Source organism: Lithobates pipiens, unplaced genomic scaffold (assembly GCF_037356315.1).
Source record: "Lithobates pipiens isolate NorthernLeopardFrog02 unplaced genomic scaffold, aLitPip1_a1.2 Scaffold_16, whole genome shotgun sequence".
Taxonomy (NCBI): Eukaryota; Metazoa; Chordata; class Amphibia; order Anura; family Ranidae; genus Lithobates; species Lithobates pipiens.
Window position 1 is genome coordinate 279,564,428 of NW_027507748.1, and position 144,179 is coordinate 279,708,606.

General features: G+C 44.1%; 1 protein-coding gene across 2 annotated transcripts; it reads right to left on the bottom strand.

Annotated features, from left to right (window-relative positions):
- Window positions 1-47,995: 47,995 nt before the first annotated feature.
- On the bottom strand, window positions 47,996-108,082 carry INAVA (innate immunity activator). Of its 2 annotated transcripts, none has more exons than XM_077481496.1 (10): window positions 108,054-108,082; window positions 70,873-70,948; window positions 65,622-65,746; window positions 61,521-61,643; window positions 60,071-60,272; window positions 59,884-59,940; window positions 59,592-59,778; window positions 50,685-50,819; window positions 50,153-50,600; window positions 47,996-48,352 (listed from the first exon to the last, which is right to left on the bottom strand). In XM_077481496.1, the coding sequence occupies exons 2-10, from the start codon at window positions 70,925-70,927 to the stop codon at window positions 48,260-48,262; spliced, it is 1,425 nt and encodes a 474-aa protein (XP_077337622.1). In that variant the 5' UTR covers window positions 70,928-70,948; window positions 108,054-108,082; the 3' UTR covers window positions 47,996-48,259. The 2 variants fall into 2 exon arrangements, with proteins under 2 accessions (XP_077337622.1, XP_077337621.1); XM_077481495.1 differs by lacking the exon at window positions 108,054-108,082 and adding an exon at window positions 93,998-94,113.
- Between the last annotated feature and the right edge of the window lie 36,097 nt (window positions 108,083-144,179).

Sequence of the window (144,179 nt, forward strand, 5' to 3'; positions counted from 1 at the left end):
GGGAAGTAATGTTAAACTTTTTTTTAGAGAACTGACGATTCCTTGTCTCTCCGAGGAAGATAGGGTTATACTCCATGGCCCTATAATGTTGGAAGAGATATAGCGGACTGAAATGGAGAGACAAAAATACCCAGGCCCTGATGGCTTGCAGGTACAAATCTATCGCTACTTTCGTAGGGTGCTACTTCCAGAACTATTGAAAGTCTTTAATTAGTCAGAAACAAAGGGAGAACTCTACCATAATAGTGATACCTAAAGAAAATAAAGATCCACTTAACCCTTCCCCATATAGACCCATCTCTCTCTTGCATTCAGATACAAAGATTTTGGCAAAGGTCTTGGCAGCTAGACTAAATAGAGGGATAGATAAACTTGTCCATCCTGACAAATCAGGATTTATTCCTGGCAGCTCTACTAGTATAAACATAAGACGGGTTTATTTAAACCTGCAAATACCCTCTGAAGGTGATAGACAGAGAGCTATTCTCTCTTTGGATGCCACCAAGGCCTTTGATACCCTAGAATGGGGTTTCCTTTGGAGAGTTCTGAGAGAATTCAAGATAGGACCGATCTTTGTCAAATGGGTAAAAATGTTGTATAGTGCACCGGAGGGCAAGGGTAAGAGTAAATAACGAATGCTCTGCTAGGTTTCGGTTGTAGAGGGGGACAAGACAGGGGTGTCCTTTGTCTCACCTTCTCTTTGCCCTTGTGATTGAGCCTTTGCCTGTGTCTCTTAGATCTTGTGCAGAGATAAAGGGCTATAAAAGAGGGGCGGAGGAAGAAAAAATATTTGTGGATGATCTCCTTTTACTTCTTGGAGATGTGCAGAATACCTTGGCATCAATATCTCCAAAGATCCCAAACAATATATGGCAAATAACTTAGTCCTTTTGCTAATTAAATGTAAGGATAAAATGAAAATTTGGAAAAAACTTCCCCTATCCGCAGCGGGTCGTTGTAATCCAATTAAAATTATATTCTTACCACAACTTTTGTATATCTTACATAATTCTCCAGTATGGATTTATAAGAAATGGTTTTACAAGATCAATTCTATATTTAGAGAACTGATCTGGAAGGGGGGCTCAGCACGTATTAGTTTAAAGACCTTGCAGCTCCCAAGACCTTGCAGGCCGTTGGTGGAAGCTCTGGAGGCAGGGACTTTTTTGCGGGGAATTAACACTTTTGACTTAATGATCGAGGTGTGGGAAGTGGCTAAGGGATTACTGGGATACAGAGGGTTTACAGAATACCCATAGGGGGGAGTAAACAGCAAGTTGGGTGAGATACAAAAAATAGGGTAAAGGAATGGGAAAGACGAGGCACAAAGTTTATCCATCAGATTTACCAAAATGTAAACTTAAAATCTTTCCAGGATCTAAGGGAGCAATTGGCAATCCTGAACAAATCCTTCTTTAGATACTTGCAGGTGAGACATGCAATGAAAAAGCAGTTTGGAGAGGACGCAATAGAATGGTGTTGCATACCGGTAATACAGGAAATAACGTGAGCGAAGTCAACGAAAGGTCTGATATCAAAAACTTATTTAAGTTTACATAAAAAAAGAGTGGGGAAAGAATACAAGAGCAACCGTATAGAAAGAAATGGGAAAGATGTGGGAAGTATATCGGGAACTCCACCCCAGAAAATGTCACACTTACTCTTACTGTATAGAGCCTATTATACCCCGTAAAAACTGTTTGGCCGAAGGCAAGATGCTTCCTGCCCCAGATGTGGAAGGACAGAGGGGGATATGATTCATATGTTTTGGAGATGTCCCAAGTTATTCTGTTACTGGAGGTGGTGGAAATAGCCCAGGTATTTGAGGTGGCTTTAGACATGGAACCTATGGTGTGTGTGTACTGGGGTAGATAGTTGGAGGGGGCAGGCCAAAATATACTAAATTAGCAATATTAAGGTGCCTCTTGCAAGCTAGGAAACTCATAGCCCAGAGGTGGCAGTCTTCTGCACCCTCATCTAGTAGGGATTGAGTACAGAATATCAATGTGGTAATTCTCAAGGAACGGATGTTATATAAGACAATATATTTCTGCAATGATATTTTCTCATGAGACCGTTCATCATTGCAGAAATGTTCCATCACCGCACCTTGAGATTCTGCTCCCTATAGGAATTGCAGTCACCGGACTCCTAATTATTAAATGCCTTAGTGAATCAATCCAGCTTTATCTCAGCAAACAAAGGACATCAGCGTGCAATTTCAGAAACTATCAAATCGACAGATATGGTGTCCTGATCCTGAACATTCCAGAATGAACACACCCGCAATCCTCTTATTGCACTCAAGCATATAGAAGGAAAAGGAATCCTCCTAGTATGAAATTGCAAACTTTTATTGTTCCAAAAACACCAACCCTTAAGCACTTGCACAAAGATATATTTAAAACGTCGCTCAGGTATAATATACACTGCTGGCTAAAGAGGTTCCGATAAACTCACCTCAGAGAGACACAGATGGCTTGTGGTGGTTCCCGGCAGACTCGGAACGAATCCCCAGTGCAGCAAGCCATGTGGTCTCCCCTAGATGCGTTTCCACATTCTGTCTTTGTCAATAGGTGCCTACAAAGTCAGAATGTGTAAATGCGTCTAGGGGAGACCACATGGCTTGCTGCACTGGGGATTTGTTCAGAGTCTCTCCCGGGAACCACCATGAACGATCTGTCTCTCTCTGAGGTGGTGAGATTATTGGAACTGCTTTCACCAGCAGTATATATTAAACCTGAGTGCCATTTCAAATATATCTTTGTGTAAGTGCTTAAGGGTCAAGTGTTTTTGGGACAATATAAGGTTAGCAATTTCTTACTATGAGGATTCCTTTTCCTTCTATATGCTTGAGTGCAATAAGAGGACTGCGGGTGTGCATTCTGGAATGTTGAGGATCAGGATGCCATATCTGTTGATTTGATCATTACTGAAATTGCACGCTGCTGTCCTTTTGTTGCTGAGATAAAGCTGGATTGATTCTAAGGCGATTGATAATTAGGAGTTCGGTGAGTGCAATTCCTATAGGGAGCAGAATTAAAGTGTGGTGATGGTGGGACATTTCTGCAATGATATGAATTGTCTCATGAGAAAATACTTAACACCTGGACTGTCACAATTTTTATGTTTTTAAAGTGCTGGTTTCTCTTATGCATATTTTTTTTTTAACTTTGTTATTTTTTAGTTCAGCACTGCTTAAGCTGGAAAGAACCACTTTGGAAAGTTTTTGCTTTCTACTTAATGTTTTTTTTGTTTTTTTTTTATATTGTTTATTTATATCAGGAAATGGGTCCACATAGACCAACAAGTTACATACTTTCCACATGACCTACAGAGCAGAAGGCAAAACAGGTGAAACAACATCAAGTCTCTGCTAACATTAACATCAATAACAGTAAATACCATCTTGTGGAATTGGAATTAGTGAATCATCACCATCTCATGGGCACACCTCCCAGGCTCTTTTTAACCATGTATCTATGTTGATACAACCCCCAATATATGGGGGGGGGTGAAGCAAAGAGACCGGAGGGATGGATGGGAAAGGAGAAGAGCGGGAATGTATAGAGTATGGGGGGGGAAGGGAGAGGGGGGAAGGGAGGGAGCAATGTGTCACATGATCATGGAGTGTTCAGAAATCCGATCGGAATCGCAGTTACGGGGTCTATGTCTACAACCGCCTGACGCAGCATATTATTGTCACTTCCCGCGGTATTATGTGTCTGTGTCAGACCCTCTCAGGACCTGGCCCTTAGCTGAGTATATAAACCCATTCCAGCCCTGCCAGGTTTTGGTGAAGGCCTCTTCTCTGTGTTGTGCTGTGAGGATAAGGTCCTCCATTTTCCTGATGTCCTCCACCTTATGAAGCCAGGAGGTCAATGGTCGGCGGAAGGGCAGATTTCCATTGGAGTGGTATACAGGCCTTAGCTGCGTCAAGCAGGTGGCAGATCACCGATTTCTTGTATTTCCTCTCAGGGATATTGGAGGCGTGTAAGAGAAAGAATGATGGGTCGTCTGTAAGGGGCTGGTCTATAAATTGTTGTAGTGTCTCACGCACTACTTTCCAGAAGTGCGTTAGTTTAGGGCATGACCAAAAAATATGTAACATGGTCCCTTTGTGTGGCAGTGCCAAAACAGGTCTGATGTATTCGGGTAGAACTGGTGGAGTAACGAGGGGGTCCTATACCAACATGAGAGGATTTTGTAATTTGTTTCCTGGATCTTGGCACAGATTGAGGATTTGTGTGTAAATCGGTGAATACGTTGCCTCCTGGTGGTATTGAATTGGCAAGCTAACTCTTTTTCCCTTTTAAGTAATCCCGAGGGTGTAAAGTCTGCTGAGGGAGCATTTAAAAGGTTATAAGTCAACGAAAGTGTGTGTGGTAGGGCACCCATGTCAGTGCATAGCACCTCCAGGGCTGTAAGCATCTGGGCGTCTGCCTTGGGAGGTGGGATCGTAGAAAGGAAATGCGTTAGATGGAGAGTCCTTAGGAAGTTTAGGCAAAACAGGCCCGCAGGATCCAGGAAATCCGCCATCATTTTCCAGCGCCCACCTGAACTGTAGTGGGAGGCTTGGTGTAGTACTTGGTGTACTCCGAAGACATCCGTCGTAAAGACCCACTGTAAATAAGGGGTTGCCTATTATAGGGTAAAGGGGCGAAATCGGGGAGGAGAGGGACGCTTGGGATATTATCTGGGCACAGACCCTCGCCGAGTTACCAATCAATGGGTGACATTTTAACTCGGTTGGCAGTGCTGGGTAGCACCATGGCGCCCCCCCGTAGCGGGATCGCACTTTGGGACTGTTCCAGCTTGGCCCACAGCTTGGTTCCCTGATGGCGGCACCAATCTATGAGTCTCCCCAAATGGACAGCCTGATAGTAGGCTTGGATATTCGGAAGGGCTAGACCGCCGTGTGATTTGGGGAGAACAAGGAGTTTATTGTCGAGTCTAGGTTTTTTTTTGCCCAAAGTCTGTAAATGCAGATTGTACCCTTATAAAGAAGGCGGTTGGGATGTGTATAGGTAGGGCCTGCATCCAGATAGAGGAGTTTTGGAAGGATAGACATCTTTAACCACTTCAATACAGGGCATTTATACGGCTTCCTTACCAGACCAATTTTTAGCTTTCAGCGCTCTCACACTTTGAATGCCAGTTACTCAGTCATGCAACACTGTACCCAAACAAAATTTTTATCATTTTTTTCATAGAAATAGAGCTTTCTTTTGGTGGTATTTAATCACCACAGGGTTTTTTTATTTTTTGCGGCATAAGTTAACCACTTAAGGACCGCCGTATTGCCATTGTACGTCATCACAATGGCACAGGCAGGCACAAGCACGTACATGTACGTGCCTGCCTTCCAGCGGGTAGGGTGGCCGATCGGACCCCCTCCCGCTGGATACGGCAGTCCGGTTCACTGCAGAAGCGATCTGTGATGAGGGGATGGCCGTTGGTTTCTGGCCACCCCCTCTGGATCGCTCCTGGCCAATGACGAACTTCCTCCCACTGTGTATTGTTTACACAGGAAGGAGGAAGTGATGTCATTCTCCTCTGGGCGGTCTTTTTGACCGGACTACGAGGAGAAGACTAAAAGTAAGTATGCACCAACACTACACTGACATGTAGGTACACACAGGCACACAAACCCCCCCCCCCCCGATCGCCCCCCCCCTCCCCCCCCAGTCACAGTGTCACTGATTGCATTGATCATTTCTTTACTGATCAATGCATTCAGTGTCAGTTGTAACAGTTAAAACTGTCAGGGCAGTTAGTGTTAGGTCCAGGGTAGCCCCCTATCACCCCCCAATAAAGATTTAACCCCCTGATTGCCCCTAGAGTTAACCCTTTCACCCCCTTTTGCCAGTGTCACTAAGCAATCATTTTTCTGATCGCTGCATCAGTGTCGCTACTGTCGCTAGGTAGCTAGTTAATTTTTTTAGGTTCACCGCCAGGTTTTTATATCGCTAGGTACCCCAATATACTACCCAATAATGGTTTTAACCCCCTGATTGCCCCTAGTTAACCCTTTCACCCCCTTTTGCCAGTGTCACTAAGCGATCATTTTTCTGATCGCTGCATCAGTGTCACTACTGTCGCTAGGTAGCTAGTTAATTTTTTTAGGTTCACCGCCAGGTTTTTATATCGCTAGGTACCCCGATATACTACCCAATAATGGTTTTAACCCCCTGATTGCCCCTAGTTAACCCTTTCACCCCCTTTTGCCACTGTCACTAAGCGATCATTTTTCTGATCGCTGCATTAGTGTCGCTAGGTAGCTAGTTATTTTTTTAGGTTCACCGCCAGGTTTTTATAGCGCTAGGTACCCCGATATACTACCCAATAATGGTTTTAACCCCCTGATTGCCCCTAGTTAACCCTTTCACCCCCTTTTGCCACTGTCACTAAGCGATCATTTTTCTGATCGCTGCATTAGTGTCGCTAGTGTCGCTAGGTAGCTAGTTATTTTTTTAGGTTCACCGCCAGGTTTTTATAGCGTTAGGTACCCCCATATACTACCCAATAATGGTTTTAACCCCCTGATTGCCCCTAGTTAACCCTTTCACCAGCGATCACAGTATAAGTGTCACTGGTGACGCTGGTTAGTTTGCTTTTTATAGCATCAGGGCACCCACCATTTATTACCCAATAAAGGTTTAACCCCCTGATCACCCGGCGGGTGATATCAATTAGGTTTTAGGGTCAGGGTCTGCGTCGCCCCAGGCAGGGCTAGGTTAGTGCCAGTACCGCTAACACCCACACGCAAAGCATAAACCTCCTGTAGTGGTATAGAATCTGAACAGATCAATATCTGATCTGATCAGATCTATACTAGCGTCCCCAGCAGTTCAGGGTTCCAAAAAAACGCATTGTTAGCGGGATCAGCCCAGATACCTGCTGGCACCTGCGTTTTGCCCCTCTGCCCAGCCCACCCAAGTTCAGTATCGATCGATCACTGTCACTTACAAAACACTAAACACATAACTGCAGCGATCGCAGAGTCAGGCCTGATCCCTGCGATCGCTAACAGTTTTTTTGGTAGCATTTTATATTTAAATCCGGAAGGCAGTGCTTGGTTTTCGGGGTCCCGTACATGGCTAGGCTCCCAAAAAGTCCCCCACATGTGGTATCCCCGTACTCGGGAGAAGCAGCAGAATTTATTTTAAGGTGTAATTTGACTTCTGCTCATAGCATGTGTGAGCAATATATCATTTAGTGACAACTTTTTGTAAAATAAATTTTTCATTTTTTTTTTGTCATTATTCAATCCCTTGGGACAAAAAAAAAAATTCAATGGTCTCAACATGGCCCTCAGCAAATAGCTTGGGGTGTCTACTTTCCAAAATGGGGTCATTTGTGGGGGTTTTGTGCCATCTTGGCATTTTATGGCCTTCAAAACTGTGATAGGTAGTGAGGAGTAAAATAAAAAATGTATGCCCTTAGAAATCCTGAAGGCGGTGCTTGGATTTCGGGGTCCCGTACGCGGCTAGGCTCCCAAAAAGTCCCACACATGTGGTATCCCTGTACTCAGGAGAAGCAGCAGAATGTATTTTGGGGTGTCATTTCACATATGCCCATAGCATGTGTGAGCAATATATCATTTAGTGACAACTTTGTGCAAAAAAAAAAGTTTGTAATATTCCCGCAACTTGTGGCAAAATATAAAATATTCCATGGACTCAACATGCCTCTCAGTAAATAGCTTGGGGTGTCTACTTTCCAAAATGGGGTCATTTTGGGGGGTTTTGTGCTATTTTGGCATTTTATGGCCTTCGAAACTGTGATAGGGAGTGAGGAGTGAAATCAAAAATTTGCACCCTTAGAAATCCTGAAGGTGGTGATTGATTTTCGGGGTGCCGTGCGCGACTAGACTCCCAAAAAGTCCCACACATGTGGTATCCCCATACTCGGGAGAAGTAGCGGAATATATTTTGGGGTGCAATTCCACATATAACCATGGCATGTGTGAGCAATATATCATTTAGTGACAACTTTTTGTAATTTTTTTTTTTTTTTGTCATTATTCAATCCCTTAGGACAAAAAAAATAAATATTCAATGGGCTCAACATACCCATCAGCAATTTCCTTGGGGTGTCTACTTTCCAAAATGGGGTCATTTGGGGGGGGTTTGTACTGCCCTGCCATTTTAGCACCTCAAGAAATGAGATAGGCCGTCATAAATTAAAAGCTGTGTAAATTCCAGAAAATGTACTCTAGTTTGTAGACGCTATAACTTTTGCACAAACCCAAAAATATACGCTTATTGACATTTTTTTTTACTAAAGACATGTGGCTGAATAAATTTTGCCCTCAATGTATGACTAAAATTTAGTTTATTAGATTTTTCTTATAACAAAAAGAAGAAAATATCTTTTTTTTTCAAAATTTTCGCTCTTTTTCCATTTATATCGCAAAAAATAATCAATCAAATACCATCAAAAGAAAGCTCTATTTGTGGGAAGAAAAGGACGCAAATTTCATTTTGGTGCAATATTGCATGACCGCGCAATTACCAGTTAAAGCAGCGCAGTGCGAAATTGGAAAAAGACCTCTGGTCCTTAAGGTGTTTATTGGTCCGGGGCTGTAGTGGTTAAAAATGAGCAAAAATTTAGAAAAAAAAACTTTAGTTTCTATGATAAAATTTTGCAAATAAGTCATTTTTGTTCATAAATTTGGGCCAAAATTTATATGGCTAAATTTCTTTGGTAAAAATAAACCAAATTAGTGGATATTATTTAGTCCCTTTGAAAGATATAGAGTATACAAGCTATGGTGCAAATCATTGAAAATTGATCACATCTGATCACACCTGATGCACTGACAGCCGCTCTCATTTCTTGAGGCTCTGAAATGTTAGGAAAGTACAAATACCCCCCAAATGACCCATTTTTGAAAAGTAGATAGTCCAAGGTATTTAGTAAGAGGCATGGTGAGTTTTTTGAAGTTGTAATTTTTCCCACAATTCTTGAGAAAAAAAATGCTTTTTTTAGTTTTTTTACAAAATTGTCATAACAAGTTATTTCTCATACACAGCATATGCATACTTCCAATTACACCCCAAAATACATTCTGCAGCTCTTCCCGAGTATGGCGATACCACATGTGTGGGACTTTTACACAGGCTGGCCACACAGAGAAGTCCAAAATGCAGGGAGCACTGTAAGGGGTTCTAGGAGCATAAATGACACCTCTAATTTCTAACGACCTATTACGGCCTATTGTGAAGGCCCTGGAGCACCAGGACAGTAGAATTACCCACAAAATGACCCTATTTTGGAAAGCAAACACCCCAACGTATATTCTATGAGGCATGATGAGTCTTTTGAACAGATAATTTTTTTCCACAAGTCTTCGGAAAACGTGGAAAGAAAATTAAAACTTTTTTTTTTTTTACACAAAGTGGTCAGTTTATAAGATATTTCTAACTCAAAGCATGTACATAGCAAAAATTACACCCCAAAATACATTCTGCTACTCATCCTGATTATGGCGATACCACATGTGTGACTTTTGCACAGCGTGTCCACATACAGAAACCCAACATGCAGGGAGCGCCGTCATGTGTTCTAGGAGCATAAATGACACCTCTAATTTCCTAATGACCTATTACATTTGTGAAGGCCCTGGAGCACCAGGACAATGGAATTACCCACAAAATGACCCCATTTTGGAAAACAAACACCCCCAAGTATATTCTATGAAGCATTAGGAGTCTTTTGAGCGGTTAATTTTTTTTACACAAATCTTCAGAAAACGTGGAAAGAAAATTAATTTTTTTTTTTTTTTTTTTTACACAAAGTTGTCCATTTATAAGATATTTCTAACACATAGCATGTATATAGCAAAATTTACACCCCAAAACACATTCTGCTACTCCTCCTGAGTATTGTGATACCACATGGTGACACTTTTACACAGCCTGGTCATATACAGAGGTCCAACATGGAAGTGGTACCTTCAGGCGTTCTAGGAGCATAAATTACACATCTCATTTCGTTCCTACCTATCTTGCTTTTGAAGGTCCTGGAGCACCAGGACAATGGAATTACCCACAAAATGACCCCATTTTGGAAAGCAAAACACCCCAATGTGTATTCTATGAGGCATGGGCTGCAAATAGGTACTTGGGTACTCAGATGAGCTGTGACAGGCATTCGGGTACGCAGATGGGCTGGGACAGGTACGCAGATGGGCTGGGACAGGTACGCAGATGGGCTGGGACAGGTACGCAGATGGGCTGGGACAGGTACGCAGATGGGTGGCGACAGGTCCCCTTTATTGGGGAGGGGTAATCAGTGTGTGTTGGTGTACACTGAGCGGTAACGAGATGTTACCGCAATTTCCTCCTCACACACGATCTGTGTGAGGAGGAGAACCCGGTAACATCTCGTTACCACGGTTTGTTTACATTCTGTGACCGGCTGTGATTGGACACAGCTGGTCACGTGGTAAAGAGCCAATTTCATTGGCTCTTTACTGCGATCGGGGTTGGGCTGTGTCAGGGTGACAAGCCGCATCCCCGATCGGCACTCTGCACGCGCGCGCTGTAATGGCCTAGTACATGTGACCGGCTGTGATTGGACATGGCCGGTCACATGTATCGGAGGGGTTGATGGAGAGAAAAATCCCACAGATCGGGGAAGGGCTGTGTCCGTGGGACACAGCTCATCTGCAATCGCCGGGGGCCCGCAGGAGTGGAGCAATACCGAGCCATCATATGAATGAGAGAAAAGTTATTCCTGCGCCTAATCAGGAAGGAATCCGGTATTCGTACTGCTGCATACACTGAAATGGGGTGCTTGAGTCCCAGTAACAGAATAGAAAGATAAAGAAGTAGTGATGCGCGGTACTATGACAGGAAATTTGGCCTAGGAGGCTAATAAATTATATAGGCACTAAGATTGTAGGTGATATATATATTATCGTATAAAGTGGACGATGGTATATAAAAAGTTGTGCGTATTTTATGAGGGGGTGGTGGGGGACCCTCACCGCTATAACATGATAATATTCAGGATAAGAGACAAATGTAATAAACAAGCATAAAGAAAGAAGGAATCACAATACTTAAAACTGGTGATCCCTAATGCGATTTGTTAAAGCTGACAGAATCGCATAAAGTGCCAGTGCCAAGAAATGAAATCATGAAACTATCTACTACACCTAAAAAGTAAATAAAACAATATAAATAAAGCAGTCACAAACAATAGTGAATCGCAATGCGATTTGTTCAAGCTGACAAAATCGCATAAAGTGCCAGTGCTAAAGGTGAATGGGTGGGTGGAATGTTCTGCTATAAATTAAGCAATATACATAAAACAGTCGCCAACTCAATAAATCATTTGTGCAGGGAGTGGTTAATTGTAGCTGACAAAAGTCGCATAAAGTGCTAGTGCCATAAAATTGATGGCGCAAAATCCGTGCAGGTGTCCTCTACCATAAAATACTCAAACCAATATATATGCGACAATGAGTGACTCAGTAATTCAATTGTGCAAAAAATGACAGAGAAGGAAAAAAAAATTTATATAGTAAACGCATAAGCAGTGTTGGTGTTAAGGGAGTAAAGCAAATCCCTCCAAATAATCAAAAAAGCTGTGTACAATACCTACAAGAAATTATATATAAAAAAAAAAAAAATGAAACAATAACATTTATCGGAATGTGTCCATTCTGTTTTGTGCGATAACCAGTGGCGATTTATGTCAAAAGTCGCATATAACAACAAATCGCATATAGTGCTGGTGTCTGAATATATGTGCACAGAGCAATGTTATCGGTGATGGTGATGAGAAAGGTGAATATATCCCACGTGGTCCTGTGTGGTCGGAATATGGGTGTCCCCTTACTTTACAGCTGTAAGGTAACAGCATGTGATATATATATCCTCAGGACTCCTGCTCTTTATCCCTCGAGGTCTTGTCCCGATGTCCCCAAATCCGAGCCATCATATGACGTCCACCCAGGATGGGAGATCCCATCTGTGGCCATCATTTGACTATGGCCCGGTATTGAAGGGGTTAAGATGTTGCAACGGCCTATCCAGGAGTGCATGCCCGATTGCCATTGGGTCAGAAGTGTTTTTATTTCCAACAATAGTGGTGGGAAATTAAGTTCGTACAGTTTCGAGAGCATATAGGGAATGTATGTACCTAGGTATTTCAGGGCCTCGCTTGTCCACTACAAGTTTAAGCTGGCTTGAAGGTGCGTAAGCTGCGTTGTCGGTATCCCTACCCCCATTGCCTTTGACTACGCAAAATAAATCTTCAAGTTGGAGATCGCCCCATAGATTGTAAATTCCTGCATCAAATTGGGAAGGGATATCACTGGGTTTGAGAGTGAGAACAGCAAGTCATCAGCGTAGGCTGACACTTTGTATTGGGTATGCTTAATCGATATTCCCGTTATGTTCAGAGTTAATCTGATGTGGCATAGGAATGGCTCAAGGGACAGCGCAAAAAGGAGGGGTGAGAGCGGGCATCCCTGTCGCGTTCCGTTTGTAATCTGAAAGGGTTCGGAGGTTACCCCATTAGCCCTAACCCTGGCCAACGGTGTCATATATATTGCAGAAATCCATTGCAACATTACCCAGTCCTATATGGCGTAGCGTGGCAGACATGAAAGCCCAGTTCACCCTGTCAAAGGCTTTCTCAGAGTCTTTGCTGAGAAAGACACTTGGCCTGTTTTCCAAGGTGGCAGCATGCAGCAGGTTCAGGACTTTGGTGGTGTTGTCCCTAGCCTCCCTGGTTGGGACAAAGCCTACCTTGTCTAGGTGTATCAGGTTGGGGATGTATGGTTGCAGTCTTGAGGCTATGATTTTGGTAAACCGCTTAAGATCTGTATTCAGTAGGGAAATTGGACAGTAGCTCCCACACTGAGATGGGTCTTTACCCTCCTTGGGGATCACTGCTATATGGGCCTGTAACGTGGCATCATGGAGCTTGCTCCCCTTAGTAAGGTCATTAAAAAAATTAAGTAGATGATGTCCAAGAGATGGGAATAAAGTCTTATAATATTGTATTGTTAGGCCATCAGGTCCCGTGGCCTTCCCTCGCTTGGTATTTCCTATTGCCAGTTGGATGTGTGATAGGTTCCTCTAGAATGTCCCCTATTTCCGTCGGCAGGGTGGGCATGTTGGAAGAGGCTATATAGTCGGCTATATGCTCCTGGGATGGCTGTTTTATGTTTAGGTTGTATAGTCTCTCATAAAAGGACTTGAATATGTTGGTAATTTGTTGGGGCAGCGTCTCTCACCTCCCGGGGGAAGATACGTGGGGTATATAAGATACTGCTCGTTGGGCCTTCAGAGATTGCGCCAGTAATCTACCACATTACCCGATTCATATATTTTTTTTACGGTGAAATCTGGAGCGCTGCCTTAGCTTTCAATGTGATCGGTTATGTGAGTGCGTATCGTATCCAGCTCACTACCTAAGGGAGCAGTCGGTGTCGGTTTGTGTTTTGCTTCTAAAATTTGAAGTTTGTCGAATAACACGGATAGTTGAGCGGTTCTCAGTCTTTTGAGTCATGCGCCGTGTTTTATCAGTACCCCTTCGAATCACCGCCTTGTGCGCCAAATTAGGCCCGCGTCGCAGTCCCCCGTGTTGTTAGAGTGAAAATGTGATAATTCTGTCGTTACGTCTGTTAGTACCTCGGCGTCTTGGAGGAGGCTCTCATTTAGTCTCCATGGCTTCTTTTGTCCCCTGTAAAAGTCAGTCAAAGCATAGCGTAATGTAATTGGGGCATGGTCTGACCATGTGATAGACCCAATAGTGGATCCTTTGACCGCCTGAAGTTGGTTGTGTGGCATCAAGAAATAATCGATGCGTGAATACCCGTGGCGCTGTCTAGATAAAAAAGTGTAATCCCGCTCACCGGGGTGGAAGAGGCGCCAGACATCCACCAGTTGTGTGGCATGTAGGGCTGCATGGACAGCCTTCCGTGTGCCACGGGGGATGGAGGACAGCCCAGTGGAGGTGTCCTCTGCGGGTAGTAATGGGATGTTTAGGTCCCCGCCTATGATAAGTTGTCCTTCCGTAAAGTTTTGAAGCAAGTTTAAGTGTCTCTTCACAAACAGGTCTTGTCTGCTGTTAGGGGCATAGAGGTTTGCGATGGTAACCTTCATACTGCCTATCAGGCCTTTGAGGAATAAAAACCTTCCCTCTGGATCTGTCATTAGATCTATCAGAGTCCATGGGGCTTTGGCTGATAGTTGACTGGAGACCCCTCTAGATTTAGCCTCCGAGTATGTGGAGTCGTAGACTGTCGGGTAAAATCAGTTTTTTTTAAGATGGGGAACCTGTTCTCCCTAAAGTGTGTCTCCTGTATTAAGACAATGTCAGCATTCTGTCGTTTTATGTCGTTCAGTAGCATGTGTCTCTTCTCGGGGATGTCGAGTCCCTTTGCATTAAGGGTAACAATGTTAAGCACATCCATGATCGTGTCAGGGTAGGGGGTATGGGAGGGGGAGGGGGGGGGGAGAGAGGGAGGGAGGGGAAAGACTTAAGGGTGGAAGAATATTAGTGGAGTGTGATATTGAAAGGGTAAAGAAATAGGGAACAGACTTTTCAGGAAGTGGGTAGCGACCGAGAGGGGAAGACTCTCAGCCGTTACTGTCCAGCAGGGCTGGAGTACTAAAATGCAAATTGCTGCGTCAACGCCCACCAGGAATACCTGGATGAATAGCGTCAACCTAATTGGGGGAGCATTCAGCACGGGCTGATGGGGAGCTACCATAGCCTTCACAGAGCCCCAGGCCCTAAGTATGTGTAGATGTGGGCAATTGAGTAACGTCTGTGTGAGCAGGACTGATATACGCGGAAGAATAGGGATCGTCCAGGATTCGTGAACGCATGACATGTCATATAACTAGGCAAATTATAATGTTGCACAGTTATCTACAAAGTAACTACACTGGCTGGAGACATAACAAACTAACTAGAGCAAAAAAAAAAAAACATAACATCTCTAAACAAACATTCCCCCTTGCATGGCAATGTGGCGCATCCCCCCCCCCCCCCCGTGCCATCCGGGGGACACCAACAGGTTACGGAGAGAGGGAGACCGGGAAGAGAGGGAGACGGGGGGGGGCGGAGGAGGGAGAAAGAGAGCACCCACCCCAACAACCCCCCCACATCACAAATTCAGGAGCCACCACCCAGCCACCCCCCAACTGCAGCGCAGATCCTGCTACAGTGACCCACCTGACCCCCTCACATGTTCTGTGATGTCTCCCCACTCCGAGTCTGCAGGAGCATAATGGTCATGCGGTCCATGTAGATGGGCCGTAGCGGGCTCTGAAGGTGGGAGCCGCCTCGGCCCTCCGGGGGGCCGACAGCGCCTCGCCAGGGTGCATGAGAGGCCCCACGTCGACCTCGGATGGTGACAAAAATGTAGATGCGCCCAGGGCCATCAAGGTGCGGCACTGCTCCACATATCCTCTGCGTAGCGCCAGCAGCCAAGGCGGCCATATGGCGGGGGATAATCCTGGTGGGGGGATGCCGATCACAAGAAAATAGTGCTGAGGAGGAGTGAAGATTTCAACCAGTGTAGAACATAGTAAGTGTTGAAGGGTGCCATTAGGACTCACGTGATCCGTTTATGGATGTGGACATGGTGCGGGACCGACCTTGGGACCGAGCTGGTGGGACGGCACCGCCTGACGCTGGGCCTAAGCGGCCTGCAGGGCGCGGGATCCTCACCAGCCAGTTTGGCACCTGGACTGGTTCTGCCCCCAAGAAAGTAGAGGGTGGGGAGGTCCGCTGGTGTGCGTAATGTAAAGGAGCCGCTATCCATGCGAAAGATGACTGTCAGGGGGTAGCCCCATCTGTATGTGCAACCATGGCGTCTCGCAATTTCAAGAGCCGGCTTCAGCATAACACGGCATTGTAGTGTGGCCCTGGATAGATCCGGGAGTATCTGAATCTGTGCCCCGTCAAAGTCAATGACCCCATACCCTCTTTAGGAGCACTTCCTTCTGTGCATACCTGTGTAGGCGGCACAGAACTTCGCAGGGTCTTGCCGGATCGGTAGATCTGGGGCCCAGCGCACAGTGGACCCGGTCGATTTCCAGGGAGGGAGGCGGGTCACCCAGGAGCCTGTGAAAGATAGCGGTAACAGTCTCTGCCAGATCTTCTTGGCCCGTAGCCTCCGGGATACCCTGCAGTCGCAAGTTATTACGGCGACTGCGGTTCTCCATTTCCTCCAGATGGAGCTGCATCTCCTGCGCTACCACGGCATGGGCATCCTGTGCGTGTTCCAGGGCTTGCACCCTAGTCTCCAACAAAGTGATCTGGGTTTCCCCTGAGAAAACTCGGTCTTCTATGGTGAGCAGCTCAGTCCTCACCTCTTGTATGTCCCTATTATGTGCCTCCTCTATCCGCAGGATTAGGGTTTCAATGTCCGCCCTCGTAGGCAGAGCTCGCAGCATACTGCGGAGGTCATCATTAAGGTTTCCCTGGTTTGAGGAAGAGCTGGCCATCTCAGATCTGAACACAGCTGGAGTCCCTGAAAGAGGGTCCGATGCGGGTGTAGCGGAGAGGGTCTGTATCTCAGATGGGACTGTTTCCAATTGGGGTACACGAGGCGTATCGGCGATGGCACCAGGGGAAGTGCACAAGCTCCCTCTGAAGAAACATTGAATACCGGGCTGTGATGGTCAGTTGTGTGTTCCGCGGGTAGCTGATCTTGTCCTGTATCATTTGGGGGTGTTCATGCCGAGGTCACATCAGGTGAAGTTGTGTTGTGGCCCATATGGTCCGGGTCAGGCAGGTCAGAGAGGTGGCCTGTATTGCTGATGTAAGCCGGGGCGGCCGCGGCGACCTCCGGCGGGGACGCAGCTCAGGAAACAGCGGGGGATCCACTGGTTCCACTAGGCTGGAACGGACCGCGGTGTCCCCGGCGAGGCCTCCAGATAGTGCCTGGTAAGTCTCTTACGTGAATGTGGGGGGGGGGAAGGAAGGATCCCCTACCTCCAGATGCGTGCTGTTATCCCTGGGAGGCCTCTGAGTAGCAAGATAGTGGTGGCCACGGGAGGCCAGATGCTGTACCTCCCGGTGGGTCGTCTGCAGAGTTACTTCACAATAATGGCCTGGGGCACTGCTAGGGAGCCCAGATGGACATGTAGGCAGGTTTCCAGGTGCAAAACAGACGTGTAATAGCCCGATGGCGGCGGATTAGCATCAGTGAACTCGGAGCTCCCTGCAAAAACGCCTGCTGTCGCCCGCGTCCGGACACGCCCCCCTCTCCTTAATGTTATATTTGATTATAGCAGCTGCTTAGTTTAATTTATGTATCTTGAGTGCTGGATAAGAGACCCGGTTTGCTTTAACTTTTTAACCAAAAAAAACATGTATTACTTTATTTGCAATAAAACATTAACTGATAGACCGTAACTTGGCACCATGAACTGCTCACCACTACTTAGCAGTATTACCACAACATTTTTCAGCGATCTTAGCCTGCAAAAAACAAAAGGACTCTAGCTAGCTATCCTACCATAGTTCAAGGAAAATATCAACGCAAAGTGGTACTGAGGACATTAATAGGTACAAATGTTCCTCATCCCTACTGTAATATACAGAAAGCTGGCCAAAGAATGGGATTTTAATGGGACCACAACTAAAAGGCAAGTCAAAAATAGAATTTATTGAAACGTTACATGATTTCAGGTAAAAAACAATCCCCCTCATCCAAGAAATGCATGCAACAACATCTAAAGCTGATGAAACTACAGTTAGAATTGAGGACATGGAGAATAGACTGAGAAGGTCAAACATCTGCATAGTTGGAATGCCTGAAAAATCAAAAGGGAAGCACCCTGTTGACTTTATTGAAACATGGCTAAGGGATACTCTTGGGAAGAAAAATATTACTCCATTCTTCTCAGTAGAAAGGGCTCACAGGGTGCCATCCCGTCCACCGCCACCAAGGGGCAATGACAGCCCATTCTTACTGAAACTTCTGCATTACAAATAGATACAGATAAAGACATTATACTCCGTCTGGCTAGGCAGAAAGCTGACATGGAAATACAAGGCTTCAAAATATCAATATACCCAGATTTCTCGGCAGCTGTCCATGAAACAGAGGCCAAAATTCATGGAAGTGAAAAAGAGAATGCGGACAATCCCATTAATTTATTCCATGCTATACCCGGCCAAATTAGGGGTGGTGGCGGATGGATCAGTGCACTTTTATGAAAGTCCAAACATGGCTGCCAACTGGCTGGACCGTCAAAGACAACTGCGAGGAAATGCAAGAGGCCATGCACCAGCCTGAAATCGCCACATCAACACCACATCTTAACTCCTGTTGCTCACCTTACTAGTTTTGCTCTTTCTACCAGGACCTATACTCTAAAAGGTATCCTACCCAAAAGATGAGCTGACAATTCCTGGACTCTATTATACTACCACAGCTACAGGAAACAGATAGGGAACTTTTAAATGCCCCTCTCACCCTGGAAGAAATGCAACTCACACTGGCTACATTCCCAAACGCAAAGGCCCCTGGTAATGATGGGCTACCAATCGAATTATATAAAAAAATTGGAGGCATACTCTTACCAGAGCTACTCCATACACTTACAGAGGCGTTTAACTCAGCCTCCTTACCGAAATCCTATAGACCCATATCACTGTTAAATAGAGACCTGAAAATTCTCAACAAAATTATCACCATGAGACTCTCAAAAGGTGGTAACCAAGGTAGATCACCCGGATCAATCCAGTTTCATACCAAACAGATCCATGGCGAACAACAGCCGACGCCTCCATCTTAATATGCAAATAACTACTGACAACCAAGGACAAAGAGCTATCCTCTCGCTAGATGCCGCTAAGGCGTTAGATAGCGTCGAATGGGAATACCTATGGAAAACACTAGAAAAATTTAATCTGGGTGAAAATATAATTTCTTGGATCAAATTACTATACAAGGAACCAAGGGCTTGCATTAGGATAAACACCCTATCACCCTCATTTGACTTACATGGGGGACTAGGCAGGGGTGTCCCCTCTCGCCACAACTTTGTGCTCTAGCCATAGAACCCCTGGCAGCTGCCATAAGAGGGAGCCCAGAAATAAAAGGATTTAAAAGGGGGGAAATGGAAGACAAATTGGCATTATATGCCGACAATGCACTTCTCTTCTTAGGTGATACTTCTACATCCCTGGTAAAACTCATGGAATTGCTCCACACATTTGGAACCCTTTCCAGGTTCAGAATAAATTGGGACAAGTCCACGCTATTACCCTTAGGCCGCGTACACACGCGGGGACTGTTCGCTCAACTTTGTTCGTCAAACAGTTTCAGCGGACTGTCCGCTCAAAATTAGCATGGACGGACTTGCCCACACACGACGAACGAACAGTCCGCTGAAACCGTGCGCGATGACGTGAACGGCACGTACGACGGGACTAGAAAACGACGTCCTATACACTGCAATGCAACCTTCGGCGTGTAAATTCTTTCTGAGCATGCGCGAGAGTTAGTTTGACGAACAAGCCTACACACGGGCGGACTGTCCGCTCAAACCAAGTTTCAGCGGACAGTTTTTCGGAATTTCCGAAAAACTTTGTTCAGCAGACTGTTCGCTGAAACTGTCCGCTGAAAGCCCACACACGAGCGGACTGTCCGCCGAAACACTGTTCAGCGGACAAAGTTGGGCGAACAGTCCCCGCGTGTGTACGCGGCCTTAGACCCACTAACAGGGCCACTACCTCAGACTGCCGAACAGATAAAAGGAGTGGATAAATGTAAATATTAGGCATAATTACACACCCTAATTTAGCCCAATATATTTAGCTTAATATAGAACCACTACTCAAGCAATACCAAGAAAAAACTAGCTGGATTAAGCTACCGCTCTCAGTAGTTGGTCGCTGCAACTTGGTTAAGATGGTCTGGAACCCACAGATACTGTATGCACTCCACAATGCCCCTATTTGGATACCCATTCATGTATTTAAGAGGTGTAATACCATCTACCATGCATTGATATGGAGAAAACAGGTTCCAAGAATGAAATCTGAAACCTTACAGGAAGCAAAGGACTCGGGGGGGGGGGGGGGGGGGCCTGGCAGTACCAAATCCATTTTATTACTATATGGCAGCCCAGCTGCAGCACTTAACAGGCTGGCTTTACCCTGAGCCCTGATCCCATTCGTAACATTGTGAACACCCAGGCTTCATGTGATGGACTTGGAGTGCATAGAGGCCAGAGAACTGGGAGCACTGACCCAGTACCCTACACTATTGCTCATAAAGTATGAAACAAAACCAAACACTTGCAATACACTGGCTATACAAACTGGTCACGTATATGGAACAACCGAAACTACCCAGAACTAAACAAACGACATTTCACTAATTGGTCAAGGAAAGGAGTGAACTTCATTCCACAACTATATTTTGGGGGGTATACTGCGAGACTTCCAATCAATCCATACAGAATTTGATTTACAGAATAACTCGTATTTCCAATACCTGCAGCTGACAGATGCCATGACAGCACACGCCACGACTTCCACTTGGGAATTGTCCAGGCCCACAGTGCTTACACAATTATGTCATTATCTCTGAAGGGACAAATTTCCTCTATCTATAGCTCCCTTCTCACCCAGGTATCTAAAGCAATGACTCTACCTTGTAGAGCCAGATGGGGAGATGACATAGGGCATGTCTCGGATGAGGAATGGAAAACCATATTAGACAGTGTGCTTAAAGTCTCACTATCCTCCTCTCAGAGACTCACTCAACTATTCATCATCCACCAAACTTACCGTACACCTGAGAAACTACTTTTTTTTCCCTGAGGAAGTCACTAGGTACGTGACGTAATGTGTAGGATGCAAGCACGTAACCGAAAGTAATCGCCGCAAACCGGAAGTCGTTACTGTTGACCGTAAGTAAACATCGCAATACCGGAAGTAACGTAGGTGGTGGCGGTGAACGCCAATGTACCATTAGTCTGGCCATTTTACTATATGTTACATGTAAGCAGCCACTTTTTAAGCTTATTAAACCAGTCTGTTTATTGGGGTAATACACTATTGGAGCCCAATTCATCTTTACATGTGGATACTGTTTATCTATGCCAGTATTCATCCAACACTTCTAGTGGACGCTCATCTTTGCATTTGGCACAGTGGTATGATGGATCCAAGGGCCCGTACAGATGGCTAAGGCACCCATTTAAGGCACTTTTAAATGCTTATGAGGTAAGAGCGCTGTGAGCGCACCAGTGGGAATCTCATCGGCAAGAGCACACTCACTCACTTGGATGCCATTTATTGAACAATTTTTGGTTGACACCAGTTTTTGCACTTTGTTGGCACTTTAGAGCCGTTTTGCACTGTATGGACTGTCACCACTTTTTTTGGTATTGAGCACTTTACAATACTTTACTTTATATATTTAGTCAGCTTTTACAGACTATATATGTTATTTGTTTGATTTTATTCATTCACTAAGAGGTTTTGCGCATTATCTGCATTGTTTGCACAATTTTTATAGAAGAGATGATCCCTTATGTCCCCGATGTCTTGTTTATAATGGTACACTTGTCCATATGTTGTGGAAATGCCCAAAACTACAAAAAGGTACTGGGCAGGTGTGGTAAATATTGTCAATATCATATGGAATCTCAAACTTGTAACCGACCCCAAGTTGTGTCTGTTGGGTTGGTTGAAGAATATACACACCACACATACATTGCCATTCTTATAGTATTATTCCTGGCCAGGAAACGAATAGCTAGAAAGTGGCCATCTACAATGGCCCCCACACAGGTAAAATGGATTACATCCGTGAATGACTCTTATTAGATAGCAACTTACATACAAACTCCGAGGCCTCTCAAGCAAATTTGAGAACATATAGGAGCCTTGGCTGGACACTCCTCTTCTGGAACAATTAAGTTTGGTCCACAATACACATAACAATTTTAGGGGCAGAACAGCACCGACAATAACACCACTGTAGATCATAGAGCCAAGAGAAATGAACTAAGAATGGGTGAAGGGGAGACAAAGCGGTTTTATTTGTTAGAATAACCCGGAAGGGAGATACTATGCACATAATAGGTCCTGCAGAAATTAGAATGGTTAAAGTTTCTTTACCCAACGGTTCCTGTTTATTGTTTAAATTACACACCACTCCCCGCTGGTTAGGGGATAGTGGTACCCCATTCTGCTCGATGACTGCAGTGTAACCTGGAGCGGAAGGGGAGGAAAGTATACACGAAGGACACATGTGACCAAAGAACTACAACCACAAGGGGCCTTGATACACAGATTTCTATATTTTGCATATTTCTATTTATATTTGATATATGCAATGTAAATAACAGAAAGCAAGGCCATCCAGCATTGCACCTTATGTACCGCTTGTTTTGTGTTTTTCAATAAAAAGAAGTATCTGATTAACCACTTGAGATCCGCACTATAGCCGAATGACGGCTACAGCGCGGATCTCCTTTTCCGGGACTACGTCTATTGACGTAGTCCCATGCACGAGCGTCCTGCGTGCCCCCTGAGGGGCGCGCGGCGCATTCTGTGATCGGCGAGTCTACGAGACTCGCCTGATCACCGATCCGTGCAAGGGGTCGATCCCGACCCCTTATCACGTGATCAGCTGTCAGCCAATGACAGCTGATCATGTGATAGAACGGAGCCGTTAATCGACTATTATTCCTCCTCGCGCCCACCTGCTCCCTGCCAGTGCCCACCTGCCCCCTGCTTTGTCTGCCTAAATAAAAAATGTGCCCCCCCTGTCAGTGCCCCCCAGCAGTGCCCATAGTGCCACCCAGCAGTGCCCACAGTGCCACCCAGCAGTGCCCAGTGCCACCCAGCAGTGCCCACAGTGTCACCCAGCAGTGCCCAGTGCCACCCAGCAGTGCCCACAGTCTGCCTCAACAAAGGTGCTGCACCCCAGTGCCACATATCCGTGCCCAGCAGTGCCGCCCATCAGTGCCCAGCAGTGCCACCTATCAGTGCCACCTATCAGTGCCTATCAGTCCCATCTATCACTGCCCCTTAGTGCCACCCATCCGTGCCATCTTATCTGTGCCCGTCTTTGCCCATCAGTGCCCACCAGTGCAGCCTATCAGTGCCCACCAGTGCAGCCTATCAGTGCCCACCAGTGCAGCCTATCATTGCCGCCTCATCAGCGCACTTCAATGAAGGAGAAAAATGACCTGTTTGCAAAATTTTATAACAAACTATTAAACATAATTTTTTTTTTTGCATATTTTTTTGTTTGTTTAGCAAAAAATAAAACTCCCAGCTGTGATTAAATACCACCAAAAGAAAGCTCTATTTGTGGGAAAAAAAATGATAAAAATTTCATTTGGGTACAGTGTTGTATGACCGCGCAATTGTCATTCAAAGTGCATCAGCGCTGAAAGCTGAAAATTGGTCTGGGACTGAGGGGGGTTTAAGTGCCCAGTAAGCAAGTGGTTTAATAAAAAAAAATAAAAAATCTTCAAAAGTTCATGTGGTTCCCACATAAAAACAAAAATTCTTCAAAATTTGATAGTGATATCCAACAAATTGTTAAGTGATTCTTCACCACAACCTAGGACAGTGATGGCGAACCTCGACACCCCTGATGTTTTGGAACTACATATCCCATGATGCTCATGCACTCTACAGTGTATTTCAGCATCATGGGAAATGTAGTTCCAAAACATCTGGAGTGCCAAGGTTCGCCATCACTGACCTAGGAGATCCACACCCGAAGTGACTGGATATAGATATATAGATAGGGTGTACATATGGGCATCCCTGGATGTCACCTCCCTTTACACATCCATTCCCCATGATGTAGGTCTGATGACAGTAGAACACTTCCTATCCACCAATCCACTTATCAACCCATGACAAGCCCACTTCATACTTGAGGCAACAACTTTTTGCCTCAAGCATAATTACTTTGAATTTAAAGATCAGTTTGAGCTACAAACCACATGTCCCTTTGCTGCCAACATAATTTTTATGGGTGTTCCATTAATGATGCAATAATCTTCTGGGATGGCACCTCACGCAATTTCCCATTGTAATCACAACTTGGGACTTTCACCTTCATAGTGGACCCCGACAAATTGGCCTTCTTGGATCTAGAACTCTACCACAATGGTACACAAATAGATGGCACCAACTACGTGAAAACCACTGCAGGAAACTCATACATACTACCAGAGTTTCCACCACCCCAGATAGAAGAATAATATCCCAAAGAACCAGTGCCACAGGATCTGACGCAATTGTATCAGAGATGAGGATTACCAGACCAAAGGCCAAGTCTTAACCCAAACATTTCTGGACAAGGGATAACACCCCCCCCCCCCACTTTTTTAATGTGTGTTTCATTCCTTTGGGCGTGAAAGTGTCAATTAATACAATGCAACTTCAAGTAGAACTATAGGCAAAACTTTTTTCACTTTGGATAGAGCAAGGCAGGGTTATAACCCTGGTCAGATTTTATTTCACCCTCTGTGTCCGTTGGGGAGATTTCCCTTCACTTCCTGTCACAGAGCCAAACAGGAAGTGAGAGGAAACCCCTGCAAATTAAGAGAAATCCTTAGGGTCCCCCAGGTCACTAGAACTAGTGTACTCATTGGAAGATTTCCCCACTAATACTTTTCTGGGGACAGCCCACGTTTTGTATTTTCTTTTACTTTCATTTTTAATATAAGGCCTCAGGGGTACATGCACATTAGATAAGTGTGTTGGCTACTAATTCCAGAAAAAAAAAAAAAAAAAACACGATTTGCTGATTTGCATGGTAAATTTTCAGGCACCAGGGCTGGCATCTTCTCCCTTGTTTTACACTTAAGTTCTTTTTAAACATATGCATTTTGGTGCAATGTCTTGTGTTTTGAAAAATGGACTTCACACACAGTAAAAGAATAAAAAAAGGTTATCCCTGCAGTTATGTGTTCATAAAAAAAAAAAAGGAATATCCAGGCAGACATAATAAAATGAATGCGGCTCTTTATTCTATAAATTGTATTTAAAGACAATTTATTTATTTGTTGGTTAGAGTAAGGGGATGGTAACACTGTTGAAGGAACCAATGAAACTCTGGATAGCCGCACTCCGGATCAGGTAAAATAAGTTGTGCGTCAGAATTCCCTGTTCTACATCCCTTTGCTGCTGTAACTCGTATGATGTGAAGGTTTTTTGGTGGAAATAATAATGGCACAACTTATTTTTCCTGATCTGGAATGCGGCTATCCAGAGTTTCTTTGGTTCCTTCATTTGGCTAGTGCAATTAGCCTGCACCTGGGACCCCTATCTGTTTGGAGTGGGCAGTTTCTTGGTAGATCAGCCTGGAGCGGTGGATCTTTCTTTTTATGGTAACACTGTTGGTTAGGTAGGAGATGGTGAGATTTTTATTTTGCAGTGTTAGGTGTGACTACTGCAAGTCACCTATTCATAAGTTATGTTACCGTTTCCCAATTATTATTAGAGTCTTATCTAAGCAAGGAGACACGGAAAAAGTTCTCAGTATGTCTGCTCAGACGGTCGCACTCACTCACTCTGAGGTCCTTTATTATCACACAGGTCTTATATACACAAAGGAAAGACAGGCGTTAAAAAATGTTGAAACAAAACAACTTCTATAAAAGGCAATTTCTAAGTGTCTTCTGCTCTTAGAGCTGATGCAGCAGTTGACCCTTATGACATGGCTTCCTCTTTGTGTGTACGTGACTGCACCCATCCGGCCTTTAAGAATGATGTCTTTAAAACAACTGAAAACAGACGAGATAAGCATTTAAAGAAATATACTGTCAACCATTTTTATTCTTATACCTTGATCCTCACAACTTCCCCCTTTGACATCACCCCTCCCTCTTACCCTGGGTCCACCTGAACAAGTTCTAGTCGGCCTATGTCCAAAGTACTCTCCCTGACCGTGAGTTGTCAGAGGGGTATACACCCATCCCCCTGGATAGTACCAACATCTAAAATTCAGGAAGAGTGGCTTTTCTGACAGATGGGTGATGTCAAGAAACTAAATCCACCTATCTTATCCAACTTATCAACTTACAAAAGTTCCATCTTTTCTACAGCATTTACCTTGGCTTTCTTGCAAAAGCACATGAGCAGTTTAAAGCACGCATAAAGAAGAAATACAAAAAAAGGAACCACTATAATTGTCATCGCTGCCTTCTTTTTTTTTTTTTCCACGTCAGAGTTCGTGTGCTAGAGATTCATTCATATTGCCTCTCATCTATATCACTGCACAATATCTCATCATCGTGGTTTATGCATTATTATTTATTTAAGAAAAATTTTTTTTTTTTTTTTTAATTCTTTTCTTATTAAATGACCAAACAGCATTTACAAACCTTCCTAAGTCAAACCAGCAGCAAACTCCCAGTGGAATTTATCTCCTACCCCCCCCCTACCCCAAGCCGTCCTAATTCCGCTCCCCCACCCCCCCCTTCCCAGACCCTCCCGAACAAACTCACCCTACCCCTACCCATCCTAGTTCCTCCCCCCCGAGCCCCCCTTCCCGTATGTCTCCCAATCGCCCATATACTCAAACACATCGGTATTCTACCACGAAATCTCTTAATCAGACTAATCTATAGGATATCCCATCTCTGTTATCCAAGGGGTCCAGATTCCCTTCCACTCTCTATAGTTTCCTCTCCTTACATACAAAGTCTTCTCTTTCCAGACCAAATCATTAATACATTGGATCCATTCTCCTTCTGTAGGGGCTCTTTCAGCTTGCCATCTTTGCGTGATCAATCTACGTGCCTGAAACAGACATCTTACCACTGCCGCCGTGACACATTTCCCTTCTCTCGGCTCTAGCCTACATCCCAGTACACACAGAATCGGATCCATTACCATTTCCAACTTAAACACTCTATTAATACACGCCAACACCTCTCTCCAATAACGAAAAAGCTTCGGGCAGCGCCACAGCATGTGCAGGAGATCTCCCTGTCCCTGACACCTAGGGCATCTGTCGTCTATCCTCCTACCAAACTGACATAATTTTTTAGGTGTGTAATAAGCCCTGTGGATCAACATCAACTGTGAAACTTTTTGGGAAGGGGAGATTGAGGTTACCGGCCCTAGTTCCAAAATTCTCCTCCACTGTGTATCCAATATTTCTCCTACATCCTCTTCCCATTTCTTCTTCAAGTTCGAATGAGCAGTTTCCTGATTAAGAACCATACCTAATTGATTGTAGACACCTGAGATAAACCCCTTTACCCCATCTGTAGTGAGCCACTTCTGAAGCAAAGGTGTTTTATCCCACGTGGGCCTATTTCCCCCGAATTGTGCTGCCAGGGCGTGTCTCACCCTTAGGTAGCTGAAAAAAGAATTCTGTGGTATATCATATTTATTTTTTAAATCCGAAAATGTCCTTAAGGCCCCTCCATCATAAAGCTGGATCAGCTTAGTTATACCCTTTTTTTCCCATGATTTAATCTTACCAATGGTTAATATTTCAGGTAAATTTTTATTGTCCCAGAGGGGTATAGATTCTAGTAACCTTGAATAACCCAGTTTTAACTTCACCTCTTTCCATACCTTGGTTAGCATTTTAGTTATCGAATTATTATGTCGAAAGGAGTCGGCCTCCAGGACCTCAGCCATGAGTTCATGTGGGGCTCCTATCATTCTAATCCCTCCTTTTAGCTTCCTTCCCTGCTCCGAGTCGCAACCCGCCAGGTGCTGCATCTGCGCCGCCAAGTAGTAGCTCCTAAGATGTGGAACCGCTAGGCCTCCTCTATCTATTGGCATTTGCAGTGTTCGGAGTCGTATCCGGGCCTTGCCTTTCTTCCAGATCAGTTCCCGAAAGAGGGTCTCTAATTTCCTAAACCATTTTTTACAAATCCATACCGGCGCATTATGCAAAACGTACAGCAGCTGTGGCAACCAAATCATTTTAATCAAGCTGCAACGGCCCATTACTGAAAGCGGAAGTTTACTCCAGACGTCGCATTTACGCTTAAATTTATGCAGAAGGGGAATTAAATTTTTATTGATATATTGATCAGGGTTCTGTGTCAAAAATATGCCGAGATATTTCAACGCATCTACCTCTCTTACCTTTATACCCGGCGGCAAGGACGCAACAACCGGGGGGTCGACTCGGAGCAGTTCGGATTTCGCCCAGTTGATGGCCAGCCCTGAGAGGTCTCCAAAGCTTTCTACTAAAGTGACTACCTGCGTCAGGGATGGACCAGTATCTCCCAAAAACAGTAACACATCGTCTGCGTATAGGGCTATCTTTTCCTGTCTCCCTCCACTTCTTTGAAAGCCCTTAATCCCGGAGTTTGCCCTAATGGCTATGGCCAAAGGTTCTATGGCCAACGCAAAGAGTAGAGGGGACAGGGGGCATCCCTGTCTTGTCCCTCTGCTCATCTCGATCCTCTCCGAAAATCTGCCATTGGCCCTTACCCTAGCGCTAGGAGCGTTATACATCCTTTTGATCCAGCCAATAAAATTGGGGCCCATTCCTACTTTCTCCAACACCCGCCACAGGAAGTTCCATTCTAAGCTGTCAAAAGCTTTCGTTACATCCAGAGACATTATAGCCCTCTCTCCTGCATTCTCTACTGGGATCTGCATGTTTAGGAAAGTTCTTCTGATGTTCATACTAGTAGATCTTCCCATAATAAACCCTGTTTGATCTGGGTGTATTAACTTTGTCATAAATTGATTCAGCCTATTTGAAAGTACTTTAGCTAAAATTTTTTCATCCGCATTCAGTAGTGAAATTGGCCTATACGAGGCCACTTCCAACGGGTCCTTATCTGTTTTGGGGATCACTATAATCGTTGCCTCTGTCATTGATGCCGGTAGGTGTTTCCCATCCGTTATGTCTATTAGAGTTTTATACAGCTCAGGGAGTAACAGTTCTCCATAGTATTTATATAATTCTACTGGGAGTCCATCCGGGCCTGGGGCCTTACAATTTGGCATCCCGGCCACTGCCTGTTGAAGCTCACTAAGGGTTATCGGGGCATCTAGAACTTCCCGTTCCTCCCGGGTAAGGGTCACCATTTCTAAGTTTTCCAAAAAGCTATCCATTGCACCTGGCTCGCCTGTACCTTGTGACTGGTACAACTCCCTATAATAATTTCCGAAGATTTCTACGATCTCTTCACTATTGCATGTTATCGCCCCGTTTATATTTCTAATGTTTAAAATGAGTGAGGGTGAGGAATTTGTCTTAACCAACTGCGCAAGCAATCTTCCCACCCCTTCTCCTTCTCCAAAATATCGCTGTTTCACGAAGATTCGTTTACTCTCTTCTTTTTTTACTATCGCTGTTTTATAACCTTGTTGTTTATTTAGCCAAGTTTTTTGATTTTCTGGAGTTGGGTCCATGACATAGGTATTCTCTGCTTCTAAGAGTTCCTTCCTGATGTTCTCCTCCCATATTCTAGATTTTCTCTTCATTCTTGCTACCTGTTGAATCAACACGCCCCTAGTAAACGCCTTTAGGGTATCCCAGACCACATTCATTGGCGCCGAGCCCAGATTAAAGCTTATAAATTCTCTTAATCTTAATTTGACTTCCATTTCATCCTTCATGAGTTCTAGCCAAAAAGGGCTAATCTTCCAACCCCCTTGAACTTTTTTAACCCCCGTATTAAACACAGCCCTCACCAAAGAGTGGTCTGAGACCCCCCTTGGCAGATATTCTATCTCCCTTATTTTTTGTGCCATTTCCAGATTTCCTATAACCATGTCTATCCTAGACAGGGTACCATACGATCCTGACAAGCAGGAATATTGCTTAACTCTCGGGTGTCTCTCTCTCCAAAGATCCCTCAAGCCTATTTCACTCAGGAAACAACTCAGCCTAGTTTCACCCAAGTCCCCGGACCGACCCTTAGGGGGAAACCTATCATGGTTTACATCTAGGACTTCATTGAAGTCCCCCATCGCGATAATAGGAATGTCCTCTTTGTCCCCGATGAATTCCATCAGTTTGTAGATAACTTCCATTTTAAACGGGGGGGGGTATATATATATTTGCCAGTATACAGCTAATACCCTCAAGTTTACCAAACAGGAAAACATATCGCCCCAACTCATCTATGCTAACCTGGGTGCATGAGAAACTCACCCCCTCCTTTATTAACACGCTTACTCCTCTTGAGTAGGAGGAATAAACTGAATGGTATTGTTGTTGATATTTCCTATTATTTAACAGTGACTTAGACATGTTAGTTAGGTGGGTCTCCTGCAAACATGCCAAACCAATATCAAATCTCTCCAACATAGCTAAAACTATCGCTTTTTTTGCTGGGGTACCCAAGCCCCTCACATTCCAAGATCCAATGTTAATAACTTTACCCTGTACCATCTGTTATAAAAGAAGACATGCTAACAAACAGAAAGCACCACACAGCCAAGCAGGAAGGGAGTATATAAGACTTCTCGATTATTGGGTCTACTAGGATACCTATCCTCGTCAAGTACAGCCCACTTAATATCATAACCCATTGGTGATCCCCAAATATCATAATCCATTGGTGTTTCCCAGCTATGTGCCATAATAAAACGCAGTTAAATTTAACCCTAAAGAATGTCTTATAATGGTGCTTTGTGTTTATATTCCTTCTCTCCTGTGCATTTATCCTACCACCTACATATTTCCCCTTCGGGTATTTACTCTCTTGTGTAATTATCGTGCTGTTTTCCAATTCTACCTCTACGTGTTTTCTTTTTACAAACAATTTTTCTTCCCCACCCAACCCAAACCCACTCAACCCTGCTCCCCCCTCCAGACCACCCACCCCAGCCCCCCCAAACCCTCGTCCCTCCCCCATCCCTCCTTCCCAGCTATTTAATACCAAACCCTCCCTTCCTCCCCCCCACCTAAGAAGGTGCTCCCTACGGGAGTTTAACGTGACCGGTACATCCATAACCCTCCTCACACCCTATCTCACAAACACCGCCACGGTGAATCCCCCCCCCCATCCTGAAAAATCTTAACTACGGTATCCAACCAGGGGTTTATCAAAACCGCTTACAGTCGCCCTCCTTCACTGTCTCCCCTCCCTTTCTCCTCGGCTACTCCGTAGAGACTCCTTATTATCCTCCAACCATTGCGATGCTCCAGCTGCCGAGTCAAAGAACTGTACCCCAGCCGGGGTTACCACTCGCAGTCTTGCTGGATATAAAAGAGCATATGTTAGATTATATGACTGAAAAGTGGCTTTAATTGTCCGAAATTCCGCTCTACGTCTCTGCAGCTCGGGAGAGTAGTCTGGATAAAGAGAAATCCTTGAACCATTGAAAGAAATGTCCCCCATCTCCCTTGCCTTGCGCATTAATGTCACCTTATCTTTATAATTAAAAAGCTTCAGCATCAGGGGTCTGGGGCGCCCCCCAGGTGGTGGTATTCTAGAGGGGTACCGGTGGGCTCGTTCTATCGAGAAGAAAGGTGAGAAGCCTTCCCTTCCGAACTTGTCTAATAGCCATGTCTCCAAGAATTTTATTACGTCAGGGCCTTCGCTTTTCTCGGGTAGGCCCAGCAGCCTAACATTAACCCGGCGTGATCTATTTTCTAACTCATCCATTTTAGTAGCATAGCTGTCCAGATTCGTTTGCATATTCTTAACCGTGTGCTGTATTGGGTTTAAATCATCCTCCAGCTGGCTTATTCTTACTTCCAGCTCCGTTGTTCTTTCAACTACTTTCTGGATATCTTGTCGCACTAACAATATATCCTCCTTCATTCCAGTTAGCTGAGCTGCCAGGTCTCCCAAAGACTGTTGACATGCGTTAACCGCCTGTAATACATCCTTCAATGTTGGAGCCTCCTCCTCTTGCGGCCTACCAGGCCTAGCAGACTCTAAGTCACCCTGGGAGTCCCCTATGTTCTTTTTGCTCTTACCCTCTGAAACCAGCGCGGATAATGGGGCCGCTTGGCCTTGACTTTTTCTGTCGCCAGGACCCCCAGTATGGGGTTTAGTTTGAACCATCTGTCCTCCTTTTATTGGTGTTTGGGTTGGGGTATGCACTGGGGTATGCACAAACCGTTCCAATTTTGCAGCGGCTGATGATGCCTGATTATTTTTTTCTTTTTCTTTAGAGGATCGGAGATGTTGTATCCCCGCCCCCTCATGCTGCGACTGTTCCTCCCCTCGTCGCCGAGACATATTAGCTTATAAAGGTCGTTACCCCAAATAAAGCAGGGTAAATGGGTATTATTAAAACCTTACAGACAGTCCCATAGATCCATACTACGTAGAGGGGAGAAAAATAATAATGCTAGTGCTTGCCCCCAGAGATAACCAAGTCTCTCTTTCTTTCCCTTCTCCCTTTCCTTTCCTATTACCCCCCTATCTTTCCCTTACCGTTCCTTCCTTACCCCCACCTCCCCAGCCCCTTTATCCCCCTATATTTACTTAAAACATTTCTGGCTGTGTCCGCCGTTGGTGCGTCCAGGAGTCTTTTAAATGTATGTGGACATGCCGTTATAGACTTATACTTAGAGGAGAAGAGAGAGAAAAAAAAATAAAAATAAAAAAAGAAGAGGAAAAAAAATATATATATATATACATATATATTTCTCCCCTTTTTCCTCTCTCTTTTAGAGTGTCACTGGAATTTCGTTCAGAACATTTGTAGATGAGAAAAAATTCTTATCAACTTCAGAGATAACAGGACTAGTAACAGTTCAATAAATAGCAGTATATAGCAGTAGATAGCAGTTCAGTAGATAGCAGTATAGGCATATATATGATTTCAATCCCATCAGCAGGTAGTGGATAACATATCTTAAAAAAGCATAAGGGTGTGCATTACATCCTGCTATTTTGGCTCCTATGTGCCAGGTGGAGTGCAAACAGAACAGCTACCGCAGTCCTTTCAACAATTTAAACACATTCAGTATACTAGTTTTGACTCAGGAGGGACTATTCCTAACTATTTTCCCCCGCTGGGGTTACTCACGAATACCATTACTGGTAGCTGGGAGGTGCCGGCGTCCGTGCGCTGTCTGGGCCGAGCTCGTCCGGCTTGCATTACATGTGTGTATCTTCGGCCGCTAACGGCCGGCGTGTGTGCCGTCGCCAACGCTTCCGCGTTGTCCGGGAGATCCTCGGTCGGGCTCGGGTTGCGTCAGAAGATCTTCGGCCACATTCGGCCAGCTTCGGCTTATGCCGGCTCCTCCGTGTTCCTGGAGCCCTCAAACCGAGCTCCTCCCTTGGATATGCATCAAGTCCTCCACAGCGTGGCACTCAAAGACAGGACGAGGGAGAGACAGCGCAGCGGTGTCTCACTCACCTCAGCCCAGCCACATCCTCACCGCTCACACCACGCCCCGCACACATCCGGTCACCTCCCACCGTATCGCTGCCTTCTTGAACCAAGAAAATAACCCTGAGAAACTAAAAGTTCCACCAAAAGGATCCCAGTCACGGCCAATATTACGGGCCTTCTCCTGTAGATCCTTTACTTCCGTGCGGTGGCGTGCAATGATGTCATAATAGTCGGGTATCTCGATGCTGGTGTTATGTATCCAAGTACAACATTCATAGTCTTCTGTAGCCTCACAGAGTCCTGTTAATGCTGCACTCATACTTTCAATCGCTAACTCATGTAATTCTATTTGTTTTGTGATGGCTCTGGTCTCTAGATTTAACTTAGTAATGTCATCAGAGTTTTTCTCCAAAATATCATTAATTATTCCAGTATAGTTATTTAGTCGCTTCATTAAGTCTATACCCCATCCTGTCCAGGACGGGAACCAAGCCCATGCCATGTCCTGCTCTAAGAATATTTCTCTCTTGCTACGATATCTGAGGGGATATCTGGGGTGTATACTAGCTTCTAGTAGGTGATCACCTCGTTCATCACCCACTACTCCCATTACTGGTACCAAACTTGCGAGATAGCACCATCCCTGAGCCCTTCTAGGTATCCAGGTATAACACTTATCCCCACAACAGATGTATATATTGTTTCCTAGAGCTACTGATCTTGAACTGATATCATTTCTATAACGAGAGGTGTATCCATAGAGGGATAAGTTGGATACTAACCACCTAACATTATTATCCACAATGTTAGTGAGGAAGTCAGATAATGTCTGGTGTGTGCTGGAATTACTGGGGTAGAAGCTTCCATTTAATACGACAATGGACAAATTAAACTTGCTGTCTTGGCATTCTCTATTTCCTCCCGTTGTGTTCCCTAAGTTGAAACACCAGGCAGGGGGAAAGGCGAGACCATTTGATTTAAACATTACTGTCTTGCTGGTATTTGTTCCAGTTATGTTAATGCTACTGTTAGCAAGGTCAGTATAATTTATAGGAACTGCCATCAGTGGTATGTTTGCTGTACTGGGGTGTAATTTACTGCAAATCCAACATTTCTCATATCCTGACTTCCGAGCATAAGCATATTTAAACTTCAGTAATAACATTTTTTTAGAAAATCCTTCATCCTTGTGAATTTCATTCTGTGAGGTAACCAAACTATTGGTCAGGATTACTGAAACAAAAAGAATAAAAAGATACATGTTGTCATTTGCCAACTGGCTCCTTTTTACAGTGTGAAGCGTGGATCCAGGCTGCTTTACCCTCCAACTTGACCGATGTGGGAGTGGTCAGCAGTACTTGATATGGTCCTTCAAACCGTGGCTCTAAAGCTTTTCTGGTATGTTTCTTTACATAGACCCAATCTCCGGGGCTCAGCGAATGAGTACCTGCTATTGAGTTAGGGTCTGGAAGAGAAGAATACACACTTTTGTGGATCTTAGTTAGATGCTGTTGTAATTGTATCACATATGCAGTCAAACTATCACATTGCAATTGCATACTCTGTGGAAAGTATAAACCTAGTCTGGGTGCATTCCCAAAAAGTATTTCATATGGGGATAACCCTGTTTTTCCCGTTGGAGTATACCTTATGGAGAACAAAGCTAAAGGCAGACATTCTGGCCAAGGTTTATTTAACTCTTGCATAGCTTTTTGTATTTTTAACTTTATTGTCCCATTTACTCTTTCTACTGATCCTGAACTCTGTGGGTGGTAAGGGGTGTGGAAACTTTGTTGAACCCCTAACATAGACATTACATTCTGCATGATTTCTCCTGTAAAGTGTGTTCCCCTATCTGATTCTATGGTTTCAGGAAGACCAAACCTAGGTATTAACTCTGTGATCAGTTTCTTCGCTGTGGCTTTCGCTGTAGCTGATTTCACTGGATAACTTTCTGGCCAGCCTGAAAATAAGCAGATGCACACGAGACAAAATTCAAATGGGCCGCTCTTAGGCATTTGGATATAGTCAATTTGCAGTCTCTGAAAGGGATACTGGGCCCGAACCTGATGTTTACGTGGGGTTTTCACTCTCTGTCCTGGGTTATTTAACAGACAGATTTGGCATGCAGCACAGTAGTTCCTTGCAGTACTACTGAATCCAGGGGCTAGCCATCCTTGGCTTACAATCCTATACATAGAATTGGAGCTGACATGAGTGGGCAAGTGGACAGCCACTGCCATTGCTTGGTATAGTGAGGCAGGTAGGCATATTCTGCCTCCTTCCCTCCATATATTGTCAAGGCCTGGTGCTGCTCCCATTTTTACCCATCTATCTTTCTCGCTCTCTCCTGCTTGCTCCTGTAGTTTACTCATCTGCTGCCATGTCGGTTCTGGGATGCTCACCTTTACCGTAGCTAAGGTCTCAGGGCTTACTTCCCCTAGAGCTGCTTGTTTTGCAGTTAAATCTGCAAATGCATTTCCTTTTGCCTCAATTGTTTTTGCGCTCGTGTGTGCCGCTATCTTCATAATGGCTACTCTTCTAACTTTTTGAAGATTGTTCAGGACTCTTTTGATTCCTTCACCATGTTTAACAGGTGTGCCTGCTGCTGTAAGGTAACCTCTAGCTTTCCATATGTGGCCATAATCATGTGCAACACCATAAGCATAGGCAGAGTCAGTGTAAATGTTCCCTTCTTGTCCCTCTAAGTGTTCTAAGGCTTTTTCTAAGGCCGTTAGTTCTGCTTCTTGTGCCGACATGTGTGCTGGTAATGACTTTGCCTCAATTACCTGTGTGTCCGTTACCACAGCATAACCTGTGTGATATTTACCTTTGTCATCGGCAAATCTACTACCATCTATGTACAGTGTGTGTTCTGCATTTGCAATGGGTGTGTCTGTGACATGTGGGAACCCCGTGATCTCTTGTTCCATAAGTTGAAAACAATCGTGTTCATCAGATGTTATGTCATGAAATGAAAGTGTGTCAGAATCCTGAGTTTCTTGTGCTGTGCCTTCACCATTACTCCCCCCTGTCAAATCTGTCTGTAAGGGTAGAAGTTGTGCTAAGTTAAAGGAAGTGCATCGCTGGAAGGTAACATTGGGAGGTAGGAGCAAGGTGCATTGCAGACGCAGCTGCCTCGCCATTGATATGTGCTTTGGCTGAACTTGTGACAAGATGGCGTGTATGTCATGTGTGGTATGTACCACTACAGGATTGTCTAAGACAATTTCTGAGGATTTGTCAATGATAATTGACACTGCTGCGACTGCTCGTACACAGGACGGTGATCCTCTAGAGACAGGATCGAGAGCCGCTGAGAAATATGCTACCGGCCTTTGTTTGATGTGTTGTTGTGTCAACACCCCTGTTGCGTGTCCCGTGATTTCAGCAATGTACAAATGAAATGTTTTGGTATAGTCAGGGATCCCGATCGCAGGTGCCAAAATTAGTAACTTTCTTAAGGTGCTAAAAGACTTATGACCTGCTTCTGTGAGTACATAGGGTACTATTTTCAAGCAATCATATAATGGCTGCATCAGAGAACTGGCATGTGGTATCCATTGTCTACAATATGATACCATTCCCAGAAACATACGAAGTTGCTTAAAGTTGCGTGGGACATTAATTTGTCTTATGGCCTGGACTCGTTCTTCAGTGAGGTGTCGAGTACCCTGGGATATACAGTGGCCCAAAAAGACAACCTTTTTCTGGCATACCTGTAACTTAGTTCTATTCACTTTGCACCCTTTTTCAGCCAGGAATTGTAACAATGATAGAGTGGCTTTTAAACAAGTATCGTTATCCGGACAACATAACAATAGGTCATCTACATATTGCAACAATACACAAGTGTCAGGTGGTTGCCATTCCCTATTTTTACTTTTAAAGGTTTAGTCAGTGGGGCATCGGACAAAAGACCGTCATAACCACTTATGGGTATGGTGTCACGGGATGTCATGTGTGGAGGGACTACTGAATCAGATAATAAGCTGCGTGATGCTCCTGTGTCAACTAAACAAGGAATATGTTTACCTTCCACCTTCATCAACATGTGGAGCATTTTATTCTCTGATTCAGCTAGGACTGGGGCAAGTCATGCGGTTGGATCGTCCCTATCGTTGGTACGCCTCTGTCTGTAGTCCCTCGTGTCTCTGTCCGTGTTTCCTTCCTGTTCGTCTTTTATTCTTTTCCTACAGTCTCTTTTTATATGTCCCACCTTGTTGCAGTAATAACAGGTAAGAGGTTTACGGGAGGAATTCCCTCCTTCATTGACCCGGGCAACAGTGTTAACTCCCGGTGTCCTTCTGGGTTTAGCTTCTGCTAAATCAGCCTCTATGCCTTGTGCTTTCTGCAACAATGTTCCTCTGTCCCGTATGGCTCTCCATTCGGGAGTACATGCCTTCAGTTTGTCACCTATTTGGGGTACTAGTCCTTCCATAAACTGTCGATTGAAAGCCCTAATGGTGACGGGTAAGGCTAAATCTAGACCTTCGTCAGCCATCATGCTTTCCATGTTGAGGTAAAATTCTGTAACAGTCTGACCTGGGGCCTGTTTTATGGGCGCTGTCGAACCCCTTTCCTGCTGTTTCCCTTGGCAAAATTCTCGTAACTGATTAATAAACAGGGGTCTAGAGTCTATATGACGGGGGTGTATTCCTGGTGGATCTGCCGCTGGATCCCCTTGTGGTCTATGTGGAGCAATTTCATTCATAAATTGATTAAACATCGTCAGTGTCATTTTATGTCTACACAAATCTTCCCCATCTTGCCAAGCTGCTTCATGTGTGTCTAGTAATTGTGTCACGAATCTACAGAATGCGGCAGGTTTTGCTACGGGATCAGGAGCATTCTGTATTAATGCCATAAGAGTGTCAGCCGACCAAGGTGTCCATGTCCTCAGAACGACTTGTCGAGTCACTGTAGGTGGCTGTCCTGCTTGACCCGCATTTGGATTATTTACTTGTATTACCCTAGTCCGACTGTGGACTGGAGCTACGGACTCTGGTCTTTGAGCTCCACAATGTACACATTCCTGTGCCCAGTCTGTATTCTGGGTACCGCATACTCGGCATACCCATCCTCTTCCTCTTAAGGAAGGATAAAGTTTTGGTCTTTCGCTACCTGGTGTGGTAGTGGTATAAGGAGGTGGAGTACCTTCCGTTTTTACTCCATCCTCGGGAGCTGAAGGGAGACTCTTGCGTCGGACCTTCATATCCCATCCACCCTGTTCATGACAATACTTCCATCCCTCCTCTTTAGCCCTGTTGGAAACCTTAATTAAACATTGTATTTGTGATACCCATCTGTTCTGCAGGACCTCTCCCTGTCTGTCTCTCTTTATATTCTCCCAACCTTCTACACTTAGCCCATTTTCTCCATCCATTCCAAATTTCTTGAGAACCCTATTCGTGCCCTGTGCCTTGTCCTTCCCATACAACATTGTAATTATGTCTTTAACAGCATAACATTTCTGAGATTCCTCCTGGGGTTTACCATGTGTCTGGCCCATTTTGACAGTCCTGCCTAGGTGGCGTTTGGATCACTTACTAAGTGTCTCGTTGCCTTCTCCTCCTAGGGTGCCAAAATACTAAAAACCTCTCCTGGATGAGATTTCTGAAATCGAATTACTTTATATGCTAGCCAACTGACAAATATTATGACCAGACTGACGGCTACAACATATACAAGCATTCCTTTTGGTGGCCAAACACATATAACTAGATCTCTGGGCTTTGTGGAGACCTTATTCCCTTCCCATTACCATGGAATCTCTCAGCAATCGTTTCTTATTCCTGCTTTATTGAGGCAGTCAGGACTTATACTTTCAACCCGTTTTTAGGCTCATGAATCAAAAAGCGTATATCAAACTTAAGTGTCGGACCCCCAAGTACTCTTACGAGTTAAGGGCGCATTCCGTTACCCATTGGGATGATATATGTTTCAATTCACACCATACAAACAGGGCTTATCTCAGTCACAACAGACAGATGACAAGGAGACAGACAAGAAACAACGGTAACATAAGTCAAATATTAAATTCAAGACTCGCTTACTACAGAGGTTGGTTTTACCTGAAGAACAATACAGACAGATCGGGTGGGCACAAATCTAAGAAGCACAGAGTTTATAAGAAAATAAAGCTTTTCTTACCTGCGCAGGATTTGTCTGTGGTTCCTGATGTGCCCGACCTCTTTGTTCCGTCCTTATGTTCGTTCGCCTCTTGTAGTTTCTTTAGCGAAGTCCCTTGTTCGTGCGCCAAAAATGTTAGGTGTGACTACTGCAAGTCACCTATTCATAAGTTATGTTACCGTTTCCCAATTATTATTAGAGTCTTATCTAAGCAAGGAGACACGGAAAAAGTTCTCAGTATGTCTGCTCAGACGGTCGCACTCACTCACTCTGAGGTCCTTTATTATCACACAGGTCTTATATACACAAAGGAAAGACAGGCGTTAAAAAATGTTGAAACAAAACAACTTCTATAAAAGGCAATTTCTAAGTGTCTTCTGCTCTTAGAGCTGATGCAGCAGTTGACCCTTATGACATGGCTTCCTCTTTGTGTGTACGTGACTGCACCCATCCGGCCTTTAAGAATGATGTCTTTAAAACAACTGAAAACAGACGAGATAAGCATTTAAAGAAATATACTGTCAACCATTTTTATTCTTATACCTTGATCCTCACAGCAGTCTGCACTTTGTTGCAAAGATTTCCATTTACTTCCTGCTACTGTGACAACTAAAAAATGTTGGATTCAATCACTTTGTGTACCAAAGATAATGGTCATCAGATCAGTAATGAGGGTGGATCTTCTCAGTGGGGACACAAACAGCAATAAAAATCAGACATCAGTTCAATCTTTTCCCTACTTTATCATAAACTTTATTAGGTTATTAAATGTATTTTTAAGTACCTAAATCTGATATGTTATCAACCACTTGTGATAAACTGTACATTAGATTAGACTCAAAGAGAAAGAAACAGCACAAGGAGCCAATTATTTGTACTGTGTGCCCACTTACTAAAGTGACATAATGATAGAAGGAGAAAGCAGAATCACATACAGATGATAAGTTCATCAGTCTGCTGTTTCTGCTTTCACTGTCTAGTCAAGGTCTAAAATGCCTACAGCCACCAGAAATCTATTGGGTACTCGTGATAGATCAATGTGGAAGAGCTTAAAGTGGATGTAAACCCTCTAATATACCCAGTGAAGTGAATAGCCTCAGATGATACACAGAGATGAAACAAATCTCCCTAGATAAGATTTACTTGTTTATCTGCAACCTTCTCTTTTCTACTTTATTTCAAAAGTGTAAAATTGTGATAAAATCCTTCTGCATCTGTCAGTATCCCAAAAGAGGGGGTGCAGAGCTGCAGTTAGAGCTCTCCAAAGTAAAGTTTTACTTGTGTACAGGGCTGGTCTGGCTTACCGGGATACCGGGAGATTTCCCGGTAGGCCTCCTGCCCTGGGGCCTCTTTTGGTTTCGGCTGCCTGCATTGCTCCCCTCTCTCCTCCTATATGGATCACACAGTGCGGGCTGGCAGTGGCTCTGTGTTCGGCCGCCGCGATGTAACACAGTCCCGCCCCCCCAGACCTGCTCATGTGATAGGCAGAGCGTTGATTCTATCTACTATCACACGAGCAGGTCTGGGGGGGCGGGACTGTGTTAGGCCGCGTACACACGCGGGGACTGTTCGCCCAACTTTGTCCGTCAAACAGTTTCGGCAAACAGTCCGCTCAAACTTAGCATGGACGGACATGGCCACACACGACGGACGAACAGTTTGCTGAAACCGTGCGCGATGACGTGAACAGCACGTACGACGGGACGAAAAATACGACGTCCTATACACTGCATTATAACTTTCGGCGTGTAAATCCTTTCTGAGCATGCGCGGAACTTAGTTTGACGAACAAGCCTACACACCAGCGGACTGTTCGCTGAAACAAGGTTTCAGCGGACAGTTTTTCGGAAATTCCGAAAAACCTTGTTCGTCAAACTGTCCGCTGAAACTGTCCGCTGAAAGCCCACACACGAGCGGACTGTCCGCCCAAACACTGTTCAGCGGACAAAGTTGGGCGAACAGTCCGCCCGTGTGTACGCGGCCTTACATCGCGACGGCCGAACATAGAGCCACTGCCAGCCCGCACTGTGTGATCCATATAGGAGGAGATGCCGCCTGTGCAGCCCGCTCTGTGTGCCTGGATAGGAGGAACGCCGTGGGGCTGCATATAGAGGAAATGATCTTTCTATATTCCTCCATGCAGCCGCTGAATGCTTGCAGATGTGAGATGAAGAGAATTGAGCATTCAACGGCTGCATGGAGGAATATAGAAAGATTATTTCCTCAATATGCAGCCCACCTCGATCCTCCTATCCAACTTATGCTCCCTGCCCCCCCAGTGCTCTGCTCCCCCACCACACTCTCCTGCCCCCCCTGCTCTCCACTCCCCTCAGTGCTCTTACCCCCCAGTGCTCCCTCTTCAGTGCTCTTCCCCCCTCTCTCCCCAGTGCTCTCCCCTCCCCAGTGCTTTTACCCCCCAGTGCTCTCCCCTCAGTGCTCTTACACCCCCCCCCCCGTGCTCTCCCCTCAGTGCTCTCCCCTCCCCAGTGCTTTTACCCCCCCGTGCTCTCCCCTCAGTGCTCTTACCCCCCGTGCTCTCCCATCAGTGCTCTACCCCCCTCTCCCCCTCAGTGCTCTCCCCCCAGTGCTCTTCCCCCCACTCTTCCCACAGTGCCCCCCCCCCACAGTGCTCTTATCCCCCATGCTCTCCCATCAGTGCTCTTCCCCCATCTCCCCCTCAGTGCTCTTCCCCCCTCTCCCCCTCAGTGCTCTTCCTCCAGTGCTCTTACCCCCCAGTGCCCCCCCAGGGCTCTTCCCCCCACTCTTCCCACAGTGCTCCCCCCCACAGTGCTCCCCCCCCAGTGCTCTCCCCCCCCAGTGCTCTTCCCCCCCGCTCCCCCTCCCCCAGTGCTCCCCCTCCCCCAGTGCTCTCCCCCCCAGTGCTCTCCCCCCCAGTGCTCACTCCCCCCAGTGCATTCCCCTCAGTGCTCTCCTCCCAGGGGCTCTTCCCCCAGTGCTCTCTCTCCCCCAGTGCTCTCCCCCACTGCTCTCTCTCCCCCACTGCTCTCTCTCCCCCATTGCTCTCTCCCCCCACTGCTCTCTCTCCCCCATTGCTCTCTCCCCCCAGGGGCTCTCCCCCCCAGTGCTCTCCCCCCAGGGGCTCTCTCCCCCAGTGCTCCCCCCGTGCTCTCTCCCCCAGTTCTCCCCCCGTGCTCTCTCCCCCAGTTCTCCCCCCGTGCTCTCCCCCTCAGTGCTCTCCCCCCTGTTTTTCTCACCCCAAGTGCTCTCCAGCTCTCCCCATCACTCTCCAGCCCCCACCCCAGTGCTCTCCAGCCCCCCATTCTTGCCACCCCTGTTCTTTCTGGCCCCCTGGTGCTCTCAAGCCCCACCCATCGCTCTCCATCCCCCCCATGCTCTCCACCTCTGTTCTTTTTGGCTCCCCCCAGCACTCTCCACTCCCCACCCCTTTACTCTCAACTCCCCCCTGCATTTTGCCCCCACCCATGTGCTCTCCAACCCTGCCAGTGCTCTCCAGTCCCCCATTCTTTCCACCCCTGTTCTGTTCTTTCTTGCCCACACTGGGGCTCTCAAGCTCCCCCCCATTGCTCTCCACTCCCCCCGCTCTTTGTACCCCCCAGTACTCTCCAGCCCCCGTGCTCTCCAACCCTGTTTTTCTGCCCCCCCAGTGCTTTTCGCCACCCCACACTCTTAGCCCCACCCAGTGCTCTCAGCCTACCGTGCTCTCTGTGTTCTTTTTTGCCCCCCCCAGTGCTCTCAAGTTCCCCCTCAGAGCTCCCCACTCCCCCTGCTCTTGCCCCCACCCATGTGTTCTCCAAGCCCGCCAGTACTCTCTGCTCCCCCTTCTCCAGCTCCCACCCAGTGCTCTCCACTTCCCCAGGACCAGAGGACAGGCTGACTGGGGCCGGAAAATGAGGACGGCTGAAGGTGCAGGTGGCCAGGGACCACTCCATCTCACAGCAAACAGATCCTCTGGAAGGAGCACCATCCCCATCCAAAACAAGAACAGACCCTGCCTGCTGCTGGCCGTCATGGATATCCTGCTGGCATGCAAGGTACCGTACCGAGCATCAACAACACACCTTCCCACAGACAGGAACTGCAGACTGGGACATGGGACACAGGAGGGGCTGCATTCATGGGCATAGTGAGGCTGCATTCATGGGCACAGTGAGACTGCATTCATGGCACAGTAAAGCTGCATTTGATGGGCACAGTGAGGCTGCATTCATTGGCACAATGAGGCTGCAATGGTGGGCACAGTGAGACTACATTCACAGGCAGAGTAAAGCTGCATTTGGTGGGCAAAATGAGGCTGCATTGATGGGCACTGGTGAGGCTGCTTGAGCTCTTGCATCAAGTCTGCAGTCTCTGACCATCTCCTGTATCATGTCTGCAGTCTCTGAGGGATTCTGGAGAGTCAAGAGTGGGAGTGCCACCAGGATGGGGGTCATGGGAGAAGTCAGACTTGTGTGGACAGGAGACTATAGGATAAAACCAGAGCCACCAAGCTGGAGCCGACTGACTGAGCCCTGCACAGTGCACCTGAGAGGAGGTCAGTGACAGCACCGCCAGGCCAGTCTGAAGGGGGGGGGGGGGGGTGACTGATGTAAGGGGGGAGTTAATACGATAATGTAAGGGGCACTGATATAAAGGGTTTCCCCCTTATATTAGTAACCCCCCCCCCTAACCTTAGTGTATTTCTGCGGAAGGTGGTCCCCTACCCCACGTTCTGAGTTCCCCCCAGGATGATTGACCACTTACCACTTTTAAGTGGAATTTGCATGCATATATATATATATATATATATATATATATATATATATATATATGCCCTGTGGGATTTCGTATTTATATATAATACACTCTTTATCAAATGTGCTTTAAAATGTATGATTTTTGCTTTCATGAACAAGGAAATAATGAGGTTATGCTGTTGGGCTGGTATAATAATGCTGTGGGGTTGCTATGAAATTTTTTCCAGGGCTGGTTTTTATTCCCAGTCCAGCCCTGCTTGTGTAGCACTAACCCCCCAATGAGCTGCTGGTTATTTTTGGGCTTACCGTTACCTTCCGTTCTCCTTGTTGCATGTCTAGGGGATGTCCCGTGGTAGATGGCCCAGTAACTTGAGACTGACAATAGATCCACTTGAATGGATTTCATTTGCAAAACTCAAACCATTGAACAGTCTTTCAACTTGGGATCAGAGGGTTAGAAATAGGAAGTTCAGGTACTCTCAATGTCAAAGTCCAAAAATGTTAAAGAACTTGCTTACTCTGACTGCATCCAGAGAATAGCCACTCGCAGCTGGATGAACACTCAGGTTGGACAGTCCCTCACTCACAAGGCCTAGAAGCCAACAAGGTGCTTACTCAGGAACAAAGTCTTTGTCACAGACGTTGTTGCAGAACACGTAAGGAAACTAAGCTGTAGAGCACTTGTAGGATACCTGGATCTTTCAGCCTGCTTGGCGATATCCACAAGACCGGATTCTCTCGGTTACTTCAGCCCTTCCAGGCTCTTGTTAAGAAAACCAACCCGTCCGTGGTGTTCTTCTAAAGAGTCCTCCCCTGGAATGCTTGAAGTACAATGGGTGTCTCCCGAACCTGAGACGGCACCCAACCACCTCAGAATCCTCCTTTAGTTTCCTTGCCTTGGGCTAGCCAGCCCTGAGGCATTAAAGTTGGGTAGATCCGCACCTCAGGCCATAGCCTTCCTGGGGGCTGGTCAGGAGGACCAGGACCATGAAGTCAGCACAACATACTGGACCGGAACCCCGAACCACGTGACATCCACATCTTAAATACCCTCTCCTAGAGGGCACAGCGAGAGGGCCACTCCCACTGACCTGGCTCTGAAAGTAACTTAAGCACCTGACTAGACCATATTTCTACGCCTGCCACAAGAGGCAGTGCCCCCTGTGGCCAGGCTGAACATCTCACAGTCCAATCAGACTGATGCAGAAGTCCAATTTAGACAATTATACCCAAACCAAACTGCAGTTTAGGTAAGGTTTAACTTTGAAAAACGCATAGCGCGTGCTCTTCAGGAGCCCGCTGCTACACTTGTTTATCTGCGACCTTCTCTTTTCTACATTATTTCAAAAGTGCAAAATTGTGACAAAATCCTTCTGCATCTGTCAGTATCCCAAAAGAGGGGGCGCAGAGCTGCAGGTAGAGCTCTTGTAAACTGTGTGAGAACTCATTAACCACTTTGTGGCTTACTGGGTACTTAAACCCCCTACCTGCCCAGGCCAATTTTCAGCTTTCAGCGCTGTTACTCTTTGAATGACAATTGTGCGGCAACACTGTACCTAAATTACATTTTTATAATTTTTTTCGCACAAATAAGGCTTTCTTTTGGTGGTATTTAAATCACTGCTGGATTTTTTATTTTTTGCAAAAAAAAAAGAAAAAATGAAAAGGCTGAAAATTTAGAAAAATAAAAAAAAGTTTCATAGTTTGTTGTAAAATTTTATAAACGGATAATTTTTCTCCGTTGTTGATGTGCACTAATGAGGTTGGAATGTAATTGAAGTTTCAAAGCCTTAAGTCCGTCGCCACGGCCGGCCATGGGCACTGAATGATGCAATTTTGTTGCGAAACGCGTAGGGCTGAGCAACACGCCAAACGTCACCTCGTGTTCAGTGTCCAGGCAGGACGAGTTTGTCCGTGTGCGTCCGGCCGGCGCAACGGACTTAAGGCTTTGAAACTTCAATTACATTGTAAGTGTTATTTTTATTCTTACGTTTTTTTAATAAAGGGGTTTTACACTATTGGAGCCCTATTTTCTTTTCCATGGTGCACGTTTTGAGCCTTCCAAATATGCGAGAGGTATCCCATGAAAAACGCATCCAGCTATTCGTACATGGAAAGGGTGGTGTAAGGCGAACAGGAAGGATTACTTTGAAGTGGGGGACAACCGTATACTTGTATGCTCACTGTGATCCTCTGTAGCGGGGGGTCATGAAGTTCTGGTAAGAAGTAACTTCAGATATTTGGTGGTGGATTGAACACTTTTCGTTTATGGAGGATCCCAATTGTATTTAATCCATTACAGCTGGACTTTTTTTCATTTCATTTATCTATTTGTTCATCAATCTGTGTGTTTTTAGAGACTTTTAGTTCACGGGGTGTTTTTCAGATGTGATCACCTGATTCATATATTTTTTGTACACTAAGTTGTGGTTTGCCCACTCAAGGGTGTGGCAGGGAACAACATTTATATTATTTGCTCCCCCACTGGTTGGGGGCAGAACAGTATTGTATTTACATTGTCACTCTATTTTGTTATAGTGCACTTAGCGTGGCTTAATATTTTTCTGAATTGTCTATTTCTGTAATTATGTGATACAGCTAAGTCGCAGCTGAACTCAGTTCTTTGGGACTATTTTGTTACATATTGTTTATTCACCTTAGCGCAGTTTTCACTCTTTTTTTTTTTTACTAATGAGGGTGCACTGATGAGACAGCACTGAGAGGTGGCACTGATGGGCAACACTGATGGGCACTGATAGGTGGCACTGGGGTGCATTGATAGGTGGTACTGGCAGGTGGCATTGGTGGGCATTGCTTAGCAGCAGTGGGTGTCCGTGTGCGGGACCGATGTCCCTCTGACAGACGCCGGTAATTAGAAGCTGGCAATATCCCCCTTCACACATGGCACAGGAACAAAGGAACATGCCGAGCTGTATTCTGAATAGACGAGCTGTGTGCTGAGCTCCCTCCCTGTCACAAATTTACCTCATGTGTTGGGAAAACTTCTCAGAAGTGAGTGACTCATGCTCAGAGAGAAATGACACTTAGAGCTTTGGAGAGACAAGTAAACACTACAGATATATGTGCTTTGTTCATATTTCATGACAGAGGTTTACAACCACTTCAAAACCTTATGGAGCAAGGGTGACCCTACACATATAACGGTCTAAATTTTTAAATTTTCATCACATTGACCAACAGCTATGTAATTCTAGGGCCTGCCCACACTACCTATTCAATTCAGATATTTCCACACATTACATACATAGGCTTTTCTTCCACTTTAAGACCAAACTATAGTGATTCATAAAAATGTCCCCTCCACCCTATCTGCTGCAGGGGAAAGGAGAAGGCGCTCACAATGGCGGGCCAAGGGAGCCTATGTGTGACATCATGGCTCCCGGCAGGGCCGTCTTTAATATTAATTGGACCCTCCCAAATTCACTTATCCACTCTTTGCAGACAGTGTGGGCTCAAAGGGCAGCTGCTTTGGGCCCCACAACAATGACTGGGCCCAGGGCAGCTGCCCCTTTTGCTCTGTGCTAAAGACAACCCTGGCTCCCGAAATTCACAGTGATTTGTTGAGTGCTCTGTTATACAGAGCTGCAGGATCATGTGACCAGAGTGGATTGAAAATAAGAAAGAACAGGTTAGTATAGGAAGGAGGAAACTTGTCTTTAGAATAGTTAATTAGGATTTTTGTCCACTTTAATTGGAATAAATCTCTGTGTAAACAAACATCAGTGGATACACAAAGCCTGGGCTATAAGGGAATCACATTTTTTGTTGGTTTTGTTCAACCTTTGCTTTGTTTCTGTTGTTTTTAATAAATAATAGGAATAAAACATATTTTACACATCCTAAATCTTGTGTTACTATACACCCCATTCATCTCAAGCAGCATAATATTTATTTTGTGCAATGTTATTTAAACATAGTATCATCTTTTTAACATTGGTAACACTGCTCTGCAATGTAATGTAAACTATATTGTACATAACAAAAGAATTCTCTGTCCAGCAAAGAGACCTATACACAAAGAACAAGACTGACAACATAGAGACAGAAAGAATTATATAAAAGATAGGGAAATGCAGAAACACTGTTAGGGCGGCCGTGTGATTTCATTGTTCTTTGTACTTCGTCAGTTTCTACACTTGACTTATAATCTGTGCCTCTTCAGGATCGTACCATTGCAGGGGGGCCCCCTCTGCTGTTCTCCTTAACACATGGAAGGGTGCTATCTGTGTGCACAAAAAGAGGTTATAAGAGTTGGGAAAACAGCAATTACTAACATGATGGTCTCAAACAATACTTGTACAGTATGAGCTAGCAGAGATGAGCTGGAGAAATAGATGCAAATAGGGCAGAAAGGGATACAAACCACATGGATGCACAAAAAAGGGAGAGACAGACAAGGCTCAAAATGGTGGGCCATAAACAGTAATCAATATCTAGGTGGTGGGGACAGGCACACAAACTCAAAAGGGATGCTGGTAGTATTAATATTTTTCCTTGTTATTCATTCTCTGGGTGTGTCCTGCATGTGAAGCTTATCACATGCGGTCTCCAACAGTAATATTTAGCAGTGTTTTTACTAATATTATCATAAGACACAGGGTGTGGGCCTTGTACAAAAAGGCATCATCATTTAGGTGCATCTAGGGCAGCGTTTCTCAACTCTTTTTCCTTTAATACACCCTCTGAGAATATGACAAATCTTCAGGCACTCCAGTCCAAAATAAGGTTCCCTATTACATCAGAAGCCTCTGCCTCCCCCTTTACAAAATAGTCCACACCCCCCCCCCCCTCCCAGTCTTTACTCCCCTGCTTTCACATATGAGCCCTCAGTCACGGCACCCCTCGATCTCCCTCCTTCACATCAAAACGTCAGCCCCCCCTTCACATGAGAGTTCCTAATCCCTCTTCACTTCAGAATCCTCTGCAATCCCCTTTCAGAGTCCTCAGTTCGACCCCCTACCCACTTTTTCACATCAGTGACCACAGTTTACCCTCTCCTTTCACATCAGTCCCCCTTACCCCTATCACTTAAAGGGGTTCTAAAGGCTGTTTTTTTTTTTTACCCTCATGCAATTTATGCCCCCAGCCATCCCAATCCTTACCTGAGCTCAATCAAGCGATGTTCATGATAGTCTTGGCTGTCCGGGGACTCTCCCTCCTCATTGGCTGAGACAGCAGCGGGAGCATGTTGGCTCCCACTGCTGTCAATCACAGCCAGTGAGCCAATGCAAGGAGGGCGGCCAAGCCATGCTCTTATGGACACAGAGAGCCATGGCTTGGGAGCAAGTACAAGTGCTCGAGGGGGTGGAGCCAGGAATGCCAGTGGGGGACCCAAAAAGATGAGGATTGGAGCTGCACTGTGCAAAACCACTGCACAGAGTGGGTAAATAGAACATGGTTGTTTTGTTTTAAAAGTGAAGTTTTAATAATACTTTAGGAAGACACCCCACCCCCAACCCCCCTCCAACACACACATTTTTTTCACAAGAGAGACCTACCTCCAAATCTTCACCACAGTGCAGCTATGGCAGCATAACAGTGGGCAAGAAGTGGGGCAGATAAACAGAGGCCGACTTTCATACACTTCTGAAGGCTGGGACTGCCCTAAATGCCTCTCACCCTGGATTAGTCATATATTATTATCAAGCATACAAGTGCCCCCACAATAAATTTCACAGCAGCCAAATTAATCCACCAGGGGGCGTTGTGGCTTCAGCCTGGATTGGAGTCATGTGATTCTATTAATTAGCAGATGACTTTCGCTACCATTTTTGGAGCATGCAGTAAACTATTTTTATGGTATGCGTTTTCATTCGGTGACGGCCTGCCGACCTGTACCATGAAAACCCCTGGCGCTGTGCTAAAATAAGAGATGCAGAATGGCACCCCTGAGTAGCCAAAATGGCACAGCCGGGTGCCTCCATGCCCTGGTTGAGAAATGCTGATCTAAGGGGCCAAGATGTCAACTTCGTAATAACAGTATACCAATAGTTAGCCAGTAGTAGAAATAACCATTTAGTTACCTGTGTTTTTTGTGAGCCTAAAGCATGACTCCAAGATATCCCTCTGCGAATCCTTACAGCTCCTTTCCTATCTAAAGATCTTGGTCTTATTGCATCGGATGCTCTCATTCGTGCTCTGGTATGCCAACCTCTCAACTCTTCCGTAACTTCAGACTTTGAAGGTCCATATATGACAGTATGCTCCCTTACAGATGGCGCACGTGTAACCAAAAGAACATTACTTTTTGGTGTTAAAGGACAGTATGCTAAATTGTAGGAGGGTTGAGGGTTAGATGACTCCAATAGTGACTCTGAGGAGTTTGACGTGTACAGTGGATCGGAGGATATGTAAACTGGATTCGACAATGAAAGAGTACTCAAGGTATTATTCTGTGAATTGTTGAAACTCGTTGCTCTTCGACACATTGTTCGCCCTCGGATATCGGAATCTTCCGGGACACTCTGAACTCTGCAGAAGAAAGTAGCATTGAATGATGTCTCTGGATTCAGAAAAAAAATATGAATTTATTTTTTAAACAAAGAGCATGATTACCTGACTGAATAAGACACAATTCTTTTGTTGCTTCTTTCTGGGCTATCCTGTAAGCCTAAATGTGCCAAGTTGAGGTTATTAACACTCTCTGCAAATGATTCTTCTGATACAGGGGTTACCGCTGGGCTGTTGCTGCTGCAAAAATAGGAAGAAACACAACAATGCATTAAAGTATAACTAAAGGCACAACTTTTTTTTTTAGTTGTGGACAAAGAGAAGAGGGATTAGAACATCCATTAGGTTTTTACTGCTGTCTGTGGCCCTGATAGGGAGATTCACCCTATTTGTCCTGTGTACCATTATCACTAACAGTAAAAGTAAAAGAAATGAAAAGTAAAAGAAAATCCCAAATTTTGTCCCCAGAACAATAGGAGGGGAAATCCTACAATGGGGGCACTAGTTCAGAGGGGCCAAAGGGATTACCTTAATTTGCAGGGATTTCCTCTCACTACCTGTTCTGGCATTGAGACTCGAAAAGAAGGTAAATCTCCCCCACGGGACACAGTACGTTAACAGGGGTTATACAAAATGTGGCCACTGTATAGCAGAATCATGATCTCTTTTGTATTTCAGTGTTGGCTTTGTTGTACTTTTGCAGTGGTTAATCTGTGTTTTTTTTGTTGTATACTGCGGTATTGTAAAGGAAACATTTTGTTAATCGCATGTGAGCAAGGTCCTTTTTTCCCCCTACAGTATTCGCTCTTTTTGTATTTTCTTAGCTATATATTTTATATATAGCTAAGCACTGTATTTACTGTGTAGTGCCTTATAATATTGTGTTGCATCAATCCCTGCATAATAATTTGGTTTCTTGTTCATTAGAACAGGAAGTGAAGGGGCAGTGCTAGAGATAAGAGGCAGTGTCGGCACCTTTTAATTTAGACTAAAATGCCAGAACATTTATTCAATGAGAATGCTATAATAACCTAATAGTCAATCAACACAGTCCTGTCTAATACTTTTTAGGTATACTAAGGCCGCGTACACACGGGCGGATTGTCTGCCCAACTAAGTTCGTCAGACAATCCAACAGACAGTCCGTTCAACTTTTGAATGAACGGACTTGACCACACACGATGAACAGACAGTCCGCTGAAAGCTTGCGCGATGACGTATACAGCACGTACGACGGGACTAGAAATACGACGTCCAATACACTGCAATGCAACCTTCGGCCGTGTAAATCCTTTCTGAGCATGCGCCATACTTAGTCCGTCCAACTTGCCTACACACGAGCGGACTGTCCGCTGAAACCAAGTTTGGACGGACAAAACCAAGTTTGGACGGACAAAATTACGGAAATTCCGAAAGACTTAGTCCGTCAGACTGTCCGCTGAAAAAGTCAGCTGAAGCCCACACACGAGGGGATTGTCCGCTGAAACACGGTTCAGCAGACTAAGTTGGGCAGACAATCCGCCCGTGTGTATGCGGCCTTAAAGTTAAATGATTAGGACAAGCTTACAGGGTATACCCTCTTTTTCCGAGATCCAAGCAATGTAGAAAATAGGATTTTTCCATCATACTTAACTGTAAAATCCTTTTCTTTGAGTACATTATGGGACACAGAGTTAGGCTAATATTCATTTCCTATTGGGTTATACTTCATCTCCAGGTGAATAAACACTGGTAGACCGAAGGTCTTTAGACTGGGAGTGATCCCCTATATAACTCCTCCCATACAGGAAGTACTTCAGTTTTGGAGCAAGCACTGGATCCTTAAAAGGGGAGGGACCTCTGTGTCCCATGATGTAATCAAAGAAAAGTATTTTACAGGTAAGTATGATTTAAAAATCCTATTTTTTTTTTCATACATCAATGTGACACAGAGTTAGGCTAATATTCATTATCTACTGGGACATCCCAGAGCAATAGCCTTGAGGGAAGGGAGACACCCTGCCAAGCACTAGCCAGCAGCCCGTACACTGCGGCCAAAAGCCAAATCCTCGGCTGCTTGAACATCCACTTGATAAAACTTTGTGAATGTATGCACTAAAGACCAGGTAACAGCCTTACAAATCTGAGACACAGATACCTGATGGCGAAAAGCCCAAGAGGTTCCTACACCCCTGGTAGAATGAGCTCTCACCCTAAATGGAGGAGCTTTACATTTTAGACCATGGGCCTGAATGATCAATTGGCAGACCCAATTGTTAATGGAACCTTTGGAAGCTGCCTGCCCATTCTTGGGTCCTTTTGGTAAAACAAAAAACATGCACACACTGTGCATGTTATGCTCTGTTCTAGAGCCTGTAGTAAACAAACAATCTGAGCAGGAGGTCCTCCAGATACCGGAGCACCAGGATCCCTTGGGCCCTTAAAAGACCCAGTACTGGTGCTAGGACCTTTGTGAACACCAGGGAACTGTAGCAAGCCCGCAAGGGTAGAGCCAAAAACTGAAAATGACATTCCTCTACTGCAAATCGCAGGAACCCCTGAGGCTGAAAGATAGGTACGTGTAAATACGCATCTTTTTTATCGACGGAGGCTAAATCCCATCTGGAGTGAGGCTACTACTGAGTGGACAGACTCCATCCAAAAGGACTGGATCAGTAGATACTGGTTTAGGTATCTTAGGTCCAAAATGGGCCTTCTGCCCGTGTTTAGTTTTTGAACCGTAAACAGGTTTGAGTAAAACCCTCACTCCTGCACTAAATGATGTAGTGCCTGAAGCAATATGTCTCTTTTTGGAGGATCCAAGGGAATGCTGGTTCTTAGAAACCTCTGAGGGGGAACCCCCTGCAACTCCAGCTTGTAACTGCGGGATATTGTTGAGATGACCCACTCATCCTGAACTATTCTCCAAATGTCCGCAAAGTGCAGCAGCCTTCCCCCCACCTGATAGAGTGGGGGCGTCCTCTCAAAAGGAGGGCTTGGTGCTAGGTTTAGGAGGAGTTTTGGACCCTGGACTTTTCTGGCCCTGGTCTTGCGGCTTGCCCCTGGCTCTAGCACCCTGTTGGCGGCGGAACTGCCTTGATGCTGAGACACTTGAGGAAGCAGTCCCTGAGGTTTTAAAATGAGGGACTCCTGGTGCTTCTCTTCACAGGAAGTAGAGAACTCTTCCCTATGGAAATCATTTGGATATACTTGTCCAGGGCTCGAGTCCTGCGGGAACGCATGGGAACTGCGTTCCCGTACTATTCCCACAGCGGGAACGCCGTTCCCATTAGCTGCCTGAGGGCTGAGGCTATGCAGTGCGTAGTTCGCCGCCGCTCCTCAGCCGCCGAGTGACTGGTTGCTAGGCAGGGGCCGCTCCGCATCTAGCAACCGGTCACATGACTTCGGCCGTGCACGTGGGCACGCACTGGCGCGAGTCAGTGGGCAGGCTGACACACGCTGCGCGCCTGCTTGGATCCGGAGTTCCGGACTGTCCCCCCCCTCCTCCCCTCTACCCAGTGCCAGTCAGTCCTGGCCTCCTGGGGCCACACGCTGCACTTTTCCAGATTACTTCTCCTTCTCTACCAGGTTAGTCACTAGTGTGTAAGTTGCACTCTGCAATACCCTGCCAATACTCATCAATACTCTGCAATACCCTGCCAATACTCATCAATACTCTGCAATACCCTGCCAATACTCATCAATACTCTGCAATACCCTATCAGTATCAATACTCTGCAATACTCTGCGAATACTCTGCAATACCCTATCAATACTCTGCAATATCCTATCAATACTCTGCAATATCCTATCAATACTCTGCAATACCCTGCCAATACTCATCAATACTCTGCAATACCCTGCCAATACTCATCAATACTCTGCAATACCCTATCAATACTCTGCAATACCCTGCCAATACTCTGCAATACCCTATCAATACTCTGCAATACCCTGCCAATACTCTGCAATACCCTATCAATACTCTGCAATACCCTATCAATACTCTGCAATACCCTATCAATACTCTGCAATACCCTGCCAATACTCTGCAATACCCTATCAATACTCTGCAATACCCTATCAATACTCTGCAATACCCTATCAATACTCTGCAATACCCTATCAATACTCTGCAATTCCCTGCCAATACTCTGCACTACCCTATCAATACTCTGCAATACCCCGCCAATGCTCTGCAATACATACCCTGCCAATACTCTGCAATACCCTGCCAATACTCTGCAATACATACCCTATCAATACTCTGCAATACATACCCTATCAATACTCTGCAATACTCTGCAATAAATACCCTATCAATACTCTGCAATACCCTGCCAATACTCTGCAATACATACCCTGCCAATACTCTGCAATACCCTGCCAATACTCTGCAATACCCTATCAATACTCTGCAATACCCTGCCAATACATACCCTGCCAATACTCTACAATACTCTGCCAATACTCTACAATACATAACCTGCCAATACTCTGCAATAGCCTGCCAATACTCTGCAATACTGTGCCAATACTCTGCAATACTCTGCCAATACTCTGCAATACATACCCTGCCAATACTCTGCAATAACCTGCCAATACTCTGCAATAACCTGCCAATACTCTGCAATACTGTGCCAATACTCTGCAATACTGTGCCAATACTCTGCAATACTCTGCAATACATACCCTGCCAATACTCTGCAATAACCTATCAATACTCTGCAATAACCTATCAATGCTCTGCAATACTGTGCCAATACTCTGCAATACCCTGCCAATACTCTGCAATACCCTGCCAATACTCTGCAATGCCCTGCCAATACTCTGCAATGCCCTGCCAATACTCTACAATACCTACTCTATCAATACTCTGCAATACCCTGCCAATACATACCCTGCCAATACTCTGCAATACTGTGCCAATACTCTGCAATACTGTGCCAATACTCTGCAATACTCTGCCAATACTCTGCAATACTCTGCCAATACTCTACAATACATACCCTGCCAATACTCTGCAATAACCTATCAATACTCTGCAATAACCTATCAATACTCTGCAATACTGTGCCAATACTCTGCAATACCCTGCCAATACTCTGCAATACCCTGCCAATACTCTGCAATACCCTGCCAATACTCTACAATACATACTCTATCAATACTCTGCAATACCCTGCCAATAAATACCCTGCCAATACTCTGCAATACCCTGCCAATACATACCCTGCCGATGCTCTGCAATACTCTGCCAATACTCTTCAATACATACCCTGCCAATACTCTTCAATACTCTGCCAATACTTATTCCTGTTTGTGGGATATTTTCTAATGGGCTGTGTAACAGAATTTGGAACAGGGTGTATTTGTGGTAGAAATTCCCTGCGAGGGAAAGATCATCACCCATTGTGTTGATTGTTTTGTTTGACACGTTATTTTGTTTTTGTAAACTGGCACTTTACAATAAATGTTGTATTGTATTTTCTGTGAAGTATATATGCATATGAGCGTACCTTTTTTTTTTTTTTTTTGGTGGGGGAATGGATCTTGGGTGGGAGTTCCCACACTTTTTTTTCCAGGACTTGACCCCTGTACTTGTCCAAATGATCACCAAATAAACGTTCCTATGAAAGAGGAAATCTGCCAATAACTTTTTACAAGGAAGCTCGGCTGACCAGTTCTTAAGCCACAGATGCACATATGTACAGACAAGAGAGCCAAACGAGAAACCTGCTGTATTGAATCCTTTAAAGTGATTGTAAACCCTTACAAACCACTTTGACCTACAGGTAAGCCTATATTAAGGCTTACCTGTAGGTCCAAGAAATATCTCCTAAACCTACACGGTTTAGGAGATATTTACAAGAAGACAGGCACCGCTGTCTATGGCGCATGCGCAATAGATAGTGGTGCGCATGCACACTGAGTATGCCACTGCTAACGGCGATATGCCGTTAGTGGCAGCTCCCGTGAGCATGCGCGCAGGTGACATCATCGCTGCTCCGGTGCTGTGAGTGGCCGGAGCAGCAATACCCAGAAGAAGATGGACGCTCCGTGCTACAGGGGACAGCAGTGACATCGCTGGCTCCTGTGTCAGGTAAGTGACACATAATGGGCTACTATGCGATGCATAGTAGCTCATTATGCTTTACCTTTGCAGGGAGACAAAGAGGAAGTAAACCCATCAGGGTTTATTTCCTCTTTAAGGCGTCAACAGTAAAACACAGCACTCAAGGAATATTTGTCCTATTTTCAGCCAGATCATCCTCCCAATTAGGCCTATCAGGCCATCTGACCTGATCCTTTACTGACTGACAGATACCAATTGCTGCAACAGCTGGCTAAATAGCTTAACTGACCAAAGAAAAGGAAGCTTTTAATAATTATTATTATACAGGTTTTATATAGCGCCAACAGTTTGCTCTGCACTTTACAACATGAGGGCAGATATTACAGTTACATTACAATTTGGTACAAGAGGAATCAGAGGGCCCTGCTCGTCAGAGCTTACAATCTAAAAATGACTCCAATTTCTTGTCAACAGGGTCTTTCAAGCCCTGTGCGTTATATACCGGACAAGTGAAATTCTTGTTTAAGGAAGAGACTACTGCATAAATGGCTGGCATGCTCCACTTAAACTTTTCATCCATGGGATATAAAAGGGAAAACCTCTTAGGAGGAACAAAAATCCTTTCAGGATGTTCCCAATCAGCATACACCGCCTGTTCCAACAGTGGGTGTGAGGGGAAAGCCTGTGCGGCATGAAGAGGCTTCAGGGACCCAAAAGAAGACCAGGGGGCTCAGTAACCTCTGCAAGAGGCAACTTAAAGGCAGAACAAACCATTTCGGTAAGAGCAAGGATCAAAACCCTCTGCAACCGAGAGGCAGACATCAACTGGATATCTTCTTGTCCAGATTGGTCAGAAGCAGACTCATCCACCAGGTCGTCCACAGAATCCTGAGCTTTTAGCTCTTCCCCATCCTCAAACCCATTCCTGCTCCAAACTAGGAGTCTCCAGGGAGTGGGGGGGGGATCTGTCACGCTTCTTGCCACTCTACGGGATGGAGGCAATCATGCCAGCAATCCTGTGCTAGCCCAGATAGGGCTGAGGACAGTTTATCCTTGGTAATAAAGGGTGAAGCAGCAGCATTGACTTTAGACATAATATCAGATAGACGCAGCAGCTCAGATTGCCCCGAAGCCTCTGGTCTTTCAGGGGATACAACACTAGGGATACGACTAGGTTCATCAGGAACTACTGACGACATAGGCCTTCCCTGTAGTGTTAGTCCAGCTCCTCTTTTTTTAAGACATTTACTAGCCACAAAAAGAGTACCTGGTGTAGTATAAATACACTTCAGAAGGGAGACCCTTTTAATAGGGCTCACAAAGCCCCTATGCAACAATCCTGCTAAGCACCTTTAGCCTGCCAAGCAACACCTGGTGACTCACATGACCCGGGTAAGGAGAAATTATCCGCTTCAAATACCTGCTCTGTGTCCCACAGCTGCCTTCTAGAATCACTGCATGCTTGGCATACACAGCTTAAATAAGCTGGCTGTGCGCCGCAGCGGTCCCAGTGAACATGCGTGGCTATATTCACGTATGACACAAATCTTCGCGTGCCCAGAAGCCGCATGAACCTTAGCCACCAAACAAACTGCTGAGCACAGTGCCGCTCTTGCGAATACACCTGTGCCATGGTGAACCAAGACGAAATGGCACACCGTCGTGCACCATCATACAGGTAAAAAACAGCCAGACACAAGCAAGAAAAAGATACACTTTGCGAACACCCAAAGCTAGCCCCATATGGTCACTGCACACAGGTGTCCAACCTCTAACTAGCTTGACTGATTGTTACAATCACTGGGACACTCCACAATAAATAAAATACAGGGGTTTCACTTACCTGTCCAGGTGCAGGGCAGTTTAGTACCTGTCAAGGCTCAGGGTCCAGTACCTGGAGGTCGCAGTACAGGCAAAAACTTGCAGGATCTTGAGTCCTCTTTGCGAGGCTCGGGTACCGTTTGTCTAAGCATATAAAGCCTGTGTCAAATGGATCCGCTCAGTCAATCCCTTAATTCATTTAAGAACAGTTTGTGGGACAAGAGACCTGAAGCTCAGAGCGCTCAAACAACCATGTCATCTACCCTGCAGACACTCAAAAAAAACTGAAGTACTTCCTGTATGGGTGAGGTTATATAGGTGATCACTTCCTGCCTAAAGTCTACCAGTGTCTATTCACCTGGAGATGAAGTATAACCCAGTAGATAATGAATATTAGCCTAACTCTGTGTCCCATGATGTATGAAAAACAAATACAGCTATAATCTCTTTATATTTTAAGCGGTATTAAACCCAAAAACAAAAATGTAATATATTGCAGCTTACCAGTTCTTAGATGTGCTGTCTGCATTTGTTAAATTTTTTTGACTTTTTTCCCTTTATCGTCACCTAAATAAGTCTGTTAAATGTCAACATCCTTTAACCAGAACAAGCTGTCCAGCAAAAGTGGCATTTAGAGGACTGAGACAAACCATTAAAAAAACTAACAGGGGTGCTTACGATGGGCAGCTTTTATTTATTTATATAAAACCTTTATCCCAAAAGGAAATGCTGTAACTGCTTAAAAATTGTTATATGGGGTACATCTTTAATCTGTTAGTCAAGTCCATCTTAATCTGCTAGTGCATCAAGCACTGCCCCATCTCAGACTGACAATGCTGTTGTCCAAAGGTGTGTCTGTTGCTCCTACATCCAGAGTGGGGACACCCAATATTACTGGCAGGAGCACCAGGTGAAAAAACAAAACTATAATAAGAAAACAAATGCAGCCACTACCTTTAAGTATTTGTATGTTACAATATAGCAAATTGTTTTTGGGTTTATTACACTTTAATATTATATTTTTTATGAAGCATTATTCTTTTAGTGCTTCACAGCTGAGTATACTGCAAAAGTAAGACACACAAATAGGAGGAGAATGCAGGAAATGCAAGGACCACTCTGTTTTCTTCCCTTACCTGCTATTGCCTTGGGAGTTACATCTTCTCTGGGTTTTGTCATAGGGCAGGTCTAGGCTGGACTCCCTCCAGGGGCTATTCTGTATTGGAGATTTGTCATTTTCATTTTCTGTCCTCACAAGGCACAATCCCTCTAAAGTCTGAGGTCGCATGGGCCTGTTGACTTGTACCCTTTGCAGACTGTCATCTTGGATGAAGACAGATTAAGTTAAAGTTATTTACATAAGTAGATAGGGATGCATTTGTCAAAATAATAATTACTCAGCCAAGTTATTCCATTCTTTTCATTTACCTTCCCCCAATGTTGCAACGTCAGAAAGGGAACTAGATTCTGATGCATTGCTACTGTCTGAAAGAGAACAGATAAAAAGACTTACAATGTCGAAAATGTCAATTTTCTCTAGTAGACCTTTCTTATGTAAATGGCAAATTCTATTTTAGTTGTAGGTGGCAATATTTGTTTGTCTTTCTTCTCATACCATCTGTATGCAGGTTCTCTTGGCTTTGCTCTTGGATTAGTCTATTCTCCAGAAAACGAAGCTTTTGCTCTGATGTTTTTAGTGCTGCCTTCCTTTGCTGCCGAACTTGTCTAGAAACAGACTCTTCCATGTATAGACGACGTGCAGCCTCTGTTATCTGCCGTTGTAATGCCAGATCCCTTTCTAGATAGCCAAGTGGATCCTGAGAAAATGATTAGATGCGAGATGCTAAATAAACTGTACATTTTGTTTCATCATAATACATACTGTATATACAGAGTAGAAATACTGTATAGCAAAAGGCTGATCCAGTACTACAAATAAGATTACACACAAAGCTTAAAAAAAATCAGGGCTATAATTCCTAAAAATTCAGTGCCCGTTACATACATGCAATAGCAAAATGTGTCACAGTACAGCCAATATTATAAAACATGCATTATGTTAATTTTTAATAGTGGTGCATACTAGTGACTCTAGAGCAGGGTTTCCCAACCAGGGTTCCTCCAGAGGTTGCCAGGGGTTCCTTGAACACCAAGTCATTTTTGCATCTCACATAAACTCCCACTGACACCACTGCAATGACCACAAATGTAAGAAACATTTCCCCCAGTGACCAACACACTGTAGATATAGTCATTTTTAGCAGGGGTGCCCTGAGAACGGAAAGTTATTTCAAAGGTCCCTCTGTGTTGAAAAGGTTGAGAAAGTCTGCTCTAGAGGTGTATATTTACCATATGTCACCAATGTGGCAGTGCCTAGGGCAGCAGGATTAAAGGGGGGCAGGATTAAAATGGACAATTTGTAATAACGTGTTTTGTTTCTTTCTTCTTATGGACACTTGTGGGTAAATTTAGCAAGAGAACCACCAATACCTCATTCTAGAATTAGAGCTTGTGCAAAAATCTGTCCCCATTAATGTATGCCTAGCACAGCGTGATGTCCAAATACAGATGTGCATTGCCCACTCTAGTTCAATAAGAATGGGTGTTCAATTCCAAAAAATATTTCCTAAATGTTAATACAAAAGCAGAAAAACTGTGAAAGAGCCATTGTAGAAATACCTAGGTGTGCTCACTCATTTGAAATACATTGAATCTACACTGTGCAATGTTGATAACATTTGTGTTATTATAGAATTGTTGCATATAATATATAAAAATATAGTATAGTAAAATATAAATCACTAAGAGTGATGCTGCCATAATAAAACTCTATTGAAATTAATGTGTTTATTACATAACATATAATAAGTTCCTTTTTTTTTTTTTTTTTTGCTCCCCGAAACATAAGTATTTTTACAACTGAGAGATGCAGCTTTTACCATGAATATCGATCATTGCCATTTTGAAAAGTTACAATTTCACCATTTGCAAAGTCCTGGGGTGGGGCTGGAGCATGGAGAAAGGAATGTCCAAATGCTAAAAACACAAAAACTGTTCCTGCTTACCTTTCCATGACAGTGAATTGTTCTTTCATCCAGTTTAAATAAAGCTCCAACTCTTCGCCGGACTTTTGGAGGCGTTTCCCCAGGCTTAAGGGGAAATTCCTTTGGCAGGACCCCTATCAGTTCCTAAGAAGAAATATAAAGAAAAATATTTTTTCATTAAACAGAACATCTTCAATCAACCAAATCATTTTGAACAATTATTTGCTGATGCAATCCTGGTAATCCTGTCACTGTGACGATTAATGTCTATCTTTAGAGGTTTCAACAGGCAGGCCAGCATGTTGCAAACTATTAAAAATATTTTGTATTCTTTTATTTTTATTTTAAGTGTGTTGAATGATATATATATGTGGCATGAAAAGCATGCATTAGTGGAGAATTTTTTTTTTATCAAGGGATCACATCCAACATTGAACAAATGACACTTTGCTACAATGTAAAGCAGTGAGTGTACAGCTTGTATAAGGCTATATTCACACCTATGCAGTTTTAGTGCTTTTTGCAGTTTGCAGATTTGCACTACAGTCCATTTAACATTGTTTCCTATGGAACACGTTCTGTGGTGCAAATCTGCAAAATGCAAAAAGCACTAAAAATGCATACGTGTGAATCCAGCCTAACAGTGTAAATTTGCTGTCCCCTCAAAATAACTCAACACACAGCCATTAATGTTTAAACCGCTGGCAACAAAAGTGAGTACACACCAAAGTTAACATGTCCAAATTGGGCCCAAAGTGTCAATATTTTGTTATTTCATTATTTTTATTACTGTCTTAACACTTTTGGGCATGGGAGTTCACCAGAGCTTCACTGGTTGCCACTGGAGTCCTTTTCCACTCCTCCATGATGACATCACAGAGCTGGTGGATGTTAAAGACCTTTCTCTCCTCCACCTTCCATTTGAGGATGCCCCACAGATGCTCAACAGGCTTTAGATCTGGAGACATGCTTGGCCAGTACATCACCTTTACCCTCAGCTTCTTTAGCAAGCCATTGGTCCCCTTGGAGGTGTGTTTGGTGTCGTTATGTTGGAATACTGCCCTGCGGCCCAGTCTCCAAAGGGAGGAGATCATGCTCTGCTTCAATAGGTCACAGTACATGTTGGCATTCATTGTTCCCTCAATGAACTGTAGCTCCCCAGTTCCGGCAGCACTCATTCAGCCCCAGACCATGACACTCCCACCACCATGCTTGACTGTAAGCAAGACATGCTTGTCTTTGTACTCCTCACCTGGTTGCCGCCACACACGCTTGACACTATCTGAGGAGTAATCCATGTCCTTAGTTTGTTTGTGGGCTTTCTTGTGCATCATCTTTATTAGAGGTTTCCTTCTGGGATTATAGCCATGCAGACCAATTTAATGCAGTGTGCAGTGTATGGTCTGAGCACTGACAGGCAGCACTCATATGTTTATTTACCAAAGACAACCTCTGGATATTACGCTGAGCATGTGCACTTTGGTCGACCATGGTACGACCATTAAATCGCAATATGGTCTTGGGCACCATGCTGCAGCTTAGGTTCAGGGTCTTGGCAATCTTCTTAGAGCCTAGGGCCAACTTTATATAGAGCAATAATTTTTTTTTCACATCCTCACAGAGTTCTTTGCCATGAGGTGCGTTGTTGAACTTCCAGTGACCAGTATGAGAGAGTGAGAGCGATAACACCAAATTTAACACAACTGCTCCTCATTCACACCCGAGACCTTGTAACACTAACAAATCACACCGGGGAGGGAAAATGTCCGATTGCTACAATTGCTACAATATAACGTAACATATTGGGCCCAGAGTGTAATTACATCAGTGGTGTCACATTAAAAGATATAATAAAATATTTACAAAAATGTGAGGGGTGTACTCCCTTTTGTGAGATACTGTATATGCAGATTAAAAGGGATGCATATAAAAGAAGGGGAACTTTTGGGACTTTATATGAGATGTAAGGGAAGGTTTACGCCTCCATCCCTGTCCTGTGCTGTATGCATGTGTTGCGTTTGATATAAAAGATAAGATTTTTCTAGCAGACTGTGATAAAAACTAGTCTGATTGTTAGAATAGCAAAGATCAGGTTTGTCTGAGGATGTTTCTCAAACAAATGTCTTGGTAACAATGTTGGAAGTTTGGTTGTTTTGTAACCTTTGCCAACAAACGTGCAAACAAAAGCCAAAATAAATGGAGCAGTAGACTGATAGTGCAGCCCACTCAACATGGATTAACACCAAAGGACACTCAAATCTATTTATTTGCTAGGCATTTTGCTTGTTTGTTATAGATATCTGTTAGTCTTGTATTCCTAATATTGTAATAGTTTTGTATGTACAGCATCTTTGTATAGTAAAAGCACATTTACACACTGCAGAGGTCTCAGCTTCCTTGCTTATACCACAAAGTAACCTTGTGAGATAGACACAAGCAACGTAATGCAACAAAGGAGGGTCTGCATATATGACTTCAGCTGAAGCCAGCTTAATAAAAAATAAAACCTTATTAACCCCCAAATCTTCCTTATCTAGGCTATATTTTTCAAGATTTGTTATTATACCAACTATAATATAAGTAACTACACTTTTTTTCTGTTTTGTTTGCAAATTTTTCAATAGCACAAAAAAATGCACAAAATGCAATTAAAAACAGATTTAATTTGTGAAAAAAATGTGCATTGCACCACTGACTACTACAGTAGTGCTGTAAAATGGCAAGGGAATTGCCAGACCACATGATTCTGGCTTTTCACTGCTTAGAACAAATAAAAAGTCATCGTAATATTTCAATTTGGCTTTTGGCTGAGTGAAAAATCTTTGTGGAGTGGGTATTAGGGCAAAATTCCAACTATTATTAACATCTAAAATTATACCTTGTTTGCGAGATCCTAATATAATAAAATGGTATAACTGTAGATTGTCTCTAATTATTTATCTTCCAGCAACTTTTCAAAAAAATCTATTTAAACCATAAATATTATGCTGTGTATTTCCTTTTTATCAGTCTTAAATTGTATCAAATAAAAGTCTCTTTAAAATGGAAGTCCATGCAAAATCTAAAACCCCTGCATCTATAGACACCAGGGATCTAACACTAACCTCTCTATCTCTGTAAAGAAAAGATGAGTATACATACCTTTTTGGAAGCCACTCAGACCCACTTAGACCTGATCTCCAGTGCCCTAACCTCTGAGGACACGGACAACGGCTGCAAAATGAATGGGACGCGACGTCACCCATAGAGTTACTATGGGACTTCAGTTATCCTCCGTCTCCTCTGCACCCGCCTACACAGGGAAGCCACGGCTGACAGCTCAATGTGGGATAGGGTCGGAGCGGGTCAGATCGACTTCCAAAAAAGGTATGTATACTATTTTTTTCTTTACATCGATAGAGAGGTTAGTGTCAGATCCTTTGTGTCTATACCGTAGATGCTGGAATTTTAGATTTTGGATGGACTTCCACTTTAAACATAAACCAGGTATATGATACAACTATTCATTTTCATTATGGCTTTAAACACCACCCTGGAAGAACACATTAAGGTGCCCAACACCTGTGTTCAACCAATGAACTCACCAAAAGGTAAATAAACCTTACTAGATATTCTCTTTTTTCTATATAGCCACATCCATCTGTCAACTGTCCATCCAATCCACTTTATTCCTCAGGTAATGCAAAAATAAATAAAACATCACAGTGTTGTACCGCTAAAAAAACACCAATTTAATTTAAAATCTAAAATGCCATTATATCGACTTCTACAGTAATGTTGGCATCTTTGGCACCAGTTTGTTAAGCCATATTTATATTTGAGTCTCCCTTGAGAAAGTCCTCTGATAAAGAAACATGTTGGACAGAGGGGCCTGAGCACACGTTATCATTAGTCACTGCTGTCTGAGCAAAATGCTGGGGACTGATAGATCTTTTTCAGAGTCGGTAGGCAAATGACGCCTTGCGGCAGTCATTTTCAGGAGCAGGAGGCTCAGATATGCATTGACTTAAACTGGTGCATGCATGTTTTGTTAAATATGGTAATTAGTAAATGTGCTTATAATTTTTAATTTTTTTTTTATCTGGATCAGTACTGATTTATGAAGATCTCCAAGTGACTTACAGCCTCACGCAAGCAAATCTGACGTAGCTCATCCAGACAGTTTTGCATTTTCTTTTCCAGTGAACCTTGCTGAATGCGCATTGCTTGTGTCAGCTCTTTACATGAAGTCAACGGAGAGTTAGTAACTAAAGATAAAAAACAAAGAAGGTAAACACTTAAAATCATGTAATTAACAGAGTAAAGAAGACAATATAGGAATTACCCTAAAGGGTACAAAAAAGTAATGGTAAGTGAAACCAAGTGTAGACTAAGGATAAATCCAAGGAAAACTGGTAATAAAGCAAGTTTGTTTACATTGTTACTGTCATTTTCCATTTGCAAGGAGAAGTTAGTGGTAACCTATAAAAGAGCTCGAAAACAGGAAAGCAACAATCACTTCTACTTCCTTCGTCAGTTACAGATTTGTTCAAATGGAAATTTCAAAGGGTTCAAAAAGTGTTTAAAGCATACTAAAACTTTGGGAACTGGTGATATTTGTTTGCCCACTGTGCATGTTTACTGTGGCTATTAGGTCTTGCAATACAATAGCAATCAACATTACCCAGTCTAGCTGGTTACTAACAACTGTAAGCTATTGCTTAACAAATCTACCTCCCTAAAGCGGAGTTCCATCCAAAAATTTAACTTCTGCTTTTTGGATTTCTCCCTCCCTCCGGGGTCACATTTGGCACCTTTCAGGGGGGAGGGGGGGAGCAGATACCTGTATAATCCAGGTATTTGCTCCCACTTCCAAGCATAGTTAGCCCTAGTATCTGCAGTTATCTACACCATGTCCGACCCCTCTTCCACCCCCCTCGCTGTCTTCTGGCAGACACACTGGTCCCAGAAGACAGTAGGGACCAGTGAGATCATGCAGTGGACTCACGCATGTGCAGTAGGGAACCAGACTGTGAAGCCCCAAAGCTTCACTTCCTGATTACCTTACCGAAGATGCTGGCGCCTCCACCCTTGGAGCTGAGGGACAGATTGGCTTCGGGTGAGGACATTGCGGGCGCCCTGGGCAGGTTAGTGTCCATATATTAAAAGTCAACAGCTGCAGTATTTGTAGCTACTGGCTTTTATTTATTTTTTTGGCGGAACTCCGCTTTAAGCTGGCCATGCACAAGTAAAATGTCATTGTAATTTTCTTTTAAGAATATTCAGTTATTTTTTTTTTTTTTTTATCGTTAGTGGGTCAAATCGACATTCGTTTTCATCTACTGTGATCAGAAAATTTTAAAAGGAGCAGGATCCTTGAGGGTAGGGACCAATGTGAGTGTGCAATGTACAGGGATAGGGACAATTGTAGACACTCACTCAGGTTGAACTGGATGGACTGGTGTCTTTATTCAACCTTACTAACTATGCAACTAGGATGGAAATTTTTTCGTGAATAAACAAATCATCAAAAAAGCGTATGTGGATTTCGCTAGGACTAGTACATTCATTCCAAACTAAAATGTGAAAGCAAATTAAAATTTTGAAATAGTTTCAAACGACCTTTGTCAAATCATTAAATGTATTGCACATTTTCATACCAATCAAAATTTACTAGTGTATGGCCAATTTTACAGGAGATGTGTTTGCTAAATTATGACAGTATTTAGACAGGACTCATTTGGATGGACTGGTGTCTTTATTCAACCTTAATAACTATGTGCCCCTGTTGGAGAGGTTATCTTCCCTTACTGACCTAAAATTATGTTATCTGTCCAGTGGGGACAAAGAGCAAGCTCACAAAGCTCCTTTGTGTCACTGTTGGAAAAGATTACCGGTTTACTGTTATTGGAACAGGAAGTTCAACCAAATCCCCCAAATAAAAATGTTTTTTTTATGGGTGGGGGAAACAGACTTGGGGGTTAGGTGTAAGGACAAGGTTTATCATTTAGGTTAAATGTAAGGGGATTAAAACAGAACCCCTGCCGTTCTACCTTGACTGAGAATACTTTGCACCCATGCATTGAGAAAATGCAGTGTCCTCTAAATGGCATGGGATCCAGAAGACAGCAAGGATTACTGTAGTAGTATTCAATAGGCTGCAGACATTGTGTCCCCCATTTTAAGGCTTATTTAAAAAGTTCAGGCTGTGATTTGGAGTCTGCAATAGTTCACAGAGTTCTCTTTACTTAAAGCAGCAGAGAGTTTTGTGATTGGGGGCGTGACAGGTCACATTACTGCAGTGCTGGGACAAGGTCATCCAGTGCTCAGGGCAAAGATGGCAAACTGCACCCCCTGACCGATATGTACTTGCATTTCCCATCTCAATCTCAGTGTGGCTCCTGCTGGGCATGTAGTGCAACGGCCTGCCTGATTGCATACAGATTGAAACTCCTAAGGTTTGACCTCATATTACATGGTTTTGGTAAATCTGAAGGAAAAAAAATCAGCAGAATATCTGTTAGTGTGTATGGGGCTTATGCCTTTTCTGCAATAAAAATCCTGCCCATTTGCCATTTTCCCCCTAAAGCTCCACTTTAATTTCACAAACAAAGGCAAATAAAAAAATAAAAAAATAAAAGAAGTATTTTCTTTTAAATATGTCTAGCTGCTATATAAAAAAAGGACAAATAATATAGGCCACACAGTAAAAAAAAAAAGTGCATAAACACTAAAATAAGGCCTGGTCACACAGTGTGTACTATAGTGTATACCTTTACATGGGCTGTGCTTACTTGTATGGGGATGTACAGGTGTTGGTTGCACCCCCTAGCAGGCAGTCCCATTGATGTTAGCTTGAACGCAGTGGTTGCACAGGACACAGCCACTGCTCCCAATTTCAATACAGTTGAGGGTGCATGGCCCCAAATGCAGACAGCAGTATGCCCTGTATGAATGAGGTCTAAGACCCCTTTCACACCACACTGCTCATTGCGTCAGCGCTAAAAATAGTGGCGTTTCACTGCCGCATTTGCTGCGGATTTGTGGCACATTTTGGCCGCTAGCGGGGCGCTTTTACCCCCGCTAGCGGCCGCGAAAGGGATAAAACAGCCGGCAATACGCCGCAATAGGGGTGTTTTGCCGGCGGTATTACAGCGCTGCCCCATTGATTTCAATGGGGAGCAGCGGTGGAGGAGCGGTAAACACACCGCTCCAAAGAAGCTGCTGGCAGGACTTTTTTCTGACGTCCTGCCAGCGCACCGCTGTAGTGTGAAAGCCCTGGGGCTTTAACACTACACACAATGGTGCAGCTTCTTTAGGGCGGATTGCAGGCGCTATTTCTAACGCTATAGCGCCTGCAAAACGCCCTGGTGTGAAAGGGGTCTTATAGTGATAACAGTGTGCTTTAGCATACATATAAAATCACTGTGCAATAAAATAATATAGTTGCTTGCCCTGCACTAAGGATAATGCGCCTCATGGATGCAACACCCCACAGTGCAGCTTCCATTACACATATCTATATATCACTAATTGAGATCATTGTATAGTGATTTTACTGTGTATATATTCTTTTAAGTTAAAGAACATCATTATTAATAACAGATAATACAGTAGGTTTTAAATATTGTCAAGTACAACTTTTTTGGGCCCCTTACACTGCTTTAGGCCTGGGCCCCCAGCCCCCCCCCCCTCAATTCTGTATATGTGTCAGCCCCCCTCACACCTGTATATAAGTCAGCACCCCCCCCACACACACACCTGTATATATGTCAGCCCCCCCCCCACACACACCTGTATATATGTCAGCACCACACACACCTGTATATATCTCAGCCCCCCTCAACCTGTATATATGCAAGCGCCACACACACACACACACACACACCTGTATATATGTCAGTCCCCACACACACACACCTGTATATATCTCAGCCCCCTCACACCTGTATATATGCAAGTGCCCAACACACATAAAAACCTGTATATATGTCAGCACACACACACACACCTGTATATATGTCAGCCCACACACACAAACACACACACACACACAAACACACACCTGTATATATGGCAGTCTCACATACACAAATCTGTACACACACAAGCCTCTGGCCCCTCCCTGTACACAAACAACCCCCCTCCCATTCCTTCACAGCCCCTGCTTGTAACTTCCTACCTGGTCCCAGCTTGCTTTTGCAAAGCTGACATGTTGCTGAGATGCATAGTACAGGCAGATCAGTGTCACACCAGGCGTGCACATGCACATAGTAGCCAGAGATGACAGTAAAGAGCTTGATGTCTGAGTCAATGACACCAGAACTGCAGAAACTGTGAGATTGATCCCTGCTGTGCAGTACAGAAACACTTTCACCCACCCTGCCTTCTTCTGGATGACTTCTGTCCCTTCCTACTCCATGTAGTTCTTCAGTATTCTCTCATCATTCCAGAACCAATCTCTGCATTTTATGATAGCTTCTGTCCCCACTGGCCCGCCCACCACCTGTCAGACCTGTAGCACAAAGTCTAGGGAAGTGCTACAGATGGTGGGCGGCCCCATGTACGGGGACAGAAACTGTCAGAAAATGCTGGGTAATGTTGAAAGAATACTGCTTTCAAGCACTACAGGTGGTGGGTGGGCTAGCGGGCGGGGGCAGAAGCTGTCAGAAAATGCCATGACTAGACCTGGAATGATGAAAGAATACTGAAGCATTAGCGGGTGGAAACAGATGGAAAAAACTTTGGCCAGGTCATTTGGGTGACACCCGGGACTGTCACTGAGATGCAGGAGGAGCTAAAGCTCCCTCTCTCCCCTCAACACTCTCTTCGGGCAGGTGCCCCCTCGGCCCCGTCCCTTGTATCGGCCCTGCAAGACTGGGCTTTTCTTCCAGCTTTTTCTTTTGTTCACAACCCCATTCTTTTTAATTGTGTTTCCCCCGTTTTTGGGTCCCTGAAGCCAATGTAGCACATTTATACAGCACTCTTCTGTGCTTTAAAGGTTTTTTTTTAAGGATTATGGCCATAACACTGTGCCACAAAGGAGTGTTCCCCCTCCTCCATACTCAGCATGCATAGTGAACGTGAACTGTTATGAAGTACGCTGACATGCATTTTGAACACCTTGCACTTATTCTACTTTTAAAGTAACTTTAATGAAAAACTGCAAGTCAAGGTTCCCAAAATGTTTTTTACTGAATGTACTGTGATGCAACACATGAGTGTGAAAATTCTGTTGAAAAAGTTTTTTCCTTTTTACTTATACTTGACTGCATGACAACACAATTGATATAAAAGAGTTGAGGTTTAGGCATTTATGACCAGCATTAGCCTAAATGAAATCTCCTAGGTTTGTTGGAGTCGGTTTTCTATACATTTAAATTTGTGTAGTCACCTGGTTGGATGATATAGTCCATTTCTCTATCATTTGGTTCTTCTTGGACTCCCATGGCAAATGTTTATTTGAATTCCTAGGAAGAAACAATTAAGGTAAAAATAAATATGTGTAAGGAAGACCACAGAGGAATCTCACACATACAGTACATACTGTATATTCTGTCTAGAAAAAAATGGCAATTCAATGCACTGGATGGATCAAATTGTTAGAATTCAACATGCGCAAAGAAGATTTTCAGAAATGAGCGTGTAAGCAGCTTGAAATGCTGGTTAATGAAAACCCTGCTGGCTGGGGCAACAGCTTAGTTAACCTGTTTCCTGCACTTTCTACTGAGCTTCTGCCTCTCTCCCATGCTGATAATAAAGGGTGGCTCTGCTCAGTCAGACAGTCTACATGGGTGAGATGAGAGAGAGCAAAAAGGCCCTATGTGCACCAGGCAGGTTGGGCCTGCCCACAAGCTACCCAGCTGAGAAATAAGGTTGCCTAAATGATCACCTATGGAGTTTTGTAGCCATAACAATATTTAAATTTGAATATTTTTGGTCTGTAACATGTTGTAGTCCTAAATTGATGTTTATTCTGGAGCTGGAAGAGTTAAAGTATTTAGCTGGGGAACAATAAGGAGAGTAGGGCCCAAGTCCAGTGATGGATGGGATGGTGAAAGAGAGACAAGAGGGGTGCATGTCTGAATCAACAGAAGCAAGAGGAGAGTGCACGGGTGTCTTCTTTGTGCCTTCAACACACAGGAATTTAGAACACTCTAATCAAATGAGCATGTGGCTTGAAAATATAAATACATAACTTACTAACTAAATAGATACATAAAAATTTACCCCACTTTTAAGTACCAATGGGGTTTATTTACTAAAGCTAGAAAGTGCAAAATCAGGCTAATTTCTGCATAGAAACCAATCAGCTTCCAGGTTTTATTACCAAAGCTTTATTGGGCAAGCTGGGGATAGAAGCTCATTGGTTTCTATGCAGAAGTGAGCCTGATTTTGCACTTCCCAGCTTTAGTAAATAAACCCCATTGTGTACTTAAAAGTGGGGTATGCCTGTACAAACCTCAATCCATGCACCTATTATGGTTCCCATCCGCCTGAGTTACTTGTGACAAGTAATGCCATCACCACAGAATCTCAGGGGATGGCACCATCATGGGATGTGACATGTTCTTATGTGTCCAAACACCCATGATCCCTGAACAGAGGTGTATTTTTTTTCCCTAGAAACAGTGAACAGCTTTTTGATCTCTGAGTAAAGTCCCCCCATCTGCTTTTCCACTCCTTACTACTGGGCAATCTCTGTAAATGATGGTGTCACTAGGGAATAGTGAGACATTGTAGGTAGAAGAGCTAAGAATCAGAAAGCTGGTATCTACACACTTCTTTTTGGTGATCAAAGGGTTACATAGTTACAGAAAACAGACGAACGGTTTTCCCTATAGAAATTTATTCCTTCGGATAGATTTGAAACATGTTCTATTTCTAGGTCCGTCTAAATTTTTGAAGAAAAAAGTCAGATGAAGCCCACACACGATCGTAATATTCGACGGAACGATTCTGTCTGACCTTTTCTGATGGAAAGTCCAGTCGTGTGTATGCGGCATTACAGTCGTTTATTTATACCACAGGTCTAGTAAGTACAAGCCAGAAGGAAAGTTGCATTATTTAAATACAACAGAGCCTGTCTGTACTGTAAGATGCATGAGCATAGCATCCCTTACTGGTAACATCTTCAGTGTTCTGCTAGAGCTTCCCTGAATATCTTATGCAAATACTTTCTGAAAGTCAGTATTTACATACACTTATGCACCACATGACATCACTCTTGCCCAGGAATAGGCCAGTCGGGCATCGATCATTGCATTGTGGGATAGGGAAGGGGAGGTGGCTGTTTTTCTTGTAAGTCAGGTTTCGCTGTGATGTGGGGCCCTGGTATTGCATCTATCCCAAGAGGGTCATACAAGCACTCATCAATCTAAGGAGAGTCAAAACTGACATAGCAAACAATGGTATCAAAATTAGATCTAAGCAGATTTGAAATGTACATAAAAAAACAATATTTGTTTGAACCGCTTTTGGTCTAGCCTTATGGTAACCTCGAGAAAGGTAGGCTGCATTCCATCTATATTGGTCTCAATAAATTAACCATTTGCTTATATTGTGCAAGTGCCTCTTTTTCAAAAACTTCATGTATTACAACAATCATATTCTATGACAATACAACATTAACATTTCCAATGGGGTGAATACCTGTTTTAAGCACTGAATATACAAGGTAAATCAACTGAGCTTGATACATTGATACAACACAAGTTAATAAACCCAAAAAATGAAATATGTAAGTGGTTTACTCATACCTCCCAACGTTTTGAGATGGGAATGAAGGACACCTATCAGCAAAAGTATGCAGGCATAGGACACACCCCTTGCCATGCCCCTTTAAAGGAGAATTGTACAAAAAACAAGATTGATTAAACCCACAAGTGATATTTTTTACCAATAATTTTTCCTTTATATTGGCTTTTGGAATTTACAAATGCAGCAATTTAGAAATCAGATGAAAAGTTTAGCACTGTGAAACACTTTTTGATAGATAAAAAGTGAATTTTATATACACCTGTATAGATCAGACCAAAATGAGGGACAAATGAGTAGGACTGAGGGACAGAGGGACATTGCTCCAAATCAGGAACAGTCCCTCGAAATCAGGGACAGTTGGGAGCGATGGTTTACTTGCGATTTGTTCTCTTGGCATGCACTCTGTTGCAACAATCTTTCTGTACCCTACAGCACTGGAGGCAGTAAGGTTAAACGATGCCTATACAATTAGCCGTAATAAGTCCTTTCTTTGAAATACTGTACTCTGTACTCCTAGGATGTATGCATTTTATGGTATGACGGAAATCTATTCATTTACAATCAGTGTATTTAATTTGGTTTCAGTGACAGGCCACAGTATGTTTGGCTCCAAATAATAAAATTGTAGCACCTTGGTAGCTTATCCTTCACATGGTTGCCACCCAGTAATGCACATTTTAAATAGTACCCCAATGCACTGCTACAGTAGTGGGCAATGCCATGTACCACAATGCACTTACCATGCATAGCGGTGCGCTGCATTGAACAAAAAAAAAAAAAGGGTGTGCAAGTGATTTTTGTGTGTTAAATCAAAATAAATGAGCTGCCTTAACACAATGCACATTCATGTTTAACACAACACGTGTTAACTCACATTAACTGAACTGAGCGCACTACAATGTTATGGTGTTAAGCAGGCCAAAAATAATTGAGCATTGAGGAGGTAGGGGATTTTACTTTTTCACTGGATGCATGGAGTGGGAATCACATTTACTTTGTAATCCCTTAGCACTCTCGCCTACGAAATACCTAGCAGCGGCAATCATAACAGTCTAGCCTTTCAGCAGATTTGTATTGATTCTTTTCTGCTGCCTCCTGCTCTTCATCAACATACTTAGGGTGCCCATAGATGGATCAAAATTCAGCCAGTTCAGTAGGAACCAGCCGAATATGGATCCATGTGCAGCCTCTGCAGTTCAACAGAAGTTGATCTACCAACTGACTTCTGTTCAACAGACCTATTGGAAAAAATCTGCTCAATCAATGGCTGCCGAGCTGATCTGTGTATTCTAACAGTAAGGGGAGTCTTCTAGCTGTCAGAATACAATAGTGCAGCAGGAAGGATTCCCCAAATCTGGTTTATGATTCGGATTTTTATGTAGTTTTTATATTATGTTGGTATTAGGTTAATTATGAATTTTGGGTAATGCTAGAGAAAGTGGTATAATATTTACATTTTGGTAGTTTGAGTTTCTGTTATTGTTCAATCTATGTCACTTATTCTATGTAGAATTTTAAAAGGATGGTATTATAGAGTATAGCATTCGTTACATTTTATTTGGTATTTATTGCGATTATTGGTAATTTTATTGTTATTGTGTCATGTTTGGATTTGTCGTTGTGATTTTGTGTTGTCTTCATTGAATATAACTGTAACTTGCTAATTTCCCTTTGACATTATTAAAGTATTCTGAATCCACCTCAAATGTGTGGGTGGTGGAATCAGTTCAGTTTTTTTTCCATTCAGCCCGTTGGCTGAACAAAAAAAGGAAACCATGGACGGACAGCTTTACTTGCATGTGAATGGGGGGGAAATCTATGTGGTTGGAAGACAATATTTGGAAGACACATTTATCAACTTATTTGATTATTTACCCCAATTATTTCTTCAACAGAAAGTAGGTGATCTTAGGAGGCAATAAGCATAAAATACAAGGCGCTATATATAAATATATTCATACTATTCACAAATGTTTCTGTAAAAGTACCACTTGAGATTTGGCTTTGTATTCACATTTTGCTGTACAAATTGGTACAACACAATGGCATCTGAAATCCTCAGTGTAGACTACGTAGAATCTTTGGTGTATGGTAGCAACTCCCCTCTGAACATTGACTTGGGTTAAAACCAGAGCAATAAGAAAAAGGTTATGGTATGTGAGCCAAAAAGAATCACAAAGCCCATCATCGAACCAGCAGAGTTTTACAACAAAAACATTTCTCACTTCCATGTCTCCTCTTTTTGTGGATAGAGGAACGAATCATGAAAATACTTTTTTTATACTGTACTTCCAGACCTGCTTGTTCATAGCACTAGCCAGCTATGTGGGTTAAGCCCATTGTTTTTGTGTGATAGAGGTAAAACTTGTGGATAACTTCTGTTTTAAGAATGGTCCACTATGCTTCACATTGGTGTATTGGAGTACTTTTTGTTTTCTTGTGGCTCATCAACTTAAAGTGTTATTAAAGCCTTGTTTCTTTTTTAAAATAACAAACATGTTATACTTACCTGCTCTGAACAATGATTTTGCACAAAGCAGCCCGGATCCTCCTCTTTTCGGGTCCTATGATGGCACTCCTGGCTCCTGCCTGCAAGCAGCTTTCGGTGGGGGCACTCAAGCAGGTGCGTTTCCGACCCATGGCTGTTTCCATTCGCTCATGGAGCCACGGCTTGGCCCCGGCCCTCCCTCTACTTATTGGCTCACTGGCTTTGATTGACAGCAGTGGGAGCCAATGGCTGCTGCTGCTGCCCAAAGCCAATCAGGCATGCGAGTCCTCAGAGGCAGGGCTCTAATGGACATCGTTGGATCGAGAGGGGGCTGCTGCACACATAACGTTTTTTACCTTCATGCATAGTATGCCTTAACAACAACTTTAACCAATTGGATTGTACTTTCTTATTGTTTCCCCAAGCCCAACTCTAGAGAAGCCACTGTTTCCAGTGATGATGACCAACAAACCTGAAACAGCTTTAGACAATTTAGAATGAAAGTTATGTATCTATGCTGAAAAGGAGTGTTTCTTAATGAACAGTGGATCCAGGGGTATAAAAGAATGATTTACATGGCTTCATCCACTATCCAAAAATGAGGAATAAGCCCTCTGGATTTTGGGATAATTGGGTGAAACCTCCGAGCTCTGACCCTTATCTAAAAGGCTGCATTCTACTGTATTTGGTGCGCTGTTTGACTAAAGTGCACAAAGATATAAGGATATGATCTCATTCATGTTACAAGCTTTCAGTATTTGCTCAATACTAGGATCAGAATGTATGTGGAGTAAAGCCTGGGGAAATACACGTATCACAGGAATTTCACTTTTGGTTATCAGTCATCTTGTTCTTGTAAATACTTTTGGAGGGCTTGTTGACAGGAAGTGTACCGTTTATCATAGATCAACAATCCCTGTTCCAGCTAAATGAAGACATAATATATGGATAGTCTGAGCCCATATGAAACTGTTGTACCATAAGGGCAGCATTACATAGACCTAAACCACAGCAATGCCTTAATTGTATAGCGTTAATATGTCAATATGTATCTGAATATGTCATGCTCTATTCAGTTCATACGAAATGTAAAAGGCAATGATGAATAATCAGAAGCAATCACCGATTTGAACGCAAAAATTAAATGAGACCTACAGAAGCATCAATCTAAAGACTGAGAGTGCATATGTCTTATCAGCTCACTTATTAATGCTGACGAAGTTAGCAGGTGTGTAAACCCTAGAGCTGGCCATACACTAATAGAATTTCTTTCAAAATTTAAGATTATTGCATGCATGGATGGACTGCGCTGGACTGAGAGATCACCCGTCGCTGGACCCCGGAGAGATGATCATCCGTCACTGGATAGCAAGAGTGGATTACCACCGCTGGAATCTTTTTTTTATTTCTAATAAAGGAATTTTTCAAAAGTGTGTTTGTCTTATTTAACTATTTTTACACTTTCTATGTGAAATGGTAGGGGTACTTTTGTACCCCCTTACCATTTCAAAAGGGGGGGCTGGGATCTGGGGCTCCCCTAGTTAAAGGGGGCTTCCAGATTCTGATAAGCCCCCCACCCGCAGACCCCCACAACCACCGGCCAGGGTTGTGGGGATGAGGCCCTTGTCCCCATCAACATGGGGACATGGTGCTTTGGGGGGGACCCCAAAGCATCCTCCCAATGTTGAGGGCATGTGGCCTGGTATGGTTCAGGAGGGGGGGCGCTCTCTCGTCCCCCCTCTTTTCCTGCGGCCTGCCAGGTTGCATGCTAGGATAAAGGGTCTGGTATGGATTTTTGGGGGGGGGAACTCCACGTCAATTTTTTTTTAATTTGACGCGGGGTTCCCCTTAATATCCATACCAGACCTGAAGGGCCTGGTAATTGAATTTGGGGGAACCCCACACTTTTTTTTTTATCAATAACTTTCAATGAGTGTTCTCTGTATTACGGGAGCCGACAATTCATTATAGCCGTGATTCAATGTAAATGACTTTTTTTCTGCAGAAATGACACTTTGTGCCGTTTTTAAAACTTTTTTTTTGCATTGATCCATGTCCCCTGGGGCAGGACCCAGGTCCCCAAACACTTTTTAGGACAGTAACTTGCATATTACCCTATAAAGTTAGCACTTTAGATTTTGAGCGTTCCATAGACATTAATAGGGTTCTAAAGTTCACATGAAGTTTAGGTCTGTTCACAGGTTCTGGTGCGAACCGAACCAGGGGTGTTCGGCTCATCCTTAATAGCTTCTGAGGGAGGGGACGTGATCTCCCTTTGTCGTGAGTTGGGGAGATCACGTAACCGCTCATCTCCTCCAAGAAAGCCCTGTCTCAGAGCTGTAAAGTGGCTACGAGTCATTTGACCGGCGTAAAGACAGTTTAGAGGGGGGCATATTACACAGCACAAGCGCCGTGCTGTGTAATCTGCTTTAAGTGACCAGAATCTACTTTTTTTTGGTTTAACGAACACTTTAAGGTCAGTCATACAGGTTATTGCTAAGGCATCAGTATAGATTTCCCCATCTATGCTAAATAGTGTAGATGGATGACTGCGGAGAACTTCTGCACAGCTTCTTCAACTTTTTAATTTGAAGTTTGTCGAGCTAAGTGGTGCTAAAAAGGCCACCCCCACCATTTTGGTTTTGGCCCAATTCAGCAGGAATGAAAATTTGAGCCGTGTATGGCTGGCATAATAGTAAAAACTTCCATGGTTTGCTCTCTTTGGATATGATAAAATATATATCTGAAAGCATTTTGTTATATGTGAAACCCCCCCCCCCCCCCCTCAAAAAAAATAAAAAAAACATGCTGTTATTCCACAACAGGTTTTTGTTTTTTGTGGATTTTTTAACACTCTTGTTGCCAGACCAATTTGTTGTTAAAATCTGCATATTAGCTATAGAATAAAAAAAAATGTGTGCAACTGTTTATCATATCTTAATTTTTAGTGGCCTGCGAGCCATGCTGAAGCCCTATATATCTAGTTTTGGGCTGTTGTGTGCAACATGGTGAAAACAATAAAAGCTTTGAATGGAAAACTATTTCTAGAAAAATACATATTTTCTGAAAAAGTGGTTAGCCAGCTATAAAGCCACCCAGGTATCTTTTACATTATATCACAGAGCCTGCTAATAGAATCTTAACAAAAACATAGGCTTGTGTTAACTTTTTGCCATAACTTTTGGTGCATGTTATTGGGGCAAAAGGGATAAAGGGATGATGTACTGAGAAATATGTAATATATATGTACTTTTAAAATTTCACCCTAAACTTTTTTTTTACAAACATTTGCTGTACAAACGTCACAACATTCACACAACCAGGGCTTTTTTTTCTCAGTGGGAATGCTGGGGAATGCAGTTCTGGCACCTCCAGTACTGACTGTATGTGATGACAAAGGGTGCTGGGCTGTGCTGCAGGGTCTATTGGGGTTCGCTACTGGGAGATCTATTCTAGCTGGAGGGGGTCTATTTTTGCAGGGGGGTCTATTCTTGCTAAAGAGGTCTGTTGTTGCTGGTGGGTATCCTATTGTTGATGGAGGTGGGTCTGTTGTTGCTGGGAGAGATATACTGTTGAGTGTGGGGGTGTATTGTTTCTGACTGCTGGAGAGTCTACTGACGCTGGCTGTGGGGAGATTTGTTGTCGCTGGGGGGTATTTTGTTGTGGATGGGCCATTGTCGTTAGGGGGATCTATTGTTGCTGGCTGCAGGGGATCCATTTTACTGCTTTTATTATTATTCCCAAATTCCATACAAAATTACTTAGCAACACAAAATGATACTTGGTTCTAGACATGTGCATGACGAAAAAAATTAGTTTTGTTTCATATAGATTTGTTAATCTAGTTATTTTGTTTTGTTAAATTTGGTTAATTCATTCAATTCATATTCCGAGTTCATTATATGTATTTTATCAAACTTTATTTGAATTTACCAATATATTTCAATTCAAATTAGTTTGAATCTATAAAATTCGAATCAGTCAAATCAAAATTTTTGATTATTTTTGATTCAAATGCTGCAGCCAAAATGTTTACATTTAAAAAGTGCATTTTGATGACTCTTTAAATCACCTTTGTCTTAACTAAGCATTTTTTCAAAATGGTACTCTAATAAGGCACACAGTCTTTGATTTCAGAAATATGTTTACAGCTTGTAATGTAAAATTAGATTAAAATTTCTATTAGAATTTTGGACGAATTTCTTTTCGTATTCGGTACAAACTTTGTTTATACTGTACATTAATTTGGGTATTCGGCTATATCCGTATCTTTGAATAACGAAAAATATGTCCAAATATTTATTCGGAACAAAACGAATTGCATATGTCTACTTGGTTCTGTATGGTCTAAAAGGCCAGTACTAAGGAGATGGGTAGGGGTGGAGAAAAGGGGTGACTCAGAAAGGGGGGGGGGGGAGTTCCTTTCCTGTACCTATTATTGGAGAAAAAAAGCCTTGCACATAACCATCACAAATAATCCCAGTAATGTGCCTGATAGACTTTAAGGATAATACAAAACCCATGAGGCAGAAAAATCCAAATTGATTAAAACATAAAACAAACAAAAAAAACACCTTTCTTCTAAATTAGTGAGCCAGGGTTGCCTACTGCAGTATAGGACTAGAAGACACACCGAAATTAAGATTTTTCCTGTAAAGACTGACCTTGTTACTGCCTATTGCAATGTCTGCTTTTCACTATGTAACCTCCGATTATGCTCTTCTTTTATGATAAGCTCATTGTAAAATGACTGACTTACCTTTAATCTCCCTTTGCATTGGCTTTTGTATCACCATGAACTCCTTAGCATGGGTACATATACTGTATGTATGTATGTAAAAGGGAGTTACAGTACAGAGAGCATTATTTGTTGCCTGATATGGATTGGGGGGGGGGGGGCATGCTGTTTTGTTTTTTTTAGGACTTTTCTATTGCTGGCATTTTTCTTTCACATTTCAGCTCTCAGCAGAGAAGCCCACTGACAGTTGATGAGCCATCGGTTGTTAAGGATGCGGCAGCCGGCTTCCCAACAACAACCAGCTATTCTCTTCACACAGAATTTGAATCTGTGGAAAAATTTTCAACCGATCTGAATTTGAAATGTTCCGAAAATTTGGAATTCATTAGAAAACTAATAAAGCAAACAAATTTCAACTAAATTTGTTACTGTTCCATTCGGAGATTCTGATACACCTGAATCTCCGAATAACCAAAAATGTATTCGAACCAAAACAAATTGCACATGTCTATGTAAGTTTAAGCTGAACTCCAAGCGCACAAATTCTCATTTAAATATATTCATTAACAATGATTAAATCTATTTTTTGTGCCCTTGCAAACCCAGCTTTCACCTTGTAAGAGTAGCAGTGACATCAGCCTGTGCAGAAATCAGAGTGTGGGTGGGACCTAGCAGGCCTCAACCCAGTACAGACTGTCACAAAACCACGAGGGGGACAGGGGTCGATGCAAGACCAGTTTCATGCTGAATTACTGCACTGATTTGAAAGAAATACACAAACAACGTCAAGACTCAAGTAAGAATATACTGTATTTAGAGAAGAAGATTTGCCTAAAACTGAAATTCAGCTAAGAACAAATAAAAAAAAAAAAAAAATAAAAAAAAAGAAGTACACGATGCTACACAAATAACAGTCCTATGTACAAAAAAAAAAAAAAAAAAAAATCACACAAAGAACACTAAGGAAATAAACTACACTACCTAAATACTCTTCATAATCCCTTCCCCATCCCCACTCACCGAAAAAAAATATTTAAAAGAAAAAAAGCCCCACTGACCTCTGTAGCTGCATGTACTGTGGAGCTTTTCATCCCCAATGTTCACTGTCCTGCCTGACCCCAGAGTTCCTGCTCTGTGTTTACAAAATAGATGACTGTCACTGCTGGGAGAGGGAAGCAGGGTGGGTTGAGCACGTTACGGAAATTGAGGATGTGTTTGTCCTGTCCTGACAAGAAATGAGGGGAAATATATTCTAAAGGGACACGTGCAGCAATAACACATTAGGAACTCTAACCCTCAATAGGGATGAGCTCGATGTTCAAGTCGAACATAATATATATATACTCTGTTTGGCATACGAGCGATTGCCTGAATATATACAGTGGTGTGAAAAAGTGTTTGCCCCCTTCCTCATTTCCTGTTCCTTTGCATGTTTGTCACACTTAAGTGTTTCGGAACATCAAACCAATTTAAACAATAGTCAAGGACAACACAAGTAAACACAAAATGCAATTTGTAAATGAAGGTGTTTATTATTAAAGGTGAAAAAAAATCCAAACCATCATGGCCCTGTGTGAAAAAGTGATTGCCCCCTAAACCTAATAACTGGTTGGGCCACCCTTAGCAGCAACAACTGCAACCAAGCGTTTGCGATAACGTGCAATGAGGCTTTTACAGCGTCCTGGAGGAATTTTGGCCCACTCATCTTTGCAGAATTGTCCTAATTCAGTTACATTAGAGGGTTTTCGAGCATGAACGGCCTTTTTAAGGTCATACCACAACATCTCAATAGGATTCAGGTCAGAACTTTGGCTAGGCCACTCCAAAGTCTTCATTTTGTTTTTCTTCAGCCATTCGGTGGTGGACTTGCTGGTGTGTTTAGGATCATTGTCCTGCTGCAGAACCCAAGTTCGTTTCAGCTTGAGTACACGAACAGATGGTCGGACATTCTCCTTCAGGATCTCTTGGTAGACAGCAGAATTCATAGTTCCTTTTATCACGGCAAGTCTTCCAGGTCCTGAAGCAGCAAAACAGCCCCAGACCATCACACTACCACCACCATATTTTACTGTTGGTATAATGTTCTTTTTATGAAATGCAGTGTTCCTTCTACGCCAGATATGCTTGGACACACACCTTCCAAAGAGTTCCACTTTTGTCTCATCGGTCCACAGAATGTTGTCCCAAAAGTCTTGGGAATCATCAAGATGTGTTGTGGAGAAATTGAGACGAGCTTTGATGTTCTTTTTGCTCAGCAGTGGTTTTCTCCTTGGAACTCTGCCATGCAGGCCATTTTTGCCCAGTCTTTTCCTGATGGTGGAGGCATGAACGCTGACCTTAACTGAGGCAAGTGAGGCCTGCAGTTCCTTGGACATTGTTGTGGGGTCTTTTGTGACCTCTTGGATGAGTCGTCGCTGCGCTCTTGGGGTAATTTTGGGCGGCCGGCCACTCCTGGGAAGGTTCACCACTGTTCCATGTCTTCGCCATTTGTGGATAATGGCTCTCACTGTGGTTCGCTGGATTCCCAAAGCTTTGGAAATGGCTTTATAACCCTTTCCAGACTGATAGATCTCAATTACTTTCTTTCTCAATTGTTCCTGAATTTCTTTGGGTCTCGGCATGATGTGTAGCTTTTAAGGATCTTCTGGTGGACCTTACTGTGTCAAGCAGCTCCTATTTAAGTGATGCCTTGATTGTGAACAGGTGTGGCAATAATCAGGCCTGGGTGTGGCTAGAGAAATTGAACTCAGGTGTGGACAACCACAGTTATAGTATGTTTTAACAAGGGGGGCAATCACTTTTTCACACAGGGCCATGATGGTTTGGATTTTTTTTCACCTTTAATAATAAACACCTTCATTTACAAATTGCATTTTGTGTTTACTTGTGTTGTCCTTGACTATTGTTTAAATTGGTTTGATTGGATGTTCCGAAACACTTAAGTGTGACAAACATGCAAAGGAACAGGAAATGAGGAAGGGGGCAAACACTTTTTCACACCACTGATATATATATATATATATATATATATATATATATATATATATATATATATATACACACACACACACACACACACACACACACACACACACACACATATATATATATATATATATATATATATATATATATATATATATATATACACACTCTCTCTCTGCATTTAGTGTAGACTAGATATTCAGTCTAGACTTGTCAGAGCTGGGCTCAGCCTTTCCCTGTCAAAGCTCGCCGCTCAGCTGTCGGCTAATTGCCAGCTCCTTTCTCTCCACAGTGACTCACCTGTTGATGATATCCTACTCGTCAGTCCTGCCTACTTAAGCCGTCCAGCCCAGATGATCTCTGCCTTCGCCTTGGTCACATCTCTAGAGACGCTCTCCTGTGTTCCTGTTAAAGACTTGCTTGGCTGACATTCCTTCTGGCTCCAGATCCTGCTTACTGTTCTACTACACTCATCCCTTGCTCCCTGATGTTTTGGTTTGTCTGACTATCCGTTCTGGTTCTTGAACTCTAGCTATGTTTATTAATAATAATAAAAAAGTAAACAGAGTAAACAAGTGTGATTTAACAGTACTTCTCTCTCAGTCTGATTCATGGTTTCTGACAAGACTCTATATTCAGTCAGTGCAGGCAGTGTAGTATATATAACACAGTCTATTGGAGTGGTTAGTGGGGAACCCTGTGCCAATTTTTTTTTTTTTAATGACATGGGGGTCCCACCCAAATTCACCCATTTCAGACCCTTCAAGTCTGGTATGGATTTTAAGGGGAACCCCACACCAATTCTGTTTTAAAAAAATGGCGTGGGGGTCCCTCCCAATCCATACCAGACCCTTATCCGAGCAAGCAGACATTGCAGGCCATGAAATCATACCAGGCCGCTTGCCATCAACATGGGGAGGGTGCTTTGGAGTCCCTTAGGCTGCTTTCACACTGCAACGGGAGCGGCGTCGGCGGTAAAGTGCCGCTATTTTTAGCGGCGCTTTACCTTCGTTTTAGCGGCGGTGTGCGGGCGCTAGCGGGTGGTTTTAACCCCCGTTAGCGGCCGAAAAGGGGTTAAACCCGCCCGCAAAGCACCGCTGCAGCGGCGCTTTGCCGGCGGTATTGCCGCGGTGTCCCATTGATTTCAATGGGTAGGAGCGGTGAATACACCGCTCCTTCACCGCTGCAAAGATGCGGCTAGCAGGACTTTTTTCACCGTCCTGCCAGCGCATCGCTCCAGTGTGAAAGCCCTCCGGCTTTCACACTGGAGTTAAAGGGGCCGGTTTTTTTCAGGCGTTACACAGGCGCTATTTTTAGCGCTGTAACGCCTGAATACCGCCCCAGTGTGAAAGCAGCCTTACAGACAGGCTAAGGCCTCTTGCACACTCCAGCTTCAAAATGAGCTAAAATACAGCCCATTAATTGGAATGTGCCTATGCACACAGGCGTGTAAACAAGCGCAGTGTATTCTTCAGTAAAAATAAATAAATAAAATAGAAAAATCTGCATTGGGCAGTAATTTACGTCTCATGTGTGCATTCCCACAAATGCACAGATTTGTCCATTGACATTGTCAATCCTAGGTCAAGCTTCCGCGCATGCGTGAAAATGTGCGTGAATTTGCGCAAAATGTTTGCAAACGCATATGCGCGAAAATACATTTAAAAAAAATATTTCATTTTTATTGTTTCGATTTAAGCATTATTAAAATCACTGCTCCTGAATAAAAGATCTGTTTTAAAAACATTTTTCTGCATTGATACATGTCCCCTGGGGCAGTACCCCATTCCCAAACACTTTTTATGGCAATAACTTGCATATAAGCTTTTAAAATGAACACACAAAGTTATTTGCCAAACACCATTTGTCTACACAACAATTCCCCCCCCCCCATAACACTTATCACAATCATATTATATTGATAGAGCAAAAAAGTATCCCACGATGGCCCTGATGAAGCAACTGTGAACTGGTAAACACGTCTGCATTTATTTCACAGGATACAACATTGCTCTACATTTGTTTGACTTTATGGAAGTTGCTATGAAATTATATGTATGAATTTTATTGAATGGTGATGTTATCCACCAATTTATGTGATTCATTGCAAGTTCACACCAGTGCGTAGTGCAAGATCGCATATGATTCACACCGCACTGCAGTGCAAATCATATGTGATGCCTGTGCAATGTGATTTCAGCCATACAGATAGTATGGCTGAATTTACATCGCATTCGGACCATTTGGTCCGAATTTTGGTCCGCACCAGAATCGGTTTGCATGGGTGTTCACTAGGGATGAGCTTCGAGTTTGAGTCGAACTCATGTTCGACTCAAACATTGCCTGTTCGCCCGTTCGCTGAACAGTGAACAATTTGGGGTGTTCGCAGCAAATTTGAAAAGCCGCGGAACACCCTGTAAAAGTCTATGGGAGAAATCTAAAGTGTTAATTTTAAAGGCTTATATGCAAGTTATTGTCATAAAAAGTGTTTGGGGACCTGAGTCCTGCCCCAAGGGACGTGTATCAATGTAAAAAAAAAGTTTTAAAAACTGAAGTTTTTCTGAAGCAGTGATATTAATAATGCTTAAAGTGAAGCAATAAAAGTGTAATATTCCTTTAAATTTCATACCTAGGGGTTGTGTATAGTATGCCTGTAATGGGGCGCATGTTTACCATGCTCCCTGCACAAAGTGTCATTTCTGCAGGAAAAAATAAGTAATTTAAAAGCACTTGTGGCTATAATGAATTGTCGGCTTCCCGTAATACAGAGAACAGTCATTGAAAGTCATTGATAAAAAAATTCAATTACCAGGCCCTTCAGGTCTATTATGGATATTAAGGGGAACTCTGCGTCAAATAAAAAAAAATTACGTGGGGTTCCCCCCCAAATATACATGCCAGACCCTTCAGGTCTGGTATGGATTTTAAGGGAAATTCCACGCCAAATGTAAAAAAAAAAAAAGAAAAGGAGTGGAGTTCCCCCCAAAAATCCATATCAGACCCTTTATCCGAGCACGCAACCTGGCAGGCTGCAGAAAAAGAGGGGAGGGACGAGAGCATGCCACCTCTCCTGAACCGTACCAGGCCACATGCCCTCAACATTGGGAGGGTGCTTTGGGGATCAAAGCACCATGTCCCCATGTTGATGGGGACAAGGGCATCATCCCCACAACCCTGGCCGGTGGTTGTGGGGGTCTGCGGGCAGGGGGCTTATCAGAATCTGGAAGCCCCCTTTAACAAGGGGACCCCCAGATCCAGGCCCCCCTGTTTGAAATGGTAATGGGTACATTGTACCCCTACCATTTCACAAAGAAAGTGTAAAAAATTTTTCAAAAACACACAGACACTGTTGGGATAAGTCCTTTATTAAATAAAATAAAAAAAATAAAGATTCCAGCCATGGTAATCCACTCTTGGTATCCTACGATGGCTGATCTCTTCTCCGGTGTCCGGCGATGGGTGATCTCTTCTCCGCGGGTCCAGCGGTGGGTGATCTCTTCTTCGGGGGCCAGTGCAGCGCATCCTGTCTCCATTGTAGACACTGCAAGAATCCCGGCAGCCTGACAGGTCTTAGCTGAGGAGGACGGGCCACCTGTCACCTGACCCCGGCCCCCTCTGACGCAAGGGGAAACCTGGGCTTCCCCAGTGATATATGGGTGACCCTGCCCCCCTCTGATGTAACGCAGGTTTTCGTTGCTGGGATTCCCGCAGTGTCTCCGCTAGAGACAAGATGTGCTGAGCTGGACCATCGGGAGAGATCACCCATCTCTGGCGAGTGGATTACCACCACTGGAATCTTTTTTTATTTTTAATAAAGGACTTATCCCAACGGTGTCTGTGTGTTTTTTAACAATTTTTTACACTTTCTTTGTGAAATGGTAGGGTACAATGTACCTGTTACCACTTGAAACTGGGGGGCGGGATCTGGGGGTCCCCTTGTTAAAGGGGGCTTCCAGATTCTGATAAGCCCCTGCCCGCAGACCCCCACAACCATCGGCCAGGGTTGTGGGGGATGAGGCCCTTGTCCCCATCAACATGGGGACATGGTGCTTTGAGGGGTCACAGACCCCCAAAGCATCCTCCCAATGTTGAGGGCATGTGGCCTGGTACGGTTCAGGAGGGGGGGCGATCTCTCATCCCCCCTCTTTTCCTGCGGCCTGCCAAGTTGCGTGTTTGGGTAAAGGGTCTGGTATGGATTGTTGGGGGGGAACCCCACGTCATTTTTTTTTTTTATTTGACGCGGGGCTCCCCTTAATACACATACCAGACCTGAAGGGCCTGGTAATTGAATTTGGGGGGAACCCCACGCTTTTTTTTTTTTATCAATGACCTTCAATGACTGTTCTCTGTATTACGGGGAGCCGACAATTCATTATAGCCATGAGTGCTTTTAAATGACTTTTTTTCCTGCAGAGATGACACTTTGTGCAGGGACAGTTCTAAGCACGGGAAACATGTGTCCCTTTACAGGCATACTATACACACTCCCCAAATACGAAATTTAAAGGAATATTACACTTTTATTGTTTCACTTTAAGCATTATTAAAATCACTGCTCCTAAAAAAAAATTTCAGTTTTTAAAAGTTTTTTTTGCATTAATAAATGTCCCCTGGGGTAGGACCCAGGTCCCCAAACACTTTTTAGGACAATAACTTGCATATTAGCCTTTAAAATTATCACTTTAGATTTGAACGTTTGAGTCCCACAGACTTTAATAAGGTTCTAAAGTTAACGCGAATTTTAGGTCTGTTCGCAGGTTCTGGTGCGAACCGAACCGGGGGTGTTCGCCTCATCCTTAGTGTTCACACCCATGTGATCTGATTCATGTCAAAACTATCAGTTCACAGTGCGATAAGCAAGCTGAAATGGGGGTGTCATTAACATTGTATTAACACTTCCCGCAGTTCGCATATGGCAGTGTGAACTGCCTTGCGAGTCGGGTAAGATGCGGGAACCCGCAGTGGACTTGCAGGGTTCCCGCATCGCACAAGTGTGAACTGGCAATCAATCAATTTATTGTTTTATCCATTACACTTGTTTTGTTAGTATGGTGCCTTAAAAGAGATATACTGTATATATTTATTTTTAAGGTATTTTTTCTTCCTTTTCTTTTTTGACATTTTTAATTATTTAGACTTGCCACTGTACGCTCATTCCCTGAGATATGGTAAATTATATTTTTGAGACGGTTAATCTGTGTTATTATTGTGAGTAAGAAAGGGACCTTTCCTCCTTATTACCTCAATAGGTCCTGGACAATATATTCAGTTAATTGTAATATTTATTTACTGATATGTATACTATTAATGTGGACCTGAACTCAAAAAGTGAATATTTGCTGTTTTAGGGAACCTCTAGAAATGTCAATTGTGTCACTGTCTAAGCAGTACATTGAAAGATATACGTTTTCAGGAATTTCTCCTAAAAATAGCATCTTCCTTCCTGGTATGTAAGTGTGCCTAGACACTCCTGTGGCTACAACCTCATAGTTGTATATCTGCACTGCTGGGCTGGATTTAGACTGCTTGATCCGGGGGTGTACTAAGGTGTGGCCATACCGTCATCACATCTTTGTATTATCCTCTGTACCTACCTCTCTTTGTTATTCTGTCTATCCAGAGTCTATCCTTGCTGGCAGTGGCTGTGTGTGAGTCACTGACAGTCTGTCACACAGTGTGAAAGATATCCAGGGAACCAGTATTCCTTGTTCATTTGGTGCATTTCTGTACCACAAGTCACGACCCAGAAGAAAGGTCTGATGTGCAGAGTGCAGAGGTGGTGCAGGAATGAACAGGAAGAGCTAGTTCCCTGCGTCTCTATGTCGCTGCAATGAAAAGCATATTTGGGGCCCATGCACCCACACATGCATGGATTTCACTTTGGAAGCAGTGGCTATGGACCTGCCTGCACAAGGATGCATGGAAAACCTGTAGATCCCTGTGTAGGTATACACAGCCCTCACAATGGGCACAGATGCATACACCCTTTGGGAACGAGATCTTAGGCCAGCATTTCTCAACCTTTTTTTCAGTTATGGCACCTTTTAAAAAATGCTAAATCACAACGCACCTCAGTGCCAAACTGTATTCATTGTACTCTGGCATCTGCACTGTGTGATAATATCATCCTCTCCTTGCCTCGAGGGAACCCCTCTTTTCATCCAAGTCCCCCTGTTACATTAGAGCCAACTTCCTTCTCATCAGAGTTCTTCCCAGTGGTATCCGCTCACGCAGGGCGCAGGGGCGCCACCCCCAATCCATGCATCCAGCTCCTAATCTACATACAGGGCGCCGGATGCATGGATTCCAATGTTTTTTTTTTTTAGAAGCACATGATTCGATTTCTCTCAGAGCACTGCGCCCAGAGCCCACCCAATTGTGTGACATTAGCGAATAATATTTGCCAACGTCTTTCCGTTTCTCCTCCCAGCCAATCAGGAAGTGGGTCAGACCCGATTGCCCGCAGGTCCCAAGTCCTGATTGGACGAGAGGAGAAGCGACCGCCTGGACTCGGGAGGAGACGCAGGGGTCAAAGCTGTGACCTGGATGGGGTAAGTGCAGGGGCTGGCAGTGGCCTGATAGGCAAGTGATGTGACGAATGAACGATGGGGGGAGGGAAGCGACGATCGAGGAAGCACGCGGGGGGGGGGGGGTTTGATTGGTTGGGTGATACTGCCACCTCCTTATGCCTTTTTTTTTGTCTTTTATTTCATATAATAAAAAATGTTTTATTTTATATATAATTTTTTTTTTTTTTTTAGAAGCACATGATTTGATTTCTCTCAGAGCACTGCACCCAGAGCCCACCCAATTGTGTGACATTAGCGAATAATATTTGCCAACGTCTTTCCGTTTCTCCTCCCAGCCAATCAGGAAGTGGGTCAGACCCGATTGCCCGCAGGTCCCAAGTCCTGATTGGAAGAGAGGAGAAGCGACCGCCTGGACTCGGGAGGAGACGCAGGGGTCAAAGCTGTGACCTGGATGGGGTAAGTGCAGGGGCTGGCGGTGGCCTGATGGGAAAGTGATGTGGCGAATGAGCGATGGGGGGAGGGAAGTGATGATCGAGCGAGCACGCAGGGGGGGGGGGGGGTTTGATTGGTTGGGTGATACTGCCACCTCCTTATGCCTATTTTTTTTGTCTTTTATTTAATGCTAAATGGCTATTTTGCATTGTAGGAACCTTAACTGCGAGCCAAGTGTTTGACTTATGGTTGTCACCCAGGTTCAATTCTCTTACATGAGAAAGATTGACAGGCGATGCCACCTGTTAAAGTTAACATGTTGTGATAAAATTGCCACACGCGACAACGTATAATATATAAGCCACTTGTTTTTTTTCTTTACCGGCTCCCCATGAGAAGGTAATCTTATACAAAGGAAAAAAAGTCTATTGTGCATAGCCACTATGTTTACTCAATTTTCCTGTGTATTCTAGATGACTTAGTTTCGGTTTGTACTAATCATTATGTCCTACAGTGAGCAGTGTAACAAGGTTTCAGGTCATAAAGATTTCAGTATGATATCATGTCTGCACTGCCTTACACCACTAGCCCACATCTCTGACTCACTCAGCAATCACCGTCTCAAATAAATCCTGTATGACTCGTGAGCGACTGTGCACATATAATGTAGCACACAACATCATAACAAAAATATAAAACTTTGTGAATATAGACAGAAGAATTCTGCTAAACATTATATACAGCTAATCGGAAAAAAGTATGCTTGGAAAACAATATTTCTCTGTAAAAAATATATATATAAATATTCAAACTTCACCAGATTGACAATAACAACATAGTTGTGCACCTATCTAACACGGAAAAAAAAGAAACCCTATGCACATGCATAGATCTAAATAGGCACCAAATGATGTATATGATCATCAAGTATGTGGATCTCATAGGCAGTGGTGGCCCAGTACAGCTTTGACTTCTAATGATGGTAAACAAGACCTAAAATAACAATTGGCTTTAGCTCCGTTGGTCCTCCTCAATGAGTCTGTGCTAAAACTAACAGTTTTAGTCCTAAAATAGCTACCAGTTGTATGCAAAGGTCTCCCATGGGGTTCAACCAGCTGTCGCTTGACTCTGACTTTCACATGTCTGCCATAATTGAGGACAGATGCTGTGATAAGCAGAGGAATTGACTAGCAACTTGGGAAGAGCCCAACTCTTGGAAACCTAATTAATTTAGTCTAGGGCAGAGGTCTCCAAACTTTCTAAACAAAAGGGCCAGTTTACTGTCCTTCCAACTGTAGGAGGGCCGGATTGTGGCCAGTGGGAGTAGAAAAGGTTCCGACACCAGTGGGAAAAAATAATGCCCCATTATTACTGTAAGTGGGAGGAATTGTGCCCCATCATTGATCTCATTGGGCCCCGTTGTTTGTGTCATTAGGAATTAGAATTGTGCCCCATTGTTGTCAATAGGAGGAGTTTTGCCCCATCGTTAGTGTCATTGGGAGGTAATGTGCCTCCTTCATTGGTGTCAGTGGGGGGAATTATACCCCAAGGGCCAGATAAAAGCGAGCAAAGGGCCGTATCTGGCCCCCGGACCACAGTTTGGAGACCATTGGTCTAGGGGAAAGTAAAAATGCTTTTACTTACATGATCTTCCACTCCCCTGGCTGGGAACACTAGCACGCGCTTCAGTGGTTTATTGTCTCTAGACTTCATGTCCAAAGCAGACCTACGATCTTTGAATTGGATTTGATGACTTCAGGACTTTATACCACCTGAGCGTAGGGGAGAAGACACCACAGGGACAGGTCTAGCAGCCTTCAGATTTTAGTGAGTAAATCTACTTTAACAAGTCCCCTGGACCTAACTGAGCAATTATCCCTTGCTGTGTAAGCCGAGCCCTACTGCAAGGGATACTTTTCAAGTTTCCCGGAGCTTTAAGCAATGATCTGTAAAACCTAGAAGGAGTCTGAGGAAATTGTATTTCAGGGTTAAAACTTTTATTTTTAGCACCGGTGCGTAATAAAGCATTTCATAGCGTATATTAAAGTTTGCTCGCATTCTTTTCTAATTGATCTCTTCTGATTAAAATATTCGAACTATACTTGACAGATAATTTAATCGATATGCCATGCACATGGCAATGAAGTTCAATAATTAAGATTTGATCTACAAGCGCATCTCTGGTTCCACTGTGTAGTTTCATGATCTGATTCAATGACATGATCATCAATCAAATCAGAATGAATGAAATCCTCATGAACAAAGTATTTCAATGCCACCGATTGATGAAAAACAATTATTTTCCACCCTGGCTGATTGACTATGTTTGATCGAATCCAATGTAAATTGAGTCTAAATCAGTTAGAAGAGAAGTTATAGCTTTTGATTTTTATTTTTTTTTTATTCATTTTTTTATTCGATTGATTGCAATTCAAAATGTGTATGGCCAAAAAAACAATGTCTACATCAAATTCTTCACATATCTTCCTAAAAAAGTATCCAGCATCCTATTTATCATTACATCTGTACATTAAACACAACCATTAGGATAACGCAGATTGTGTAAGTGATGGGAGTAATGCTGAAGTATTTTACACTACCCAATTGTATTACTAACAGCAAGCCAGATCACTTAGGCTTGGTTCACACTACTGCGATGTGCTTGTGATACGATTTTCAGTGTGATTATGTAGAGCGACTTCAAATCTGGTTAGCAATAGAATATTCTATGGAGGGAAATCGCACTGAAACCACCCCAAACTAGCACAGGAACCTGTTCCAAATTCACACTGCACAGAGCCACATTGATGTGAACGGGCACAACTGAAAACAATGCGATTTCCCTTCTGGGCAGTGTGCATGTAATCAGAAGCTGTGCACCAAATTCATGATATCTGTGTGACAATTTAATTTTTAAAACATGCAAAAAATTCAGGTAGATTTTATTTCTGACACTTTTAATCTGTCGTGATTGTTTGCGACAAATTCAGGGAAAAAATACCCTTGTATCAGTGATAAGAAAAGTGTAGGTAAATAGGACCTGGAGTAAATTGTGCTGTACATGCAATTAGTGGGTCGCAGTTCTGCAACTAATTTCTTCATAGACTATTCTGCGACAGATTCATATATGCTTTACCTGCACAGACATGGATCTTTTGTGCCATTTGTCAAACTACCATAAGAAAGAATTCTAATGAATATTTACAGCACTCTTTAATAGAATTTACATCAGCTTTATGAAACATGTATTTTATATAAAATGTAATTGAAGGTAATAATATATATATATATATATATATATATATATATATATATATATATATATATATATATATATATATATATTAATTATACAAATTTGTATATAATGCATTTTCAATATCACCACAAACTCATGCTACCTCCAACAATCACAATATTAGAAATTAAAACAAAAGTCAGTTATTAGAAGTTACACTATAGATCATCCAAAGAAAAAAGGTTTACCGTAGTTGGAAAAAAATATATAGCAATAAATGAGATACAGTTTAAAAGGTAAATTAATAGAGAATTGAAGAGAGGGCATATTTAGTAAGTGCTGCCCTACCTAAAAAGCCGGTCAAAGTCCAGTAGCACGAAGTACAGTATGTGAGTGTAATGTGCAGAATTCTCCGTTTGGTATGAGAGGCAGCTGGAATACCTGTCTGTACCTGAACGCAGAGAAGGAGGGAGTGACAGTATTAGTGGGTTGGACTAGGTATGTTGTAATAACAGGATTGCAGACATACACCAAATCTGTAATCTACTTGACCGCCATTCTTAGTGTCCTTGGTTTCTTTTGATATTTAAGTACCAGGGCATAACTGTTTTCTCCTGTAGCAAGGTCCCAGGCCTCCTTCAGTTTAATGAGAACATCCAGAGCCAGAGATGGCTGACATCTTCCTGCATGTAGTGGGTTGCAAGGCATAGTTGTTGCAAAGATGGTGAAAGTCACTGGGTACCAGACACTTCTTGAGTGCAAAAGAAAGTTTATTTCTCTTAACCTTTTCTGGGGGGGAGGGGGGGAGTGTTAGGGCCAGGACACCCTTAGGTATTTGGAAATTCAATTGGCAGACACTTTGACTTCAATAGGAGAACAGCCATGCAGGTAAATTTTGCAAAAGCATTTGACACAGTTCCCCATAAACATTTACTGTACAAAATAAGGTCCGTTGGCAATGACCATAGGGTGAGTACATGGATTGAAAACTGGCTAAAAGGGCGAGTTCAGAGGGTGGTGATAAATGGGGAGTACTCGGAATGGTCAGGGGTGGGTAGTGGGGTCCCCCAGGGTTCTGTGCTGGGACCAATCCTATTTATTTTGTTCATAAACAACCCAGAGGATGGGGTAAATAGTTCAATCTCTGTATTTGCGGATGATACTAAGCTAAGCAGGGCAATAACTTCTCCGCAGCATGTGAAAACCTTGCAAAAAGATCTGAACAAATTAATGGGGTGGGCAACTACATGGCAAATGAGGTTTAATGTAGAAAAATTTTAAATAATGCATTTGGGTGGCAAAAATAGGAATGCAATCTATACACTGGGGGGGGGAGAACAAAGCAAATAGAATATTGCCATGCTTTAAAAAGGGGATCAACTCCAGACATATAACAATAATTCTCCCGCTCTACACGACTCTAGTCTGGCCGCACCTGGAGTATGCTGTCCAGTTCTGGGCACCAGTCCTCAGGAAGGATGTACTAGAAATTGAGCGAGCACAAAGAAAAGAAAAAAAAGTCAATACTTTAATATTCTCCAAACCCGTTTTTACTTAAAACCGGGTCTGGAGAATATTGGTTATGAGGAAAGGTTATGAGCACTGAACTTATTCTCTCTGGAGAAGAGACGCTTGAGAGGGGATATGATTTCAATTTAGTACTGGTGACCCTACAATAGGGATACAACTTTTTTGCGGCAGGGAGTTTAACAAGACACGTGGCCACTCATTAAAATGATAAGAAAAGAGGTTTAACTTTAAACTACATAGAGGGTTCTTTACTGTAAGAGCGGCAAGGATGTGTAATTCCCTTCCACAGGTGGTGGTCTCAGCGGGGAGCATTGATAGTTTCATAAAAACTATTAGATAAGCACCTGGACAACCACAACATACAGAGATGCAATATTGACATATAATCACACACATAGGTTGGACTTGAAAAAAAAAAGACACACGTCCATCAACCTCACCTACTATGTAACTATGAAAGGCATCCAGCAAGCCGCCACATGCAGGAATGCTGTCTCCTATGGCAACAGTCTTTAGCAGTTCCTAACTTGAAGTTTACAGTTCCTTTATCTTCCACTAGAAGCTCACCTTGTAGTTCTTCAGCACACTGAGCTCCCGGTCTCTCACTAGATCCACTGATTCACTATCACTGAATCCCTTGAGCTCCTTCAATCTTCACGTGGTATGTTCCTCAAGCATCACCCTGCTTCTCTGCTGGGTCCCTAGCTTGGCACTCTAAAATGCCTTTCAAGCTTCACCAATGCTGGCCTGCTCGGTCTCTATCTTGACACACAAGGCTGTTCTGCAAGCGTCACCTCGGCTTAGGGTTGCCACCTTTTCTTCAAGCCAAACCTGAACACTTTAGCAGTGGCATTTTTTTTGGGGGGGTATAAAGCTATAAGATTGTAAAAGACCTGGGACAATTTTGGTGGCCTGAAAGAGTAGTAATGTGGCACATTGCTTGGCTTTGGCTGAATTTTGAGTGTTCTGCACAGAATGCAGGGGTCAGATATGTCCTGGGGAAAGGGCTAGTGCTAGCAGGGGGTGGGGAGTGTTAGATATGTGCTGGGGGGCAGTGGCTGCTGGTGCTCAAAATTTTTTGGGGGGGCGCAGCCTCTGTGCCCATCATATGCAGCCACTGTGCCAATCATATGCAACCACCGTACCCATATTTGCTGGGGCACTTGGGGGGGGTCAGATATGTGCAGGGCAGCACTTTGTGAGAGAAAAGGGCCAATGCAAGGAGGAGAGGTGGGGAGTAGCATATGTGCTGGAGGGGTCCTTTGGGAAGGAATAGAGATAGTGCTAGGCATGGGCGTCTGCAGCAGGGGGCAAGGGGGGTCAAGTGCCCCCCCGGAATCCCCAAGGTGTTGCAGCAGCCAGCAGGGTCTGCCATAGCCGCCGCCGTGCTGCATTTTTTTTACTGAGTCTGCTGGCGGCTCTCTGTGTCTCTGAGACACAGGGCCGGACTGGCCTACCGGGATACCAGGTTATTTCCCGGCAGGCCGCCTGCCCTGGGGCCACTTTTAGTTACGGCTGCATCCTCCGCTCTCTCCTATGGATCACAGCGCTGGCTGGCTCTGTGTTCGGCAGCTGCGCTGTAACACAGTCCCACCCCCCCAGACCAGCTCGTGTGATAGTAGAGAGAATAATCATTCCGCCTATCACATGAGCCGATCTGTGGGGGCGGGACTGTGCTACAGAGCGGCCGCCGAACACAGAGCCAGCCAGTGCTGTGATCCAGAGGAGGAGATGCCTCCCGTACAGCCTGCCCTGTGTGCCACAGTGCCTGGATAGGAGGATCAAGGGGGGGGGCTGCAGGGGGCCCCCCTGCCGATTCTCCTATCCAACTTATTTTACTGTCCCCAGTTCACCTTGTGCTCCCTGCCCCCCCCCCCAGTGCTCTCCTCCACCACCACACTCTCCTGCCCCCCCCCACAGTTCTCTCCTCCCCTGTTCTTGCTGCCCCCCTGCTCTCCAGCACTCCCCATCCTTCTCTAGCCACCATCCCAGTGCTCTCCACTCCCCCCTGTTCTCCCCACAGTGATCTTCACTCCCCCCAGTGCCCATCCCATTGTTCTCCCCCACAGTGCTCTCCACTCCCCCCCACAGTGCTCTCCCCTTTATCCCCCCAGTGCTCTCCTCCACCACACTCTCCTGCCCCCCACAGTTTTCTCCTCCCCTGTTCTTGCTGCCACCCCCTGTTCTCCAGCTCTCCCCATCCTTCTCTAGCCACCATCCCAGTGCTCTCCACTCCCCCCCCAGTGCTCCCCCCTGTCCCCCCCGTGCTCTCCCCCGTTCCCCCCCAGTGCTCATCCCCCCAGTGCTCTCCACTCCCCCAGTGCTCTCCCCCCCTGTTCCCCCCCACAGTGCTCTCCACTCCCCCCCAGTCCTCTCCCCTCCGCGCTCTCCCCCCAGTCCTCTCCCCTCTGTGCTCTCCCCCTGTTCTTCCCCCCCCCAGTGCTCTCCATTCCCTCCAGTGCTCTCCCCCCAGTGCTCTCCCCCCTGTTCTCCCCCCCAGTGCCCTCCACTCCCCCCAGTGCTCTTCCCCCTGTTCTTTCCCCCCCAGTTCTTTCTCCGCCCCAGTGCTCTCCCCCTGTTCTTCCCCCCCCAGTGCTCTCCACTCCCCCCAGTGCTCTTCAGCTCTCCCCATCACTCTCCAGCCCCCACCCCAGTGCTCTCTAGCCCCCCATTCTTCCCACCCCTGTTCTTTCTGCCCCTCTGGTGCTCTCCAGCCCCCCAGTGCTCTCTACCCTCCGTGCTCTGCACCCCTGTTCTTTTTGGCTCCCCCCCAACACTCTCCACTCCCCACCCCTGTACTCTCCACTCCCCCTGCATTTTTCCCCCACCCATGTGCTCTCCAACCCTACCAGCGCTCTCCACCCCCCATAGTGCTCTCCAGTCCCCCGTGCTTTCCACCTCTGTTCATTCTGGCCCCTGCTGGTGTTCTCAAGCTCCCCCCTATTGCTCTCCACTCCTCCCTGCTCTTTGTACCCCCCAGTACTCTCCAGCCCCCATGCTCTCCGCCCCTGTTTTTTTGCCCCCCAAGTGCTCTTCACCACCCCACACTCTTAGCCCCCCAGTGCTCTCAGCCTACCATGCTCTCTACCTCTGTCCTTATTGGTCCCCCCAGTGCTCTCAAGTTCCCCCCCAGGGCTCTCCGCTCCCCACCCCTGTGATCTCCACTCCCCCTCGCTCTTTTCCCCACCCATGTGTTCGCCAACCCCACCAGTACTCTCTGCTCCCTCTTCTCTCCAACTCCCACCCAGTGCTCTCCACTTCCCCAGGACCAGAGGACAGGCTGACTGGGGCTGGAAAATGAGGATGGCTGAAGGTGCAGGTGGCCAGGGACCACTCCATCTCACAACAGACAGATCCTCTGGAAGGAGCACCGTCCCCATCCAAAACGAGAACAGACCCTGCCTGCTGCTGGTCGTCATGGATATCCTGCTGGCATGCAAGGTACCGTACCAAGCATCAACAACACACCTTCCCACAGACAGGGACATGGGGCACAGGAGGGGCTGCAATGATGGGCACAGTGAGACTGCATTCACGGCACAGTAAAGCTGCATTTGATGGACACAGCGAGGCTGCATTTGATGGGCAGTGAGGCTGCATTGGTGGGCACAGTGAGGCTGCATTTGATGGACACTGGTGAGGCTGCATTGAGCTCTTGCATCAAGTCTGCAGTCTCTGACCATCTTCTGTAGCATGTCTGCAGTCTCTGAGGGAGTCTGGAGAGGAGTCAAGAGTGGGAGCACTGCCGGGATGGGGGTCATGGGAGAAGTCAGACTTGTGTGGACTGTGGACAGGAGACTATAGGATAAAACCAGAGCCACCAAGCTGGAGCCGACTGACTGAGCCCTGCACAGTGCACCTAAGAGGAGGTCAGTGACAGCACCGCCAGGCCAGTCGGGGGGGGGGGGGGGGTCACTAATGTAAGGGGGGGGTGAATATGATAATCTAAGGGGCACTGATATAAAGGGTTTCCTCCTTATATTAGTAACCCACCCTCCTTACCTTAGAGTAATCTTTCTGCAGAAGGTGGTCCCCACCCCCCCATGTTCTGAGTTCCTGGGGTCCCCCTTGTTGATTGATCACTTACCACTATTAACTGTGATTTCATATCTATATCTTATCTTATCATTATGTGATTTCATATCTATATATAATACTCTCTTCATCAAATGTGCTTTGAAATGTATGGTTTTCCCTTTCATGAACAAGAAAATAATGACGTTATGCTGTTGGGCTGGTATAATAATGCTGTGAGGCTGGTATGAAATTTTTTCCAGGGCTGGTTTTTGAAAGCATGGGCATCCGCAAGGTTACTCAGGTGGCTGCGTACCATGCCCATATAGCCTAGACAATGTACATCTTTTTACATTGCAATACATCTGTTGTTGCCATATTTTTATCTTGATGAAAACAGCCTATACAGTGACATTATGAAATCAAAGTATGGCCACAACAGATGTATTGCAATGAAAAAAGATATACATTCTCTAGGCTATATGGGCATTGAACACAGCCGCCAGAGTAACTTCCAATACAAAGTGAAGATGAATTATCTCTTATATAACACATATGTATTTCCAGTGTAAAGATTTTCATGAGATTGTCGAAAAGGGGCGGAGCATGAGTGGACTTAAAATGATGCCCCCCCTTGGAAAAAGTTCTGCGGACGCCCATTGTGCTAGGAGAGGTTGCCAGACTTCAAATCCAATCTACACTTCTAGCATACCTTCCCCCTGCCAAAACCCCCCAGCACATATCATCCTAACCCCCCCCCCCCCCCCCCGATCACTCCATAAAAACTTTCTACAGACCTGATATCAGTGCGTTCCTGCTCCCCTCCTCCTCGTGTGTGTACAGAATGGAGGAGAGGAGCTTTGATACACTGACACAGTGAATGAATGAATGAAATACTTGTATAGTGCACAAGTACTTTGCTCTGCTGAACCAAGCTGCTGTCAGGGAGAGGGGAGACTCGTCACTCTCGGTGCAGTCCCTGTGAATGATGTGTCCGGGTCTGGGGCAGAAGTAAGCCTGAACACATCACTAAAAAAACAGACTGTCTGGGAGAAAACCCTACCTCCGCTGGCTGGGTCCTTGGCTTGATGTAACTATGAAAGGCATCCAGCAAGACGTCACATCTGCACATGCAGAAATGATGTCTCCTATTGTAACAGTCTTTAACAGTTCCTAACTTGAAGTTTAACAGGTCCTTTATCTTCCACTACAATCTCTCCTTGTAGTTCTTCAGCACACTGAGCTCCCGGTCTCTCACTAGACCCACTGATTCACTATCACTGAATCCCTTGTGTTCCTTCAATATTCACGGTGGTATCTTCCTCAAGCGTCACCCTGCTTCTCTGCTGGGTCCCTAGCTTGCCACTCTAAATGCCTCTCAAGCTTCACCCATTCTGGCCTGCTCGGTCCCTAACTTGACACACAAGGCTGCTCTGCAAGCATCACCTCCGGCTGTTGATCCTGTGAGAAACACATTTCCTGTTGTGGGTCCACCGTATCTATAGAGGGAGCATTTTAAGCACCAAATGCTTCTGAGTGCGGCTAAACGCGGTAACTCACATTCCGTTTACAGGCAAAAATTAAAAATTATAATATATATATATATATATATATATATATATATATATATATATATATATATATATATATATATATATAATTTAACGCTTCTAAACGCAAACGTGGCAAAGCGCCACTGAACCTGGCATGTAAACACGGCAAAACGGACGGTTTAAATGTGGGTTACTATCTGTCAAGTTAAATCGCTCAATTGTCCCATGTACACTGTACATACTACAATGCTCCAAGGTGTTTCAGAAGTTTATCTTTGTTATTGGGTTTAGGTATACTGTAACATTAGGGCATGCATTTAAATCTTTCCTTTCTAAACTGACACATTGATGGATTATACTCATGTTGAATACTTCTTTTGTGTTGTATCACATGGGGTCATTAACATTATACATAGGTATTGCTGAATGTATTTTGTGTATTTAGTATACATTGCTGCTTTCTCACAAGACCTCATGATTGACTTCACAGAAACCTTGCTGGATCTCAGTGATTGATTCTCCATTCACACTAGTGCATAGCTCCCAATTGTCCCTGATTTTGAGGGACCATCCCTGATTTGGAACAAAGTCCCTCGTTCCTCCTCATTTTGATACGATCTATAAAGTTGTATATAAAATGGACTACTTATCCATCAAAAAGTGTTTTGCAATGCTAAACCTTTCATCCAATTTCTAAATTGCTGCATTTGTAAATTTAATATAAAAGAATAGTAGTGTTAAAAACAAAACAAAAAAACACACACTTGTTTTAACCAAACTTTTTGTAACATTCTCCTTTAAGGGGGAGTGGCAGGGGGTGTATCCTATGCCTACATACTTTTGCTAATAGGTGTCCCTCATTCCCATCTTAGAAAGTTGGGAGGTATGCTAGTGCGACTAGTCACACGACTTTGGACACAAAGTTGCATGACAAGTCACAGCCCATAGATTTCAATGGCACCCAATCTATGGGACTATGGAAAAAGTTACCTGCACTACTTTGAGGCAACTTTCTTGTGACTTGAGTGCCAGAAAGTGTAAAGTTGCACTCTAAAGTCGAAATTGCGCTCAGAGTCACACTAGTGTAAACCGTGTCTTAGTGCTCTATGCATAGGATCAATATGATATAAGATTATTATTGCAAAACTTTAAAAATGGCGCATTTTTGTACTGTATTTTTGTACTCACTGACATGCTGTATGGCAATTTCAAATATATAAAAATTCCATGCTTAGGCTTAATATACACGGAAGGTTTTTACAACCTCTCTTGAACGATTTAACTTGACAGATAGTAACCCACGTTTGAAACATCCGTTTTGCCACGTTTGCATTTAGAAGCATTTGAAAAAAAAATATATATATTTTTTTCAAAATAGCCAAACATGAAAGATGGCTGTAAACAAAATGCGTTTGCCTCTAAACTCAGCGTCTGAACAAATTTTTTTGCTTTCCAAAAAAGGCCTCTAAACTCAACTGCCTAAAAACAAACATGTGTACATGTACACATAAGATAACATTGGAGGAGTTCAGGGGCAGCTGAAAAAAGCATCAAACTGCCTCTGAACGGCCATTTACCAGCAGCAGTGTACATGAGGCCTAGGCCCCATGTACACAGGATGCTGCTAAATGTATGTTCAGAGGCAGTTGGATGCTTTTTTCAACTGCCCCTGAACTCATTCAGTGTTATCCTATGTGACCATGTACACAGTCTCGTTTAAGAAGAATTTTTTTTTGAAGCACTTCTAAACGCAAAGGTATACTCAACAGACATTTCAAATGTGGGTTCCTATCTGTCAAGTTCAATTATTCAGGAGTGGTTGTAAAAACGTCCCCGTGTACAAGGGACCTTAAATCTTTTCATTGGTGTCCTAGCTTTATTAGATGTTAATAGAAGTGTATAACTAGAAACCTACTCTTTTGTATTTGGTGTGTACAGGTATATCTTAACAGTTGGGAGCTTCTATAAAAATTTGATTATTCCCAAATGTCACCTTTGATATCAATTTTAATTGGAAATTTGTACAAAAATTCTCACATTTAAAATGTTGTTTAAAAGTAGTTCGAGATTTTGTTTGCTTTTAGCACTTGATTTTGGAATGAATGGACTTTACCAAATGAAAACCACATACATGGTTAGAAATTTGTACATTAGACAAAAATACTCCATTCTGTTCTTTCAAATTTTCCTTCAAAAACAAATGTCGATTTGCCCCACTGATAAATAGAAAAACGAATGAACAATCTTAGAACATTCTTAAAACAAAAAAAAATGTTGAACAAATTTCCAATAGTGTATACCCATCTTTAAGCCTGGTACACACGACAATGAGCTAAAAAAAAAAACTGACAGCTCCGATCAGAGCCACTGCACAAACTATCCGAATATCTCCCCCTCTGAGCTGTTGTTTTCTGACAGGGGAGTGCCCCCGCCAGAACACTCCGATCCATGCTCTCTGTCATTGATTGAGAGCGCTGATCGGGAGTCAGCTGGCTGCTGGTTTTCCAGCATGCTCGGCTGGCTTCTATTGGACAGACCGGCATACACACTGGCCGGTATTGAACATTCGGCCCGTATGTATGGGGCTTTAGAACTAAATAGGTCTTAGCAGTGGAATATCCTCAGAGGTGCCGATAGATAACCAAGTAGTCCTACAATTCGTTTGCTATGGGCCTCCTTCATATATAACTATGTCTCTATTGAGGACATCAGTACAGAGTTATTGTATTTATTTAAAAATAATTACCTTATATTCCCTTATGGAATAAAATGATTCTCTAGACTCGTTTCACAGTTTTACCAGGATAAACTTTGCAAAAAAAAAAACAGTTGTTTACAAAGCTCAATAGCTCACACTCAGTTTAACACTAACACTAACTGATGGTTATGGAAACACAGTAGTTTACTGTGTTTTTTTTTTTTTAAGAGAATTCTAATAGCATGCCATAACACAGCTCAACAAGCCATTGTGCACAGTAGTAAAAATGTAGGTCTGGGAAAAAAACAAAACACTAAAATATTCACATCACATTGCGCTAGGTTCCCATTTAAAATAGTATTTGCACCGTGCGATTTCTCACACCAGATGTGCGAGGATGGCATTAAGAATTGCCAAAAAGCAGCGCATTTTGCCTGCAGGTGCGAGGATGCGTGCAATTTACACAAATTCCCACACCCCACATATATGTGAACCTAGCCCTAATCATTGCCGTGCTTAGTATAGGGTTCAAATGTATGTTTCTAAAGCTAGTGGTTGGAATCATATACTAAAGCCATACTTATGTAAAAATGATTGTTTGTACCCACAAGTTTTTCTTCCACCACTCAGAGCCTAAGGCGGGTCATACATGGTTCAAATCTTAGCCGGTTCAGCAGGATTCAAACTGTGTATGAGCAGGCTGAATGTACTAAGTTGAGTGGCCGATCTTCTTGGGTACAACCAGCATGCTGGATTTTACCTGTGATTATCACTAGCGGCTGCTATAGCTGCTACCAATAATCACTGTCTTCTCCAGGTGGGAGCGTCTTGGCAGGAGGGATTCCCGCATCAACACTGTCTGTGTTGATGGGGGAATCAAGTGAATTTCTGTCCTGCAACCCATGTGTATGGCCAGCTTTAGTAATGTTTTTCAAAAATTCCATAGAGGTCTGTGCATCAGACCAAAGCAGGGACAACTATGGAATTGGGTAAAAAAAAATGGACAGATGGAATGCTTGAAATCAATCTATTGACGGATGAAAAACGGACAGCAATGCATTCCTATGGGCAAGCGGATGTAAACAAACGTTGTCTGTTTACATCCGTTTTTCATCCACTCCTGTTCAGGTCTGTTTTTTTTTTTAAACGGAACAGGTCTGCATTTTTCTTCCATTTTAAAAACAGAAGTGGACAAAAATTTTTTTTTTTAAATGGATGTAAACGGATGAAAAACTGATATATATGGAATCAGTTTTTTCTTAGCAAAAACGTGACTAAACGGATGACGCCTGTGTGAAAGGGGCCTAAATAAGACAGATAAGAGACAGTTGGGAATTATGCAGTAATAGCAATTAATCAGAATGCACTTTACTGAAGCCAGATCAATACAAGATATATCTTGTTTGGTTTCTGCGATAACTGTATTAGTAACTAGAACTTTATCCTTGCACTAGCCTGTTGAATAAACTGGGTAGATTAAAACACACTTTCACAACCCCACACATATACACATATGGCCAGGTTTACATTGGGGCACATTCACACAGACCCTCTTTTAACTATTACAGCCTTTGCCATTGTTAGCTATTCAGTACAATCAGCCGAGACTTTTGGAGGTCATGCATTTCATTCTGTTTGTTTGTTGATCCAATTGTGTCAGTTCAATCTAGGAAAAAAAAAACAAATAGCTGTGCAAAGGCTGAAAAATTATAATTTTTTTGGGGAGGTTGGACAGTGGGTGGCATAACCTTTTTTCTTTCAAACTTCTCATTTTAGAGAAAATATTTGCGGTTTTTAATCTTTTAAATCAAAACTTTAAATGCAATCTTTATAAAAAGATCCAAGCTGGAAAATGCATGGGAGGCACCATGGATTGAAAATAAAATTATAGAAAACAATGTGCGTATGTATCTGTCTCCAAAATATCATTAATAGTAGAGTACACGGTATGTTGTTGACCACAATATACTATAATTGTAACAAGTGCTAACATGCTTCCAAAACAGAGTTGGAGCAGGTATCAGATGCCATCTATGTTGTAAGAGCACTAACATCATGGCAAACTGTCATGGCAGTGCTTTGGAGTAACTAATATTAAAATGACTTAAACATATAAATGCTATGTGTATTTATTGTCACAGTGGGCAAGACCACATTACTATACCATCCCCCATACCTGTACTAATTTAAAGAAAACTGTTCTAAAAGTTGACCCTCCATGGCAAACTGAAGGTCCACATTTTTGAAGGCCCCCTGCACCCCAAACACAAATGGAGTTAAAAAAGTAAACATCATTTAGGATAAAAAAAAGTTATTTACCTCGGACCAAGTGAGTGACACTTCCAGGAGGCACGTGTGATGTGACCTGCCTTACCGATGCCTCTGGGATAGCCGAGTGCTCGACATCCCACAATGTATTCTTACAAAAGCCTGGTTGAAGCCTAAAGTAATTTTTTTGGCGGCTGTTTGTTTACAAATAGTTTGTAAAAAAAAAAAAGCGGACCAGGAATAAGCCTTAATTTTTTTCCCTTCTAAAATGCAATTTATCTGGTTGTCCTGCTAATCCCGTGGCTTAAGAAAAACATGTGTTTTGCTCATGCACGGCAAAGCAACTGGTTTGGTTTATTACCCCATCCCCAGAGGCAGCTTTTGTTCCACCTGGTCAGTGGTGATCCTTTTCAAAAACAACAGAAAGTGATTGGAAATCCAAACTTTAGGCTGGGTTCACACTTATTGGGAATTGGATGTGGCAGTTTTCTCCGCATCCAATTTGCATGAAAGGAGAGTGTGACCGACTCTCAAAGGAGCTGATTTACACATCTCTGTGGTAGCTGCAGAGCGCACTGCAAAATGATTCTGTGCATCTTTGGCTTTGTTTCAAGTCCGAAAATCAGGCAACATTTTGACTTGATTCGCCCCTGAAACAGAGGACAGGGATGCATCAGACCCCCTGCTGCAATCTGCTCTGCAAACACTGTGAACCCAGCCTTAATGCTGCCCATAGATGGATTAAACATTGCCGGTTCAGCGTGAAAATATTTCCGCTGATCAGTGTATTCTGACAGCGGAGGAGTACCAGCTGTCGAAATACAATAACACAGCGGGCAGGATTCCTCCATCACCTTGGTTTTGTGGATTGGGGAATTCGTTCAGTTTATTTTTTTGATCAGTCCGCTGGCTGATCGAAAGAAAAACTGATCCATGTATGGACAGTCTTACATTTTTCACCAAAACTAGAGACAGAGTCAAAAAGGTGAACACATTTGTTCCCAAATTTAAGCAGTGATTACCCTCGCTTTGAAGATATTCCCTATCACCTCTTTTCTTATGGGACACAGAAAAAAAAACAAATAAGCATTTCAATCATTCCCAATTCTGTCCATAAATTAAAAACGAGGGCTTTTGATACGCTTTAAGGATTCATTCACACCAGCCTGCACGTTAAAATGTATATCAATGTGAGTTAGGGACCTTAGATTGTAAGCTCCTTGAGGGTAGGGATCGATGTGAACGTACACTGTATATGTTAAGCACTGCGTAAATTGACGGCTCTATACAAATACCTTAAATAATAATAATGTAGGCTGGTGTCCGTTGAGCAGTGGTGGTGGTTTATGTTGTTACAATACAATTCCTTGTTGACCTTTTTGAAAACTTTATTGAAATGTCACAAAATTACATTTCATTCAACTTTATGCATGATAGTACTTTGCAGTGCAAGTGAGTTGCGCTGCATACATACTACATTGTTATGTAGCGTGTACTCCTCCGCACACACATGGTGTGAACGGGGGAACAAATAAAACATTTTTTTTAAACTGTACATGCCCTGGCGTTGATCCTGTCCAGGTCAACGCATCTATTCTTAACTGAGGTGTTTGAATGAGCCCTAAACAACACTGGTAAAGAAGGTTGTATGCTATTTATGAAGGAATATTCTGGAACATGCTGTCCATGCCAGTGCCTGTCAAGCAAGAGTGTGGAATTTTTGCTTCTTAGCACATATTGCCCCCCTCCCCCTTCTCTGCTATTTATTTAGGACATGTAGTTACCTGGAACCTAGCAGACCCTCCTCTTTGCACATTCCATACTATGCATTCCCTCTCACTAGCTCTCCATGTGTGTCTAACCCTGCAGCATCTGCACACATCAATGTTGCTATGAAAAGCTCAGCTGGGTGAAGGGCGGAACCAGCAAAGTGTTGATTTCTCAGGCCCAGATCTCACACCCACTACTGGGCGGCAGTACTGGCAAGGCTTGTCTTTCAGGAGAGTGGGTGTGGAAACTGGGGTTAGTATCGCTGGAACTAGCACATGCCCAGTATATGATAACAGGAACAGACGTTAATAAAGGATGCCATGCTAACCTAAATTCATACACGCCTTCAGTAAACAACTTGCCATGCTTTAAACACTCAAAGTCATACTACATTTTGCTATAAAAACCAGCATGGATGACTGCTATCCTGTATCCTGGCTTTACAGGGCTGACTCCAACTCTCACATAGAAGACAACTCACCAAAACAACTTAAAAAGTTTCAAAACACACAACAAACGGGACACAATTTTCAATTTTAAAATCTCAAACATTAACCAAGCGGGAACTTACCCTAAGATGCCTTTAATCTTTGGTTTGCTGCAACAATGTGGCCGGTCTAGTGTAATGTTAAGGGACATCTGTCCTTCATGGACCCCCCTCCCCTTGTGGAGGGCTGGGACAGTTTAACAATGGGATGCCTTCATCCCTTTGAGTTAACCCTCTCTGCTCTTCCTTTTGGCTTACACACTAATCAGGGATTTGCATATAATAGCACAGGATATGTTACCATTGCCAAAGGCTTCAAAGAAGTAGCAAGATTGTCCAAGAAAGTGTGCAATTGGAAAATACTTGGCTGATATTGTAGATAAAAACTGTCAAAGTCAATAGGGATAGTTAGTTGGAAAATTCATTTATCGCCATGTGAGTGACAATGTTTGAGCATGGATGGCGTACTCTCAGATGTCAGATCCTTAAAAAAAAAAAAGAAGGATATGTGAAACTTTTCACCCGAATCACTAATTTTAAACAGTAGTACCTGAGATAATAAAATTGCACAATTCAATGGGGGTTATTTACTAAAGGAAAATCCACTTTGCACTGCAAGTGCACTTGGAAGTAAAGTCGCTGTAGATCCGAGGGGAATTGCAAGGAAAATAAAAAACAGCATTTTAGCTTGCACATGATTGGATGAGAAAATCAGCAGAGCTTCCCCTCATTTCAGATGTATCCCTTAGATTTAGAGCGACTGCACTTCCAAGTGCACTTGCAGTGCAAAATGGATTTGCCTTTCGTAAATAACCCCCAATATTTCCCAGGATCTGCTCTGCTAGCCATCATATAATTAACAGTTAAGATAGAGATCTTTGTTGTATACATGTGAAAATATATAAGGAAAAGACATATCATACAAAAGGACTTCTAAGGTGTAATCCTACACTTATTGGAGCAGATATTCTTTGGGCAACAATGCATACATACGCAGAGCAGGCTTGCTTGGGGGATATCTCATGCATCCAAATGATATGGATTCAGCACAACTTAAAAATAATCACATATCTTAACTGGATACTAATATTTATAGGTACAGGGAACATCTGATTGCCTGTTGGGGGATCAGGAAGGAATTTTTTCCCCTGCTGGAGCAAATTGGATCATGCTTTATTGTTTTTTTTTCCTTATACTGGATCAACTGCGGTTATAGGATTATATGTATCGGATTGAATAATTCTTTTTTTTTATCCTTTTATTGGTTGAACTAGATGGACTTGTGTCTTTTTTTTAACCAGACTAACTATATAATAGCAAATTCAGAAAAGTGTAACACATGGTATGGTGCACCAGTTTTATTTTTGCTGGAAAACGTAGTTGTCAGTTCACTAAAGGTTTTATTACACAAGATTAGCTGAATTTACCACCTTTTCATTATATCATCAATAGGTTTTTTTGCTCCTTAAAGTGGTTGTAAACCCTGTACTACCACTTTTACCTACAGGTAAGCCTATAATAAGGCTTACCTGTAGGTACTGTGAATATCTCCTAAACTTGCACTCACACATATGCGAATTAGATGTGTGTTTCTCCACATCTAATTCGCATAGTAGGAGAATGTGACTGGCTCCCTATGGAGCCTGTTCACATATCTCCGGGGCGACTGTGGAGCGCACTGCAGAAAAACGCGTTGCGCCTTTGGCTCTGTTTCAGGGCCAAATTCAGTCATAGAATCGGCCCTGATTCGTCCCTGAAATGGGGAACAGGGACGCACAGTGCTCCTGTGCGTTCCTCAGCGGGTTATAGTGTGAACCCGGGCTAAGAGATATTCACTGTATTCGTATGTGCTGACGTCTTCGGTACATGCGCACTGAAGAAACGGCACGCTTAGCTGCACCGTGTCATCGCTGCTCCAGCCAATGAAAGCGCCGGAGCCCGCAAACCTGGAAATAACTCTGGGAGACATGTCACCGGTCCCATCGGTGTACAGGGACCGCTGCAGCTAGGGTCGCCACCTCATCCCTTTAAGACCGAACACATGAATTACACAGGTTCTGTGGTTGATTAAGGTGGTAATTAAACAAATTTGGTGCCTTATCTGAATGAAATTAGTCTCAGAACATGTGTAATTCATATGTGTTCTGGTTTAAAGGAATGGGGTGGCAAACCTAGCTGCAACATCTTCGATCTAAGGTAAGTATTTCATAATGAGCTAGTGTGTGACGCTAGTTGCAGCTCATTACAGGCATACCCCACTTTTAAGTACACAATGGGGTTTATTTACTAAAGCTGGAAAGTGCAAAATCTGGCTAATTTCTGCATAGAAACCAAAGAGCTTCCGGGTTTTATTACCAAAGCTTAATTGAACAAGCTGAGGTTAGAAGCTCATTGGTTTCTATGCAGAAGTGAGCCTGATTTTGCGCTTTCCAGCTTTAATAAATAAACCCCATTGTGTACTTAAAAGTGGGGTATGCCTTTGTCTTTCAGGTTTTTTTTTTTTTTTTTTGAGTTCACAACCACTTTAAAATACCTCAATCTTCTTAATGGTGTTACTTGTAACGTTCAATAAAAAGAACTTTAAAAAATGACTTGCGCGGTGTACATTTGCACAACATAGTTTGTCACAATCATATTAAAGTACATAAAACAAGTAGTGGGAAATTAAACTACAATAAATAGAATATACTATAAAATAGAGATGAAAAAATTTTTTACTATAAAAGTTAAACTAAAATTAAAATAAAAAAAAATTTGAAAATTAAAAAAATGTACATTGAACTACATTCAAGTACTTTACATACTATATTAAAGTAGTTGCCAATGAATGCAAATTTTCCAAAGGAAACTACGAAATGAATTAAAATAATGAATAAGCAAGGCTGTGTAATTTCAGCTTGCAAACAAAGAAAAAAATTAAGAATCAGAAATGATAGACTGCATTTTTACGTATAATAAAGAGGATGGAATATTCTGATATTCTCATTACAGGGTTATAACAGAGCAAACTCTGGTACTAAAAAAAATAAATAAAAAAAATCTTTACTGGGCAAATAATGGGCCATTATCACCACTTTTATAATGCAAGGATGTCACCAGTAGAAATGTTTTCTTAAAGAAAAAGAAAAAACACCAGGAGGTGAGAGAGCGGAGGAGGGGGTGAGGTTTTGGAAGCTCTGGATTAGTACTCCTCCCCAATAGTCAACATGACACCCAGTTGGAAGGGAACAAATTGTAGAGTGACAGACAGCTGTATTGTGCATGGGAAAGATCTGATTGAAGAGAAAAATCCTTTTCATTAATCAGTTACAGTTTACACAACAACACTAAACTTATTAAGTCTACAAAGCATGCAGTCCTGGAAATATAGATGCTATACTATATATAGCACAGCTCTAAAGAGTAATTTGGTGTAGTAAAATAATGCATTCAAAAGCGTGAAACGCACGTTTTTCAGATATTATAGGTAGTTGTGTTTTTTGTAGTTAAAAAGTGAACAGATGATAAAAAGTATTTCAGCTTCAGTACGTAAAGGTGACCAATTGCAATCCTTATGTAATATTTACCTGATGTGATGCTCAAGTATATCTAAAGTCTTTTTGTTTAGATTTGGATGGAGTGGGTGAAGTATTAGGCTGGGTTCACACCATTGCCAATTGGATGCGCAATCAACGCATCCAATGCGCAATAGCAGAAGATTTTGACCGGCTCTCTATGGTTTCAGATGCGAATTTAGCCCAAAATGCGGGCTGAAATGGTGAACCAGTATGCATCGGATCCCTACTGTGAGACGGATCCGTCTCAAGTGTGAACCGAGCCTCAAACCCATCATCTGCTTTTTTTTCCCCCCATCTATAGGCCATTAGGGAGAAATACCTTCACTTCAATTTCCATAAACATAACAGAAAATTGGCACTGAAACAGGTGTAATCATCTAAAAATGTACTCTTTTATCTTGATCTAATCACACTTTTCTGTCCTGTGGAAAAGGTGACCAGGACAAAATAAAAGTGTTACTTTTAGAGGTCCCAACCCCTTCCTGGTTAATCTAACCCCCCCCAAAAAAAAAATTATGCTCTAGATACACTTTAAAGTGTTATTAAACTCCAAAACCTTATTGTAATATATTGCAGCTTATGTGGTTTTATGTGGCTGCTGCATTTCTTTTCTTTTTTTAGCCTTGTTTTTCGCTTTATTTTCATTTGGTGATCCAGCCAATAAGTCTGTTATTATTGAACTTCCTTTAATAGACCAAGCTCTCCATCAGCAGTTGCAGCTAGAGGGCTGAGACATACCATTTAACAATGGCAGGGGTGCTTACAATGATCGTATTTTATTGATTTATGTAAAACCTTTATCACAAAATTAAAACAAACAGTTTGCTGTAACTGTAAATTGTTAGCTGGAGTTCATCTAAATCTTTTAGTAGATCTAACAATACCCTCTCCCCAGCTTGACCATTCTGCTGTCCAAGGGTGTCTCCTGTTGCTACTTTATCCAGAATAAGGATGAGCTCAGGCGTGTTTGCATGGTCCACGTGCAGAGACCGCCAGGAAGTCGGCGCATCGCTAATCACAGGCAGTGAGACATTGACCCGATGCGCAGCTGCAGAGATTAGGCAATGTCTCACTGCCTGTAATTAGCGGTGCGCCGACTTCCTGACGGTCTCTGCATGTGGACCATGCAAACTCGCCTGAGCTCATCCTTAATCCAGAATGCAAGCACCTTAACCACTTGCCGCCTGCCAATATGCAAATGACGGCTGCAAAGTGGTTTCAAAATCCTGACCGGACATCATAGGACGTCCTCAGGATTTTGAGCCGCAGCGCGCCCCCGGGGGCGCGCATCGTGGCGATCGTTGTTGCGGGGTGTCAGATCCAACACCCTGCAACTACGATCTCGGTAAAGAGTCTCCGTCGGAGACTCTTTACCACATGATCACAGTGTAAATAGGAAGAGCCGGTGATCGGCTTTTCCTCACTCGCGTCTGTGAGGCGCGAGTAGAGGAGAGCCGATCGGCTGCTCCTCTGACAGGGGGGGTCTGTGCTAATTGATTATCAACACAGCCCCCCCCCCCCCCGAGGATGCCCACACTGGGCCACCAGGGACGCCACCAGACCACCAGGGATGCCCAGCACCAGGAATGACACCCTAGACCACCAGGGATGCCAGTCAGTGCCCACAATGGATGCCAATCAGTGCCCACAATGGATGCCAATCAATGCCCACAATGGGCATCACTGATTGGCATCCATCAGTACAAAACAATGCAATACAATGTCGCTTATCAGTGCCCATCCGTGCCACCTATCAGTGCCCATCTGTGCCACCTATCAGTGCCCATCCATGCCAACTATCAGTGCCCATCCAGGCCCATCTGTGCTGCCTATCCATGCCCATTCATGCCACCTATCCATGCCAATCAGTGCCACATATCAGTGCCCATCAATGCCACCTCATCAGTGCCACTTCATTGGTGCCAGCTCATCAGTGCCCATCAGTGCTGTCTTATCAGTGCCCGTCAGTGCAGCCCCATCAGTGCCCATCAGTAAAGGAGAAAACTTACTTATTTACAAAGTTTTGAAACTGAAACAAAAAAAAACATTTTTTTTCAAAATATTCTGTCTTTTTTTTTATTTGTTTAACAAAAAAACATAGAGGTGATCAAATACCACCAAAAGAAAGCTCTATTTGTGGGAAAAACATTATAAAAATTTCATTTGGGTACAGTGTAGCATGACCGCACAATTGTCATTCAAAGTGCGACAGCGCTGAAAAATCTAAATTGTTCTGGGCAGGAAGGTGTTTAAGTGCCCGGTATTGAAGTGATTAAGGCCCCTTTCACATGGGAGGTATCTATGATGATCCGCCCCGTGAACATCCGCTTGCTCAGCGGGGATCACTCCGTTGATCCCCGCTGAGCAGGAAGATGACAGGTCCGTCTCTGCACACAATGTTGACTAATGAGCTTCCTGATGGTCACAGGCAAAGTTTTCATATATTTTCAAACCTGTTCTAAAATCTCTCTGTGACCAGGTTAATCCTTTTTTTCCAAGACTAGAGGAAAGGAATTTGTTAACTCAATGTGTGCCACTTTAGTCTGTCAGGTGTGTCTCATGAGAAAGAGCAGATTCCAGTTTGGAATCATAAGAGAGTTTCTGAACCTTCAAATTGTCTGGAATATGGACCATAGAAGTTTTTAGCTGCGATAATCTCAGATGCAGTAAGGCTGATATAAAGCAACCCCTCCTTTCACCTTTCCCTTTCTTTAGCCAAGGGTATTACCAAGGAGAAAGCCATATAATAAGGGCTCATTCATACGTATTCATTTTTGGTGCGTTGCGATAGTAAGTCAATAATGCATGAGTTACCGTAACGTAGCATAAACAGATTAATGAAAATGAATGGAATTGCAATGTACTGCCACCAAAATACATTAAGGCAATGCACCACAGCACAAACAAACAGTAACACACTACCATGCATTGTGATGTGCTGCACAAAAATAATAATGGGCCTTTAGTCTGTTTTGGTGCGTTTGATGCATGAATGAGCTGTCCTAATCCAACCCACAAAAACATACAGCATAATACGCTTTAATGTACTGCAGTGTACCACCTTGGTGTATAAGGGCCCTTAGGCCCCTTTCAGACAGAGCGAAATCCATCAAGCAGATCCACCTGCTCAGTGGGTGATCTCTCCACTGATCCCCGCTGAGCAGGTTGGGTGACACATCCCGCTGCTCTCTATGGGACGGTCAGATGAAAATTGACTGCCAGTCTGTTTCCATCTGACTGTGATCTGATCTGCCGGATTGATGGGGAATGGATCCCCATCTGTCTACAGGCATACCCCACTTTTAAGTACACAATGAGGTTTATTTACTAAAGCTGGAAAGTGCAAAATCGGGCTCACTTCTGTATAGAAACCAATGAGCTTCCAGGTTTTATTACCAAAGCTTAATTGAACAAGCTAGGGGTTAGAAGCTCATTGGTTTCTATGCAGAAGTGAGCCTGATATTGCACTTTCCAGCTTTAGTAAATAAAACCCCATTGTGTACTTAAAAGTGGGATATGCCTGTATTTTTATCAGAGCGGATGTCAGCAGACACATGTCCGCTAATATCCACCGCTCCATAGGTAACCATGTGTGGTCCAATCAGGTCCGCCTTAAAAACGTACAGGCGGACCCGATCAGTTTGCTGCTGTGAAAGGGGCCTAAAGATTACAGGAATGCTCTATAAATAAAAATATTAACAGTTGAGTTTCACAGATCTGGGCGCCACCAAGAGAGTCAGAGCAAAAAATCTGTTCATCCAAACCTTGTGAGCTGATGACCTCCTTTGCTCTCTGCCTCTGGGCAGTTATTAGTAGGGATGAGCTCCGGCATGTTCGCAATGCTCCACATGCAGAACCTGCCAGGAAGTCGGTGCAGCACTGTGCTAATCACATGCAGTGAGACATTGCCCGATCTCTACATCCGCGCATCAGGACAATGTCTCACTGCCTGTGATTAGCGCAGCGCTGCGCCGACTTCCTGGTGGGCTCTGCAAGTGGAACATGGGAATGCGCCGGAGCTCATCCTTAATTATTAGTTAGCATGGTTCCCTGCTATCTTTATGGACTACAATACACATCACCTTGTTATGGAGAAGAGAGGGAGGCATTGTGTAGTTCTAAGCCAGTGTTATATAATTCCAATGTACTCCCAGTCCTTGGGTGACAATGCTGCGCACTATGGTTGTCATCCTAGGACAGGAAGTGGGTTAACAGCACAATAACGGGGTTAAAATAAAGGAAAAGAAGAAAACAAATACAGCCAGCACATCCAAGGCTTGATAATCTATCAAATTTTGTTCTTGGGTTTAGATACACTTTAATATATGTATAGCCAGGCATGTACTGGCCATTGGGACTAACGGGAGTTTCCCGGTGGGCCGATGGCTCAGTGGGCCACTCTGATGTAAGGGGGCTGGTGATGGGCCACTCTGATGTAAGGGGGTGCTGATGGGAAACTCTGATGTAAGGGGGCTGGTAATGGGACACTCTGATGTAAGGGGGCTGGTAATGGGACACTCTGATGTAAGGGATGGTGATGGGACACTCTGATGTAAGGGATGCTGATGGGACACTCTGATGTAAGGGATGCTGATGGGACACTCTGACGTAAGGGGGTGCTGATGGGACACTCTAATGTAAGGGGGTGCTGATGGGACACTCTGATGTAAGGGGGTGCTGATGGGACACTCTGATGTAAGGGGGTTCTGATGGGACACTCTGATGTAAGGGGGCTGCTAATGGGACACTCTGATGTAAGGGGGCTGCTCATGGGACACTCTGATGTAAGGGGACTGCTCATGGGACACTCTGATGTATGGGGGTGCTGATGGGACACTCTGATGTAAGGGGGTGCTGATGGGACACTCTGATGTAAGGGGATGCTGATGGGACACTCTGATGTAAGGGGGTGCTGATGGGACACTCTGATGTAAGGGCGTGCTGATGGGACACTCTGATGTAAGGGGGTGCTGATGGGACACTCTGATGTAAGGGGGTTCTGATGGGACACTCTGATGTAAGGAGGTGCTGATGGGACACTCTGATGTAAGGGGGTGTTGATGGGATACTCTGATGTAAGGGGGTGCTGATGGGACACTCTGATGTAAGGGGGCTGGTAATGGGGCACTCTGATGTAAGGGGTGCTGATGGGACACTCTGATGTATGGGGGTGCTGATGGGACACTCTGATGTAAGGGGGTGCTGATGGGACACTCTGATGTAAGGAGGTGCTGATGGGACACTCTGATGTAAGGGGGTGTTGATGGGACACTCTGATGTAAGGGGGTGCTGATGGGACACTCTGATGTAAGGGGGCTGCTGATGGGACACTCTGATGTAAGGGGGCTGGTAATGGGGCACTCTGATGTAAGGGGTGCTGATGGGACACTCTGATGTAAGGGAGTGCTGATGGGACACTCTGATGTAAGGAAGTGCTGATGGGACACTCTGATGTAAGGGAGTGCTGATGGGACACTCAAAATGTAAGTGGGCCGGTCTGGATGAAGTCCAGGGCCAAATTTCTGTCCCAGTCCAGCCCTGTGTATAGCAGTTTATAGACTGGCCAAAAAAGCAGTGACTGTGGGTTTAATGATTTTAGTTAAAGAGTCTCCAATCAATGTGCTAATTCCTGCAATAAAATTTTACATACGACTCTCATGACCCGAGAGTTAAATGACTGGGAGGAGGACAGCTGGTGGCCAAGATTTGAGGTGTGAACATCATCTCTACCACCCTGCTCCAATTAAGTCAAACTTTTCACCTCGTTTCAGGAAAATAATAGCTCTGCCCTCACACACCCAGGCAGGATATCAGATAAAGTAATTACAATCCCAAAGTACTAAAACATAGAAAGTCTCATGCACATGGGAGTTTGAAACAAAGTGATTGATTTCCTGAAGGTAAATACACTGTCTACTTTGCAGGGGAAAGATCATTTTTGCTTTGCAAGGGAAATATACCTAATATAAGAGAATATTCCATTGCAAAGTGAACATCCTATATGCCTTTAGTAAATCAAATCCAATTCATTATAAATAATACATTTCATTATAAATAATGTTCACATTTTCTGTTTTTACATGAACGTAATAGAGAAAAGTATATATAATCCCAAACAGTTGGGTTGGTATGCAGTCAGGGAATATTCTAGTATTTTGCTGCCTGAGGGGATCTCTGAAAATATCTTCGTGGCAGATAGAACACAGCCCCCCTACCTTAAGGCTGAGCTGTTCATTCATGTTTAACTCCAGATATTACACAAGAATTGCCCTTACAGTTGCCCCAACAAACAAACACACAAACTGCAAGGTTTAAATAAAGGCTCATTAAAGAGAGATTCATTACAGTGTCCTTAATACATTAAATACCGTGCTCCATTTTGCAAATAAATGCTTACTTTTTCAGATTCCCATATTATTGTCCTCCACTCTCTAGCAGGACATAGCGAGTGTTTGAAGGGCAGCCCCAGAAACGTAGGAACAAGCATTCCTGCCTTAGTTTACTACCCACACATGTGTAGTTTACTCTTTCTCTCAACTCAGCATGCTCCAGACTATGCATGCATGGGTAGGGAACAAAGGTAGAAGTGCTTGTTTACAGGCCCACACATCCAGTGCTGGGTATGTCCTGCCATATGCAGGACGAAGAACGGAGGGCAATAATATGAACATCTAAAAAAATAAGTGTAGCCAGGAGCTGGCTAGTCTGCCTGTGTCATAGTGGGACATTCTTTAACAAGGGCTGCCTTGAGTTTGTTTCCCTCTAGTGTTCAGACTTGACATTGTGTCATCATTTCCTGGAGGCAGAGAGAGACCGCTATTGAAAGAAGGGGATCATGGGGCAGGTGGTCCAGAGAGCTGGGATTTCCATAGAGCCGGTGCTGCTGCAGACTATAAGTTCCTGGACAGAGAAGAATGCTGGGCAGTGGTGGCTGGTGTTTTTTTTTTTTGGGGGGGGGGCAGCAAACAACCACCCACCCCCCACTGTTTGCCGGTCAGTCCTCCCCATCATGGCAGGTGGCAGGCAGCATGGTGCAGTGGCTCAGCTCCGAGTCCTCTCCTTCATGGCAGCTTCCAGCTCCTCTCCTCCTCTTCCTAGGCGTCCAATAGGATTACCTGTCCTTTCAGCCAATCGGGTGACCAGTGTCAAAACCCACTTCCTTAGGAGGATCAGTGTTACATTCGCTATTGTAACACACCTGGGTGGGCTGAGAGCGCACTCTCTGTGATCCGACTCTATATTGAAGCCTATTAGACCACCTGGCTCTGATCGGTTCTTCAAAAAAAACAGCCCCTCCCCATTGGGATTCATACTGCGATGTCCTGAAAGGGGCCTGACGCATGGATAGGAGAGGCGGCGATGGACAGAGGGGGGCAACGCCTGTGCGCCCTTAATGGACAGGCTGCCCCTGAAGCTGTATGAGGACATAAATAGCCTGGTCCAGAGAGAAGCTCTCCCATGGCCTTCAGCAGAGAGCAGGCACCCAGGCTCTCTGGGGAATGCAAGCAGACAACATGGCCTGGACGGCGTGGAGAGTCTTCAGCTAGTGAGCCATACACCTGCAGGTAAATCCACCATCGACAGCTCCCAATTGGCTGAGTAACTGTCGGGGTCACTCTCATTGTTACCACTACAGACCCAGCTGAATCCCAGCATCGCCAAGCGCAGGACCAGGCACCCTTCACTGGTTGCAGATTCTTCAAGAGCCTGTTCCGGGACATCCAATTCTCTTAAACCTTGGTGTCATCCAGATTAGTGAGTGGGCAGAAGCCCATACTGAGTATACCCTACAAAAGACACTGCATGTAGACTCCTGTATCCCATCTCTTTACACAAAAGCTTCTAAAAAGAAACACTTTGCATATGTTATCCACTATTGCTGTTTGCCATAGCACAGCAAACTCTCTGGGCCCTTGTTGAGCTAGCTGAAGATTCTGAACACCTACATTGCAAGAACTCCCCCCGCCACACATGAAGGACTCAATTAATACCATCTGTGCTCATTAAGGGGCACTCTTAGGGCACTTTCAAACCTAGCAGCACTGGGCGTTGCCGGTAAAACGCAGCTAGTGGGGCGCTTTTAACCCCTGCTAATGGCTGAAAAAGGGCTAAAATCAACTGCACCATTGATTTCAGTGGGCAGGGGTGCTATAGGAGCTCCTACAGCACCTCAAAGATGCTGCTTGCAGGATTTTTTTGAGTGTCCTGCCAGTGCACCGCTCCAGTGTGAAGCACTCAGGCTTTCACATTGAAGTGAGAGGAGAGGCGTTTTACAGGCGCTATTTTTAGCGCTATAGCTCCTGTAAAGCGCCTCAGTGTGAAAGGGGTCTAACTCTCTTATGCTTATTGCATTGTTTACATATTGGGGGTTATTTACGAAAAGGTAAATCCACTCTGCACTATAAGTGCAAACTATAAGTGCAAAGTGCAAACTTGGAAGTGCAGTCGCTGTAAAGCTGAGGGGTAGATCTGAAATGAGAGGAAGCTCTGCTGATTTTATTATCCAACTTGTAGTGCAAAATGGATTTGCCTTTAGTAAATAACCCCCCATTGTGTTCTTATAAATTGTGCTGTTGGCTTTCTGGGCCCATGGCATCAGGATTTTAAGGGAGCAGTTTGTCACAGAAAGGTCATTCTCCCTTTTATAACTGGGGTCATAGGTTCTTCTAGGACCTACTGGGTATTAATGTTTGGTTTAACGTGATCTTTTTTTGCATTGCATATCTTTTGCTAAGACTAAAGTTTGAGATTGAAAGATATCTGCATTGACATTTTTTATCTCTTTGCTGACTTAAGAATCCTTAGTAAAATACAAATTTTCTTTGCTACAGTCTGGTGTCTTTGCAATTGCATTCTTTCTTTGAATTATGTCCAAAACCAGGGTGTCGGAGGTGTCAAAAAGCTTACAAAGTCAGGGCAACCTTTGGGGACAGTCATCTTCCAGCAGCCCTTACCCGGTGGCGCTACATAAGCATGGCAGAGCACAGCATGTAATGTATAACGGACACTGCAAGGCCTCTTTCACATGGTCTGGATTCCGTTACAATCAGCAGAGGATTTATGAGTGGATCCCTTCTAGATCATACTAGAGCGGGGGGCGGATGACATATCCACGTCCACTCAGTTTCTGCAAAGTGAACAAGGACAGAGCCTGCTCTGCTCTATATGTGGCCTGGAGTAAACGGACTTTGCTGTCCGTTTACACCAAGCTATCTCTGCTCTGCCTAGACGGAAGAGAATGGAGTCCTCTCCCAATCGGACCCTGGCACAAGACCACTTACACCCGCTTGTCTATAAGAATACATGGACCTTCTGTAGTGCTGGTACTCCTAACAAGTACGTGCTATTAGTTAAATGTAGTTTTTTGCCCAAAACTGTAATGGGGCACTCGCCAAAGAGGAGGAGCCAGGAGCGCCCCCGGGGAACCCCAGAAAGGGAGGATCGGGGCTGCTCTGTGGAAAACACATATACATAAGTACAGTGGGGATCGAAAGTTTGGGCACCCCAGGTAAAAATGTGTATTAATGTGCATAACAAAGCCAAGGAAAGATGGAAAAATCTCCAAATGGCATCAAATTACAGATTAGACCTTCTTATAATATGTCAAAAAAAGTTAGATTTTATTTCCATCATTTACACTTTCAAAATTACAGAAAACAAAAAAATGGCGTCTGCAAAAGTTTGGGCACCCTGCAGAATTTATAGCATGCACTGCCCCTTTGCAAAGCTGAGGCCTGCCAGTGTCATGAATTGTTCTCAATCATCGTCTGGTAAGACCAGGTGATGTCAATCTCAAAGGTTTTAAATGGCCAGACTCATCTGACCTTGCCCCAACAATCACCACCATGGGTGCTTCTAAGCAATTGTCTAGAAAACTGAAACTGAAAATAGTTGACACTCACAAAGCTGGAGAAGGCTATAAGAAGATAGCAAAGTGTTTTCAGATGTCAATATCCTCTGTTCGGAATGTAATTAAGAAATGGCAGTCATCAGGAACAGTGAAAGTTAAAGCAAGATCTGGAAGACCGAGAAAAATGTCAGACAGAACAGCTCGCAGGATTGTGAGAAAAGCAATTCAAAACCCACGTTTGACTGCACGATCCCTCCAGAAAGGTCTGGCAGACACTGAAGTTGTGGTACACTATTCCACTATAAAGAGATACTTGTACAAATATGGTCTTCATGGAAGAGTCATCAGAAGAAAACCTATTCTATGAACTCACCACAAAAATCAGCGTTTGAACTTTGCAAATGAAAATATAGACAAGCCTGAGGCATTTTGGAAACAAGTTCTATGGACCGATGAGGTTAAAATAGAACTTTTTGGTCAGAATGAGCAAAGGTACGTTTGGAGAAGAAAGGGCACAGAATTTAATGAAAAGAACCTCTGTCCAACTGTTAAGCATGGGGGTGGATCAATCATGCTTTGGGGTTGTATTGCAGCCAGTGGCACAGGGAACATTTCACGAGTAGAAGGAAAAATGGATTCAATAAAATTTCAGCAAATTTTGGATGGTAACTTGATGCCATCTGTGAAAAAGCTGAAGTTAAAGAGAGGATGGCTTCTACAAATGGATAATGATCCTAAACACACCTCAAAATCCACAGGGGATTACATCAAGAGGCGTAAACTGAAGGTTTTGCCATGGCCTTCACAATCTCCTGACCTCAACATTATTGAAAATCTATGGATAGACCTTTAAAGAGCAGTGCTTGACAGACAGCCTAGAAATCTCAAAGAACTGGAACACTTTTGTAAGGAATAATGGGCAAAGATACCTCAAACAAGAATTGAAAGACTCTTGGCTGGCTACAAAAAGCATTTACAAGCTGTGATACTTGCCAAAGGGGGCAGTACAAGATATTAACTCTGCAGGGTGCCCAAACTTTTGCAGACACCATTTTTTTGTTTTCTGTAATTTTGAAAGTGTAAATGATGGAAATAAAATCTAACTTTTTTGACATATTATAAGAATGTCTAATCTATAATTTGATGCCATTTGGAGATTTTTCCATCTTTCCTTGGCTTCGTTATGCACATTAATACACATTTTTACCTGGGGTGCCCAAACTTTCGATCCCCACTGTATAGGCATGTTGTTTTTGTTTTTTTTAAACAAACCTTCACAATCACTTTAAGTCTAAGGGATAGAGGAATAAGTTATAATACCTCCCTCCATCTGAGCGACTGGTCCCCTGAAATCTTTTCTCTAAGGAAATCTGTCTGTCAGTCGCAAAATTATTTCATCCAGTACAATGAAGGGTCAAAAGCCCTGCAACGTATGTGAGGAAGTCTAGTTTCTGCCAACAGCAAAGAGCATCAGGAAAATAAGGAGAGCATGGAAGCCTGCTGAGGAAAGGACTATAAAGGATTGGTGAAACCAGTTCTTTAAAGGGGCAACTCCAAAACATTTTTTGCAGGCTCTCTGCAGCAAGTTGCATTTGCAAGTACTAAAGAATCAATTGTGGTTGTGTGTCACTTTGACATAAGGAGGTACATTTAGTAAATTGGGGTTTGGGTTATTAAATTAAAGTGCAACAAGGGCCCTAAAAGACATGAGATAAGAGTTGTCCATTTCAGACTTTTTTTTGCTTTACCAGGTGACCATCTCATAAGAAGCCCCTGACCTCCTAACTGATTGCTGCCAGGAGATAAACTGAACTGATCAGGCAGAGATAAGCGGCACCCACACTGTCTTCCAGGACTGCTTATCTTTTGTTTATGTACCCACTGGCCATTTCCTATGCTTGAAGGAGCTTTCTAACAGATGAGACATATTAAAGCGTTCCACCCAAAAATGGAATTTCCTCTTTAAGCACTCGTGACCCCCTGACCAGAGGCGGCTCTTTAATTAGGCAAATTAGGCGATTGCCTTAGGCCTCGCCCACAGGAAGGGCCTCGCCATCGAGCGATTGCCTAATTTGTCTCTGAGGTGTTGTGCTGCACTGTCTGCTGCTGTGTGGAGTGTCTCTCAAACGGCGGGGTGAGCGAGCGGCGGGCGCGCTGCACACAGCTGCAGACAGAGTGAGCTCCGCGGCGGTGGATGAGGGGGGTGATAAGAGTATGTCCGACTGTCTAATATGCATGGCTTAGGCTGCCTGTGTGTCCAATAGCAGCAGCGCTGTCCTCCGAGTCCTAGCCCTTCCTTCCCCTAACGGCGGCCCCATTGCATGCCGGGAATTGTAGTTCTCCCACAGAGCACAGGCACATAGACTTTAACATGGCCGTCTGGTGCCTGTGCTCTGCAGAGACTACAACTCCCAGATTGCACTGCAGGGCAGAGCTAGAACATCATGTGTTGCTTCTCCAACTGAGTCCTGCTGCCTTTACCAATTTGTCACCAAGGCGAGGAGCAGGATCATCAGGTACAGTTTATATATAGGTTTTTCATATATATATATATATATATATATATATATATATATATATATATATATATATATATATATGAAAAACCTAACAACAATGCACCCCCACCAAATCTAAGAGTCCAAAGGCCATATTAACTCTGCATTGACAAGACAGTTTTATTTTCACACATTCTAAAAATAACTTTTCATCTGCTTTACTGAGGATGCTTTACAGTGGCTGTGTTTGATGGCATGGTGGCTGCAATTGATGGCACAGTGGCTGGGTTTAATGGCACAGTGGCTGCAATTATTGAGCACAGTGGCTGCGTTTGATGGCACAGTGGCTGCATTTGATGGGCACGGTGGCTGTGTTTGATGGCACAGTGGCTGCGTTTGATGGCACAGTGGCTGAGTTTGATGGGCACAGTGGCTGCGTTTGATGGCACAGTGGCTGCGTTTGATGGGCACAGTGGCTGCGTTTGCTGGCACAGTGGCTGCATTTGATGGCGCAGTGACTGCATTTGATGGGCACAGTGGCTGAGTTTGATGGCACGGTGGCTGCAATTGATGGCACAGTGGCTGCATTTGATGGGCACAGTGGCTGAGTTTGATGACACGGTGGCTGCATTTGATGGGCACGGTGGCTGTGTTTGATGGCACAGTGGCTGCAATTGATGGGCACAGTGGCTGCGTTTGATGGCACAGTGGCGGCGTTTGATGGCACAGTGGCTGCGTTTGATGGCGCAATGACTGCATTTGATGGGTACAGTGGCTGAGTTTGATGGCACGGTGGCTGCAATTGATGGGCACAGTGGCTGAGTTTGATGGCACGGTGGCTGCAATTGATGGGCACAGTGGCTGAGTTTGATGGCACGGTGGCTGCAATTGATGGGCACGGTGGCTGCAATTGATGGGCACAGTGGCTGCATTTGATGGGCACGGTGGCTGTGTTTGATGGCACAGTGGCTGCGTTTGATGGCACAGTGGCTGTATTTGATGGCACAGTGGCTGCGTTTGATGGGCACAGTGGCTACGTTTGATGGCGCAGTGACTGCATTTGATGGGCACAGTGGCTGAGTTTGATGGCACGGTGGCTGCAATTGATGGCGCAGTGGCTGCATTTGATGGGCACGGTGGCTGCATTTGATGGGCACAGTGGCTGAGTTTGATGGCACAGTGGCTGCAATTGATGGGCACAGTGGCTGTGTTTGATGGCACGGTGGCTGCTTTTGTTGGCACGGTGGCTGCGTTTGATGTCGCAGTGGCTGCGTTTGATGGGCACAGTGGCTGCGTTTGATGGGCACAGTGGCTGCGTTTGATGGCACAGTGGCTGTGTTTGATGGCGCAGTGGCTGCAATTGATGGGCACAGTGGCTGCGTTTGAGGGCACAGTGGCTGCGTTTGAGGGCACAGTGGCTGCGTTTGAGGGCACAGTGGCTGCGTTTGATGGCACAGTGGCTGCGTTTGATGGCGCAGTGGCTGCATTTGATGGGCACAGTGGCTGAGTTTGATGGCATGGTGGTTGCAATTGATGGTGCAGTGGCTGCATTTGATGGGCACAGTGGCTGAGTTTGATGGCACAGTGGCTGCAATTGATGGGCACAGTGGCTGTGTTTGATGGCACGGTGGCTGCTTTTGTTGGCACGGTGGCTGCGTTTGATGTCGCAGTGGCTGCGTTTGATGGGCACAGTGGCTGCGTTTGATGGCACAGTGGATGCGTTTGATGGCACAGTGGCTGTGTTTGATGGCGCAGTGGCTGCATTTGATGGGCACAGTGGCTGCAATTGATGAGCACAGTGGCTGCGTTTGAGGGCACAGTCGCTGCGTTTGAGGGCACAGTGGCTGCGTTTGAGGGCACAGTGGCTGCGTTTGATGGCACAGTGGTTGCGTTTGATGGCACAGTGGCTGCGTTTGATGGCGCAGTGGCTGCATTTGATGGGCACAGTGGCTGAGTTTGATGGGCACAGTGGCTGCAATTGATGGGCACAGTGGCTGCGTTTTGGCACAGTGGCTGCGTTTGAGGGCACAGTGGCTGCGTTTGATGACACAGTGGCTGTGTTTGATGACACAGTGGCTGCGATTACTGGCACGGTGGCTGCTTTTGATGGCACAGTGGCTCCTGTATCATTGTCCGCCCACAGTCTCTGACCATTTCCTGTATCATTATCTGCGCACAGTATCTGACCATCTCCTGCATCTTTGTGGCATGATTGTCTGTCAGCACCCTGTCAGTGGCTCCAACTTTTCATACCGTGTTAGCCAGGTAAGAGTTTGCTTGTTATTACCATAATAAAACCGTCTCCTGTATCATTGTCTCTGCAAGTCTCTGACCGTCTCCTGTATCCTTGTCCACACACAGTCTCTGACCGTCTCCTGTATCCTTGTCCACACACAGTCTCTGACCGTCTCCTGTATCATTGTCCACACACAGTCTCTGACCGTCTCCTGTATCATTGTCCACACACAGTCTCTGACCGTCTCCTGTATCATTGTCCACACACAGTCTCTGACCGTCTCCTGTATCATTGTCCACACACAGTCTCTGGCCATCTCCTTATTCATTGTCCACACACAGTCTCTGACCATCTCCTGATTCATTGTCCACACACAGTCTCTGACCATCTCCTGTATAATTTTCCGCAGTCTATGACCATCTCCTGCATGATTGTCTGTCAGCACCCTGTCAGTGGCTCCAACGTTTGATACCATGTTAGCCAGGTAAGAGTTTGCTTGTCATTACCATAATAAAACCATCTCCTGTATCATTGTCCACAGTCTCTGACCCTTGCCTGTATCATTGTCTGCACAGTCTCTGACCGTCTCCTGTATAATTGTCTGCATAGACTCTGACCATCTCCTGTATCATTGTCCACACACAGTCTCTGACCATCTCCTGTATCATTGTCCACACACAGTCTCTGACCATCTCCTGTATCATTGTCCACACACAGTCTCTGACCATCTCCTGTATTATTGCCCGTACACAGTCTCTGACCATCTCTTGTATCATGGATGTGAGGTCGGTGACTGTCCTTTAGCTGGATTGGACTGTCTCTTAGCTGGGCTGTCTCTTATCTGGGACTGTCCCTTAGCTGGATTGGATGGGTCGGACTATGTCTATCAGCTGGGTTGGACTATGACTATATCCCTCAGCTGGGACTGCTCCTTAGCTGGATTGGACTTGTTGCATTAAACAGGTTATGTTTTAGAATATGTTGTAAAATTACTTTTTTTTTTGTTTTATACTTTGTTGACAAATTAATTTCACATTTATGAGACAGCACAAAGGATAATGAGTAGGCAGCTGCACAATTTGATCTATATCTGTGTGCGTGTAACATATATACCCACCCACCCTATGTTTAATGATATTTGATTAAAGAATAATTGGCTAGAGAAATTTATAGAAACGGTGAATTCATAGTTCATAGGAATTAAGTTAATATATGCATTCATACAGTTAATTTTTATCATTTTTATAATATTTTTCCCATTATGGGCGTGAGTGGGGCCTCATGTCTAAGTTTTGCCTAAGGCCTCAGAAAGTCTAGAGCCGCCTCTGCCCCTGACATACCACTTTTGGCATGTTATTTTTTTTGGGGGGGGCAGGCACCTGGTTTTGACATGTACCGAACTACCAATCTCCTCTCCTGGCGCCACAGCTCAGAGCGGAAGTTCACCTCTCTCCCCTCCCTCCCTCCCTGCAATCTTCTGGGACACGACACAGGATTGCCCAGCCATTCAAGACAGCGCAGCGTGACTCGCACTCTCACAAGCTGTTTCAGCCGGGTGCCCACATTTACAATGCCAGTGCCGTGGAGAGGAGGGGGAGAGGAGCGAGGCTTCGGACGGTCGCAACACTGGACCGTGGGACAGGTGATTGTCTGTTTATTAAAAGTCAGCAGCTACACTTTTTGCAGCTGCTGACTTTTAAATAGGGGGAACTCCACTTTAATGAAACTTGCTGGTATCGGGGGTAGTGACAGGGCAGGACTGGTGGGAGCCCCTGGGCTTGAGTCACTTTCGGGCCCTACCTTCTATACATTACTTTAAATGGAACAAAATTATACATACACAAGCTATGTATTAGAGCTACACAATTCAGGATAAGCAGAGAATAAAAATAGAGATCACGATTCTGAACAAACAACTAAACAAAATTACATAATTTATGTTAATTGCTGAAGTCTATTAAAAATGTTAAATTAATGTGGGACTTTTTCACAGCTTAGCCACTTAGAGAGGCCCAACATGCAGGGAGCGCCATTAGGCGTTGACAGATGACACTAATACGTGGCACTGATGACAGATGGCTATAGCGTGGATGCCTAGTGTTTAACCACTTCCCGACCGCCGCACGACGATGTACGTCGACAGAATGGCACGGGCAGGCATATGGGCGTACCTGTACGTCCCTGCCTTCCCGCGGGTGGGGGGCCCGATCGGGCCCCCCCTCCCCGGTGCCAGCGGCGGTCGGTATCCGTGCAGGAGCGATCCGGGATGAGGGGGCGGCCATTCATTCATGGCCACCCCCTCGCGATCGCTCCTGACGAATGGGAGTGAAGCATTGCATCACTTCCTCTCCTGTAATGTAAACACAGGAGAGGAAGTGATGTAATCTCTCCTCCGTGTCTGTATTTTTCGTTCCGGCACCGAGGAGAGAGGATCGGTGAGTTGCACCAACACGACACTTCACAGTAGAACATGCCGGGCACACTCACACCCCCCCTTTACCCCCCGATCACCCCCCCAATTACCCCTGCCCCCCCAGTCACAGTGACACCAATGCATTTTTTTTATTTTTTTTTGCATTGGTGTCATTTGTGACTGTAATAACTGTTAGGGCAGTTAGGGTTAGCCCCCTTTAGTTCTAATGTACCCCCCTAACCCCCCCCAATAAAGGTTTAACCCCGTGATCACCCCCCGTCGCCAGTGTCACTAAGGCTGGGTTCACATTGCAGCGGTTTATGAGAACGGATGTGATTCGCACCGCACTGCAGTGCAAATCACATTCGATCTCTGCGATTCGAGTTCAGCCATTCGCCGCACCCGCCGCAAATTCACACGGGACCCTTTTTTTGGTCCACAGCAGAATCGGATCGCATGGGTGTTCACACCATGCGATCCGGGTTTGCAGATCGCACTGCGATATGCGAACTGATCTGGGGGTGTCATTAACATTTCACTGACACTCCCAGCAGTTCGCATAGGGCAGTGTGAACTGCCGCCGGGAGGCATGCGATGCGGGAACCCGCCGCGGATTCGTGGCGTTCCCGCATCACTCCAGTGTGAACCCAGCCTAATAAGCGATCGTTTTTCTGATCGCTGTATTAGTGTCACAGGTGACGCTAGTTAGGCAGGTAGGTATTTAGGTTCGCCGCAGCTTTTTATAGCGCCAGGGACCCCCATATACTACCGCATAAAGCCCCCTGATTGCCCCCTAGTTAACCCTTTCACCAGTGATCACCATATAACTGTTACAGGTGACGCTGGTTGGTTAGTTATTTTTTTATAGTTTCAGGGCACCCGCCATTTATTACCTAATAAAGGTTTAACCCCCTGATCACCCGGCGGGTGTCATTTGTGACTGTAATAACTGTTAGGGCAGTTAGGGTTAGCCCCCTTTAGTTCTAAGGTACCCCCCTAACCCCCCCAATAAAGGTTTAACCCCGTGATCACCCCCCGTCGCCAGTGTCACTAAGGCTGGGTTCACATTGCAGCGGTTTATGAGAACAGATGTGATTCGCACCGCACTGCAGTGCAAATCACATCCGATCTCTGTGCGATTCGAGTTCAGCCATACAGATAGTATGGCTGAATTCGTGTCGCACCCGCCGCAAACTCGCACGGGACCCTTTTTTTGGTCCGCAGCAGAATCGGATCGCATGGGTGTTCACACCATGCGATCCGAGTTTGCAGATCGCACTGCGATATGCGAACTGATCTGGGGGTGTCATTAACATTTCACTGACACTCCCAGCAGTTCGCATAGGGCAGTGTGAACTGCCGCCGGGAGGCATGCGATGCGGGAACCCGCCGCCGATTCGTGGCGTTCCCGCATCGCTCCAGTGTGAACCCAGCCTAATAAGCGATCGTTTTTCTGATCGCTGTATTAGTGTCACAGGTGACGCTAGTTAGGCAGGTAGGTATTTAGGTTCGCCGCAGCTTTTTATAGCGCCAGGGACCCCCATATACTACCGCATAAAGCCCCCTGATTGCCCCCTAGTTAACCCTTTCACCAGTGATCACCATATAACTGTTACAGGTGACGCTGGTTGGTTCGTTATTTTTTTATAGTTTCAGGGCACCCACCATTTATTACCTAGTCTCACTAGTGTACCCCTAAATTTAGGGGTGTCTACTTTCCAAAATGGGGTCATTTGGGGGGGGTTTGTGCCATCTTGGCATTTTATGGCCTTCAAAACTGTAACGCCCTTAGAAAGCCTGAAGGCGGTGCTTGGTTTTCGGGGCCCCGTACGCGGCTAGGCTCCCAAAAAGTCCCACATATGTGGTATCCCCGTACTCAGGAGAAGCAGCAGAATTTATTTTGGGGTGTCATTTCACATATGCCAATGGCATGCGTGAGCAATATATCATTTAGTGACAACTTTGTGAAAAAAAAAAAAGAAAAAAGTTTGTAATTTTCCCACAACTTGTGGCAAAATATAAAATATTCCATGGACTCAACATGCCTCTCAGCAAATAGCTTGGGGTGTCTACTTTCTAAAATGGGGTCATTTGTGGGGGTTTTGTGCCATCTTGGCATTTTATGGCCTTCAAAACTGTAATAGGTAGTGAGGAGTGAAGTCAAATATTTACGCCCTTAGAAAACCTGAAGGCGGTTCTTGGCTTTCGGGGCCCCGTACGCGGCTAGGCTCCCAAAAAATCCCACACATGTGGTATCCCCGTACTCAGGAGAAGCAGCAGAATTTATTTTGGGGTGTCATTTCACATATGCCCATAGCATGTGTGAGCAATATATCATTTAGTGACAACTTTGTGTAAAAAAAAAAAAAAATTTTTTTTTTGTCATTATTCAATCGCTTGAGGCAAAAAAATAAAATATTCAATGGGCTCAACATGCCACTTATCAATTTCCTTAGGGGGTCTACTTTCCAAAATGGGGTCATTTGGGGGGGTTTTGTACTGCCCTGCCATTTTAGCACCTCAAGAAATGAGATAGGCAGTCGTAAACTAAAAGCTGCGTAAATTCCAGAAAACGTACCTTAGTTTGTAGATGTGACAACTTTTGCGCAAACCAATAAATATACAGTTATTGACTTTTTTTTTACCAAAGACATGTGGCTGAATACATTTTGGCCTAAATGTATGACTAAAATTGAGTTTATTGGATTTTTCTAATAACAAAAAGTAGAAAATATCATTTTTTTTCAAAATTTGCAGTCTTTTTACGTTTATATCGCAAAAAATAAAAATCGCAGAGGCAATCAAATACCATCAAAAGAAAGCTCTATTTGTGGGAAGAAAAGGACGCAAATTTTGTTTGGGTACAACATTGCATGACCCCGCAATTACCAGTTAAAGCAGCGCAGTGCCAAAGTGTAAAAAGACCTCTGGTCATTTACCAGCAAAATGGTCCGGTCTGAAAGTGGTTAAAACGTAAACAGGCGGGGCCCATGGGCTTGAACCCAGTGAAGCCCAATGGTAAGTCCAGCCCTGCCCACACCATATGCCTCCCTTAGCAGTATAGTGTCTGAACGGATCGATATCTGATCTAATCAGATCTATACAAGCGTCCCCAGCAGTTTAGGGTTCCCAAAAACGGGATCAGCCCAGATACCTACTAGCACTTGCGTTTAGCCCCTCTGCCCAGCCCAGCCCAGCTCACCCAAGTGCAGTATCAATCGATCACTGTCACTTATAAAACACAATACACATAACTGAAGCATTTGTAGAGTCAGGCCTGATCCCTACGAACGCTAACAGTTTTTTGGTAGCGTTTGAATCAGTAGCTAACTGTCACGAGGATCCTGCCAGCAGTGGTCAGTCTGGACCTTCCACCGCGCGTCCGCAGTCGTGCGCGCGTGTGTGCGCTCGTTGGCGCCAGGCGAGCTATTTAACTCAGTTGGTCACATCCAGTTCTTGCTGTCTGATCTACAGCGTGCGAGTGCCCTGATTCTGAGAACCTGCCTTCTGTGACCTGTTGACCCGGCTTGTTTACCTACTGCTCCTGCTATCTGCCTGCATCTGACCTCGGCCTGCCTGACCTTCCCTCTGCTTGATCCTTCGGTGCCTTGCTGCCTGCCCGTTTACCGACCCGGCTCGTCCGACCATCCACCTGCTTGATCCTTGGTACCTCTGCTGTCCGCCTGACCTCCGACCCGGCTTGTCGGACTGCTCTGCTTCCAGCCTCCTGTTCCGGTGCCGTCTGCTGCTCTACCTCCAGTAGTGGTTCCAGCACCTGCCTGAAGTCCTGCCTCTGCCTGAGTTCCTGCATTGGTGTCCTGGTCCAGCCTCTCTGCCTGCCGCTCTACTTCAGCTTCCTGCACCTGCCTGCTGATCCTGTTTCCCTCCGAGTCCAGCCATTCCCTGATCCAGCTGTTGATCCTGCCAGACACTCGTGCCCCTCTTGACTCTTGTGTTACCTGTATACACTACCAGAGCCCTTGAGTCGGAGCCGCAAGAGAGGTCTCCTCCTGCAAGTCGGGCTCTACCACCAGGTACGTGACACTAACAGTCAGGAGCTTTTTTACCTGCGAGTCTCACTAGTGCACCAGTAAATTTAGAGGCCAAAATGGCAAATCGAAGGTACACTAGTGAAGAGGCATACATGTTTCTGAGCATAACAGATAGTGAAGAGGAAGTCACTCATCTGTCAGATTCAGGCTCAGAATACAAACCTGTAGACAGCAGCTGCACCCTGACAGATAGCTCTGACAATGGAGTTGTGGTCCTTGCCAAGTTCAGGCGTGCCAGACCCGATCTTCTTTTGCTGTCGTTGAGGTGCAAGAACCGCAGGTCCCTCGTATGGAGCAGAGAGCCAGTACTAGCGAAACTATTCCTTCTGGTGAACTGGCAATCACCAGCGGCCTTGTAAATGCTGGTCAGACATCCAGCACTGGAGTAGCACTTGGTGACGTGGCGAGTCCCATAAGTGCAGTTCAAGCTGGCGAGGTGGCAAGCACGAGTAGTATCCCGCTGCCACCAAGAAGACAAACACAGGTCTGTCAAGCCCATTGTGCCCTTCCTGCTGCATTCGCTAATCTTAATTGGGAACCCACCACATCTGCAGCACCCTTACTTCCCCCATTCACTGGCCAACCCGGAATTCAGGTGGAAACAGTTGATTTTACATCACTTGATTTTTATTCATTGTTTTTCACAGAAGATCTCTATAGATCTATTGTGGACCAAAGCAATTTGCTAGTCAATTCATCACCGCTATTCCCCAGCTGACCCTTGCCAGAGATTGAAGACCAATTACAGTCTCTGAAATTAAGACCTTTCTGGGCCCAACCCTCCTCATGGAAATAACCAAAAAGAGTGAGTTGCGGTCATATTGGTCCATGGACCCAATTCACCATATGCCGTGTTCTCTGCCTCCATGAACAGGACACAATACGAGCAGATCTTGCGGTTCATGCACTTCAGTGAAAATGAACTCTGTCATCCTCGGGGTGACTCTGGGTGTGATCGGCCCCTAATAAACCGCTTCAACCAACGTTTTGCAGCCTTGTTTACTCCAGATCAAGCTATCTGCGTTGATGAGTCCCTGATTAAGTTTTCTGGCCATTTGTCTATCAAACAGTATCTTCCCAGCAAGTGTGCCAGATACGGGGTCAAGATGTATAAGCTCTGTGACAGGGCCACAGACTATACATATAGTTTTATGGTTTACGAGGGAAAATATAGTCAGGTAGAGCCGGAGAACTGCCCTGAATACATAGGAAGCGCTGGTAAGATAGTGTGGGACTTGGTGTTGCCCTTATTCGGAAAGGTGTACCACTTGTACATGGACAATTATCACATAGCGCATGTGGCACCGTGAGATCCCCCAATGGCTTGTAGAATCCCGACTTAGGCGGGGGAGAGAGCCTGCTTGAGGTGTAATAATTTGTTATAAATGAATAATTGCACTAATATTAACCTACCAATATTGCCCTGTGTACCACCAAATTAAGTGAATAATTATGAATGCCTTCTGTGTAATGGTAACAATAGAGCTAACTTTTGCCACAAGTAAAAGAATATCACATTCCACTGTGTACAAACCAAAGTCTCTGCCAATAAATTCACACAAGTGGGACTAGATAATCAAGTCTTAATGAGTCTTCTGAGTAACAGATGGTTCATTCAGAGATTGCACTGCTGATTCCTATGCATGAACTTCCAACTTTCAGCAGGCTTCCATAACATGAAAAACAAGGAACAAACAAGACCATTGCGCAGATAATATAACAAAGTGATCCCTATTTAGTTAAGGTGGACCTCATTCACGCTTCCCCGCAGGATAGATCGCATATGAAATGATCAGTTGCATACAGCATAACGCTGGGATCTCCTCATACGCTGACAGTGTACACAATATAGAGTGTACACAAAACACCGCTGGTAACGCCACAGGCTTCTCCTCCTGACTAGTTTCATCACTAGACAGGTGACTTTTTCAAGGGTGACCATGTGACGGACCTGATCGATACTTATAGTGTGCATGCCGATTGCCATAGTGACCAGGGAGTTCAATGCATCATCATAACCTTCTATGCATTTTCTGCATTTCATTTCAAAAGCAACATAATATACAGAGTTACATTTTATTACACTTAATATCTCAACAATATAACAAATGTTAAAAGTTTAAAAAGAATGTAGCTTAAACCTATGATTGGCTTGACGTAGACTACATAATACACATTTAACCAGGGAACGCCCTCCGGTGGTGAAAGTTGAAGTTACAACCCAAAAAAAACCAACCTCGACTCCAGAATAGACGATGGAAATATGTGTTTACAATGTTGGGGTAGAAAAAAAAAATGTTATATATATATATATATATATATATATATATATATATATATATATATATATATATATATATATATATATATATATTAAAAATCCAATATAAAGCAGTTTAATTCAAAATCTGTGTTTAAACCCATAGACGCGAGAGTACACATTTCAAAAATCTATTTTGATTAATTTTTACTTAATTCTCTCACCCTATTGCTACCCCGCCAATAATTTGTTAGCAGTGAATGTTTTCCTTCTGTCCTCGCTTCACGCAGACACAGCAGTCCAAATTCCTATGTCAAATAGCGTTGTGGAGAAACCCCTCTGTGCCCACTAATATAACCTTAACATTGGAGGGGTGGACCTCAATGACTAGTTGTTGGTGCCATACCTAATTGTCCATAAGGGCAGATGCTGGTACAAAAAAGTGTCTGTATACTTATTTCGATTGGCTTTGCTGAAAGCTCATGGTGCTATACAGAGCTTCAGGATGGACTGGATCCTTTCTTAAATTCCAGGAAGAGATTGTCAGATCCCTTTTGTTTCCAGACGGTGCTTTTGCCCAACTTCCCAATCCAAGTACAGTGAGCTGGCTGCATGAGAGGCATTTTCCTTTTGTCCTCCCTGGTACCCCTACCCAAAGAAACCCCCAAACGCAGATTTAGGCCTGACACCCACTTTTATTGTCCCTCCTGTCCTGACCAACCCAGTCTCTGCATTGGTGAATGTTTCAAATGCTACCAAGCACTAGTGGAGTTTTAGCATAGGGTACAGCACCACACAGTCATAGGCACACTAACACAGGGTCTCAGTGTCTCTTGATGGCCATCACATTTTGAGAGACCCTAATTTGCAACATTCAGTACAGTTTTTTTACAGTTTTTATAAAAGTGAAAAACTTGAAAAAAAACCCACAAAAACCACAAAACATCCAAAAATAGTTATGGTTGTATTTTTCTCCTCTCTCGATTGTTCTCTCTCTTATGTTCGCTCTCTCCTGTCCGGTGTCCCCTCACTATTCTATACTATCAGTCGTCCTCTCTATTTTTACTATGTTTTATTGTATTTGCTTTGCTCATATGGTATGTTATACTGTAATGTCTTATTTTATTGTTAACCATCATTTGCTTAGCAGGTACGCCATTCAGCTGCCACACAGGTTTATTTATCTTGACAGCAACAGCGTTTTCTCCCACGATAAATAAAGCTGTGACTCCAGCGCTGTCGGAGGTGATTTTACCACCACAATTAAAAAAAAAAAGGAGCATATATGCCAAAGCAGGGGTGGAGGAGCGATTTGCTCTTAACATTAGGGGCGGATTTGCCCCCATGCTTCGGAATATATTTTTTAGGCACAGATTGCAATGTTTTATTATTACTGTTTTATTGTATTTGCTTTGCAAGTATGGTTAAGTCTTACCGTTATACTGTAATGTTACTTTGTTTTATTGTTAACTATCATTATCATTTTATTAATCTTGACAGCAACAGTGTTTGCTTCCATGATACCTAAAGCTGTGACTCCAGCTCTGTCGGATGTGATTTCACCACCACAGTTAAAAAAAAGAGCATATATGCCGAAGCATGGGGGCAGCAGAGGTGGAGGAGCGATTTTCTCCTAACTTTTGGGGCGGATGCCCCCATACTTTGGCATATATTTTTTAGGCCATTCAGTTGCAGCACTTATTTATTCATCTTGACAGCAACAGCGTTTGCTCCCACGATACGTAAATCAGACTCCAGCGCTGTAGGAGGTGATTTCACCACCACAGTTAAAAACAAAATGGTGCATGTATGCCCAACATTAGAAGAGCGTGGATGAAGGGCGGTATTCTAATGGTGGGCATACCCACCGATCAATCTCTTTTTTTCGTTCAGCCCTCAGGCTGCATGAAAAAAAAGAACATTACAACGTATGCCCAACAAGGACCAGCAACGTACTGGTATGTTGCTGAACTTTGAGTGGTTATACCAGAATGATCATCTTGGTATCATTCTTTTCAGCCAGCGGTTGGCTTTCATATAAAAGCAATCCTAGTGGCTAATTAGCCTCTAGACTGCTTTTATAAGAAGTGGGAAGGAATGTCCCCCCCCACCATCTTCCATGGTTTTCTTGGGCTCTCCTGTCCCAACCCGAGAATGTAGCTGGTGGTTCAGCCAGCTGACCATAGAGCTGATCAGAGACAAGAATGGCTCCAATAATCTCTATGGCCTAAGAAACCGGAAGCTAGCAGCATTTCATTACTTAGGTTTTGCCGGATATAAACAGCGCCATTGGGAAATTGGCAACGCATTTTATCACACCGATCTTGGTGTGGTCAGATGCTTTGAGGGCAGAGGAGAGACCCCAATGTTTTCAAAAAAAGAGTACCTGTCACTACCTATTGCTATCCTAGGTAATATTTACATTCCCTGAGGGAACAATAAAAAAAAAAAAAAAAAAGGAAGAGTTTAAAAATATATTTGCCTGTGCAAAGGCAAACGCAAGTGTCGGTCTGGTGTCAACAGTCTGATGTAAACAGCAATTGCATCATGTATCTGAGGTATCACCACAAAGGTCAGATTGAGGGCAGTAATTTTAGCAGTAGACCTCCTCTGTAGATCTAAAATGGTAACCTGTAAAGGCTTTTAAAGATGTATGTAGTTTGTCGGCGCTGCATGCGCAATTTTAAAGCATGTCGTGTTTTGTATCCATGTGCTCGGCATAAGATCATCTTTTGTATTTCATCAAACGTTTGGGCAATATAGTGTGTTTTAGTGCATTAAAATGTAAAAAAGTGTAATTTTTCCCACAAAATTGCGAAAATACACTGTGAAAAAAAAATTCAACACCCACCATTTTAATATGTAGGGCCATTGCTTTAAAAAAAAAATATATATATATATTATATTGTTTTCTTCATGTAAACAAAAAGTGACAGAAAGGGCTTTGTCTTCAAGTGGTTAGAAGAGTGGTTGATGTGTGACATAAGCTTCTAAATGTTGTGAATAAAATGCCAGGACAATTCAAAACTCCCCAAAAGACCCCTTTTTGGAAAGTAGATACCCTAAGCCATTTGCTGATAGGCATGTTGAGTCCATGGAATATTTTATATGTTGTCACAAGTTTCGGGAAAATTACACTTTTTTTTGCATAAAGTTGTCACTAAATGATAGATTGTTCAAACATGGCATGGTTATATGTGAAATTATACCCCAAAATACATTCTGCTGCTTCTCCTAAGTATGGGGTACCACATGTGTGAGACTTTTTTGGAGCCTAGCCGTGTACAGGACCCCAAAACCAATCACCGCCTTCAGGCTTTCCAAAGGCGTAAAATGGGGATTTCACTTCCTCGCCACCTATCACAGTTTCAGAGACCCTGAAATGTCAAGATAGCACAACCCCCCAAATGACACTATTTTGGAAAGAAGATACTTCAAGCTTTTTACTTAAGAGGCATGTTGTTTCCATGGAATTTTTGATATTTTGCAACAAGTTTCGGGAAAATTCTTTTTTTATTTATTTTAATTTTTTTACACAAAGTTGTCACTAAATTATATATTGTTCAAACATGGCATGGTTATATGTGGAATTACACCCCAAAATACATTCTGCTGCTTCTGCTTCTCCTGGGTACAGGGATACTTCATATGTGAGACTTTTTGGGAGCCTAGCCATGTACAGGACCCCGAAACCAAGCACCGACTTCAGGCTTTCTAAAGGCGTAAAAGTTCCACACATGTGGTATCTCCATACGCAGGAGAAGCAGCAGAATGTATTTTTGGGTGTAATTCCACATATAACCATGCCATTTTTTTTTTAAACAATCTTTATTTATAGGAGACAGGGTATTACAGCTTGATATACAGTAAAAGAATGAAAAAAAATTAAAATGAACAGAGAGGATAAACATTTGCTGTAGGTAATGCTGATATGTAATACTCCAGTCGTTCCTTTTTTGTTTTTCACTTGTGGTGGGAACAAGAACATGAATAGTCAACAGTCATAAATTAACTTGGTACTGATTAGGTTATTGAGAGAGTATTTACCAGGTGACGGGTCAGCACGGTAGGTCAACTCGATTGTTGGGCTGAGTAATCTTATTCCGCAGTCTATTTCGTGCAGTATAGGACTGGTCTGTCCTCTTGTAAGGGGTTCTCACGTGTGATACGCTTGGTCAGCTTTAACGTTCAAGGTAACTCACGTGGGGCCAACAGCTTCCTAGACGACCGTGTGCGGGGGGAAGGGGGGTAGTCCTGCGTAAAAGCGGCACCAAAGTGCCATTCCCCTGCTCAAGTCAGGTTGTCCCGTGGCGTCAGGTTGCCAAATTTTTGTTGGGCCACCCAAGTCCTCCATTCCTCACCCGTCACCTGGCACTCAACATATCAACCATCTGCCCGTAGGCAGCCATAACTATTCAAGTCATAAAGTATTAGAAAGTAGTTAAGTGAGAAAAAGAAGGGAAAAGAAAAGTGGTTTAGAGCATACCTGAAGCCCCTCGTCCGACTCCACCTCCTCCCCGAGCTCCGTCAACCTCTCCATACATGTAGGATGATCAAGGGGGTGAGTGAAGAGAGAGAATAGCATCCTGTCTCCCCGCCGCTGATTAATGAAATGTTAAATTGAGTGTTGGAGTCTCCTCAGCTCCTGGTCCTCATCTGTAAGCCCTGGGGGCGTCCCCTTAGGGATGGCTCCGCCAGTTCCAGGAGGGCCACATCCAAACTGGATGAAATGTGTCCAGGGTTCGATATATACACTAGCCAGGGCTGCCAAATCGTGGTGAAGTGGTCATGGGCCCCCCTGCAAGTGGGAATCCACCCTTCTGCCTCCCGGATGTCACCCACCCTGCGGCGCCACTCCTCCTTACTTAGGATTTGCGGACGCTTCCAAAAAATAGGGAGCAGCCGCTTAGCTGCATTTAGCAAATGAGGCAGCACACTCTTCTTTTACTGGCTCACTGTCATGGGAAGAATGGGAGGCAGGAAGTGAATCGGGGACAGAGGAATATCTATGCCTGTGATTTCTTTGATCAGAGATTTAATGTCCTCCCAGTAAGATCTGATCTCAGGGCAGTCCCACCAAATGTGCAGAAGAGTGCCCCTGTGGCCACAGCCCCGCCAACATTGATCTGACGTGCTAAATCTGCCGGCACACAGTACCAGTGCATCAGTAGCTTGTAGTTCATTTCTTGCGTCTTGGAATCAATCGAACTGGACCGGGTAAGTTGGTAGAGGCAAGATATTTGGGCAGGGGTGAAAGTTATCTCCAAGTCCCTTTCCCAGGCTCTGATGTAAGCGGGCTTCACTGTGGGGGATGCAGAGTTAAGTAGTTGATAGAGTTCAGAGACCATGTGTGGTATTGGTTCTTCCGCTATGAAGAGACGTTCGAAGGGTGTGAGGGAGGAGATATCCGTATGGAGTCTCCCTGTGTTTTAAAAAAATGGTGGAGTTGCCTATACCGCCAGAAGTCCATAGGGAAGCTCCCCCTCCGATCTTGTAGAGTTTCTAGGGACATTAGTTTGCCATTCTGCATTAATTTACCACAACTAGCATCTCCATCATCTGCCCAGGGGCCGAAGAAAGCAGCCTGTTCCCCCGGGGGGAACCATAAGTAACCCCCCAGTGGGGCAAGTGGGGACACAGGGGGCGCCAGTGTCAAATTGGCATTAAGTCGGTCCCAGGTTCTCAGGGCCTGGATTGTCAGCGGGGAAGTAAAGGTGGACAGACCCCTGTGTTCCCGTGCTAGCCACGGCGCATAGGTCAAATTTCTCCCTGCCATATATTTTTCAAGAGAGACCCATGATTTGGATTGAGTATGGAAGCCCCAGCTCAGTATTCTCTGGAGGACTATTGCCCTGTAGTATCTTTGGGCATCAGGGAGGCCCAGGCCTCCTGCATCTCTATGGCAACTTAACAATCTAATTGCGATTCTCGGCCTCTTATTGTTCCAAACAAAATTTGATATAAGACTGAATAGCTGGGCAAAGAAGGTCTTAGGTAGGGCCACAGGTAGCATCTGCATAGAGAACAGCACACGTGGGAGAATGTTCATTTTGATGATATTGAGGGGAAGTTAGTGAAGTGGAGTTAGTGGAGTATAGGGTGTCAAACCTGTCTGTCAGCCGTATACCTAAGTATTTTATGGACGCTTTGGCCCATGTAAATGGAAAGGCAGTACGCAACCTGTCAGTCAGGGAAGGTGTCAATTGGATAGGTAATATCTCTGATTTTGTATAATTAATTTTGATGTTAGAAAGTGTCCCGAAGCGCTGGAGTACCCTCATCAGGTTGGCAAGGAGATCAGGGGTTCCGTGAGGTGGAAAAGTATTTCATCGGCATAAGCCGAGAGCTTATGTTCCATACGCCCCACCGTAAGTCCCTTGATATCCGAGTTCACCCGGACCATACAAAGAAACGGTTCCAGCACCAGGGTGAACAATAGTGGCGAGAGGGGGCACCCCTGTCTCGTGCCATTTCTGATTGGGAAGCTGGGGGAAAGGAAGCCGTTCACTTTGACTTGGGCACTCGGGTCCGAATACAGAGCCATAATCCAGGTAAGCATGTGTGTGTGTAGGCCCAACGTTTCCAGCACAGCACGTAGGTAGGTCCAGTCCACCCGATCAAAGGCTTTCTCTGCATCGGTAGACAGGATCCGGTAGGGGGGGAGATTCGGGGGAGGCACGAGCACAGCACGTAGGTAGGTCCAGTCCACCCGATCAAAGGCTTTCTCTGCATCGGTAGACAGGATCAGGTAGGGGGGAGATTCGGGGGAGGCACGTGCCCAGTGAATTAAGTGGATTGCTCTGATAGAGTTATCCCTAGCCTCTCTACCTGTTACAAACCCTGTTTAGTCCGGGTGGACAATTAGTGGGATCAGGTGTTCACTAGGGATTGTGGTGCCATTCGCAATGGAGTTAAAGTAATTACACATGGAATCGAAAAATGAAGGTTAGAAAGAGTTTATAATAGGCCGTAGTGAACCCACCTGGACCAGGGCTCTTCCCGTTAGGCAAGGAGTTCACCGTGGTTATGAGCTTGTGGCGATGACAGGGGCCTCCAGCGCAGAGCACTGTTCGTCTGTCAGTGGGGGCAGGCAGGATGCAGTCAGATAGGTTTGAATGTCTTTCAGTCTTGCATCTTGGTTCTCTCGGGTTTGTGTGGAGATCAGGTTATAGAGGGTGTTATAGTAGTCCCGGACCATGTAGACCTCCAAGGAGAGGCGTAGCTTGTGTACGTGCATGAGAGCCTGTTTCTTCCTTAGAGCTTGAACCAACATTTGGCCACATTTATTGCCATGCTCATAGTATCTATGCGATAAGTATCGCAATTGCCTGCGTGCCTGCCTGTCCAGCAATCGAGAGAATAACTCTCTCAACTCTGTCAGTTCTCTCAGAGCCTCAGGGCTGCTGTCCTGTTTGTGCTTAAGTTCAGCCAGTTGGAGTGCCTGGAGTACCCTATCAAAATCTGCTTGTCAGGCTTTCTTAAGTCTGGATCCCTGTGAAATCAATTTGCCTCTCACCACTGCCTTGTGGCCCTCCCAAACAATCCCTCTGCGCATCCCCTCCGTGCAATTTTCCTTAAAGTAGTGGGACAGTACCTCTGTGACCCCGGAGACAACTGCTACATCATCCAGCAGGGATTCGTTTAAGCGCCACGACCAGGCCCCACGGGTGGAATGTGGTAAAACCAATGTCGCCGTTACTGGGGCATGGTCAGAAATCGTAATGTTCCCTATAGACGAGGCCTGCAGCAGCTACAGGGCCAAGTGGTCTATACAGATGAGATCTATGCGGGTATAGACGTCATGTACTTTGGAATAGTAGCTATAATTTCTATCTGAAGGGTGGAGAACTCGCCAGCTATCCAAGAGGCAATGGGTTTGTAGAGATCTGCGAACGTGTTTTAGAAAGGCATTTGAGTGGGAGGGGCGTTTGTGCGAGGTGTCCAGTTGTGGGTCTGGGCTGATATTAAAGTCGCCCCCTAGGATTAAAGGTCCTTCCCTGAATTTCCGTCAGACTATCGAAGGTGGTATCTAAAAAGGTTAGTTGATTTGAGTTCGGAGCATAGATTGTGGCAACTGTGAGGTTTCTGTCCCACTATAGTCCCCTTCAAGAAGAGGTATCTACCCTGAGGGTCTACCTTACTCTCTATAGCTTGAAAGAGAAGGATTTGTGTATGGCAATAGCTGTGCCAACCATGCCATTTTTGAACAATACATCAATTAGTGACAACGTTGTGTAAAAAAAAAAAAAATAAGAAATTCTAATTTTCCCAAAACTTTTGGCAAAATACAAAATATTCCATGCAACATGCCTCACAGCAAATAGCTTGAAGTGTATTCTTTCCAAAATGGGGTAATTTGGGGGGGGGGGGGGGGTTGTGCTATCTTGACATTTCAGAGCCTTTGAAACTGATAGGTAGTGAGGAAGTGAAATCAACATTTTACGTCCTTAGAAAGCCTGAAGGCGGTGCTTGGTTTTTGGGGTCCTGTACACGGCTAGGCTCCCAAAAAGTCTCACACATGAGGTATCCCCGTACTCAGGAGAAGCAGCAGAATGTAATCTGGGGTGTAATTTCACATATGCCAATGGCACGTTTGAGCAATAGATCATTTAGTGTTAACTTTGTGCAAAAAAATAATTAATTTTCCCGCAACTTGTGGCAAAATATAAAATATTCCATGGACTCAATGTGCCTCTCATCAAATAGCTTGGGGTGTCTACTTTCCAAAATGGGATCATTTGTGCTATCTTGGTATTTTATGGCCTTCAAAACTGTGATAGGTAGTGAAGAGTGAAATCAAAAATTTACACCCTTGGAAATCCTGTAGGCAGTGATTGGTTTTCGGGGTCTTGTACATGGCTAGGCTCCCAAAAGTCTCACACATGAGGCATTCCCATACTCCCAAAAGCAGCAGAATGTATTTTGGGGTGTAATTCCACATATAACCATGTTATATGTGAGCAATATATCATTTAGTGACAACTTTGTGTAATTTATATTTTTTGCCGTCATTTTTCAATTACTTGTGACAAAAAAAAAATTGAATGGGCTCAACATGCCTATCAGCAATTTCCTTGAGGTATCTACTTTCCAAAATGGGGTCATTTGGCGGATTCCGGAAAATGTACCCCAGTTTGTAGACGCTATAACTTTTGCGCAAACCAATAAATATACGCTTATTGACTTTTTTTTTTACCAAAGACACGTAGTTGAATTCATTTTGGCCTAAGTGTATGATTAAAATTGAGTTTATTAAAATATTTTTATAACAAACTAGAAAACCAAATTTTTTCTAAATTTTCTGGCCTTTTCCATTTATATTGCAAAAAATGAAAATCGCAGAG

What these genes read in the sequence shown, in the direction of transcription:
- INAVA (XM_077481496.1), bottom strand. Translation starts at nt 70,927, where the DNA reads ATGGGAGTCCAAGAAGAACCAAATGATAGAGAAATGGACTATATCATC. An exon ending in CAATTCACTGTCATGGAAAG is followed by an intron (nt 60,273 to 61,520) that starts GTAAGCAGGAAC and finishes TCATTTTCTCAG; the next exon opens with GATCCACTTGGCTATCTAGA. An exon ending in AACTCCCAAGGCAATAGCAG is followed by an intron (nt 50,820 to 59,591) that starts GTAAGGGAAGAA and finishes CTATTTTTGCAG; the next exon opens with CAGCAACAGCCCAGCGGTAA.